This window comes from Rhamphochromis longiceps, linkage group LG3, assembly GCF_057381845.1.
Source record: "Rhamphochromis longiceps isolate RC_006_pf linkage group LG3, R_longiceps_female_GT1.1, whole genome shotgun sequence".
In the NCBI taxonomy this organism is placed as follows: domain Eukaryota; kingdom Metazoa; phylum Chordata; class Actinopteri; order Cichliformes; family Cichlidae; genus Rhamphochromis; species Rhamphochromis longiceps.
The window spans coordinates 46,081,376-46,222,317 of NC_140559.1; the positions used below are offsets into that span (position 1 = coordinate 46,081,376).

The 140,942-nt window shown below is 44.1% G+C and overlaps 7 protein-coding genes across 18 annotated transcripts in view; 4 read left to right on the top strand and 3 right to left on the bottom strand.

Moving 5' to 3' along the window:
• Positions 1-8,195: 8,195 nt before the first annotated feature.
• LOC146675016 (transmembrane protein 272-like) lies at positions 8,196-16,217 on the bottom strand. Of its 4 annotated transcripts, none has more exons than XM_085399802.1 (8): positions 16,136-16,217; positions 14,590-14,665; positions 14,459-14,509; positions 14,210-14,374; positions 9,986-13,696; positions 9,841-9,891; positions 9,545-9,703; positions 8,196-8,720 (listed from the first exon to the last, which is right to left on the bottom strand). In XM_085399802.1, exons 2-5 carry the CDS (start codon positions 14,648-14,650, stop codon positions 13,506-13,508), a joined length of 468 nt encoding a protein of 155 aa, XP_085255928.1. In that variant the 5' UTR covers positions 14,651-14,665; positions 16,136-16,217; the 3' UTR covers positions 8,196-8,720; positions 9,545-9,703; positions 9,841-9,891; positions 9,986-13,505. The 4 variants fall into 4 exon arrangements, with proteins under 4 accessions (XP_085255928.1, XP_085255929.1, XP_085255927.1 ...); XM_085399803.1 differs by having other exon boundaries at positions 14,210-14,346; positions 16,136-16,198; XM_085399801.1 differs by lacking the exons at positions 14,210-14,374; positions 14,459-14,509; positions 14,590-14,665; positions 16,136-16,217 and having other exon boundaries at positions 9,986-13,021; positions 13,116-13,509.
• A 2,835-nt stretch (positions 16,218-19,052) lies between these two features.
• Positions 19,053-31,694, bottom strand: polr2a (RNA polymerase II subunit A). Its single transcript, XM_085399763.1, has 29 exons — positions 31,346-31,694; positions 30,469-30,601; positions 30,242-30,378; positions 29,953-30,126; positions 29,580-29,861; positions 29,328-29,489; positions 29,015-29,235; positions 28,786-28,918; positions 28,572-28,696; positions 28,194-28,404; positions 27,885-28,094; positions 27,630-27,798; positions 27,432-27,526; positions 27,099-27,302; positions 26,787-27,009; positions 26,512-26,695; positions 26,209-26,380; positions 25,662-25,767; positions 25,175-25,380; positions 24,817-25,080; positions 24,489-24,696; positions 24,302-24,402; positions 24,099-24,203; positions 23,811-23,993; positions 23,488-23,691; positions 23,216-23,402; positions 22,977-23,090; positions 22,716-22,865; positions 19,053-22,542 (listed from the first exon to the last, which is right to left on the bottom strand). Exons 1-29 carry the CDS (start codon positions 31,430-31,432, stop codon positions 21,392-21,394), a joined length of 5,901 nt encoding a protein of 1,966 aa, XP_085255889.1. The 5' UTR covers positions 31,433-31,694; the 3' UTR covers positions 19,053-21,391.
• A 2,414-nt stretch (positions 31,695-34,108) lies between these two features.
• zbtb4 (zinc finger and BTB domain containing 4) lies at positions 34,109-58,649 on the top strand. 6 transcript variants are annotated; one of them, XM_085399765.1, is made up of 3 exons: positions 34,109-34,225; positions 34,355-34,456; positions 51,402-58,649. In XM_085399765.1, the coding sequence occupies exon 3, from the start codon at positions 51,418-51,420 to the stop codon at positions 56,908-56,910; it is 5,493 nt and encodes a 1,830-aa protein (XP_085255891.1). In that variant the 5' UTR covers positions 34,109-34,225; positions 34,355-34,456; positions 51,402-51,417; the 3' UTR covers positions 56,911-58,649. The 6 variants fall into 6 exon arrangements, with proteins under 6 accessions (XP_085255891.1, XP_085255896.1, XP_085255893.1 ...); XM_085399770.1 differs by lacking the exon at positions 34,355-34,456; XM_085399767.1 differs by lacking the exon at positions 34,109-34,225 and having other exon boundaries at positions 34,350-34,456.
• Positions 58,650-70,500: 11,851 nt separating this feature from the next.
• On the top strand, positions 70,501-74,388 carry shbg (sex hormone-binding globulin). The gene is made up of 8 exons (XM_085399791.1): positions 70,501-70,905; positions 71,665-71,762; positions 72,008-72,194; positions 72,681-72,842; positions 72,983-73,139; positions 73,387-73,523; positions 73,651-73,852; positions 73,977-74,388. Exons 1-8 carry the CDS (start codon positions 70,798-70,800, stop codon positions 74,111-74,113), a joined length of 1,188 nt encoding a protein of 395 aa, XP_085255917.1. The 5' UTR covers positions 70,501-70,797; the 3' UTR covers positions 74,114-74,388.
• A 1,532-nt stretch (positions 74,389-75,920) lies between these two features.
• neurl4 (neuralized E3 ubiquitin protein ligase 4) lies at positions 75,921-95,231 on the top strand. 2 transcript variants are annotated; one of them, XM_085399771.1, is made up of 29 exons: positions 75,921-76,126; positions 81,187-81,694; positions 81,782-81,847; positions 81,932-82,398; positions 83,464-83,575; positions 83,656-83,744; positions 83,831-83,903; positions 84,332-84,605; positions 86,247-86,428; positions 86,510-86,595; positions 86,680-86,842; positions 86,933-87,143; positions 87,703-87,779; positions 87,873-87,951; positions 88,216-88,385; positions 88,582-88,710; positions 88,872-89,017; positions 89,151-89,369; positions 90,141-90,239; positions 90,319-90,471; positions 90,551-90,718; positions 90,815-90,973; positions 91,122-91,301; positions 91,953-92,046; positions 92,143-92,250; positions 92,326-92,470; positions 92,604-92,716; positions 92,836-92,995; positions 93,079-95,231. In XM_085399771.1, the coding sequence occupies exons 1-29, from the start codon at positions 75,962-75,964 to the stop codon at positions 93,281-93,283; spliced, it is 4,800 nt and encodes a 1,599-aa protein (XP_085255897.1). In that variant the 5' UTR covers positions 75,921-75,961; the 3' UTR covers positions 93,284-95,231. The 2 variants fall into 2 exon arrangements, with proteins under 2 accessions (XP_085255897.1, XP_085255898.1); XM_085399772.1 differs by having other exon boundaries at positions 86,936-87,143.
• Positions 95,232-97,762: 2,531 nt separating this feature from the next.
• On the bottom strand, positions 97,763-119,004 carry hdlbpb (high density lipoprotein binding protein b). 3 transcript variants are annotated; one of them, XM_085399776.1, is made up of 28 exons: positions 118,871-119,004; positions 117,349-117,428; positions 115,481-115,582; positions 115,083-115,234; positions 114,683-114,898; positions 112,957-113,163; positions 112,509-112,724; positions 108,541-108,747; positions 107,699-107,806; positions 107,277-107,381; positions 106,968-107,046; positions 104,717-104,856; positions 104,523-104,627; positions 104,297-104,410; positions 104,138-104,224; positions 103,898-104,029; positions 102,930-103,148; positions 102,624-102,845; positions 102,313-102,531; positions 101,929-102,070; positions 101,300-101,427; positions 101,107-101,211; positions 100,876-101,010; positions 100,421-100,564; positions 100,157-100,336; positions 99,959-100,075; positions 99,061-99,219; positions 97,763-98,971 (listed from the first exon to the last, which is right to left on the bottom strand). In XM_085399776.1, exons 3-28 carry the CDS (start codon positions 115,554-115,556, stop codon positions 98,879-98,881), a joined length of 3,807 nt encoding a protein of 1,268 aa, XP_085255902.1. In that variant the 5' UTR covers positions 115,557-115,582; positions 117,349-117,428; positions 118,871-119,004; the 3' UTR covers positions 97,763-98,878. The 3 variants fall into 3 exon arrangements, with proteins under 3 accessions (XP_085255902.1, XP_085255904.1, XP_085255903.1); XM_085399778.1 differs by lacking the exon at positions 118,871-119,004 and adding an exon at positions 118,741-118,762; XM_085399777.1 differs by lacking the exon at positions 118,871-119,004 and adding an exon at positions 118,485-118,685.
• A 7,296-nt stretch (positions 119,005-126,300) lies between these two features.
• Positions 126,301-140,942, top strand: part of arhgef15b (Rho guanine nucleotide exchange factor 15b) — a 20,256-nt gene continuing 5,614 nt past the window's right edge. The window contains exons 1-9 of the mRNA XM_085399779.1: positions 126,301-126,648; positions 132,574-133,088; positions 135,205-136,167; positions 136,264-136,315; positions 136,687-136,742; positions 138,192-138,442; positions 139,741-139,901; positions 140,093-140,245; positions 140,406-140,535. Coding sequence (XP_085255905.1) covers positions 132,677-133,088; positions 135,205-136,167; positions 136,264-136,315; positions 136,687-136,742; positions 138,192-138,442; positions 139,741-139,901; positions 140,093-140,245; positions 140,406-140,535 — 2,178 coding nt within the window. The 5' untranslated portion in view covers positions 126,301-126,648; positions 132,574-132,676. The remainder of the gene's footprint in view (positions 126,649-132,573; positions 133,089-135,204; positions 136,168-136,263; positions 136,316-136,686; positions 136,743-138,191; positions 138,443-139,740; positions 139,902-140,092; positions 140,246-140,405; positions 140,536-140,942) is intronic.

Below are 140,942 nucleotides of genomic sequence, written 5' to 3' on the forward strand. Positions count from 1 at the left end.
AACGAGGATGACCCAGATCGGCGCACAGAATTTGCAGAATGGGCACCACCACATTATGGGTGCCAGGTCCGAGCATTCCTAGATGAACAGTTTCCTGGAAAGTGGATTGGTCGTCGTGGGCCAGTTGAATGGCCCCCAAGGTCTCCCGATCGGACCCCCTTAGACTTTTATCTTTGGGGTCATCTGAAGGCAATTGTCTATGGTGTGAAGATACGAGATGTGCAGCACCTGAAACTACGGATACTGGATGCCTGTGCTGGCATTTCTCCTGCGGTGTTGCTATCAGTGTGTGAAGAGTGGGAGAAGAGGGTTGCATTGACAATCCAACACAATGGGCAGCACATTGAACACATTTTATAAGTGGTCAGAAACTTGTAAATAACTCATGAAAGAATAAAGTTATGTTGAAACCAAGCACACCATTGTTTTTCTTGTGACATTACCAATAAGTTTGATGTGTCACATGGCCCTCTTCCTATTGGAAAAACAAAAGTTGTATCCAAGATGGCCGACTTCTAAATGGCCACCATGGTCACCACCCATCTTGAGGAGTTTGCCCCCTCACATATACTAATGTGCCACAAACAGGACTTTAATATCACCAACCATTCCCATGTTATTATGGTGTATCCATATAAATGGCCCACCCTGTACAATTGAAAAAAAAAATGCATTAGAATCTGTAGTTTATGTTGTTTATGTTTTCTCTAAACTCATGGGGGAAATCAATAAAACATGTTAAATTTGGGGGGTTTTGGAGTAAGAAACCATCTTGTTCTCACTCCAGCCAAGACTGTGAGCTAATAATTTGCAAAAATTGACACTTTTTTTTTTAAAGCTTACCAGCAATTAACCAGCAACAGAAGAAGATGGTGGTTACAGACCAACAGACACTGTTGCACCAGTTACACCATAAGCTCAGTGCCAAGAAGACCGGTATGATCCCATACAGGGACATGTAGAGGGAGATAAAAGGCTGTCTGGGACATTGAAACACACCTGAACCTGTGGGGTGCAAAGATAAAGATTTGATTTTTTTCAAACATTGTCTGGCTCATAAAAATAAATTCACATAAATTCAATCTCCGAATGGGAATATGAGCATCTCTTGCTTACCAATCGCCCCTTGGCCAATGAATATTAAGTAAAAAAGAAACAAAATAAGCCCTGAAGGAGGCAAATACAGCATGTTTTCAGTCCCAAATCAGTATCCACCAACTTTAAATGTCTGCAAAAACTTAACACATCACTCTCTCACCTATTGTTATGCATCTCAGTCCACAGATGAATTGTGGTCTCTGACTCCCCTGCATTGTAACTAGTTTTGAATCTAACCTATAAAGACACAAAGTGAGCCACAAGATAGCCTCCTAATGTTTCCATTCCTGTTATTCTGATTAGGTTATAAATGAAAATGATTTACAAAGAAAAATAAGAAAATGTAAAGGTAGAAAGTTATTTACTTTTTACTTACTCTTTAGAGTGCAAGGCTATCAGAAAATTTTTTAATCATAGATATTAGTTTGTAAAAGAGAAATTATGAATGCTTTCTTACCGGATAACAAAAGCAGCTCAACAAACAGATGTTTCTACAAGAAATTAGCATGTTAAAAAACAACTTCATGTGTATTTCAAAATAGTTACAAATTAAAATCCATTATGTGAAAGCATTAAGCAGATAGTTGCAGACCTACCTGTTTGTGTGTCTGTCTGGACTGCTTTAAAGATAGAGAACATGGCCACATGTAACATGGGCATGTGAGCACGTTTCAACTTCCTTTTACAGCGTCTTTCACTAGTGCTTGCTCTCAATCTTCCCTTTCCACTAATGTTATTTGGGTGAGGAGTACAGTGATTCACTGGGATAATTATATTTTTACTCATGTGTATGTCAGCAACATTACATAAAAACTAAAAGGTTAAATTAATAACAAGAAGGGAAAAAAAACATTGTTTTATTGTTCATTTGTTTGTCTTTTTGTGTCAGAAATATGAAGCGTACAGCGTTTTCAGACTATATATCTGAATTTTCTTGTAGTATTACTTGAGGAATTCAGGTTTTGGACTTCAAACAGCTCTTTGTATGGTTCATATTGAGCTACCAGTGTTAAGTAGCTCAATTCGTATGGTCCCTGAATCGCCTCTGTTACTTAAATGATCAGATTAGTAGCCAAGAAGTTTAACTGACTTGATGCTATGCTCTTCCTTTATTTTTTATCAGTATACTTTGATTAAGAAAGTTTAATTTGAAGATGATGAGTTGAATCAGTGCTCAGTGTTAGATACCAAATATGTAGAGGACATCTAAACTGCCATAGAGGGTTTTTTTTCTCGTCCAGCTTGGCTTCCTTTTTAAGAAGCCAGTGGTTTGAGGATGAGGATCCTTCCCCAACACTACGTCTCATCCTCCTCTGCTGGTCCCCAGTTCCTCTGTCTCAGCCACTGGCCTCCCAGCGGGCCTCCAGATTTCCTCCATCTGCGTTGCTAAGGCCCCGGCAAGCTTACTTCACCACCAGACCTGCACACTCAGTTCAGTCTTGCCCCATAGACAGACAAACTCTTGGTATCAACTCTGAATCAGTATAGATACTTTGCAAACAGGCTGTGTGGGTTTTCATCCCAGATCATGGTCTGAGAAGCTTGGACAGAAAGTTTAAGTTTCACAAAAAGAAGTCCAGTCACTTTCTTTCAAAGCTCCCTATACATTTCAAGCAGACCAAACTTCTAGGATAAAATTACTTTGAGAAGTGAATTTACGAGCACTTCCCCTTATTTGGTCTAAACCACTGAGTCTTCCCTGTCTGAGGTTTTTTTCACTGGTTTTGAGGCAGCACGAGATTTGTCTGCTTTTCCAAAATACTTTCCCTGTTTTCAGTTTCCATATTGACACATTTTTTGGTTCAGTTAAAAAAATATTATGCCAATTAATTAAATTGACAAAGAATAAAGAAGCTACAGCACTGTACTAAACTATGAAATAAAAAATAGGACGATTACATGAATTTTTGTTTTTTATTTAATTTATTTTTTCAGATAAACAAAAAGTTAATAGCTGGGATATTCCCAAATTAAGAAGCTCACATATGGATTTCATTAAGCTATGATTTATATCACACAACATTTTTGTTTACATTCAGAAAACTTTAAACGAAAGGAGGGAAAGTTCCGATTATTTATTCTCAACAACAAAATGCCGGCACTGTATTCGCAATAATCCTCTGAAATCACTGAGAACATGGTCAAAGAAGTCAAACATAAAAAGTAGTTTCCTCTTAATGTAACATAACCGTTTAATGAACATTTTGACTGAAGACTTCTTGCTTTGTCTGCATGACTTCATCAAATTAATATTCTCTATATGTTGTTTTCTAGTTTCTGACAGTTCAGCCTGACATACTCATACTTTTGGGAAACTCCAGGAGCTCTAAGTTTGTAACAACTTAAACAATAATGGAAAAACACAGCAACCACCAAGCCTGACAAACAATAAAAATAATATTTATAATACCCGATGATGTTTGAGAATCATTTGAGGAGATTAAATGTAAAAACATTAATTGCTAAACCTCACTGTGATATTTCTCTAAAAGATCAACAGATCAAACGCATGTTCCTGTAATATGTTTGCTAAAAGTACATAAGACACAAATCCATTGAACTTGAGTGGAACAACAGAATTCATTGTTTTGAATGGGTGAGTGAACACTTTTGACAATATACCGTACATGGAACACGCATGGAAAAACACTCACTACAGTTTTTCTCCATCACTTCGGCACAAAGGAAAGTCATTCTCAGCACTCTTTATGCACTTCTGAGTTTCATAACACAGAGTCACTAAAACAAATAAAACCTTTTTCAAATATGTCAAAACATGAAGAGTCAGTGAATCACTTCAACTCTGTGATGAATGAATAAAAACTTTTTACTATTTCTGTACTTGTAAGTGTGTGTAGAAACAATCAGATTAGGCATTAAGCTATCATGTGTGGGGGAAATGTATTACAAATTTGAGAAGTGCATTAAGAGTAGTGAAAATAACATTTCTGGTTTGATTTTGCACCAAAGTGATCAGTAAAAATCATAATACCACCAAACATGCTGATTGTGATCCGCTGTGTGTGCCTATGTTTTCATGTCAGCTATCTTTATTCTTTTCTTTTTATCTCCGCAGCAGAGCCTCATTATCATCAGCCGGTTTTTCCTTACAGCAGCAACAAATGTAAACGAGTGCAGCAAACAGCACGTAGGTCAGGATGGTGCTCCAAAATGCAAACAGGTAGAGCGATTTGTTGCAGTACGAATCAGTTTTTGTTGTGTTCTTGTTGTAGTTTGGTTCATAAATGGAGAAGATCGCGATCACATTACCTGTAGAAATAAAGTAAAAAAGATCTCAGATAGTAATGTTTGGTTAGGCTAAAAAATAGTGAAATGAAGCTGAAAAAGTTGTATTGTCATAACTTAACAAAAATCATTTCATTCAGTAAATCAGAACATAAACTAATTTCCAAATGAGATGTTTTAGCTCAGGACCAAGTCTTTATAGATTATGTATCTATTTAAAGCTGCATAAAAAATTACAGCTTTAAACAGATACATAATCTTTAAACAGATACCAAGGACAAAGTATCACCAGAACTGACTACACTGCCTGATACACTCATTATTTGTTACATTGCTCTGTTTTTTCTCAATAACTGTATTTCTGATCTACTTAGTTTTACATTTATGCTGTAATGGATAAAGACGAGTTCCCCAACATCATCACTAAGTAAACACAATAAGAATGCATTTTGTTTGATAAAGTGTATTAATTATTTCTTTGGCTTTTTTTAATGAATGCTGAGGAAAATAACACACCATGAAAAGCATAACATGTGTCACGGTTTTTCTTGATTGTCTTATTGCAATTCTCAAAGGAGAAAGGTCATGATAAGCACTCTTAATGGTGTTCTTAAATCAGTATTGCATTTCCACACCTACATGAGCCTTTCGCATTGTTTTTATACACACTTTTACTGTAATTATGGATGATTTGCTACTAAAGATATTTATTACTGTGTTGATGCACTTCTTACTCGTTGTCAAAAACTGACTCAAGTGCAGATTCGGAGTAAAGGGCAAAGGTTTCTTTACAAACAAAAAACACCACAAGCGAGAGACAAGGAAAAAACAATAACTAATACATGTAGCCTCACTGAGCCAGCCGGGTAGACACAGGGACCATGACACTTGTATGTGATGACTCATCAAAACAGTTTGTGTTGGATGTTTGCCCAGCTTGTTGGCATCTTGCACCTTGGATTATCTCTGGACAGCCTGCACCTGGGGTTCTGGATTGTGTGTTTCTTTTGGGGGTTTTTTTTATATCAGTCACTCCTTCTATCTGTTGCTTGTATGGTTGTAGGTGGCTGCCTCTCCATGATGGTTCTTCTCCTTGCTTTTCTTCTTTCTGCTGTATGAGGTGTTCACTAAATGTGCACGGTCAGGAGCTTCCTTTTTCTGCTGGGCCTGCCGGCCTCTGTCTCTTCCTATAGCCCACTTATTATCCCAGCAGGGTACCTGATCACTGGGGTATGTGTCGATTGCCCGGATCTTGTTCTTCCGGTTCAGCTGACTCCTCAGGGCTTGCCTGACCCTCTGCAGGTGGTTGTAGTTTTCCTAGCGGCCTCTTCATGGTTCATGGTTCTTCATGGTTTTTATGATGAAGTCTTTCACATTCTCATTGTTTCTCCACATACTTCACTACTATTTGGTTACTATGTTAACGCACTTCTCAGTTTAAGATGCTGCGGAAAGCTGATTGGTTTATTTGGATTACTGTAATGAGCAGTAGAGCAGGTGTACCTAATAAAGTTGGTTGGCGCTGTGTTCTCAGATTGTTTATTTTTCCTTTGTTTTTTTTATGCAAATAGTTTAATTTGACTCTATTTTGCTTTTCTTCATTTTATTTATTTAGTAAAAAATTTTTTTTTTTTTTTTAAATCCTTCACATTTAATTTTTGTTTCTGAAAATTATTTATTCTGCATTAGCTATATTCATGTTTTGACAAATGTGAAAAAGGTTTTGATTGTTTTAGTATATTATATACAGGTGAGTCTGTCTAATGAAAAATGCCTTTTAGAGAACTGCTTTGAGAGTGAAGAGAACGACTTCCCCTGTAAGAAAAACTGACCAAACCAAAGAGCAAACCATCAAACAGTGTCATCTGCTTTCAGTTTCACGAGTCAGTTCTTATTTCCCTGCTAATGTTTCCAGACTGATAGTAAAAAGATGAAGTGTGCTGGTGTGAAAAGCTGGCACAGCATGTTACATGCCACAACAGATAGTTTCCATAAGCTCCCATCAAATTATATACAGAAACATTATTTTACACACATTTACACCATCTGAGATAGTTATTCTTTAAACTTTTGTGGTGTTTCATCTCTGAACAAACGGGTACATTTCAAACAGGCCAAACTTTAACTTTCTCCCTCATTTTCTCTGTTTTCAGTTCCACTGTCTTTTTAAATTGTTTAAAAATGTATTGAGCAATTTCCTTTGGTTTTTCAGGGGGAAAAATCACACTAATGAGTGTATGATTAGGGGTGGGTTTTGATAATCGATTTATCCATTAACCAGCCCATGGTGTTTAATATTAGCTTCTGTAAATTGCAGAATAAGAACATGAGTGTGCATCATAAACTGCCAGCGCAGACAGAAGGTCATCAGAAAATAACTTGTTCCCTTTTGCGTCTTTTCTACAATCCATTGAAGTTAATGATTTGATCTACATTTGCTAACATATAATACCAAGAATAATTTTTAAATAATAGAATTAATTAAATCTTGAAAATCATTTTTTAAACCCTGGCTTTTCATTCGAGTTCCGCTTAAGTACCATCAGATTTTTTTATGTTGTTTATGTTGTCACAATATAATATATTTGCGTCTAGGGGTGGGTTTTTATAATCGATTTATCAATTAAAATCTATTCTGGCATGGATAACGTGGAATCGATTTTTTTGATTTTAATTTATTTTGCCCAAAACGCCAGAATCTCAGGTTAAACCTCACAAAATTTCGACAACCACCAAACATTTAAAACAGTAAATGAGAGCAGCTTCTGCACAAAGACGTAAACACAAAGCGCAGATCAGAATCAGTGAGATGTCGCCTTTCTCACCCGACCGCCTGGACACGGTCGGGGCTGAAAGCCGATAGCTCGCAGATTCTGATGTTTCAGCGGGTCCGCGCTTTGTGTTTACGCCCTTTTTGCGCTGATTCTAAAGCTGTTAGTTTGATCTCTCTCCAAACATTATTGACCGAACCAGCAGCAAAAGAAGATCCAAACTAAGCTTCACATAAACATCGTCATGAATTCCCTCTGACTTTTGCTGTTTTGTTTCCACCACGATAAAATCACACTTCATGCACAGCTCTCTCTTTCTCAGTATACTTCAAGAACAGTTTCCAGTCTAAAAATCTGTTTTCTGCATTATTCGCTTGCTTGTTACCACATGTCTACCATTGTTTACAGCGCTGTCGGCCGATGTTTTTTTTTTCCTTTTACTTACTTCCGAAAATAAAGCCTCATTTCTGCTGGTCAATAGGCTTCTAAACAAATGTAAACTTTTTAAAATTATGCAAAATGCAAAACGCTTAGCTGTGTCTGTAATAAAACCGCTGTAACGTCAGAGGTAATGTTCATATGTTGATTAATGGTTTTCTTTTGTTTTTGATGTACTGCAGAATATTTTTGTAAAATCCCAGGCCAGGAAAATCACCTTCATGTTTTTCTGTGTTTTATCTTCAGCTACTTTGACACAAAGGCACCTGCTGTGATGCTCACACCTTTGATAAAGTCTCGAAAGTGTCAGCTTCCTTTTTATAGATACAAAAATATGTAAATGTACTGATCTGAATTATAATATTTCTGACTGTCTGAGGCAAAATTTCCCAGATTCTAATTGAATCGAATCGAATCGATTCGGGACCTTGTGAATCGGAATTTAATCGATTCTAGAAATCAGTGACGATACCCAGCCCTATGTATGATCTGTATGCATAAAATATGAAATATGAAAACTGAAGAAGATACAATAAGGCTAATAAAACAACGTTATGTTATTCTTATTTTCTTTTATTTACAAGTAAATAAAACATAACTCACACATGGATATCATTAACATACATAAAAATTACAGCATATATACTTTTCAAAGGAAAGAGGGCTAGATAAATTGGGGGTGGGGGGGGGGTGACTAGACATAAATCATTAGTTGGTAATTACATGGTAATTGCAAACGTTTCAGGTTTCAAGTTTTAGTATTGTGAGGTCTTTATGATACAGAGCACTTTAGCTGTTTTTACTATTGTTGTGAATTGGCTGTATATAAGTTAAAGTAAGTGAATTATGATTTCGATTCAGTCATGTTTAGGTTGCTCTTGAAAATAGAGACCTCATGTCTCAATGAGATTTACCTCTGAAAAAAATTAACTATAAACATTGCATTATTTTGGTTATCCCCAAGCAGCGTTTGAGCCTCACTGTCATCACTTTCTATCAGAAAATAAACAGCTAAAGAATATGAGAAAAAAAGAACAGCTAAGAGGACAAAGGCCAGGTTGGTGGTCCAAAATGCAAACAGGTAGAGAGTCTTGTCGCAGTAATGATCGGGGTCTTTAGTGTTCTTGTTGTAGTCAGGTTGATAAACGGAGTAGATGCGAATGGTACCTGGGGAAATATAAAGGAATCAGTTAAGAAAGCTTGATCATGATTGGCTACCGTCATGGTCTTTGTGCAGGAGGCAGGAAAAGAAGACACAAATGCGCGCACACAGGGTACGACAAGACGATGAGCAGGGAAAGACGCAGACACTAAATACAAGTGGTGAACAAGAGGAAACAGCTGGGAGACACGGCTGACATGTCTTTTTTGAGGTGGGCAAAACAGGACATTACGCACCCCGACGGGAGACTGTCAAAATAAAACAGGAAGCAGAAAAGCAGATTTGACACAGCGACGTGGACACGACAGGTTTAGGGAGGCACAAAAACAGACCATGGAGCACAGAGACAAGAGTGACAAGGAAGAAACGGAACAGAGGGAGCATGGAATCAATTATTCAATTATTTATTTCTATTTAGTTTCAAAGCTCTTCTTCTTAAAAGCTGCACCAGTGAATTTCAGCCACTTGAAAGCAGCAGAAAACAACACATCACAGTTTGTGAATTGTGACTCTTCTTTTGTATTAGCATTCATTACAGCCTGAAGCCTGACCTTCAGTCATATTAATCTCATGAAGATTATTTGCATCTACAATAACTTTATTATTTAAAACTGTGATCATGTAAAAGGAAATAAGAGTGATGGGAACTTCTTACACTTCAAGCAAGCACAAAGCAGCAATAGGGATATTTCACCAATAATCACCAATAATTTTACTCTTGTGAAAAATCTCTGGGTTTTCGTGTTGCTATTTTTTTATGCTATGCAGACTATGTGTAATATTTCTCAGTACTGCACTGTTAAGAAACTGTATAATTTATAACGCTTACCCATGATGAACCACATAAAGACAATGGCGATGGATGCAGACCAAAGGATGATACCACACCACCTCTTAGACCACAACCAGAACACGGCTATGAATCCATAACCAGACAGATAGACGGGGATGAAGGGGTCGATTCGACAATCATCAATGTGCACCAATCCTGCAAACCACAAGTATGAAAATAAAGACGGTCAAATGGTTATTACATCATTTTGGTTATTTCATTTTTTTAAACATTGTTTTCATAAAATACATTTAAAAGGAATGCAATCTGAATATGGAGCGTCTGTCACTTACCAGTGATCGCCTGAAGAAAAAACATGATGTGGTAAACCAGCAAGGTGCAAGCTGAAGGAAGGCAGACACAAAGTGATTTCAGTCACAAATGACTCCAAGCTGCAGCCGCAGACGTGTGCAAAAACATTTTAAATCATTCTCTCACCTATTGTTTGACGTATCCAGGTGAAATAAGGTCTTTCACTCTCTGGCATTATGACTAATTATAAATGGACCTACAAAGACACAAACAAGGCTGTGAGATATGCTCAAGCTGTCTATATGTCCGGTAAAAGAAACGATAAGTCTAGAATAAGTATGGCAAATTACAAACAGTTATTCGTTAGTCTGTGAAAATGAAATGATAGTGAACATACAGCATGTCGAAAATCTGACTAGAATAACAAATGGATATAAATGTATATCAAATAGTTATCAAATAAACCTTAAATGTATTAAGTGATTGGATTAAGGCCTACCTGTTTGCACGGCTGACAGGTCTTTGCCTTTGAAGAGAACGGTTTCACGAGAAGTTGGCAATATATAGTGCAGTCAGATTGAAAGTGTTGCTGTCTACACTTCCTTTTACAGTGACTTTCACTTTAATACTTGTTCTTCAGCCATATTCCTTAAAGAACAACACCCCAAACTGTTTTTGGTATTGTTGGTTCTGTGCAGCAAATGTCAAACAGTTCAAAATTCCAGGATAATTCCTCCTACTTTAGGTACATTTTCATTTTATCGTGAGTATGAATGAAAACTGCACGAAATCAGTCTTTTTTTTCTGAATTACAGTTACTGTTTTTGAAACAGTAAAGATACACAGATACCATGACAGAGACTAAGGCAAAGTTTTGAGTCATTGTGATAGTGTGCGTCAGCATCCGCATCACTGGGAACACAAGACTGAAACCAGTGGCAATCGCTACAACGCTCGCCCTGACAGAGGTGGAGTTTGGATGGTAATACCTGCCTGCAGTCCTGACCTCAAACTTACTGAACACTTGGATCAGCTTTGGTGTGCTGTTTGTGCCAGAGCGACTAACACAACCACACTGGCCGACTTACAAAGAAGGAGACGCAACAGTAGAAACAATAGGTTTGTATACCAAACTCTACTTTTTAGGATACCAACCGTCTGTACTAATAAATCAGCTGGTGTCAAACTTTGGTACCAGAACACGTCTGGATTAGAGGAAGAACAAGAGTTTCAGAGGAGTGAGCAGCGATCTTCGGATGTGTTGAAGACCAACAAACAAAGATGGCAAGACAACGGTGGTGAGCTGCAAGTTGTCTCATGCGTGTTTAAACTTTTCATAACTTGACAAAGCTCTCAGAAATAACCATGGCAACACATAAAACCTGATAAAGCACCCGGTCAATCAGAAAATATATCTAAAACCTGAAGAGTGTACAGTAGTTGAGCCTGAAATCCAAATTCACTGACAGAGCTGCAGCTAGCATCAGCAATGGAGGATGATGATGAAAAGCAAGACATCCACATCTTCTTCAGGTCATCAGGCACTAACTGAGCATTTTTACACTGGGTACACTCAGATTTCTTATTGGCATGTTACAGTAAATAAACCTTATGTGACATGGCCCATCTGTTGAGAAGTTTTTATTCATTTTGCCAAACAAAATTTGAAATTTTTGACACAAGTTTGAAGTTATTATTCAAAATTGCTGTGAAGGAATTTATTATTCCTTCGCAGCAACATCTTTCATTGGCAGATGTGATATTTCCCACAGGTGAGCTCTTTGAGAGATCACGCAAAGTTTTTTTTAATGTATTAAACTAAAGAAATTAAGCCAACTTTTTGACTTTCAAATATTGGGATCTGCTACCCAAAGAAGTAAGCACCATCAGAGCTTAACGGCTATTAACCAGCTACCCTCACATCACATCTGGTGAAGGTGCTGGAGTGGCTAAACCACCCAAGACTCCAGGTAAAAACATCTCTGATGCTCTGCAGGACAAATCTGTCAGTGGATGATGCAATCATCTGCTTGTTACTAGAGTTATTGATCACCTTTGATTCCTCAAATACGTTTAACTAGATTCAGATGCTGCTACTGAGAGGAGGACAACAGGAAGTGTCAGTAAACACGTGCACCATCTCATGGATTACTGACTATCTGACAAACTGGACACAGTGTGTGAGGCTGGGCAGAGCACTCGCTGATTTGGTGATGTGCAGTAAGAGCCGTGATCCTTAAACATGTGCAGCAAAGTGATGTTGATTTTCCATCAGTCAGCTGTGGTGAGCACAGCGTACTTTACTGTGGTCTGCTGGGGGATCAGCACTGGAGCTGGATAAACTGATCAGGAAGGAGTAATAATGTTTAATTTTATTCTTATCAGTAGTAGTAGTAATGCTATCATCCTTTCAAGTACAGTAACAACAGCCACGATGAAGGCTGGTGTGATAAATAAAACAAAACAAAATAAATTAAAATAAAATAAAATAAATGCTTAATATCAAAAATGAAGCATTAAGGGCTGTGTGATTTGAGGCATTAGGGGGACATCTAGTGGTCTTTGCATGTTATTGCAGTCAGTTCTTTGCTGGACTTGGAAGAAGTGGCGCAAATGACTTGAAGAAAAATGTGCTGTCTAGAAGTCAGATTTGAGTTCTTTTTGTTCTGCACATTTATTTATTTATTTGTTTATTTTTATTTCTTTTTATTGTAGGTGTTGCTATGATCGCACGTAAATATACCCCAAAAACTGGTGGATAGAGTCCTATATGTGACATCGCTGTAACCAGTGTTTCTAAGAGGAATCTGCAATCAGCCACTCCTTTAGCTAAATCCTAACTTTGTCATCGAGAGGATTATTTTCTATTTCTCAGTTACTTGTTCATTTAGTCTGTTCATTTAGCAACAGAAAATATTGCACCAGTTCTTCAAACAGCTCAGTACAGAGAAGACGATTATGAGACCACAGAGGAACATATAGATGGGGATGAATGGCGCCTCGGACAGTTATTAATGTGCACAAATCCTACAAACACGAAAATGAGGAGTGTCAAGTTGCTGTTCCACAGTTCATTATTTCATTATGTTATTTCAATTTTCAAGTTTTATTTCCAACACATTAAATGAATGTAGATAAATTCATTCTGATTATAGTGCCTCTCTCACTTACCAACTATCCCCTGAACAACAAACATGATGAAGAATACCATGGAGATCAAATCTGACGGACAGCAGACACGATATGGTTTCATTCACAAATGACACCATGCAGCAGCAGCAGATGTGTGCAAAACTGTTCAAAATCACTTTCTTACTTATTGGTTGAGGTATGCAAGTGTGTTGAGGTCTATCACTCTCTGGCATCATGACGAGCTAGTAATGAAGCCTACAGAGACACAAAGGAAGCCGTGAGACGAGCTCAGGCTGTCTGTATATGTCAGGTAAATCAAAGATAAGAGCGTCAGAAGGATGACAAATCAGAAAATGCGAAGTGTGTGAAAGTATTACTTAACATACAAATCAAGCTTAAAATAATACAACAGCATACAAGGACATAAATGTCTTTACTTTCATATTCTCACATGAAAGGAACCTGTTAACACATCAGCCAATGATGAACGTGTCATATTACGACATGACGTAAGATAACTTTTTAAATCGTTATTCAATATAAACCACCATCCACAGTATTCATTGCTTTTTGTTTATTCACCATAGGGTAAAGGCAAAACAAAAAAGCACGAGCAACAGGGACAGAAGAGCGAGAAGCCTAAAAGGATGTAGTTCAGGTTCATGGTCCAGAAGGCAAACAGGTAGAGTGTTTTGTCGCAGTACATATGCGGGCTCGCTGTCTTATTGTAGTTGGGCTCATAGACGGAGTAGATCCACACGTTTCCTGAAAGACAGAGCAAAAATAAAATGTTTAATATAGAAGTGAAGAGTTTCATGACTATTATTTATTTTCTTTCTCCAGTGCACTTGTGTGATTCATTAACATAACGCTGATGAATGTTTGTTATTATGGTACACCTACCATATCTGTTTCTCTCACATGCTTTATTGGTTTTTTGGTGCTGCCCATACCAAGAACTTTCATACATGAAATCAATGGGTTCCACATTATTTTATTTACCTCTGTTCACCAGCAGAGTGAATTTAAAATCAAACAATCAAGATTTGACTGAAGTGCAGACAGTGTTAGTTTATTTAACAATGCAGCAACACACATAAATAGTGTGGTCTGGAGGAGGTAACCAAGGCAACCAGTGGAAGTAACATATGAGCAGTAAGATCAGGAAGTAATTGGGTGCGAATGTCTGAAGGTTTTACCTACATGCTGAGTCTTACATTTGCTTTCTGGGAAGCAAACAAACAAAACAAAACTGCTTTCTTCCATTTTTCAGCTTACCAGCAATGAACCAGCAGAAGACGAAGAGTGAAACGAGGCAGCTCCAGGCGCTCCTGCAGTTGCGGAGACACTGAAGGATGGAGAACAGCAAGGTCACCACTCCAACCACCAGCAGGTAGATGGGAATAAAGGGCTCCCTGGGACAGTCATGGAGGTTCAATGCTCCTTTTAGGACACAGAAAAATACCTAACTGTATACATTTATGAAAATGTCTACATCTGTCTAACAGTGAGTGCACCTGTGCTTACCCATGATGAGCTGAGCAATGTGCATGACAAACAAAATCACCTGGAAACATCCTGAGACAAAAACAGAACACATATTAAAGTCATCTGTCTGATGATGGTCCTGCTGAGGTCAGCGTGGCACCAGTTCTTACCTACGACCACAAATGGAGGTCTACGTCTGTAGACGTATGTCAGTGTGTACGTGTCAAGCATCGTCTCCAATGAAAACTTCAAAAGATAAAGACACAGAAGTTCAGCTTTGTTCACGACTATCACAAGACTCAAGTGACTCAAGAATCACAGAAGCAGTAAATCTAACCAGGTGACCAAGCAAACTTTAAACAAAACCTTCCCCAAAGGGAAGTGGGTTTACACCTTGTAAATGCTGCACAAAACAAAGGCTAGGTGCACCCAAATTTTTCAACCGCATTGCTTAATCAAGTTCACTTTTTTTTTTAAGTTGCTGTCCATACAGACATTATTGATTTGTAAATGATTAACTAACAAAGTTCTTTATTTGGAGCACAGTTCTATAGGAAGGATAAGTTACTTAAAAAGTGCTTGTGCTTAAAGTGCTTTGGCACTTTGGCACTCTTTGGCAATATTGTAGACAATGTTAAACTTAATCACATCGGCCTCCTCTGACGACCTGTTTGCTGCTGACTGCTTAAAGGCAGTGGGGAGAGGGGAAACTTGGGCAGTGCATTTAGCGCAGCATATAATGAGCTTTCTGGATACACTGTGCTTTTTCAGCGTTGATGGCTCTGTGTCAGAGCACTGGCTATGAATTTCACACAGATCAGGCCTTAACGAAAAAGTTATCAATCCTTCTTTTCATCTTTTCTCATTACCCACAGCTACATCCACTTCTGTCGGGCCTAGGCTACTCACTAGGGCTGGGTATCATCACTGATTTCTATAATCCATTTGATTCTGATTCACGAAGTCCCGATTCGATTTGATTCAATTTTGCCTCAGACACTCAGAAATATTATAATTATGATCATTTAGCAGTAATTTGGCATAATTTAGAAAAAATTTAATTTTAATGTAAATATTTAAAAAGTTGAAATTTCTTCGCTATTAAACAGCAGACATTACGCTTTCTTGTGGAGGTCATTTTTGAAAAACAAAAACAAAAACAGTAGCCGACAGCACTGTACATAACTTGTGCGTAATAAGCCAACGAATAATGCAGAAAACAGATTTGAGACAGAAAACTGTTCTTGAAGTATACTGAGAAAGAGAGCAGCTGTGCCAGATGTGCTTTTGGTGGAAGCAAAACAGCAAAAGTAAGAGGGAATTCGTGACGATGTTTATCAAATGTGAAGCATAGTTTGGATCTTTTTTTGCTGCTGGTTCAGTCAGTTTTGGTTGGAGATCGAAAAAAAAAACCTGCAGCATCAGAATCTAGCGCAAAAAAAGTGACGTAAACACAAAGACCGGATCTGTGCTTTCGACTTTCAGCGTGTCCGTGTACGTGCCGTTAGGTCAGAAAACCGACATCTCGCTGATTCTGACGTTTTTATGTCGAATCCGTTAACCTGCTCTCATTTACCGTTTTAGCTGTTTGGTGGTTGTTGAAATAGTTTTGTGAGCTTTAACCTGAGATTCTGGCGTTTCTGTCAAAAATACGTTTATACTTAAAAGTCGATTCAGGATTTAATGAATCGATATTGCGTTAATCACGCTACTCACCTCCCTCTATCCGCCGCACTTTCAAATGTAGACAAGAAGAGCTACAGAAATATCTGGACCACGGCCAATCAGAGAAGTCCCGCCCCTGACTATCTCTGATTGGTTTAGACCATGATATGGGCATAATGTGTGTTTGTTGTTGTATGATTACATGGAGACTATCAGAGTGCGGAGACTTTTGTTTTTTTGTTTTTGCCGAATGGGGCCATTCGATTTTTGATTTTTTGATTTTATTTTATTTTTTATTTTATTTTTTGCACTGTTGAGAAATTGGTCGAACTCTAGAGCCCCGCCTTTTCACTCAAATGATGCTGCTGCTCAACCCATTTGTTGGTTGGGCAGCAGAGTTGAGTGCGATGTTTGTGCCCATGAAAAACTTACCAAATCTTCTCTGCCAATGCCGAACAGTTTCTTTTGCTCCTGTTTTGCAATTCTGATTGGCTACCTGTTTTGTGCCATGTTTGACTGATCTGAAGAGGGCCTATGGCACAGTTTGGAGCAAGCCCTTGTACCATCTCCATATTAAAGGCCAAGCCCCATGGGCTACAACCACACTGAAAAAAGGCCGAACTGGAAGACCAACACAGAGGCTGGATGATAAGAGGCATTAGGGGGACATCTAGTGGCGTTTGAATATTATTGCAGTCAGCCAAGTGTGTTTTCTCTCAGGCACAGTGTGTAAATGTTATAAATCTAAAAAGAAAAGGCTCAGCCAGATGAAAGCTACAGTATGTTTCAGTACTTGAGCTGTTGCACTAAATAAGAAAAAACAGTCAGTTTTACTTCTCTCAGTTAGTTTGAGGACTTTAATTTGTTTACTCATGCCAGGATTAGTGACCTCCAATTAGTGCAGGTGATGACATAATTTACAGTCTCACTAATTCTAAAAGTCCAGTAAATAACCCTCTGCAGTTTGATCTTTTTGACTCCGAAAGTCAAAGCAGTGCCTGCACACATACCTGAAAGTAAGAAGGTAGTCCTCCCACCTAAAGAACTGCAGACCACATCTGCAGAATCCCATAATTTCAAACAGTACAGACTCACGGTGATTAAGAAATATCAACAGCAACATTAAAACATTCAAAGTTTACCATGTTCCTACTTTTTGCAGCTCAACATCTTGAGGTTAATGTGAAGTCTAACAGGGCAGAGGTAAGACTTGTTGGCGACAGCTACATCTGCCTATAGCTCAGAGGACTCACACTCGAGCGGAGAACTCAGCGGAGGAACTCGGTGAAGAAGAGAGAAGGTTAGTTTATATTTCCTGGTAATGATTTGCAAACTTGGTGGATAAAGGAAAGAGCAATCATGCTTGTAGAGTGGGGTTCATGTAGCACGTCTGCTTCAGGTTAGGCAATCTCAAACACGAGTACAAAGAGGAGGAAGTCAGAAGATTTTCTCCTCCTTGTACATGTTTCTGTTGCTCTTCAAGTCACTGACTTTAGCTGAATACTGGCTGCATACTGAACATATGTTCACGACTCTTACCCAAGGCACTCCAGCTCCCACTGGGAGAGGAGGTTTTTGCAGGGGGGCAAAGACTTTGAGATCCACTCAGCCTCCTGCTGGACACAGTCTTCCTCGACTTCAAGCTAGTCAGTGCTGACGTGTCTGTGATAGAAAGTCAAAAACAGTGCAGCCACAGACATGAAACCACAGATGTACAGGAGGTGAACACAAACATCAACATGATGTTTGAAATCAGCTCAAAGCAGGAGCAAACACTGAAAGGATCTCACAGTGACGAATACACAGGAGAATAAGCACAAAGCAATCAATGAGCTTCAAACAGGAACACATTAAAAGGACCTCATACCTGAGCTCTGTATTCATTTGTCACGGCTTCATTTTTAAGATGAGCTTTTGACCGTTTTGGTTACAAATAATGGTTTGTTCAGAGCTGCTTCTCTGCAGTGTCACCTTACAAAAAGCCCATCCAGTGAACTGATGGGAGTTTACACCTCTGACAGCATCAGCCTCTCTAATTTATAGATCCATAAGAGATAAATTTACTGAATTTTCCAGAGGAACCCACCCGAGGGATTTATAGTTCTATCTAAATAAGTTGATGAAGAAAATGTCCCAACATGATGATGTAAATCAAACATGCTTTCAGAGTGAGTCTCCAACACGTGAGGAAAACAGGAATCAAGTGAAAATCTGGACTTTCCTAATGAAAGTTTGTCAAACACGATTCCAAATCACTGACTTCCTTTTAAAGTCTCCACAAATAAGTCACTGCCGTCTTGCGGCCACAAGATGGCAGTGACGTAAAGGTTGGCTGCAAAGAGGGAGACAGAAGCTGTTTAATATGAAAGCAGAGAGAGCTTTACTTGTTAATTCATGTGTAACTTAAAACTAAGTCATCCTGGACAAAACTGCCTTTTTTCCAGGCCTCTGAGACTGAGTGGCTCCAGTCTGCTCATTCGATCAGTTTTGATTGGTGGAATCCTGCAGAAATGATCGTCCTCCTGGAAGGCTCTCCTCTCTCCACAGAGCAACGTCGGAGCTCTGTTACAGTGACCATCAGGTTCTTGGTCACCTCCCTGACTGGTCAGGCAGAGAGCTCTAGGAAGAGTCCTGCTGGTTTACAAACTTCTTCCCTTTAGAGATGAAGCTGCTGAGTTCACTGGGACCTCCACGCCTTGATACAATCCTGTCACAGAGATCAGCAGACAATTCACTGGACTTATTGTGTGCAGAATTTTGAGATGAAAAGTGAATTTAATCCATTTTGGAGTAAGACTGAAATGACAAAATATGACACAATGGCTGAGAATACTTTCCAGATGCATTCCAAGTTTCTCCATTCAATTTACATTTTATTAGCAGGAAAACTGAATGCTGCTATCAGATTTATAAGTGCCTGAAATAATAATTACTAAACGTAGATGCTGATTTAAAAAAGACAAAACAATTTTATAGTAAAACTTTTATTCGGTTTTTTCAAGTCAAAAACAAAGAACAGATACAGAATGAGATCATGACTTGATTTCTATACAGTGGCAACTTTAATTTAAACCTTCCTTTGCCCACACATGTAAAGTCATTCCTCAGCTTTACACTCTGCATCACCCTTCATTCACTCACGCACACACTCCCATTCATTCATTCGCACTGGGAGTCCCGATGACCTGCATTGAGAGAACAGCACATATTTAAGACTACAGGATTGGATGCAGACATAGCGTCCACCGAGATATTTACTGAGTGCAGTCACCAAACCTGGGTTCTGTCAAAGGCCAGAGGGATGCAGTCCTTTAAATTCAACACCCATTGGGGAAGCAGTGTTTTACAAAAGTAGACATTTGAAGATTTTCAGAACAAAACCCAACCGATGCCTCGGGACTCCCAATCACATCCAACACCTGCTCTCCTCCCTATGATTCCCCTCGTCACAGGTACACTTGTAGAAAGAAAAAAAACAAACACTGATTTTCAGAAATGAGGATCACTCATGGATGAAGAGGGAAAAGGGAAGGGGATCCAGCAAGTCCAAAATATTCAGATGAGTTTTTCCATCAGGGTACAGACTGTTCCCTGACATCATCAAAGCACGAGAGAAAGCACCCGCACTGAAAAGAAAGCTCACACTAATGTAGTGGGTAACAGTGTTTTAAAGAGAGGCCAAAGGCGCCGTTTCTCTGGACGATCTCCGCTTTCAAAGAAAAAACAAAATCGTTACTCTTACCGAGGACAAAATAAAAATAAGTTCAACCTTTCCTCTTTCACAACCTGGTGACATCGGTCAAAATGCGATACAGCTGAGAGTGAACAGAAAAGTAAGTCGTGAGTGGGAGAAAAATGTAAAAATAAAGCACTCCTCCTTCACCCCCTGCCCTCTTCATCCACAGTGTGTGAACATGAGCCTCCTGGAAACAGGTTTATAAAAATCACCAAAAGCAAACAAGTGAAAAGCCAAAAAGAAGTCTTACTTTGTCTCTATTCACACAGAATAGTAGTTAACTTTCTTTCTTAAATAGTCCAAATAAACCTGTGTACAAATCAACTATCAGAGATGGGACAATGATTAGTGAAAAGCCAGATGGATGTGGGAAAAAAATGCTCAAACTAAAGCTTGATCAAAATGTATCAACATGTGTTACTCATGCAAACAGTGACAGAAGCAGCAATGCCAAACTAGTATCCCTCATCCACGGCTGCCCCATTTCCTCCTGAACTCAAAAGTAAAGACAATCCTTCTATTTTATTTAATAGAAATCTTTAAATTCTCCCGCATCAGGGGAAGATCATTTGGAAAAGTTTTCTTCTTTTTCTTGCTTTTGATGCACAAGTCTCCAAAATAGCAGAGGACAATAGGATGCTGGCGGGTGTTTATGACATCATTCAGCGCTCTGGGGTGTGAAGGAGGAAGAGTGCGAGGCCGATGGGTACATACGCTTATGCAGTCGAAGATGCTCTGAATGAGAAGCGTCTTTTTTTGTATAAACTGCATGCCAGTTTCTCTCTCCTGTAATGGATGCGTTAATGGAGACGACATGTTTTAATGTAATTGCACTCGAGCCCCCAAAACAACTGGCAGCAAGTGTTCTTCTACAAAAGCAGGAGGAAAAAAAAAAAAAATTGGGCAGGGGGTCTCACAAGACACACCTCGGTGAAATGTGCAGTAAACAAAAAGGCGCAGGCTAACCCTCCTCGATTTTCCTTCCAGCTTATGCTTTTGGTGATGAATACAATCTGCTTAGCTTTTCGGAAAAGGCTTTTGGCAATATGTACGCGTTCCAGGAACCAAAAAAAAAAAAACAAAAAACAACCATTTAATTAATAAGAGCAAGAGAGAGAGACTGGATGCAGGACACTATAAAGTTAAAAAGAGACTCATTTCCCCCTCCACAGTTTAAATATTCACCACATCTTCCTCTCCTTTTCATCCTCTTGAGGGATTCTCAGTTTTGCTTCAACACCCCAAGTGAAAATTAAAAAACTATTTCAAAAAGGCAGCCTTTTTTCCTTCAGGCAAAGCAGTTCAAGTCTTTCACATAATAGTTTTGAACTTTTTTTTTTGGGGGGGGGGGGGGGGTTAAAGATGAGGGGGTGGCAGCTCCTTCGGATGGTCCCAGGCTTGAGTTTTCCTCACAGGAAATGATCACAGCTGGGACCCTCCAGTGGCTAAAAGCTCCGTCACCTCCAGCTGTTTAAAGATGCTGTCCGTTTAGTTGTCTCCCACGAGGCGATGGAGCTTCGTCCCCGTTCTGTTATTTCTTTTAGCCGCCTCCCCTTCTCCTGCGCAGCTCATCAGTTGTTCTCCTCGTCGCTGTCGTCAGGGCTGATGGCCGGGCTGTAGGTGGGGGAGGTGGGGCTGTATCCAGGGGAGGTGGGGCTGTATGTCGAGCCTTTGGGACTAGTCGGCGAGTACGTGGGAGATGTGGGTGAGTATTTGGGTGAAGTTGGGGAGTAAGTGGGGGATGTAGGAGAGTATTTGGGGCTGGTGGGGGTATAGGTGGGGGAGGTGGGGGAGTAGGTGGGAGAGGTGGGGCTGTATTTTGGAGTCGTCGGAGAGTAAGTAGGAGAAGTGGGAGAGTACTTCGGCGATGTTGGGGAGTACTTGGGTGACGTGGGAGAATATTTGGGGGAGGTGGGAGTGTACTCTGGGGAGCTGGGGCTGTATGAAGGCGAGGTCGGAGTATATTTGGGTGAGGTGGGGGAGTAAGAGGGCGAGCTGGGGCTGTATGATGGTGAGCTGGGCGTATAAGTGGGCGACTGCGGGGTGTAGCGTGGACTGGAAGGCGAGTATGACGGAGAGGTGGGTGAGTACGAGGGAGAAGTGGGTGAGTAGTTGGGGCTGGTCGGGGTGTAGTTGGGAGAAGTCGGGGAGTAAGATGGCGATGTCGGGGAGTAAGATGGGGAGGTAGGGGAGTAACTGGGTGAGGTGGGGGTGTAGTTTGGTGATGTGGGGCTGTAGCTCGGGCTGGTCGGCGAGTAGGAAGGAGACGTGGGGGAGTACGAAGGCGAGGTGGGCGAATAGGATGGAGAGGTGGGGGAGTAAGAAGGCGAGGTGGGAGAGTAAGACGGTGAGGTGGGTGAATAGCTGGGCGACGTCGGGCTGTAGCTCGGCGACGTCGGACTATAGCTGGGCGAAGTGGGAGAGTAGGAGGGGGAGGTGGGAGAGTAGGAGGGAGAGGTGGGGGAGTAGGAGGGAGACGTCGGAGAGTAGGAAGGAGACGTGGGCGAATAGGAAGGAGAAGTTGGGGAGTAACTGGGCGAGGTGGGCGAGTAGGAAGGAGATGTCGGGCTGTAGTTGGGGCTGGTGGGAGAGTAAGAGGGAGAGGTGGGGGAGTAGGACGGAGAGGTAGGGGAGTAGCCCGGGCTCTGTGGGGTGTAGCCACCTGGGGAACGAGGCTCGTAGGCGGGGGAAGTGGGGGAGTAGTTTGGTGACATGGCTCCACCTAAAGAAGAAGAGACATTTTAGAGATGAGTAAGAAACCATCCAGGATGAGTCTTTGACTTTAATGCATGCAGATTTAACACAACACAACAAATGGATCTAAAGACATTATGAAGCGTGTATCCAAGGTAACTGCCCAAACAAGAGATCAAATGTGCCCAGTCAGTATCTAACCTGGAGATGGGATGTATGGGCTGGCAGGTCCCGGAGATCCTGGAGAGCCAGGAGTGGGAGACCAAGCAGGGGAGTAACCAGGAGAAAAGCCACTTGCGTCTGATGCTGCACTGGGGGAGAACCCTGCTCCTCCAGGGGTCATGCCGCTGCCTGGAGGGTAAATTAAAAATCAAACATCAGTAAATGAAGAACAAAATTAAAAAACAAACAAGAAAAAAAAAACCCGCCCACAAAGCAATGTAGGCGCTCACACACACTTACCAACACTGGGAGACCAAGCGCCATAGGCTGGGGTAGCTCCGGTGTTCCATGGGGTCATAGCAGGGGACATGCCGCTCATGGGACTGGGCACAGTGCCGAAGAACATTCCCGTGGCTGCAAATCGGATGGAGACGGAACATAAATATCGTATAAAGAAAAAAGAAAAAGTAAAAAATAAATAAATAAATCTGCAATACAAACGATCCCTGGTTCTATCCAACAGACTTTCCCCCACTTACGTCCAGCCACGCTGATGCCGGGTATGTTTGTGGGAATCTCCATGCCGTATTTGCACTTCTCAGCGTCCAGCAGTAGGTCGAAGCAGCCCGTCCCCGCTGGTGCTAGCTGGCCAAGCATGATATTCTCTGACACACCCTTCATGGGATCGCACTCTCCATGGGATGACGCCTCCATCAACACATCCACCTAAACAGAAAATAAAAGAACATAACTATGAGGACAAAATCTTCATGATTCAGATTAAAAATAATTCAGTAGTTAGTTCTCATACCGTCTCCTCGAAGGAACACTTCATGAGCGGTCCCGTGTCTTGGCGGTTGATGCCGTGACGGGTGATGGCCATCAGGTGACCTCGGCAGGTCATGGTGTCACAGAGCAGAGCCAAGTGGCGGTAGTTGACGTAGGAACCGTCGAAGGAGATGACGTGGTACAACTCCCTCTCCAGAGCCTTTCGCACAGCCTCAATTCCCAAGACCTAACAGAGAGAAAAAGCAGGAGAGGAGAGGGGAAAGTAAATAACAAGGACAACAAAAACAAACAAAAAACAACAGTATTTTGCTCCACTGAGATAAAACCATTTTTATGCTTTTGTACCGTGAATATCTCCACAATGTCGTTGGAGGTGGTCCTGACGGGGTCGACGTCTTTCTCGCTGAGCACTCTCATGAGACTCACTCCGTCCGTCTCAAGGATCCACTCCTGCAGGGCTTTGAACTCACCGTCCTCTGTGATGATGATCTTCTTCTTGTTGTCAGTCTGGGGCAAGTGCATGTACACCTGAAGGAGAGGAGGTGCGCCTTTAACTTATAATCAGGCTTTAGGGAGGAGTTTGAGAACATTAACTTTCCTGCAGCAATCATTAAAATGTGCGTTATCCATTACCTTGCTGATCTGCTCGATGCCCTGCAGAGTCATGTCTGTCAGCATGTTGGACTCGATGCACCTCAGGAAGACGTCGTCATCCATCTTGTCCACCACCTCCTCGTCCTAGGCAGGAAACAAAAAATTAAAAATAAAGAAAATGAATAAATATAAAATCTGACTAGAGTGAATTTACTGTTATTAAAATCATCACTGCTGCTCACCTCCTGGAACTTGTTTTCATCACTGTTCATGATTCTGATTCGCAGCACCAGCTTCTCAGCGTTGTCGTCGTTGAAGATGCAGTTGAGGTCTTCTCCAAAACCTGACAGAGACGCCACAGTTACATTATGGTAAATTCATTCCGAAAAGGGAAAAAGAAAGAAAAGAAAATTTGCGTCCACACCCCACCTGCATTGATCTTCTCTGCAATCTGCTCCATAGTCAGTTTGCGATCTGTCATGTGCTTCCGGTCGAGCTCGATGCGCAGGAGCCACGGCGAAATTCGTGTCACATCGAAGTCGGGCATCTCGTAGTAGACGTTCACCCACTCCTGGTCCTCGGCCACCACCGTGTTCTGTGGGTTGGGATCGTAGTAGATGGCGGTGTTGGCCGTCACCTGAGAGAAAAGGAATCCAGCTTGTACATTAGGACCGAACAATTTTCTGAAAAATGACACTTCCTGTGGCTTCCTCTAGATCCCATCAAAATAAAGGTACATACAATGACTTCCTCTTACTTTTCTCAGTGTTGTGTGCTCCAGCCGACAGAGGATATCTTTGGCCCTCTCTGCGTCACGTGCCGCCTGACCCAGAAGGAAAACAGTCAGTGAAGGCGTCTTTGGCCTCTTCGAAATGTTGATCAACTCCTTCAGACGGGGCACACCGAGTGTTACGTTCTTGGCCGACACGCCGGCGTAGTGGAAAGTGTTCAGGGTCATCTGAGTGGCTGGCTCTCCCAGAGACTGAGCAGCCAGAGCACCCACCATCTCACCGGGGTGAGCCTGGAAAAGGAGGTGCAGGAAAACAAAATGTGATGTTCAGCTGTTCAGAAGCCTAAAAACGCTTAAACCCCTCGCGTCAATGTGCTAAACTCACAATAGACTGGTTGAACTTGGTCTCAATCTCTCCCAGCAGCCAATCGAAAGCCTCGGTGGACAGCCGGAACTCCTCGGTCATGCGCTTGGAGCACAGTGTGGAGCGCAGGTGGATGTTAAAGAGCAAGGTGGCGTTCTGCTGGGCCTGTCTACTCAGAGGATCGTCGCCATTCACAATCACCAGCTTCTTACTCAGGTCGTGAACACCTGAGGATGCAAATGCACAAAGACTGAAATTTTGTCTACAGTGGTGTACGCTACAGAAAAAATAAACACCTTTCCTCCCTGTCAGAACACTGGAGCTATGTTGATCTAATCATTCCGCTTGTTATATAACCGGCAGGAATTCACCAAGTGGCTTTACAAAGCTTTAAGAAGCACCTGAGGCCAGGTCATGATCTCTCAGCTCCAACAGCCTCCACACGCACAATTCATCCTTGAACATAAAGAGCTGCAGCTTCAGTGAGATTTCTTATTTTTCAGCTTACCCTCGACCACTCTGAGAGGATGGAGGTCTGTCGGAGTTCGAGGGTTGATTCGGAAGATCTTCTGAGCGTTCCAGATCATTCTGGCCAGGTTGCACGGCAGCACCACCTGCAGGTGAAGCAGCATAGCAGAATGAGTATTTCTGCATTCTCAGTAGTCAAGCTGACCAGTTGTCCCACTTTATGTGGGACAATTCAGTCAGCGTCCCACATTTTGACTGGCTCCGGTTATAAAAGTGAAGACATCTCTCAGAGGAAATCTGTGGCCCATTAAAAAGAAATATGCTGATCTATGTATTTATTCTCACGAATGATTAGCAGACAGAAACATGGCCGAAAGAAAAGTGGGTGCACAAAGGTCCACAGACACTCCAGCTTTATTAATTAGTTTAATAAAAATGTGTGAATCATCTGTGCAACATGAGATTTATACCAGACGTCTAACGTCCATAGTTTTGTTTTTAGATGCATTCATGTTTACTACCTTTAGGGTTTTTGGGGGGCAGTGGAGTTAGAGAGCAGACACATCTATTACTGTGATCTCACACACCTTACTGTCACCAGTAGGGAAAATTGCTCGCAGGATCTCCCTGTCCTCCTTCATCTTATCAAACTCCCTTTCCAAGGTGCCCTGGACATGAGCATTGGTCATCACGTCTTTCACCACGTCTTCTTGCAGCGTTCGCCTCAGTGCTCGCTCATTTGTGCAATCAAACTTGAACCTGGAAATACCAGATGAGGCATGTTAACCACTTCAAAAAAAATGAATAAAATGCTCAGCACAGATCTTAAAATCATTTTAAAACACCACTTCTGTGATTGAACACATGCAGGTGTCAGGTGCGTGACTCACTTCTTTTCGAAGGCTTTGTGCGAGGGTTTCACTGTTGCCAGATTTTGGAACTCTACATTCTCTCCTGCCAGGCCGTCCTCACCGTATCGCAGCTGCACCACCTGATTGATGGAGTTCCGCACTGTGCCATCATACTTCACCATCACAGACTCCATAGACTTGATCAGACGACGCTGGATGTAACCTATAAATGGGGCAATTTTTTTTTCCCTTAAACATCTTGTCCTGCGTTTAAATTTTATTCTCCATTTTTTGGTCAGACTGCACAGACTTACCAGTCTCAGCTGTCTTGACAGCTGTATCAATCAGACCCTCTCTGCCTCCCATGGCGTGGAAGAAGAATTCTGTTGGTGTCAGGCCGGCCAGGTAGGAGTTCTCCACAAAACCTCTGCTCTCAGGACCGTAGTCATCCTTGATGAAGTGAGGCAATGTGCGATGTTTGAAGCCAAACGGGATTCTCTTACCCTCCACGTTCTGCTGCCCCACCACAGCAATAACCTGAATAAGGAGGAAAGACAAGTCGAGTGTCTCGAACTCCAATCAAATCCAATTACTCTAATGCAAGGTGGTAAGGAGGACTCCTTTACCTGTGAGATGTTAATCTTTGAGCCCTTAGATCCAGCCACCACCATGGACTTGAAGTTGTTGTACTCGGACAAAGACTTCTGGGCAGAGGATCCCGTTTTGTCTCGAGCATCGTTAAGGATGCGATTCACCTGGTTCTCAAAGGTCTGCCTCAGTGTGTTACCAGGGGTCGGCTCCAGCTCGTTGTTATGAGCTTTCTCAATGACCTGGCAGACAGAGAGTCAAAGAAATTATTTTCCTGTATAAAATTTCACTCTATTATCTGCAAAAACTGGTGAACCAGCTGAATAAGAATCAGCCTCGAGTTTGAGACGTTTATGAAACATTGTTCTTACTTCTATCACATCCTGTTTGGCTTTCTTGATCGTATTCTGGATGTCAAGGTACGTCTTGGCATCAGCAATGGAGTCACCAATACCAATGGAATGACCTGTTAAAATAGAAGGGCTTATTATGAAAACAATCAATTTGGGAATATTTATTTAATGTCTATTCAGAAATATAGCGATAAAGCTCCACTTCTGATTTCGTACCCTCGATGAGCAGCCAGTTGTTGACCACAGTCTGAATGTTGGAGTAGAAGAGTCGGGTGATATCATGGCCCATTTCCAGGTAGGAGATGTGGACGAGGGAGCCAGCTGATGTTCCCAGGGACTTCTTACACAGGATGCCCATGATCAGCTCACCATTCTCCACTATAACCTGATGAAAGAGATCATAAATAGTTTACTTATAGTGTAATAAGTTTCCAGTCTGTAACTGATACATAGACGGTCTGGCCTTTGTACCTTAGTGTCGCCGGGTGATATGTGCTTATAAGGACCGCTGTCCTCGTCGTCAGGGTGGGTGCTGTGTGTGCGGATCACATTAATGTGTCCTGGAATGATAAGACTGAAGATCTGCTTGCCAGTCCACAGAGGACGAGGTTTGAGAATGGCCGGCTGAGGCATTTTCCCATCCCAGGTGGAGAGGAACATGAGGAGATTCATCACTTCACCCTGTAACGGGGATAAAAGAATTAAATGAGTGCAAAAGGCACTGTGCATTTAGGATCCTTTAAGAGAAAGAACTGCTGGTGATGAAACGAATCTCCTTACCCTCTCCAAGAAGACGTCCCTTTTGGTGAATTTGCGAACAGCAGTCAGAGTGTCCTGCACGATACCCATGACGGGCCTGTTGGACTGCGGTGTGACGATCATACGAGGCACCATGGCCAACTCTTGAATCTCTGCCCTCGTCTCCAGCGACTGTGGCAGGTGGAGGTTCATTTCATCGCCGTCAAAGTCAGCATTGTAGGGCGTGGTGACACTGGATGGAGACGAAATGTTAGAAACGCTAAAACACTTGTATTACAGCTATTTGCAACTGACAGCGTTAGGAACTGCTAATAACAAATATAGTAAAAGATTTACTAAACATAACGAATTCAAGATACTCAGATTACTTTCAAGACAAGAAGATGAGTCATTGAGTACCTGAGGTTGAGTCGAAATGTGGACCACGGCAGAATCCGCACCCTGTGCCCCATCATAGACATTTTATGTAGTGTAGGTTGTCGGTTGAAAATGACAATGTCCCCGTCACACATGTGTCTCTCCACCTACACAGAAAATAGTGCTTTTTAGTCTGAACACATACACAGGATTGCAAATCAAGTCAGGCTTTAATTATGTATTTTTTCCTTCTTACCTTGTAGCCAATTTGCAGATGAAGATCACTTGGTTTTGGGTGAAATCGCAGGTCAATTCTGTCTCCACTGTCGCGGATGATGTATTTGGCTCCGGGATACTGGCTGTTTCCTCGTCGTACCAGTTCTTGCAATCTGATAGACATAATCCGAACGAATTAGCTGACACAAGTTCACTTCAAATTAAAAAATTCTTGAAGGCACAAATCATTACGTTAAATGAAAATGTACCTGTCTATATTGAAAGGTGTGACAATTTCTGGGAAGGTCATGTTGGCAGCAATGGATCGTGGTACGCCCACTTGGTCAATTTGCAGGTTGGGATCTGGGGTGATGACGGTTCGAGCTGAGAAGTCCACACGCTTCCCCATCAGGTTACCTCGCACTCTCCCCTCCTTCCCCTTTAGACGCTGTTTTATGGACTTGAGAGGGCGGCCAGACTTTTGCATCGCCTGATGTAGAAAAACATTGGTTATAGCAGATGATAATGAGCTCACGTGAATGTTTATCTGTTTCGTTATGGTGCCAGAAAGTACACACATACTCTTGGCAAGCCTGGCAATTCATTGTCCACCATAGTGGCAACATGAAACTGAAGCAGCTTCACATCTTCAGCTATGACGTGAGCAGCCGCACCACTCTGCTCGTTTCTTTTAAGCTGGTTGTTGATTTTGACGATGTCGGCCAGTTTGTGGGTCAAGTCATCCTTTAAAACAGAAGTTAAGTAAGTCATGATGATTTAGGATGCTCTCACATATATGGGAGGGGGGAAAAAAAAGTCTCGGTTGTCCTTTACCTGGTTGCGAGCTGAGCCCTGCATCACTACAGCAGGCCTTACAGACAGTGGAGGCACAGGCAGCACAGTTACAATCATCCACTCTGGTCGGGCGAACTTGGGGTCCATGCCCAAGATGATGTCTTCTTCATCCGCGATGCGCTTGAAGATCTCATGCACACGCTCAGGACTCAGCAAGATTTTCTTCTCCTGCGAGTCCTCATTAACGTGTTTCCACTCAGCATACAACTCCAAGCCGGAGCGTTTAATGCGTGGTTGATAGCGTCCACAGCCCCCGTGACCCTATGTAAACCATAAGGGAAGGATGAGGTTAAATAGCTGAGCCATTCCACGAATGTTTGTACACGGTGACTAAAAGGCCCCACCCAAATACCTTCTCCTTGGTGAGATCCTCCTCCGTCTCCTGCTGCTCCATTCCAAATTTGTTGTCCATCTCCTCTCCGCCTTCACAGATGTTTTTTCCTTTGCACAACTCGTAGACGTGGGTCAAACGCTTCCTGGGTTGTCCTTTGGATTTTGCGAGGATGTCTTTGATCTTGGGATTGTTCTATAGGTTAACAGTAATGGATTAAGGTGTTTTAAGAATCCAAACTTGAAACATCAGGACAGAAATAAGATTTTTTTTTCTAGTGAAACGTCAGTACTGTATTATTACTACTTACTGAATCCACTAGCAGCTTGGAGCAAAAGAAGCAGACACACCGAAGAACCTTCATAATCTTTGATATGAAGCCAACGTGGAAAACTGGTTTTGCTAGTTCTATGTGGCCAAAGTGACCTGGACATTCAGTCATGTTGCCTGAAGAAAGAGAAGCAATGTAAACAATATGACATCATGGCCCACCTTTAAAAGAGTATATAGGGACAATAAATGCTAAATTGACAATACCTGCACATGTCTGACATCTCCCAGTTCGCTCTATGACCCCTTGTCTCGGATCCATAAGGCCACTAAGTTTCGGACGTCCTCCTTCTGTTGTTTCGGGGTACTTGATTCCCCATTCTGTGACGGACATCCGTCTCTGGGGAGAAAACAAAGCAAAGTAAATTACTTTCTTCACATTACTGATCATGTCTCAAAAATCGATACATATTCATTTTGTAAGTTCTTTCAATAATGTAATAACGTAAAATATAATAAAGTAAAAAGTAACACGTGTACACACCACGTAACACGTGTTGTTTCGCTAACAACTGTGCGTGAAAAACATGAATCTCTGCCCACGATAACTTCATATTGAAATTTTAGCTATATGAAAAAAAAAAAAAAAAAATCACCAAAAATGCAAACCAAGAAACTGATCAAATATCAGTCATGTCACGCTTAAAAAACAACCTTCAGGTTTAAAAATGCTCTGAATTTATTGAAGTAACGATGCCTTTATTGTGCATACAGTGTTAAAATTCAAACACGCAATGAACACATCAAAGAGCTTCACAGACACCAAAATACCATCTCCACACTGGGCCCAGTTATCAATACGCCTTAATAAAATGGGGTTTCATTCATGTGATAGCATAGATTTATTTAAATAATGATGTTCTTTAAGTTCACAAACTTCCTGCAACATGCTAGTTAGCTCAAGCTACTTACTTACTGTTAGCTAGCTAGGCTACGCTAACAATAGGATTTCCCCATTGTAAACGGAACCATGTCGTTGCCCCATATTTTAAATTACACTATAACTGAAGACACTAATGTAACGTATGTGATATGTAATATAATTTAAAATACGAAAATCCCACCCTCCATAAATAAAACCTACAAGTTCATCTGGGCTGATGATGCCGAATTGAACTCTCTTGATCGTGCGCAATGGGCATGCGCTGTCGCCGGAGGGCGGTCCGTGCATCCTGTCTATTCAAAGAGACGCGTCCTTCCTCGGCACGCCGCTTTGTGAGCAGGAACAGCCTTTAAATTGTCACCACGACTCTGGTCAGGCCGCCAACGGTGACCGGAAAGTCTCCGAAGGCGATAGTCCAGGGACCTCTGCTGTCGGTTGCCTTTAAAGCCGAGTTAATTTTGTTTAATCATATATAAGCTGACTACCAACTGTTCCCCTCCCTTTTTTTGATCCACACTCTGGAGCGCTCTAAGCGCTACTGAATGTTGAGAGGTCCAACGCTTGCTTATATAGATTGAGTCTTACTACGGGTTGGCCCACTCACAAAGACAGGGGCTGACTCTTCGGAAGGTGGGACGTGGATACCCGTAGTAAAACGCTCATTGGCCATTCAAGCCAGTTAAATGAATAATCTATTTTATTGCACGTAAAACCAATTGGAGGGCACGCTTGTTTTTGTCAGCGAATGAAAGCTAAAGGCGGGCGTTGATTTAATCCAAGCTAATTCCTATTGGCTACATCAAGCAAGAATAGGCGGTGTTGAGCATATTTTACATCCAAAATGTGAATATTCAATTTAAAGCCTTCGGATTCGTTCTTTTTCTCGTTAATATTTAGTAGCTGAAAAGAGTTGACCAATGACTGCGAAGATATGAAGCTTCTTATAATAATTTCACCAAAACCCGCCTCGTTTCCGATGTTTGCCGAATGTTGCCGATGTGAATTTCTTCCCTCTGAGCAAAAATAAAAAAAATCTCTCTTCCCTCGTTCGTCTCGCTGTGGATCAGCCTGGGCTCTAAGAAAAGAGGCTCAGAGCTGAGGCCTGTAAATGTCTGTAGTGAAACAGGGAAAATAGTCGACAAATATTACATTTTCACTTCAGAAACATTGTTTATTGGATTATATTTCGATCTCTTTTAAGAAATGCGTCGACGTTTTGGCTTTTTGACTTGTGCATTTTTGGATCTCTGGGACTTTGAATGCAAGCCTCAGACTCGACTGCGAGGGATGGCTGCATATTGAACTGGATTTTCCCGCACGCCCTTTAGGAAAGTCTCGGGGAAGCCTCAACTGCTTATTTAACACCTGCTTCTCACCGGATTTTGACTATTTTCACTTATATCTGTAATATGCTCGCTTTGTATTGAATCATAATGTTAAATTGTTGATTCGCTTTAAAATATTTTTGTTAAAACGAGAAACCCTACAAAGGCCACGTTTCGAAAGCAGGCTGAAATGGCGGTTAAGTTGCATTATTTGGCCACTAATTTTACCGACGAACGGCGAGTGTTATTTAAAGTGTAATGGTTGCAACTCGTTTACAAGCCCGCTGATTCCATTTTTAAATTTCTAGAGTTATTATTTGGCTTTCTTGGGTAAAGCAGTCGATTGGTTAGCTTAACGTCGGACTATTTACCAGCAATGACGGTATGTTCCCTGATGTTTTTTGCCCTGCTATTTCACGTACCATCAACAGTTTATTATATTTATCCCATAATGGTATTATTATATCGTAGTGTTAAAAAGTGCCGTTAACGTGAGGCTCCCTGTGTTTTAGCCTTCTTCGGTTTAGCCCTGTATTTGCCATAATGGCACAAAACGATGTTTACCGGTTAATTACTGGCTAATGGTACCATGCTTGTTTACATGCTGAGGTTGTTGAAAACGCGTTGATTTACTATACCACCTTTATTTTTGCTTTTCAAACGCTACCGTGAGGAATATAATTAAGGCTATCACAGTTAGCGCTCAACATGGCGGTTGTATGCTTCTTGTTGTGAACGAGAAAAGATGGAGGTCTGGAATATTCTTGTTGGCTAACTTGACCAGTCAAATACCCACGTATTTGTTTTTATATTAAACCGCCGAACACAGTATTAAAATGAGCCCTGTGAATATTTTAGCTTTACTTTTAAATCGTTAGGTTATTTCAGAGGTAGAAAGTGCTCGTTTACGTTTGCCAGTGACGATTTGAACACTGTCGACTCTTCGTCGGTGGAGAAAGTTGAAGCCATTTTGCTAACAACGTGCATATTAGTCTGTTATAGAAGAGGAAATCTCTCTGTTTAGTCTGTATGCGGATGTATAACCCTGAATTTACTGTAATTAGAACAATGGGGTCTTAACCAGCATGTATTAGAGTCAAACTGAGGTAAGCGTGTTAGAGCTAAAATATTATAAGTGTCTTCAGTAGCTAAGAATTGTCTTCAGCATAAACAATAGATTATGCTCAAAGGAATCGACCGAAGTGACCAGTGTTTCCTGAGCAAAATGATACAATGTCTTAAATGTAAGCTCTTTGACAGCCACCAATCCCATTTGTCCCATAAAAGCAACAGAGGGTTGTTTGGCAGTAGGTGCTCAGTATTCGGTATAGACCCTTTTACACATTTTGTCTTCGTTTTGTCAAAAGAAGGTGGGAGTAAACGCCACAAGCAGTGTTTAAATCCTTGTGTGGTTGCATAATCTAAATCTGGTGTAGTGTTTTTACTGCATGTAATGCTGTTGAAGCATTGTATCAGGTTCTCCTGCCCATTTTCCTTTTTTTCTAAATAAAGAAACATTTTTGAAACAACAGTATGGACTGTTAAGTTTTATTTTTACATCCCACATTTTCTTGTTAAAAAAAAATACCACATGCATGTTGCTGAATGGGACCAAATACCAGCACTGTGAACATGCCTGTTTGCCATCATCTGTTCTGTTTTTTGGCAGATCCATCAGAGGAGAGCATCACTGAAGCTCAGAAGCAAGGTCAGATCTGCTGTATCCACATGGAGTCAAAACATGCTCCGAGTGATGGTGATGACACGTTTTGAAATGTACATAGGAATGTGACAGTAGATCACTTTGTTCACCATGTGCCATGCTATACCATGACTATACAAAGGATTCATTGTTGACCAGTTGGCTCCCTCCTCTGGCTTGTAGTGAGAATGATCAGCTTTGCAAAGGCATTGCACAACCACATTTTCAATGCGGAACCGGCTCCCAGAAGACTGTCAAAAGTGCTCCCTCTGCTGTTCCGAGGAGGTTAGTGCATATAGCCCCATAGTGTCAGCATAGTATCAAAAGCAGTCACCTCTGCTTTCCTAAGCATGAAAGAATCAAATGTGTATAGATCAGACTGGTTCAGGAGTAGGAACGTCCTGTAGGCCTGGTGTGTACGGCCCTTGACTGGATTATTTAAAGAAGATTTCAATGTAAAAACACACTAAAGTTGTGCAATTACTGTAACTTTATGTATATGATTCACTTTCTTTGCTGTTATTGAGTACTTTTTAGTTTTACATACACCTTGTAAATGTAATAGGTAATATCAAATTTCTAAATGGGTAATTACAGCTATGAGATTATGCTGACAAGCAGTTGTAAGTATATATAGAAATATACACTATAATACTTTAAAAGAAGGACAGAGACTATGAATGAAAATTTGAATGCATACGTTTACTAGTAATGCATTTTAAATGTTAATAATAGTACCTTTACTCTAATGAGGCATGTGATTGCATATAATGTGAACTTCTTTCAAACTGAAGTTGGAAAATATTTATATTTAATGATAATGATTAATCATTACATGTAGTGAATTCAGCTTTAGAAGTCTGACAGACTGCGGTACTGTCCGCTGCTCAATGTGGCTTAGCTTCTCATACTTTTAAGGTTGCTTCAGTTTATGTTTCTCAGTCATGTTTGCCGCGCAGTTTCACTTTAGAAAATAGATTGGAAGAAAATCCGGACTCTGTGAATGCTGGTGGTTTTGGCAGCTGGATGTTTCCTTCAGTAGCCATGGTTGACTTAAGTTTGATGTTTTAGAGAAGGCCAGTTGGTGACGGTGGCCTGGTTGTTGATGTGTCTGTTAAAACCAGGAGCAAAGTCTCGCTTCGGTTAGAGGGGAATGGTTGTTTGATTTGGCTGCTGTCGGTATAGGAGAGCGTCTGTTTGTTCCTGTAAGGACTGAAGATTGGTGTATCCAGGGGGAGCTCTTGTCTGTCGAGAGCGCATGTGTGTTGTTAGGGGTCAGTGAGTTTGTGGTGGGGTTATAGCACAGTATAGCAAAAAAACAAAGCAGAGACTTAATTTTTTCAGTCAGATTTACAGTGAGCTTAAACTATAACGTTCGCCTCCATCCCTGTAGAAAAATTGTATTGTTATTGAATGACATCAGCCAGTGAGTCACTGCACAGCACAAGATCACTGTTTCTTGACAAAGTGAAAGGCAGCATGTCCTGGAGGCTGTGTTGCTGCTCTCTGGATAAAACTGCTGAACATGAAATGGAGAATTTGTGTGCCTCAGTAAAGTTTGAGAAAATGGGCGGTTGTTGGAAAAACTACAAATCCCAGTGTGCAGGGGTCATCACGCTGAGCACCAGGATCAAACAGGCAAGACTCAGTATTTAATGTCAGGTTCGTGCGATTATTGGAACAAAGAAAAAGAAAACCTTTCGTTCTCTTACATTAGGGACCAGGATGTTAATAAAAAATGGTTGACGCACGTTCAGAGGCGTGCTCCGAGAGCCCATCTGAACAGGCCAGCCCATTTCTGCCCGCTACAGAATGTCCTGTTCTTTGACTGTTTGTTTTGGCTGATGTCAGCCTCTGCCAAGCGTCTTCATCTTTTCTTTCATCCTTCCTTTTATCATCCAAACACTCTTTCAAGCCTTCCAGGTCCCTCATCTGCCGTCTTTTTTACCCAGGATTCCTTTCAGGCAGCTCATTTGCAGACACAAGCAGGAATGTTAAGTCAGCTAGTATTTGACTCGGAGGAGTTTTTGCGGGAGATCTGTGTTTTGTTAAGGCTCTTTCAGCCTTTTCCTGGAATGATCTGGGTGCTAAATTAATTGCTCCTGATCCCACCTCGCGTTGCAATCAGCTTAGCGCTAATCTCGGGTTCTCAGAGCAGCCAAGTCTCGTCTGGGCGACGCTGCTGCAACGAGCTGTCCATTGCTCGCTTCTTCCAGGGTTTTGACCCCTGGCACTGTCCTTTTCACTCATTGTTAAGCTTTTGGGGGGCTTCTTTTTGTACGCCTTTCATTCTCAATCAGCTTGGCCTATTTACCTTTTCATACGGTCGCATGATTGCTTTCGGTCCCCCTCAAAGAGCTGTCTGCCAACTAACTGAACAACTTGAACATATTTCTCTATGTCTTAAGTTTTCATCTTCGCTTTCTTGCGTCATTGGCTTCGTCTGCCTCGCTCATAGTCTCAGAGATGGCCACATGTTGTCTGCGGTGTCCCTTCTTATCCATTTTTTTGTGTTAAGTTTCTCTCCTGTGCTGCTGTTGTGTTTCCCCTGGCTGAATGCCACTGACCAGACCATCTGCCTCATTTTCTTTTTTTTTCCCTTTCTTTCCCTCTTTCCCTTTAATTCTTAATGTCAGCTCAACAGTTGGGTTTCTTTTTTCCACCCTTTCTACATTTTATTTTTGATTACAGGATACGTTTACCTCATATTTTCCTAACTCAAAAAAAAAAAGAAATCCCTGTATCTATCTCTTTTGTCTTTCCAAGACGGCTTCCCGTCTTTCCGGGAGGCTCTGATTGAAGTGCCTGCGTGCTATTTAAAGAGGCGTGGATGAAAGCGGGGTTGTTTACAGTGCCCTCAAAATACAGCCTGTCTAGAAACAGGAAGTACCATCGCCATGAAGCGCAGCAGCACACGGCGTCAGCCAACATGCAGCTACTTCCTCCTCCTCCTCCTCCTCCTCCTCACGGCTGAGCAGCAGCTCCAGCAAAACAACCCTCCTGCTTATCAGAGAATTATGCACCCCTCCCCTCTCCTGCTCCTCCTGAATGGCGCACATACACAGCAGGCTTTTCACCCCCTCCACCATGTCCTATCTCGCTTTCTCCCGTTTTCTTCTGCCTAATGCCCCCCACCCCTTCCAACTGCCTCTCTTTGCCAGTACAGCATGCCTGAGTAGCTGCCTGGAGATGAAGGAGCTAATTAATTTGATTTAGCCGTCCCCTCTCTCTCCCTCTCTCTTTCTGGCAGTGGAAAAACCAGCCATCCACCTCCCTCCCTCTCTCTTCCACACCATATCAAGCACCCCTCCCAGATGATTTTCCAACTATCCTTTCTAGTCTCCTTTAGCAACATCCTTGCTTCCTCTCCTCCTCTTCTTTTTCTGCTCTTTTCCCCCGTGTTACACAACCATATTTTGCCAGCGGTTTATTGCATATCAAATTGTAAATTAGATGCCAGCCTTAACTCTCTTGCGCGGCCTGCGCCCATGTAATTCCAGTTTTCGACATTTTATCTCCCGTGTGCCCGGGGAGAGTTTGTGTGACTCAGCAGTCTCGCTGCTGAGTCACACAAACATGCTCGTTATAGCTCGGTGTGCCTGCTTCAGGGACCTAGAACAGGCCTGTTAGACTTTGGGTGGATAAAGGCTCGTTTCTGTCATTTGATACTCCGATGGATCCGCCTATTGAGTTATATCAGGCAAGTCCAGCAATGCACTATAACTGTCGAACATAACTTGTCAGCGTAGCTCGATGAAACCTTTCCTGTGCTTTCATCGTGCCTGTGGGACATCCTCTGAGCTTAGCAGCGTGCAGGTTGTGGACATCTGCTGAGGACAGGCTCTTTGTCGTGTGTGTGTGTGTGTGTGTATTTCTGGCTGTGAGCATGGTGTAGAGTTGAACCTGCTAACTCCTCTGCCGAGACTTCAGAAGTTTTAAGCATTCTCAGCTCAAGAAAAAAGGGGGAATATGTCTTCCATCTTCCATTTTTAATCCGATTACATGAAAATTATTTCATGATCATTGTTGTTGTGTTAGCAACTAAAATATTTCCGCTGTTTTGTGCCTACCTGCAGTTGGTTTAATAGGTCTGACAGCTGTGAGAAGTTCAAGTAAAAGTGTGAAATTACCCAATAATTCTTGAAGAAACAAAACGAAGACAGGAGTTTGAAAACAATACTTTCAGATTTCGATCCTAGTCTGTCATAGCTCGACCTTTGTGATGATACAAAAGCAGTTTCACCTTTATGCTATGCACGGTTCTGTGGTTGTACCCTTTTAACCTTGAAGCATCCAGTCGTAGCCTCTGTATAGACGTAGAATAAATGTTGTGTTGTGGCACTTCTGACCTGATTATTCAAAGTTTCTTCTGTCTTCCAACCTTGTGGTTTTACGAGTTTTCGAGAGGCTGCTGGCACAGTTATGTTTACATTCTTACAGGTTGGTTGAAAAATGTGTAACTCATACAGCATTTCATTAGATGCCTTTTTTCCCTACTCAGTGACACGTCAGGGGAATATTTTAAGATAAAGCAGGAAAAAATAGGTTTGTCTAATTATAGCTGTAGAATTACAGTCATGTGAAAAAGCTTTCCCAGTGCAATAGCCTGTTAAAGCCAACATTAGCTAAACTGATTCACGCTGGTCTTGTCTGTCCAAAGGACATTGTTACAAAAGGTTTGTTTAAATCAGTGGTTCCTAAAGTGGGGGCGCGCCCCTTAGGGGGGCACAGAGCCATTGCAGGGGGGGCGCAGTATGAATAAAAAAACGAATGCTTGGACACTGATAGCATAATGGACAGGTTTTTGGCAGGGCTCCCACACAAATACAAAGCAGAAGATGAAGTATCGCCACATATGCTTCCAAACCAAAGACTAGAAAAAATGATGAAGCATATTTTGCCTTTGGCTTTACCTGCACAACGGTGGCGCCAAGGTAGGTATCCCGATCAGAATTTGTTTCCCCTGCATCGGGAGCACCCGCTGGGCTGTCCAAATCCCGGACAAACAGTATCCCACAGTTGTTTATGTTTGCACAGAGAGGCATTTTGTGAAAAATGTATTGATAGCAATATTGAGTATTCTTACACAGTAACAAAAAACTACACGTATAATAATTACACCATAAAGATGGTTTGTTTTTCTGTTATTTAAAAGTGTTGGTAGTTTATTTTATTGTAACCTCTAATTTATTGCAGTTTACTTTCATTTTTTTTAATGTTTACTAAAGGTTTGAGGTGTGAAATAAACTGCAATGGAGTTTATATGCAAAATATGGGCGTGTGTGGTTGGAGGATGCGTTTGTGCCAGGGGGGCACAAAGATTTTCTTGTAAAACAAAGGGGGGCCCAGCAAAGAAAGTTTGGGAACCACTGGTTTAAATGCAGTTCTGCAAACGTAAGCTTTTTTTGGTAGCGTCTCTGAGCTTTGCACAGTCTGACCTTGGGGTGAATTTGCTGGGATGTCGACTCCTGGGAAGATTGGCAGACGTCTTCAGTATCTTTCACTTGTGAATAATCTTTCTTACCGGAGAGTGATGGACTTCAGATTGTTCTGAAATGGCCTTATAACCCTTCCCATATTAATGGACAACAGCAATTGCTTCTCTAAGATTTTTCCTCATTTCCTCATTGGTATTGTATTACCACCACACTGTAAAAACTTCTGCTTGTAAAAAGGTGCTCATATTTGTTGACGATTGGTTAATCAAGTGTAGTAGATCAGCAGCTCCTGGCGGTTACTTTCCCTTTTATTTCCTGTGGAAGCAGCAAAGGTGTACTTAGTTATTCACCTATTGCACTTTTGCTTTTGTTAAGAAATTAATGACATGATATATAATCTTTTTCTAGTTTTAAGACTAATAGGGAGCAAGTGAATTTTATTATGTCCTAATATATAAAACCTTAGACTTTAAAGAGGGTGTACTTTCTTTTTGACTGTGTGTTGTAAACTGGGCTTTATGATGGTGTTTATCTGTAGGTCTGAGTAGTCTGTGGAAGAGCTGTTAAACCAGTTAAATGGTGGTTTCTGCTGTTAACTTCATCATGTGGGAGCCGTTTGTTGCGTGGATTTTCTGTTCCATATTACCGGCTTCCTGCACTGATTTTGTTTTTTTGTAAACAGCAGAGACGTGTTTGCAGAGGACAGGCTGCAGCACGCTCATCTCTCTCCCTACGTCTACCGAGGTTTCATCAAATTACTCACAGCACCGCCCCTCTCTCTGTGAGATAAAACTGAAGGATTAAACACCCAATCGTGTACAGATGTAAACACATGTAAAGCTCATTATTAGCCCGCACGCTTGCAGAAAATGTATATGCTGCGCTTTCACTGCTTTCCTGAGAAACGCAGAAACTTGCTGCGTCGTCCTCTTAAAGCTGCTGCTTCCTCTTTAAGAAGGCACTGACATTTGAACTCCTGTAACGTTGTTTGACTTCCCACTTTGATCAGAGTCCAAGTCAGCTGGAGAGCAGGTTAGTCATCCCTTCTCTGAGATCACTGAGGATGTTTTCTAACCCATGAACGGGCCTCGGGTTATATGCACACCAGTGTCCGGGTTAGCAGAAACACAAAGTGAATGTTAAGAGGAAACAAGCAAAGAGAGTGACTGATTCCTATCTCATAACTCTTTTTTTTTTTTTTTATTCAACTACAAACAACTGACCGAATAAACACCAAGAACTAAGGATCTGATGCTTGACAAGTCTGGTAAGCAGTAAGCAAGCACGTTTAGAGTTCAGGTGCACTAAAACTCAAACTGACTGCAGGTGTGACTCTGCATATCGTGGATCTGACAGAGATGACGACCTTTCCCTTTCTTCTCAGATACAAGATCCTAGGCTCACTCAAGTGTTTATACTGGAACAACAAGCCTCGTTCAGCATGTCTTTAAGAGATAGACTCGAGCTCTCAGTTGTCTTCATTTAAAGAAAAAAGTCAGACTTCTGGATAAAACGCACTGTGTGTTTCCTTAAAGCGGGTATGAACAGCATGTTTTGTTTTTAATTTTAAGAATAGCATGGGGGGTTTATAATCACAAACTACATTGTTGAGGCTACACTGAGCCTTACTGCTTGGATGATGCCATTTCTGGTGCCTCAGTCAGCAGTTAGTGACTAGCTGATGAACATAATGTAGCATTTAAAGATTAAAGACTCATATTTCCCCCAGGAGTTAGCTAAGACTAAAAAAAGAAAAAAAATGAGCGCAAACTTGAGACAATGGATCAAAACATGTTTCAGATGAGTGCTTAATGTGATTAAGATGGCTTAATTTGATAACTATTTGCTAAATTTAAGCTAGTGAAAGTTTAAGACAGCATGTCGAGGTATTTTTACTACTTCACAAACTACTTGCATTTTGAGTACATAGTTTATATCAGCTTCATATCATGGTTAGAACAGTGTTGCTACACAGTGTTAAGATTTATGCTTTATTTTAGCATGTGCATCCGTGTCCTCATGCACAAGCTGACAGACCCTGAAAAACAAACAAGGACGCACCTACCAAAGGTTTCCTCCATAATTCAGCCAGACTGCGTAGGGTCCTTTTGATTGCACAGCTGGTATAGTGCTGAGTGAAAACAACAAAAACATTTTAGTTCAGTCCGACCGTACATGTAGAATTAATTCCTTTTAATTTTCTAAAGAAATCTATTTGAGCTTCAACATCCCGTGTGCGCCCGAGACGAAATCCAAGACTGACGCCGCGACTCAGATAAACACTTTTTTGTTTTCTTCTTCCTTTGGTTAAATATTGAAAGACTTGGTGAGTTAATGGTTTAAATTTTCCACCGACATGGCTTTCTAAGTTTCTCTATCTCTGTGTATTCAGATGTGCGTGTCGCTTGGTAGCACAGCATGAAAAGATATGATCACGTCTGGCCTAACAGCCATGAATAGGGATTGACGGACAACGGGGTGCCTCTGAATGTAGAGTTGGTGGCCGGCTGCAGCCACGGGACAATGCAGGTGCACATGCGTGGACCGAGTGGCTGCACTCCTGTAACACACACTCACTCTCACACACATTGTCTCCGCATCACGCATGCATGAGCTCATTTTCATGACAGACATAATTTTTCACTTTCCAGTTCTCTCTCACATACACACACTTTGCTTTAAAAACGTGCACGAGTGAGGATGGAGGGTGCAGGGAAAAAAAAAAAGTTCACTCAACTCCAAGAGCTCGAGAGGTCACAGGAACAACACCCAATCCCAGAGCGGTTCCCATGGAGACAAGTGTGGCAGCGTACAATGAGGGTGAGAGAGACTGATGAAAGAGGGAAAGGGCAGGGGAAGAGTAGGAGGAGGAGGGTGGGTTGTTGGCGTCAAGGTTCAGTTGGTGGGTACCGGAGGGGGGTGGGCGGGGGGTCTCTCCACTCAAAAGGACAGTGGGAAGTATGATGGTGCTGTAGCATAACAGTACCAGAACATTCTTCCACCCCAGCTCGCATTTTTCTTCCTTCTTGTTCCAGCTGAGAGAATACCTCCTGATCTGAGGCCGCAGAGTGGCTCATGGCTGTCGGAGGAATTTCTACCGACCGCGACACGCAAGGCCGAGAGCAGGGAGGGCGAAGGCAGTTTCTGTTGTGAGGCATTTTGCATGGCTATGCACGAATCAGTGCTCAGATGCAGCTGCAGACCTTGATTAAAGTTGTGCTGCCAAACAAAACTGAGAGTTGTGCCCAGTAGATTTCAGAGTATCCCCCAGATACCCCAGCTGACCTAAAAGCCCTTAATTGACAGGAGCAGCGCCATCGACGGTAGCACTTGAACCGTTTTAGCTGAGGGCACGGACAATGGAATGGTGTCCCTGCCCCGGGGTTTGTGGCGCTCTCTCAGCCTTTGGCCACGTTCTCATTTAAAGACGAGTCTGAAAAATTTCGTGCACTGGCCGCTACTCTGGGACAGCACTCTGGTTTTATACCAGAAAAGATTTGATCCAGTTTCATAAAATGTGAAGTTTCCTTGTCCCTCAAATCTTAAAATATAAACTAGACCAATACATTAGCCTATGATGGAAAAGAAGTATTTAGGCATAGTGAGCGACAACGGCACACAAATAGCCCTAAAGGGAGCTCTGCACGAGTCCCCAAACAGCAAAGATGGAAGATGTCTTTGTCGTTGCAGGGTTGCACGTGGACAGTAGAGGTTCGCAACAGTTTTGTTGCTACTCAGTGTGACAGAAAACGGTGTTGGCAGTGCAGTGGTTAGCACTGTTGCCTCACAGTAGAAGGTCCTGGGTTCAACTCCACCATCTGGCCGGGCCTTTTTTGTGTGGAGTTTGTTCTCTCCAGACACTCTGGCTTCCTCCCAGTCCAAAGACACGCAGTTAGTGGGTTTAGGTTAATTGGTGGATTTAAAATTGAGAATGGTTGGCCCTACAGCAGACTGGGAACTTGTCCTAGGTGTACCCTGTCTCTTGTCCTATGACCACTGGGATAAGCTCCAGCTCCCCTCATGTTGGTTCTCTGGACTGTGCCGTTAATGAGATGTAGTCAAAAATCTGAGTTCTGTTTCTACACATCTGTTGAAATTAAAGTTAGACTGGAGCTTCAAATAACTGCCCAAGTAGGTCCTCAGTTGGGGCTCCAAAGATGTACGCAGAGCACCAAGACTTGCTGCTAGAAAGACTTTGTTTGGTTGATCGGCCTTTCCTCCCACCTTATCCCTGTCACTGAGCTTTGCATCCATCCATGCAGCTCTCCATACTCTCACCGATGAATGGTGGTGCCATCACTTCCTTCCAGCAACAGCTGTTTACTTTGCAAACGTCAGGACGCAGGACTGAATTATTGTGGCTGTGCCGTCTTTCCAAAGTTGTAAAATTCTTTATGACACCACTGTAAAGCGCGCTTGGCCCTTGCACTCGTCGGTCTGACCGACCTTCCTGGTTGGCGGTGAATTGTTTTGGTACTTGGAGGAACACGCCTCCACCTACGCAGCCTGTTGCATTGTTTTCACACATGCTATTTTAAATCTGAACACCCTTCATGGTTAGCAAGTGAGGTCACGAAGCATGAAAGACATGGGCATCTGCCAGGCAGGGAGAGCATGAGTTTAAGTTGCATCATGGGAAATGTAGGGTTTGGCATTTTTGTTTCTGGGGGGTTGTTTTGAGCTTTGCTTAAAGTTGGGGACGTTCCGGCACCTGCTGAATCAATTTTAGCTGTTCTTTTTTCAAAGTGTCTCTTCCGAATCCCAAAACTTCATCGAAGTGGCGTGCTGAATGGTCGGAGTACCCCCCCCCCCCCCCCCCCCCCCCCACACACACACACACACACACACACACCACCCTTTATAATGTCTGAGTTTTCCCCCACTGAACTTCACTTGTTTCACAGAGTGCTCCCATCCGCCATTTGACTACCACCAGCCTTGTGCTCTCTCTGTCTCTCTCTCTCTCCCCGTCGGTCTCACTTTCTCGCTGTCTCTCTCCCTCGTTCTCCTCTCACTGTCCCTCCGTCTGTCTGTCCTGGTGCCCAGGTTTTTTGAGTTGGCGTGGTTCCTGTTTGTTTTCAGCCATTTTGGGGACTTGCAGTGCTCGTAACAAACTGCTTAAATGGCGTCCTCTTGCTTGCTTGCTCTCCCACTCTGTCTCCCTCTGCCTCTCTCCCTCCCTCTCCCTATCACTGGGCTTTGTGTATATAAAGTAGCGTGTGTGTGTGTGTGTATGCGTGTGTGTCTGTGCATGTGTGTTAGAGAGGGAAAGGGGGGGGGGGGAGGACAACACTTCCAAATAAAAGGAAGATTGGATTCAGTGAGGTTGGGGTGGAAGTGGTGGTGGGTCAGTTGAGGGGGTGCAGAGGGATTCACTTGCCGGAGAAGAAGAAGAAAAGAGCAAAAACACTAAGAATCGTGTGTCAGAGGCAAAAAAAACTGGAGTGAGACAGGAGAGAGAGCAAGAAAAGGGGGGAGTGAGCGAGTGAGAGCAAGCAAGTTCGAGTGTGAGAATCGCTCCTGCCCTCTGTCTTCACACACTGCTGCCTGTATGTGTGTGCATGCGTGTGTGCGCCGCCTCTCCCTCCGCTCACTCTCTCTCTCTCTCTCTCCCTCTCTCGCACACACTCCGACGTGCGCATACACAGACCAAAGGGGGAGAGAGAGAGAGAGAGAGAGGGAGTGTGAGGGGAAAGAACACATCGCAGCAGAGATGCAGCAGGAGGTTTTCCGAGGTACGTTCTCTTGTATGCTTGCCTTGCTGAGAGACAGACAGAGAGAATAAGAGGAAGAGAGGCTGAAATCTGTTGTTTTCCTGCTTGTTTTTCCGCTTCACTCTGCTGCTGCGGCGGTGATTGCTCCGCGCGTGAAGAAGGAGGAAAAGGTTTTTATTTTACTGTGCGCGTGCTGGGGCGTGAGTCCTGTGGTGGGTGTGTGCGCTTATGCAGTGTGTGTTTATGGTAGGGTATTTATATGTGTGTGTGTGTGTGTGTGTGCGCGCTGGATCTGTGCGTGTGCGTGTGCCAGTAACAGGCCTCGTCCCTCGTCTCCCTCATCCTCTGTCGCTGGCGCACCACGCAGTTCTTTTTCAAGAGCGATGACTCGTTCTGAGATTGTGATGAAACTTTTAATTTATCTCGCGTCTCGGCGAGTCACTGCAGGTCAGGGACTCGAGGGGAGAGGGAGCGAGCGGTGGCGGTCAAACACGCGATGCAAGGTTTGTTTTGAGGGGGTCTCTTAAACATGGTGGGCCGGTCCCCCACCTCCTGCATGTGAACTCTCCAACAACATTAGAGGAAGTGTTCTGGTGAGTTTAAATGTCGGATGTAGGCGATGGTAAACATCTCCGGTCCCATCAACAGGTTCTGTCTCTTATTTCGTTTTTTTGGGCCGCCCAGTTTGTCCTCCATTTTACCAGCCTGGTGTTGTGCTGGAGGTTGCCTCACATAGAGCGGTAGAGGGCATGTTGATGTCCCCAGCCCAGCATAAGCCTTACTTTTTTCTTTTTTTTTTTTTCCAAAACAACAGAGCATCTGCTGCCAGCTACTCCCAACATTCCTCGTTCCCCTCCTGGATGCCGAGACAGGTCCCCGAGCTCGGCATGTGGAAAATATGACCCATACTGCCACGGGGTGAGAGGTCATAGGTCAGACAATAGGAAGTTTAGTTCCTCTGCAGCTCTGTTGTGTTGAAAAAAAAAAGAAATAAAAGAAGATGATGATGTTGATAGCGGCGGTTTGCTATTTTAAATGTGGCTGAGTCACACATTAGATGAATTAAGTGCCTTTGAGGCGTTTTTCTGCGCTGGACATTAAAGTGCTGAGATGAAAAGCGTTACCGTCTTTGACTTGGTTAGCTGTGTTTACATAAATGTTTTTGTTTTTTTTTCTCACATGCTGCAAACTTAAAAGGATGTGGACAAGCTCAGGAAGCTGGTGCAGCGCTTTGCTGCTCACCCTGCCATGGGTGTACTTGCTGTTCATGGTGACAAACCGCTTTGCTAATACTCGCATGTTAAGAACTTAAATGAGGTTTTCACGCCTTCAGCAGGGACTGCGCATGAAATTGAAAATGATTTGGGGGTGGGGGGAATTACCTCAACAAAGGTCACCGATGCATTGCCGCCGCTCTCCAGAGCTGGGGTTTTTTTTTCCCTTCTTCATGTTTTTTTGGGTCTCGCTGCTTCCTAATGCCTCCCATGATTCTGTTGCAGCAAGCAGAATTATGGGAATTACGTGCTGGGCTGGGAGCTAACAGAGCGTGGAGAGTGGTGCGTTTTAGACACGGGCAGGTTTGCCGGTGCGTGCAGTGGCATTCGAAAACACCATGATACGACAGTTTACACACAGGGTGGGGGCACGCAGTCAGTCACACTGAGGGATTGCACGAGGGGGGGATATGAAAGACGAGGAAACCGTAAAATGTGAACACGGGATGGATGTGTTTGAAGTCTCCCCTCCAGCCCCCCCACGCCCCCACTCACACCACCATAACCACTCCCCGAACCATGCCAACTTCCCCTTACCTCCTCCCTCCTGCTCTATCCCATCTGGCTGGCTCCACCACGCCCTCTTGGCCGGGGGGTTGTCGGGAGTTCAGTAGCTGTTCTTGCTAACGATGCCCCCCACCAACCCACCCACACTCACAACATTATGCACACACACAAACACTCATCTTTGCAGACCTACTGCTGCTTCGATGCCTGGGCCCCTCTGGCTGACCTTCCACAGGGGAGGGCGCCCAGCTACACCTTCGTCTTCCCACATGCTCCTCGCCGCTGGCTCGCCGGCTGGAACACACAGGCCCCCCACATTCACCCTCGCAGGCACTCCTCTTAACCTATCACACACACACAAATACACGCACGAGCACTGATACCATGATTATTTTCAGTAATAATAACATTGCAGTCAGCAGCCTAATTGCTGAGTGCAATGTTATTATCACGCCACAAATAAAGGGATATCCTGAAAAAGGATTGCAAAGAAGGAAAAACATAAGTCACACACACACACACACACAGACTTCCTGGTTCAGCTGTGACCTGTAGTTACTGTCAGGTTACTGCCGCTGGTTACAGTTTCCTATTTTATAAGAAACGCATCAAACTCATCCGCTGCATTCAGGGTCAGAATAAACTCAAACTAAACTCGGTCCGTCACGGCCTGTTTGATCGTCAAGCTGCTTCTATTTTTTTTTTCCCAGGCGTGCAAGTTATCGAAGATATCCTGTTGTTGTGTTGCAGTTGTGTAAATATGATGGCCTAAACTGTGGAAATAAAAAGAAGTTTTAATCAAGGCCTAATTTGGGAGGGTGAATGGCAAAGAGTGAATACCCAGAGGTGAAGTTAATCATTTAAGCACTATTAGTTCAAAATTTAAAGGAGCCATAGGTGCAAGTGTTAGCTGTTTGCACTATATTGATTGTGCCACATTAAGAGGCGCTAAAGCAGCATTAAATCTAATTTGCTTTAATCAGACCTTTTAATATTCAATTATAAGAAGTATTGTTGTGAAAGAGCTGTAAAGGGTTTCCTTTTTATGTCGTTTTCCCTTTGAAGATTAAAAAAAAATCTCAACACTGGTGGTTTGATTTTTGAGAGTGTTTCTGTAAGATGGTTAAAAAAAAACATGGTAACTGAATCCCACCAGTTATTTGTCTATCAGCATGAGTACCAGTTTCAGTGCGGAATAAACAGATTGCTCAACGTCTGGTTCAAGGCCTCGAGCTGGTGCACCAGCCAAACTCCTCTGCCGTCCTGCCTTCTGTTATACAAGGCCAGTTTAGCGGCGATGTTCCCGGTGACTGATTGTCCGTTGCAAATCATACAATTATAAGGGAAAAGTTAAAGTTCTCCACATTTTTCTCCTGCCAAGAGAAAAAAGACCCCAAAGTCAATAAGTCAAACTTGGAGTCCAAGCAGGTCCAAGTTATTTGTTGTGCTGGATAGCACTTTTAATTTCCTAAAGTTAAGGAGTTTAAAGGTTAATGAGAGGAGTACGGTCAGGTAGGCTTTGTTACTTACGGATCAGCGTTTCCCGTAAAACCCTCTCACCTCCATCAAGTGAATTCCTCTGTCTGAGGTTTCTCCTTGCTTTACTCACGCTGCGTGTCATGCTTCCTCTTCGCGCTACTGTGCCTCCTCCCTCTTATTTGCCAATCACAGTTTCCACTGTGGCTCTATTTCTTCCAGTGTCCCTCATTTCAGTTACCTGGGGAAAGCGACTGATAGCAGTAGTGAAAAACAAAAAACGAGCCTTAATTTTCCCTGAAGATTTCCTGCTCGGTGGCATACAGGGGTTGCGCAGTGAATGCCAGACCCGATTGGGCCCCCATCTGTATCCCCCTAATGGTGTCATGCGTTGGTCATACGTGTTGGCCATGCCGTTACAATGTGCAGTCAACGTTTAATTTGTAATTATAATCAAAACGAGGAACTTTATTGTCACTTTAAATGCACCGATCTTCAACTTTGTGCTATTTTTAAGGTTTTAAAGAATAAAATCCTCCTAATCAAAACCGCTGATGTTTACTTTCTCTTCAGATTTGTCATTTGATGTGGAAAACAAACTGAATCATGCTCAAAGTCTGCCTTTGATCCCTCTGCCTGTCAGCCCAGCGTCTCTGTCTTTACATGAAAGCCGACGCGTTTGCTATAATGCGCGTCGTGTTTACGTGAGCCCGCTCCGTAATTTGGCCCGCACCGGCTGAGCACCTGCTCTCGATGCGCGGTTTTTGTAGTGCCACGAGCATAAATAGACGAACGCTTCACAGGCCGGGCGACGTGTTTATTTGTGCAGAACATCCTGTTGCAGAGAGGTGTGGGAACAGGGTTGCTGTTTATTTTGATTTTTGCCTGGGGACTCTCATGGTCACATTTGTCTGTGCGCCGAGTGTCGAGGTGTTTGTCCACTCATCTCTGTGTGTGTGTGTGTGTGTGTGTGTGTGTGTGTGTGTGTGTGTGTGTGTGTGTGTGTGTGTGTGTGTGTGTGTGTGTGTGTGTGGAGATAAAGTTGGGACTTTTAAAAGGCAGCCTGTCACAGTCAGGCTGCGTGTTGTGCAGGCTCTGCTTGCACAGTGGCTCCGTGCGTCATAGGGAGATGAAGAGAAAGAGCGAGGGGGCGTCGTACGCATTTTCCTGTCCGCGACGCAAGAATCAGATGAGGGGATGAAATTTTTAGCCTTGGCGCTGTCTCTCAGCGCGTCCGCCCACTTGTAGCAGCCTGGCGCTTGCCATAAGGGATTTCCTGCACAACATCTATCGCTCAGCAAATGTGAGCGACAACGGAGGCCCGTTTCAGTACTGAGCACTGATTCGTGCACCCTTGCTCTGATTTAGATCTGAAAGCCGGCATGAACCGCTTTATTGTCCCTTGCATAACAAAGAGCATGTGCCGCTGCTTGCACCCAGTATGTGATTAAAAGACACTTCTGTTTTCCTTCCGTTGGCTACATGTCACTCCAGCTGCATCCTCAGTGTTAGGCCGCTGTGCACTCAGATTCACCCTTTGGTTTTGAATATCATTTACAAGCAGGCCCTTCCATGTTGAACTGCTTTGTTTATGCCGGCCTGTCTTGCCTGTGGGTGAGAGTGTATGCAGAGTGCACGTATGTGCTCTGCGTGTGTGTGGTAGCATTAGCCTGGGCTCCTGTTTATCCGACGGTGCCGTGTGTCTGACTGTTCCTATATTAACACCCCCCCCCCCCCCCCCCCCCTTTTTCACTAACCCACACACTCTTTCTGTCTCCCTTTTTTTCTGTCACCCTTTCACTCTCCCTCATCCTCACCCTCTTTTCTCCTTCTCTGTCTCTCCCTCCTCTTTCCTCTGCAATAACAGTGCTGACCTAGTTTCTGCCTGTTCAGGGCTGCCTGTGGAATTTTACAGCGGCCTGCCTTCCTGGCTGCTTTGCTGCTCGAAACGAAGGCAGAAAAGCATGACTGAGGATTTTTCTCCTCGTCACATCATTACGGCCCAATCCCGTCTCTGCCCCCCCCCCCCAAAAAATCTGCAGACCTAAACAAATGAACCCGCAATAAATAAGTGATAACAGCGAGCTGACTGCCGGTACGCGATTCTGCTGCTTTCTCATTTATGGGACATTTTTGCAGTGGCACTGCAACCGCCACCGTAGCAGGCGAATTAGGATGGAAATGAGGATAGCCTGTCGCTCATCTTCTCCGGCTTAGCCGAGATTGTACCGGATGCAGAGGGCAGAAAAACACCCCTTCTCTGTGCACATGCATGCAATCTCCCTCCCCCCCCCCCCATCCCCGCCTTCACAAATAAATGGTTAGAGTCATGCCTGGCAAATACTAGCCACTGCCAGGAATGGCTAACAAGGCTCTTGCTCACATATAAAGAGAGAGCGGGACTATTTTTATGCGTGTTGGGGCCACGAATCTAAGTCAGCAATTTATTCCGCGGGAATCTTGATAAAATCTGAACGCCTTCCAATTAGGCATAGGGAATGTTGTGTCACAGCCTAGAGAGAGAGATGGATCGCTGGAATGCGTTTCTGAAAGCTTGGCTGTGGCACGCTGAAATCTAAACCAGCACTGCCGCAGATTCATTCCTTCCCCCTCTGCCCTCTCCCTCCCTGCACTCACCATTCCTGCCTGAGCAGTCGGGAGTTCAGCATAGCTGGGCATTTAGTCTTCTCCACTGTTTGTCATGATTGCGTCTGCAAAAGTTTTGGGTGTAATGTCCATTTTCTACCTTATGTATGTTTTGTACATATACCATGGTATGCTTATAATGCTAATACCTTCTTTCTGATTTTTTTTCTTTCAGATTTCGGGGGGTGGTCATGGTGTCCGGTGAGGTGTGGGACCCCCTCCGTGTGGGCCATATTCCGTCACGTCTGAGTGAACAACGCCCGGCTTCCCTCTGCAAACCCGCACGGACTGCAGCTAAGGACCCCACCTCACACCAAAGTCAGCGACTGTCCCCTTTGTCTTCCCCGCCGCCGCTGCCAGTGGTTCGAAACACCCTTCACCCAGCTCGAGCTTCCTCCTTGCATCCGCCTGTCAGTTTGTACGGCTCAAACAAGGTCAAAGGACTACACAAACCAGTACACCGTCCTGGTGTGACTTCCCAGTCTGAAGAAGAAAAAGAAGAGGAGGGGGAGGAAGGGGAAGCTGAGCGCTTGGAGATGAAGGGTAAAAGGCTCGGAGGCCGGGGAGAGACCACAATGGAGGACAGGTTAGAGGATATGGGTGATGGACCTAAAAATGCAAAAATCACCCTAAGCTTCCCGCTCAGTGCAGCCCCCCTTCCGACCTCTCTGACATCACCAAACCACTGTCATGGCTCCTCCTCCTCATCTTCCCCTTCCCCCCACCGACGGCGACCGTCGTCCAAAAGCTCAGACAAGGGGTCGCTGTGGAAACTGGATGCCACCATGGACGTAAAGCACAGACCTTTTAAACCCCCAAGACACGACAGCTCTCCGTCCTCTTCGCCCTCCTCCTCCTCATCTCCCATGACTGTTCATGCACTCATCAGAAAGGACATCAAATCGCCACCTCCTCTAAAGTGCTCCAAGCTCAGTTCAGAGACTCAGTTTCACAGGTCGCCACCAAGATCCTCCACCGGGCCTTTTGGGGGATGTTATGCTAGAGATGGATGGGATGAAAGGCACAGGGCGGCCAACGGTACAGCCTCCCCCTCACAGACTGCTCAGATCCTCTTCAGTCTGGGCACATCAGCCTATCAGAGAGGCGGGGATGCAGAGAGACGAGAGAAAATAACAGGAAGGCCATCTGGGAAAGCTGGGAGCCCTCACGGACCAAGTCTTCACCCACCCACCCTCCATCTCCCTCCCCCTTTACCACCACCACCTCCTCCTCCCTCCGAGGGCCTCACCGCACCCCCACACTCATCCTCCTACTCCCCTACTGACAGCCTGAAGCCCGAACTGATTTGTGGCGTGTGCCATCGGCTGTTTAGCTCAGCCTCCTCCCTCACGGTCCACATGCGGCTGCATCGTGGCAGCCGCGCCCTTTGCTGCCGTTACTGTGGCAAGGTCTTTATCCACAGCAAGAGACTGCAATCCCACGAGGCCTCCTGCAGGGTGCCAGGCCTGCCCTCTAATAGCCTTCGCCCTCCTTCTCTCACTATACAGCCAAAGGAGGAGCCGCTGGAGGAGGGCGAGGTGAGAGTGGAGGGGGGAATGATTGTGGGAGAGACAGACATCAGCAAGGCACGGCCAGGGAAGAAAGCACGAAGCCTCCTGGCGCGTATCCAAGGTGATGATGCAGCAGGCACAGAGGTGCTGGCGGGTGATGAGAACCATTTTGTGAAGGTGGTAGACGGCAATGTCATCTACTTCTGCTCTGTGTGCGAGCGCTCCTACATGACCCTCTCCAGCCTGAAGCGTCACTCTAATGTGCACTCCTGGCGCCGCAAATATCCGTGCCATTTCTGCGACAAGGTCTTTGCCCTGGCCGAGTACCGCACAAAGCATGAGGTGTGGCACACAGGAGAGCGCCGCTACCAGTGCATCTTCTGCTGGGATGCCTTCGCCACGTACTACAATCTCAAAACCCATCAGAAGACCATCCATGGGATTAATCCCAGCCTCATCTCCAGTGAGAAGACAGCTAACGGGGGTTATAAGCAGAAAGCTAACGCCCTCAAACTGTACCGTCTTCTTCCCATGCGCTCCCAGAAGAGACCCTACAAGACTTACAGTGACAGTTTGCATAACGGCCTGCTCCTGCCACCAACCGAAACACCTCCCCTCTCCCTGCCAGGCCTGGGCTGTGCTCTGGGCCCCGGGGACCTGCAAAGCCTAATCAGTGGGGCCCACCCTCAGAGTCTAAAGCCTGACCCAGATGCCTTCCCTGATGGATTCCCTGATGGATTCCCTGTCTCTGTGACTGCTGAGCACAGGGACCTCTCTGCACTAACACCCCTCCCCCAGGTAGATATGTCCCAGGTTAGAAAACATGAGAGTGAAGACATTGAGTCAGAGCAGGGGAGAGGTAGTGGCAGCTTCAAAATGTCCAACAGCAGTAAAACCAAAAGTCTCAAGAGTGGTAGAGGCACAGAGACGAGCATGCCTTCTGTGATAACATATGGCCATACAAAGCCCTCCGTCATAGTTCACGGGACAGCTGTGTCATCCTCTGTCATTGTGCATAGCAATCAGGTCACGTCTGGAAGCGAGAAAAGCCCAGTGAACAGCCCATCCCCCGAAAACAGTGACAGTCAGACTGTAGTCAAGGGCCCGTCTCGGCCCATCAAAAAGCAAAGGGACAGCATAGATAATCACAGAAAGAGGTCAAGAGACAGTTCAGATACGGCAGAGGAGGGCTCGAGAGGCAGGCAGGACAGAGAGACAGGCAGATTATTTCACAAATCACGCAAGTCCCACAGCAAGAGTGATATCTCTAACTCAAAGCAGCTGTCAGCATCTGTAGGGTCACAGGTCAAAGAGGCAGGGCCACTGTGTCAGATTACTGTACGTATTGGTGAGGAGGCCATAGTGAAGCGCAGTATATCTGAGACAGACCTCAGGAGAGATAAGAGCCTTTCTCCCCCCAAAACCAAACGCAGTGAAACATCATCTGTGCGGGACGCCAAGGAACCACGCCACTCTCACTCCCACCACCACCACCACCACAGACACCGCCTCCAAAGCAGAGCCAGCATGGAAGCAGAGGGCAATAAGGAAGGTGGAGACTCTGAGGAGGAGGAGGAAGAAGAAGAAGTGGTCAGGAAAAAGAGCCCCAAATCCCCCAGTGAAGTGAGGGAGTACTACTTTCGTCAGGAGGTGCGCGAGCTCGAGAGCGACCATGACACAGAGGACAATTTATGGCGACCTTACTACTCCTATAAGCCCAAGAGAAAGGCCCAAGCACATCTACAGAGGGTAAAGAGCTGGCAGAGGAAGCTAAAGTACAAGCGCTCCATCCGGCTGAAGAGGAGGGCAGAGAGGCTTAAGAACCTTTCAAATAAAGAAACAGAGAAATCACAAGATGAAGAAGAGGATGCAACAACTGAGGAGGCTGAAAAACTGCCAAAAGCTAACAGAGACAAGGGAGAGGGGGAAAAGAAAGATAAAAATAAAGAGGCTGAAGAAGAGGTTAAGGAAACCCGCCATGAGGTTTCCACCTCTCCTGTGCACTCTCCAAAACCTCCTCAGTCTACCTCAGTGGCTCCTACAGGAATAAAAAGGCGGCCGTGGACTAACGGGAACGCAGCTGAGTGTGGTACGTGCGGCCGCTGGTTCTCGAGCCCCAGAAAACGAGACAAACATGAGCTGAGCCACCTGCTGGAGTTTGTTTGCCTTTTCTGTCGAGCCACTTTCCCCTCGAGGGATAAGCTGGAAGACCACCAGAGAGCCCAGCATCCCAAACCTACTGAAGCCCCCTGTGCACCTCTCAAAGCTGCTCACGAACAAGTAGAAGGGGTCAAACCTGTGCCAGAGATTTCAAAATATGATGAAGATAAGGGGGGACAGGGTGGCCTGGGAGGGAGTCACTCTAGTCCAACTCGTCTAAGTAGAAGGGCCTTATCACGACACACGTGCCCACAGTGTCACAAGGTGTGCAAGACATCCTCAGCTCTGAATCGACACATCCGACGCCACGAGCTCAGCAGTTCTCCAGAGAGAGAAAGAGAAGATAAAGACACAGAGCCAAAAACAGCAGAGACAGTTGCTGACATTCTTAGCAGAGAGAATGAAAAAGCAGAGCTTCCCAGTGCTCTCTCTGTTTCAGTCATCAGCTATTCGACGCCAGAGCCGCCCAGCAGTGGCGAGTGCTTGGCGTCGCAGCAGCCTGAGGAGCACCTCTGTGAGCTCACAGATCATCAGGTGTCAGAAACCAGTGACAAACCTGAACTAACAGAGCCCACACTTCCAGCTCCAGAGAGAGAGCCACCAAAAGCTGCAGACCCTCCGTTAGACGCCCCAGTAAACCTTACACCCACCAACCACAAATTAACATCTGCCACGCCCTCCACCCTCCAGACCGTGCTCGTCATGAACGGATCTGAATGTCTTGACTACCGCACTCCCAGCAAAAAGCACCTAGATAGTCAGATCCACAGAATACCCAGCCCTGTGCACGCTGTGGCATCCGCCAACACCTCCCCAAATGTGCCCATGACATCACAGACCAGAATAACCACTGCTGCTCCTCCTGTTTCCATGACAACATGTTCCAGCTCCGAGGGGGGATTCATGAAACGGGATGGGGTCATTATGGACAGAGAGAGACAGGGTGGGAGCAGTTTATTTCTACACGCCGGCTACGAGGAGCCGCCTCTGGTGCAAGATCTCAGAGTCCAGTCCCTGTCCCGCAGTCCCTCTCCCAATGAAGCACAAGACCTGACCATGTCCTCAATACTAGCTCGCGAGAGGGAGATAGAGAGGCAAAGGGAGAAAGAGAGGGAGCTGGAGAGACAGAGAGAGCGGGAGAGGGAGAAAGAAATTGTGAGGGAGAGAGAAAAAGAACTAGAGAGGGTCCACCAAGTCAGTAGAGCTGCTCACATCCCAGAGGACCAGATCACACTTTTGGTCCCCAAAGAGGAGCCCTTGAGCCCTGTCCCATCTCCCCAACATATCCCCACTCAAACCACTATGAATGGACCCTCATCACACAGGCACACTCCCAAATCCCCCTGCCGGTCACCTTCGACCATTGGACTGATAGCTCAAACCAACCACCAGGTTCACTCCAGTTCACAAGGACTTGACAGGCTTACGCTGCCCACTGGAGCAGCTGGTGCCGGCGACCGCCCCTCTGCCCACGCTCTGCTTCTCCCCCGAGCCCCACAGCCACCTGAACCGGAGCACCAGGATACCGTTTCTTCTAGAGATTCCCAGCAAGGTAACACCACCCCAGTGGGTTACCCCTCCCAGGATTATCCACTACCCCTCATTGTGCCGGACAGCTACCGCTCTGGTAAGAAGCAGGAGGAAAACCTGCTCATGTCCTCCTACCCGCCTGGAACGCTTCCCTTTGGCCCCTTGGGAAAAGTGATGGTCCCTAATGGCGGGGACCTGGCCAAGCTGCCATTCTATCCGGACCCCTACCAGCTGCTGTATGGGCCCCAGTTCCTGGCCTATCCCTACAACTTGGCAGCGCTGCCCGTGGCTCTGAATATGATGGCACCGGGGGGAGACAAAGTGGAGCCTCTGCCCTTCCTCCCTGCCATCTTCAACTACGCAGCAACTGCCGGGCCTTACATGGGGGCGGCCCCCCATCCCCTCGTGGCAAACCCAAGCCTCTACAGCGGCAGCAGCGGCAGCAGCAAAAAGCAACGGGACAACAGCAGCAGCAAACCCTAGGACAGCCACGCATTAAAAGGAATATAATTCAAAGGGGACAGCCTCATGTGTTCAGGCTGGGAGCGGGAGGAGTGCATACACTGGCACGGCACCCCTGCCTCTCTTTAATCCAGCAGAGATCAGAGTTAGGAAGCAAAAGTGTGAAGGGAGGAGAAGAAGCAAAGAAACTCTCCTGCCTTTACTCCTGCTCGCCTCTCTCCGCATCTCTCCCGCCCAGCTGTAGCGTGTTATAGATCTAGAGCTCGATTAATCTTCCTCTTTGACTCATTATATTATCTATAATATAAGAATTAAGAACTGCTAACAGGGTGTGTGTTTTGTGAAAAAAAGAAAAAAAATTAGTTCAGTCTACTTCCCTTTATAGTCACCGCATAACGAGGATAAAGGCTCTTCAGGGAAGGCTTGTGTGGGCAAGGATGAGGCAGAGGAGTCCTTATTCAACACGGCTGGAGGTGGTGAAGCATTAAACGACTCAAACCTTTTGCGTGCGTTTGTACGAGTGAGCGAGTGAGAACAGCAGGCGTGTCCCGCTGGTGTAAAAGTGTCCACGAGAGGTATATATGTGAGCTTTTACATGAACATGTACAGCAGGTAGGGATGTGTGCATGCAGGGGTTGAGCATTAACTGCATATGTGCGAAAGTGTGTGAGTTTGGGTGTGTGGGAATAAGATCATTCCGTTTGAGATGCACACAGCATTCCTACTCTAGTCGGAAAAGCTACCGTAGGTCAATGTGTAGAAGTGCATTTAGAAGCGATTCTTCATATCCAAATCATTAAGAAGTCGAAGCTGTGGCTGGACGCGAGTCTATGACAATGACAGATCAGCTGAGCTTCTGAGGTCTGTCAGCGAACCTGGCGACTCCGAGGGCCAGATGACACTGTAGGATCTGTATAGCATTCACCATAGTTTATACCTTATGTGCACAAACAAGAAAAGTAGTGGTCACTTAAAAGGGACACTTGTAGCTGCTTTGGAAATGTAGCTGGCCACTGGGTAAGAATTAAAGGCTGGTAGACCATTGCACTTCTGTTTTTTCATCTCATTTCCTTCACTTAAAAACTTAAAAAGAAAAAAAAAACTGAAAATACTACTAAAAGAAAAAAAGAAAGGTCAGCCTTCATGTTGCGTAGCTTTTTCCCCTCTTTGACTGGAAGAGGAAAAGGCTCCATTTTCTAAGCCAGGAAGAAGAGAGCAAAGAATGAGGGGGGAGAAAGAGAAATGAATTCAGGGTATTGAGTTGTTTCTGAAGAGGAAAGAGAAATATATGGGCACAAAACTGCTGGACTCTGAACAGAAGTGCTCCGTAGAAATGACGCTGCGGACGAAAAATGTTGTCCTGCTCCATAACTGTGAGGAGATTGGAAAAAGAAAAAAAAAAGTCTGAACTATTCCCTTCCTGCCTTGTGTTATTAGCGAGAGGTAGGAAAAGGCCAAAAAGCGGTGGCCGACACTCTCCAGACGCCCTCGCGGTGGGGCCTTTTTGTTAAGTGTAATGTTATCTCTCTATATGTTTGTTCCGTTGAAAAGATGTTGTTGTTTATGTTGTTTAGCCCTACCAGGTGGGGAAAGTGGCTTCGGCGGAAAAGAGGGGAGGGTAAAAACTTCAAAATATGAATGTAAATTTAGTCATGAGGTTAATGAAGTACAGCTACATTAATGGTAGAGTTGTTTTTTGTTTGGTTTTTTTTTTTTTTTTTTCCAAGTTCCTGTTTTGTTTTCTGTTTTGACACAAATAACCTGTTAAAAGAACCGTATAACGTCTGGTATGCATATATACAGTAGTCCTAGGAACATGTCAGTAAACTTTGGTTCTGTATCCACAAAGCATGAGCAACACTCGCTTCCTAACCGTTTATATCCTCGGCAAATCTGGCATTGTGCGCACAGCTTCTGTTTTGTTTCCTTTTATATATATTTTTTCTGGTCTCTAAATCATCCATATCTGTTATGTTTTTGATGTATTATTTGGAAGAATTCCACAAAAATTAGTCGCCACTTTTCTTTTTTTTTTTACTTCTCACGGTCACTTTGTAGGCGCTATTTTAATCCCGCCCCCTCCCCGCCCCTCGCCCCTCTCCCCCTCGAGCATACACTCGCTCGCTGCACCTTCTTTTGTTTTTGTTACTGGTGTTGTTGTTCTGAGTGACGACGTTTCGGTGTGTGATGGTACTCGGGCACCTTTTTGGTCCAGGTGGGAGTGTTGAAAACACTGTGTGACCGACTGCAGGGGTGCACAGGCGTCCCCCTTGGGTGTGGTTACAAGCCTTTTTATTTTTAAATGTTTTTTTTTTATTTGTTTTTTTGTATGTTTGGGGTACGTGTTGTGTACGAGAGCGAGCGGCTGCGCGACGTGAATAAGAAAACCAAAATAAATCTGCCTAAGCAGCATATCCCTTGGCAGTATATGGGCCACCTGTTTTGTTTTTCTTTTCTTTTCTGTGGGTTAGTTTCAGTGTAAAATAAAAAGCCTTTCTGTCTCCAATACACTATCTCAAGCCATTCCTGTAGACGGACATGTTTGTGTTTCGCGGGGGTGTTTTTGGACCATAGTTTCTTATGCCATAGTTTGCTCTCATGGTTATCATACAGACCAAAAGCATGCAAATCGACGTATTGTAGTGACTGGACTGGAATCTGGAGGTTTAAAAAATCAAACTAAACAAAACAACTATTTACTGTATGTTTTAGTTTCAATGAATGTGCCTCTGCTTTGATATTTAAATAATTATAGTAAGATGTGGATCTGCCAGATTTCAACTGTTAAAGGTGCCTTGTTATGGCATAAGAAATTTGAATTAGCATTTTTTTTTCCTTGAGAAATGATGATTTGGAGATAGAGTTCTTGGCTTTGTTTGCTACGAAGCTGTTCATAGATGTAGGAGTGTGGCTAAACTGTTTTGGTATCGTGTACATGTCTAGGGTAATACTGTGCCATATAGAGCCCACAGAATATGTTATTGTTATTTTTAAAAGATGTTTTAATGTTGCCTGATGACTTTGTCTTTAGATTTGATACAAAGGCTTGTAGCCACAGCTCTCCCAAAGTCTGTAGTTTCCTCTCTCCGACATTCTACTTCTCCTCCACCCCAACCCCACCCCGTTTCCGTCTCTCTTTCTTTCTCTTTGCTGCAATCAAACAAAATAAAGTATTAACCTGATGACCCAGCGAAATCAGCTCTAGCTTGGTGCTGCGTGTGTTGTTTTGTGGTTGTTCTTGTTCATGTTGATGATGTGTCCAATCTGTACAAGTTGATCAAGCGCCCTTAATACGAACCATGTGTTTAAAGTCAGCAGATGTCTGCTTTTGCATTGTTTGTGAAATGTGCGTTTAATATTTAGCAGATCGGGGGGAAAAAAGCTTTGTTTTAAAGACGCATGTCATCTCTCCCCTCCAAAAACTCAGAATGTATGGATTTTTCTTCTGGCCTGTGCTGATTTTTATCCTCCAAGATTGTTTTGGTGCGAATTGCCCAGTTTGGGAGATATCAGCTGTAAGCTGAGACGTCTGCCTTCTTCTATTCAATATAATGGAACCAGATGGCTCTCGCTTTACTGTGCTGAGAGTGCCAAAAAACAAAAAAACAAAACAAACAAAGAAAAAGATGCATCGGAAAAGCGAAGAAGGAAAAGTAGAAATTCATTCAGCTATTTCTGAGTAGGAGGAGAAATATGTGGGCACGAATCATGAAGTGAATACTCAAAAATCTTGTTATGAGCAGTTTCATCAGGAGCTTTGACTGCATGAGCCAGCTAACATGACAGCTTAGCTGATCCATTGTAATATTTGCATCCTGTCACGCTGTCACAAGCACGATCTCTGGATACGGCTGGCCGACGTGGTTCACTTGGAAAGAAAATATCTGAAACAGCTGAACAACTCGCAGCAAACCAAACTAGGTCACATGTGGATAAAATATGGCCCGAGGTCCAAAACGGGCCCGTGGATCATCTAGAGCTGGCCCCTGACGTTCTAAGAGGAACGTCAGGGGCCAGCGCACAACCATAAAAATACCAATAAAAAGCAGCACTGTGATAACAGATATTGAGGCGAAGGACTGTTATAAGTCTGCACTGCTCAATTTCAACTTAAAGCACTCCACTTTTTTGTAATGATCTATAACAGTTTTACTCTAATGGTAAATGAGGCCGTATTTATGTAGATGCAACAATTCAACAAGTTTTCCTTTGCTTAGTGTGAAAAAAACTTGACCTGCCCTCATCTAAAGGAATAAATCTTCTTATTTTGTATCCAAACATGCCATTTCTAAAAAATCTTTAATCTAGGAATTTTTGTCTTAGTTTCAGTAATCAATTGGGGAGCGTTTCTAATATGTGTCAGTTACCATTGTTTACTTGTGAATAGTGGTTTCAGAGGGTCAGAGGCAAAGATTGATTAATATGATCAACATGGGCATCTGATCAGATTTAAGAACAGACCAAGTGCTTTAAGCTTTATTTCTCACTTTATATTAAATGCATGTTTAAAAAAGACACGTGGACTGTAATGCAAGCCAAAGCAATATGAGCCTTTTGTTTTATTACACTTCTCTAAAAGGTTGGTTTCTTTTGGGGGGGGGGTACTCAGAGAGAGAAACCAGTTTATTTTCTATATTGTGATTGTTTTTAATCAGGGCTTCATATATCATCCAAGGCCTGTATAACAGAACATTCTACTGCTAAAAACACACCTGCTGACGGTGTTTTCCTCGACAAACCCCCTCTGTAGAAACGTTTGATCCTAACGTCCCGACAAAATAAAAGCAAATGCTGAAATCTGCATTTGTGGAAAAGGTGAAACAAAGAATTCATCATAAAGTAAGAATTTACCGTTCACCTGTAGCGTCTCTGCTTAATCATTCGTGTCAGCTTAGTTGGTTGCTGAGAAAGAAACCTGAGCCTGATCACAGATTACCATCACCGAATGAGCACTAGTGACACTCAGTGGATTATCCAGGAACAGCCAGTCCTAAAACGTGAGGTAACAGATGAATTGCCTTTGAACATATTAAAGGGACAGATCACTCCAACATCAAAATGACATGTTTTGACCTCTGATCCGTAGCTCCAATTATCCTTCTAGATCAGGGGTATCAAACATGCAGCCCAGGGGCCAAATCCCGGCCCGTCAAAGGATCCCCCTGCCCCACTGTGCGGCTTCAGAAGGTGGGAAATAAAAATGCTTTGAATTCATTAATAAAGTATTTCTATCTTTTAAAGTTGTTAGGATTATAAAGAATTTAAATACTCTTTGTTGTTTCACACTGAAGGTTTTGTACTTTTGTACATCAGCTGTGATCCCTAGATTTTAACACACGTGCAATGACAGTAGCTCATGACTGTTGGAAAAACAGACCTGCAGGTACGAGTCTGACTTCATTCACTCCGTTTATTTTGTAATGTTGCCTGTAGGTGATATTAACACTGAGATGCATTTAACTGTTGATTGGGACATGTGTGTTTCGTGCTGAAATAAACAGCACTTTTTCTTATCACTGTAAGAAAATCACACAGACCTGGTCCCTTTATGAACTTTGGACCTGTTTCCATCCTGACTGATACGCTCCCCAGTGTTCATAAGTTTCTCCTTTTAAATCACTTTTAAATGAAATGAGTTACTCTGAGGGTAAACACATGCTTGCACCTGTCTGAGTTGGTGCAAAATTGGACACATTTGCTTATTTTTTACAAAACAACATCAATTGATGTTGTTTTCCAGCAAGCAACTTCGATTACCTTACACTGATAAGTAAGATGTATGTAGGTATACTCTAGTTTCCCCTGAGCTGATCCGTGGTATGTCACAGAAACACACAGGTATGAGGGCAGATGGAGGGCAGTTATTTTAAATTCATCAAAAATATGTGTATGCATTTGAATCAACTGGAGATAGCAGCCTTTCCCCACTGAGGTCTTTTAATCTTGCCAAATTGTATGTTTTGCCAGCAGGCAGCGGAGACCACTCACTGAAAAGGAGGAATCTATGGATGGTAAAATGGTAAATGGCCTGTATTTGTATAGCGCTTTACTCGTCCCTAAGGACCCCAAAGCGCTTTACATATCCAGTCATCCACCCATTCACACACACATTCACACACTGGTGATGGCAGCTACATTGTAGCCACAGCCACCCTGGGGCGCACTGACAGAGGCGATGCAACTAGAGGCGGGCGGATCGATATCAGTACCAGTGCTAGTATTGGTATGGGATCAATACTAAGTTATACTCTGTTTCTACCCTCTAAATTCCGTGTGTAGTTCACTGAACATTTTACATTTTTTTGTTGTTTGTTACGGTGTTTGTTCCCAGAAATAAAAAAAAGAACTCAAACGTGCACTATGAATAATATCTTAACCTTTTTTCGTGTTGACTGTTTTATTTATAACCTATAATACATTTAAAGAACAGAAGCTGACAAAAAAAATAGTTTCAAAATACATAAAAATCTGAAAGTTGTACTTTGTTGTGTTAACTAATAATTGTGGAAAGTAAACATCACAATGGTCATTAAAATTGATGATGATTAATCTCATAATTCATGCTTTCCCCTGAATAAGCTGATTTTTATAGGTTAAAAGTATCGGTATTGGCAACACTGCTGGGGAATGCGCAAATAAATATCACCAGTTAACCTAAAACCTAGTTAAACTGGAACACCATTAACACCGGTGTGTGACGAGTATCCTCCGACCTGCACAGTTCAGGGTCTCGTTATCATGTGGAGGGCAGAGGCGAGCAGGCGAGAAAGCTGCTCGCAGACGTCCTGCTGCCTGCCTACAGCAATGACTCATTGGTCACGTGATAGTCACAGTCATGCCTTCTGATTGGTCCAGAATCTAACGCAGACGACCAATCATCCTGCGATGCGGAAATAACGTCTCCAAAACGACAACAACGTAGCGGGAAATTGAAAGGAGAAGCAGCTGGTAACAGTGCACAGTTTCTGCAACTTTAGGTTCTAAGTTAATTTACAGTTTAAAATGGTATCTTTAGAGCTTTAAGCGATGTTTCCTGGTTTTCTCTGTGGACGCGGTATGTTGCCGCTAGTTTAGTGTTTCCTCGTAAAATCTCGTAAAAGTATTGACTGCAATGAACGCTGTATTTATTTTGACATGTTGCTCAAAAAGGCTGTAAATCTGTGACTTAGCAGTTCCCTGTCCTCTCTATCAGCCATTCCAACTTCTTGTTTCGCAGGAGTCACCGATGCAAGTCATCTGCCTCCATCCTCCTCCTCTGTCATACCAACCCTCTACAGATCCACTTACACTACATCCATGAATCTCCTCTGTGGTCTTCCTCTTTTCCTCCTGCCTGGCAGCTCCATCTTCAACATCCTTTGTCCAGTATATCCACCGTCCCACCTCTGCACATGTCCAAACCATCTCAGCCTGAGCTGTCCGTCTGATGCACACATTTTCAGTCTTTCTATCAGTCCCACCATCTCCAAATTATACATCACAGCAGATCTCTCTACCATCTTGTAAACCTCCCTGTCACTCTTGTTGTTATCCTCCTGTCACAAATCACCCTGAAACTTTTCTCCACCCGCTCCGCCCTGCCTGTGCTCTCTTTCACGTGCACACTGTCTTTTGCTTTCGATGGATGATCTCAGGTATCCAGTGGAGCAGAACCACTGGATCATCATAGTGCAGGGTTTTGGGTGACAACATGTCCCTATTTATGTGGGACTGCACTTGTCCCCCTATGCCACACCTGGAGACAATAACCCACATTTTGATTGGCTCTGCAGAACATGCACTGTTCCAAAATCTGTCTTTTTTTTATAATACTCAGGAAAAGATTGTCTAATGCCATACTCATCAGGGAAAGTTACACGTCACTAAAATGTCACAAGCTAGCAGATTATGTTCAGTATGATGGAAAGAACTGCAGAAAAATGAAGCAGCAGTATGTACTGAAAAATGGAGTAATGAAATAACAGTGAAATAAAAGGAATTTATTGGAATATATAAATACTGTTGCGTGAGACCATAAGAACAAGCTTAAGCTTCCTTTTATCCTCATTGTGTTTACCTAGCAAGAGAGTTGGAAGTGTGTTAGATTTGACCTCTGTATGCTAAATAAATCTGGGAAAATGTACGTTTTAGTGTACTGTACAAACATTTCAGGCGACCTCTCAACTATGTTGACATGTCCCACTTCACCCCAGTCACACACAGCGTTTGCCCTACATTTAGTTTGTTGGGATCTGGTCAAACTTGTAGGTGGCAAAGTTACAGAAGATGCCTTTAACTATTCTCTGGTCATCATAATAAGAGGATACAGAAGGAGAGCAGAAAATAATTCATTCCTAATTTCTGTCTAGAAGCAGCACACAAAGAGGTTCCAAAGAAATCTGAGTAGTAAAATAAAAAACAGTTCTGTTAATCGGAGTGGTATTTTTCAAGATTTTTTCTTTTTTAATCAAATGGTCAAAAACAAAACGTAAAAAACATGAAGTTAACTTTTTATCACTGTAGTTTACATTCACCCGAGGGCTCACCCCGCCTCCACTTGCAGCATCATTTCAGACGTAGTGCAGAAGCTGCAGGCGCTCTCTCCTGACGCACCAAACTTTATAATGGGGGGTTTTAACCATGTCTCTCTTAAATCAACTTTGGACAATCTGTATCAATATGTATCCTGTCCTACCAGACGGGATAAAATGTTGGGCCTTTGTTACGGATCGGTGAAGAATGCTTATAAATCCCTCCCGCTTCCTCCTCTGGGATCTGCAGACCATAACTGTGCATCTTCTGCCCATCTATAAAACTGTCTTAAAACGAGAGAAGACAAAGACTAAGGATGTTGACTTATGGTCAGAAGAATCTATGCTTACCTTGCAGGAATGTTTTAAGTGTACAGATTGGGAAGTTTTTATTCAGTCTTGTGGAGATGATCTCGACGCTCTGGTGGATGTTACTAGCTCTTATGCAGTATTTTGTAAAGACATGATTATACCCCGTAAGCGCGTTAAGGTCTACGCTAACAATAAGCCATGGGTCACTAAAAGCGTCAAATCCTGTTTAAGGAAAAAGAGACAGGCCTTTAAAGAGGGGGCTGTTACTGATTTTCAGACAGCCACCAAGGAACTGAAAATCGAGATCTTGAAGGCAAAACAGAGCTACAAAAACCTTCTTGAAAGCAAATTTGCTGCAAGAAATTTTGGGTCTGCCTGGACTTGTATGAAAACCATAGCAGGGTTTCAAAACCCCCAGAGCAGCAGTCAGGTCATTTTAGATGGTTTTAATTCAGACAGAGATTTTGCAAACGCTTTAAATATGTTTTATGCTCGTTTTAGTTCTTCTGATTTTAGCGAGGATATTTTGGAACTGAAACAGAAACTGAGAGATACTCAGCACTTTATCATTGAACTCAGCGATGTTAAAAAGGCCTTTCATACAGTCAATGTGAACAAGAGCCAGGGTCCTGATAATATTAGTGGCCGCCTAATTAAATCTTGTGCTGATGAACTCAGTCCTATATTTCAGGTTATTTTTAACAAATCCTTGCAAACACAACATGTGCCCTCTCTTTGGAAAGAAGCAGTCGTGGTTCCTGTCCCTAAATCTAGTCGTCCAAAAATTCTAAATGACTTCAGGCCTGTTGCCCTCACTTCAGTTGTAATGAAAGTCTTTGAAAAAATCATCAGAAATGTGATTATGAAAGAGACTGAAGGTCAGCTGGATCCAAATCAGTTTGCCTATAGGCCCAACAGAGGAGTGGAGGACGCACTTTTGACTTTGTTAAATCTGATTCTTAAACATGTAGAGAGTAAAGGGACTTTTGCAAGACTTCTTTTCATTGATTTTTCTTCGGCTTTTAATACAATACAGCCCCATATTTTAATTAAAAGACTTTTAGAACAGTTTGAAATCAGGAAAAACCTGGTGGGCTGGATTTGAGGTTTTTTAACTAACAGGTCACAAAGAGTGAGAATAAATGGGATTCTGTCTGACCCAGTGTTCTCCTCCACAGGTTCTCCTCAAGGCTGCGTCTTATCTCCCTTATTATTCATTCTCTATACAAACATGTGTCAGAGCAGACATGAAAACAGGGCCATCATTAAATATGCAGATGACTCTGTTATTGTCAGCTTACTGAAAGAGGGTGAAACTAACCACGGTCCAGTCATTGATGACTTTGTTCAGTGGTGTGAGGAGTCTTATCTCCAGCTGAACATATCTAAAACAAAAGATATGGTGATTCCTTTTAGGAAACAACAAAATGGGCACGCAGTCACTTTAATTAAAGGTCAGAAAATAGAGCAAGTACAATCATATAAATATCTTGGGACTATAATCAATCAAAATTGCAAATCAGTTTGTAAAAAGGGTCACCAGCACCTTTATTGCCTTAGGAAACTTGCTCATTTCCACACTGACCAAAAAATGTTAACTTTGTTTTATCGTTCTTTTATTGAGTCTGTTTTATCCTTTTGTTTGGTGGCATGGTTTGGTCAGACCTCTGTCACAGAGAAAAACTCTCTAAATCAGATAGTGAGATGGTCCAGTCGTCTGATAGGTGAGCCACAGTCTTGTTTAGCCTCCCTGTACTCTAAGCAGGTAGAGGATGGCTTTATCAATCCTTAAAAATGGTTCCCATCCTCTAAGGGGTGAATTTCAGCATCTTCCCTCAGGACGGAGGTTTATAAAAATAGCTTTGTCCCCGTTGCTGTCACTGAATTAAATAAGAACTGTTTTTGATTCGAAATATTAAAATTAGTATATATGTGCCAAAGTGAGGTTTATATCTTTACTAGGTATGTGTGTTTTTAAAGGGATGCCAAATGCTGTCATTTTTTCTGTAAAGCAAATTTACCTTGCCTATGGGTATAAATAAAGTAACCTTGACCTTGACCTTGATGATGGCTCTATCACAGTGTCCCATTATGTCAGAACACAAAATGCCATAACCCTAAAAGCAGCAGCATGGACGGCAGCCATCAGTAATCCCTTCATTTAGATGAGTGCTGATACCTTCTGTGATCAGCTCGTATGTATGAGAGCGTGTGACAGGGAAGAGTTGTGGCCTGTTTGCTGTTCATCTTGCATTTCCCACCTTTCATGGCCTGATTGTGTGCAGCGGAAGAAAAGAACTGAGTTCTCTCTCCCCCTTCACTGCAACATTTTACACACACACTGAGCCATGGCTGGCAGCGGTCAATCAAGGTTCCTGTGTAATGTGTAAACACATGTGTCTGGGTTCTCTAAGGTCACTCACCTGGCCCGCAGTCGTGTCCTTACACAAATAACAACGAGTGTGGAAGATTGATGGACTGATAAAAACACACTTTTTAACTTCTAATATTGCAACAGACCCTTTAAAACCCCCCACAGTTTCTTTCTTCTGTTTGCCTGTGATAGGTTTGTAGCTTGAACCTATTCGCTGGAACGTTGAAGACAATATAATTACACAGCAAGCAAGACACGAAGTAGGCAAAGTTCTTCATGTTTCTCGTGCACGGGAGAGAACCAGACAGGCGCCGTTCCTTCGCTTGACCCCAGTTGCTCTCGTCCGCTCCCCCGTAACACTGCTCTTTTATTGAGGTTACATAAATTCATTAACATACGACGTGTACATACACACAAAGAGTACCTTGCCCGTGTGTGTGTGTGTGTGTGTGTGTGTGTGTGTGTGTGGGGGGGGGGGGTCAGAGTGTGACCCCATAAATGACTTCCCTAAACCTGCTGGTCTGGAAGTCCAACAGTTCATCTAAACAAAAGGCACTTAGCCTAAAACAGATATAGCCACGTTTATCCTACCATAAAACAATAAGACAAGGTACGACCTCTCCCATGCTCCCAGAGTGCTCTCTAATGCACACAAAGTTTGCAGACTATCAAGGATCAAACCTCTACCAATCGACAACTAATTATAAAACTCTAAGCATATATAAGTAGATATTTCTAAGCATAAATGACAATCAACAATACAAAACCTAACAGCCTGCTGTACTTCACATTCACCACCCACAGCCATCTGCATTTCTGCAAACACTGGTCTCAACCAGCGCGGCCTTCCAGCCTCAGGATCGATAGCTTGTCCAGAACATGGCATATATGCCCTCTGGATCCCAGGAATTGTGACAGCAGACGCCAGCGAACTGCAGACTTTTCCACAATCTCTCTGCTCCTCATCCTTTTTTCCTTTTTCCTCGTAAATTTGTACATTTACCATTTTTTTCTCAGAATTTTTCCCTTTTTTCTCCCAAAGTTGCAAATTCTTTGCTATTATAATTGTCAATTAAATTGATAAATTTGCATTTGTATTTTTCTCTCAGAACTTTCTTTTACATTTTTTTTCTCAGGAACTCGAACATTTCTTTCTGGTAAATTAGATAAGCTCCAGTTCTTCTAAAGATTTGTTGTTCTTGTATTGTTTTGTTGTTGTTGTTTTTTTTAGTTTCATATTTTTAATTTAAACCCATTTTTTTAAAAATGAAAAATTTCAACTTAACCTTGAAAAGTAAAGCAATGCAGCTTTGCCCTTTTTACTTTATACATTTGAGTTTTTTCTTGTAAAGTTGACCATTTTTTCACCTAAATGTCTTTTTCATGAGTTTTCCTATTTTTTTCTTCTGCGTTTGTGAATTTCTTTTCAATTTTTGTTTCTCTAAAACTTTTTTCTTGTAAATTTCCTAGTGTTTTTTCCTCACAAATTTGAGACTTTAATCTCAAATGCCACTTTGTTTTTTTCTTGGCTTTACAAATGTGTAAAGCTATCCAAGTGTTCATAAACACTTGGATTGCCTTGTAATTTTCAGTCTTTTAAACACCACAAGACGAAGGCCACTTACTTGTTTATTAAAGTGAAAGCAGACATTTCCAAAACTGGCCACTCAAATGAGAAAAATCTTGATACTTGATGGATAAACAATACTAAACCTCGGGGGAGAAATATTTCAGTGAGATTCAAACTGTCTCTTTAATCTCTTCATGAAAAGGATGAGTCAGTCATTGTCTGGGAAATGGTTGTGGTCTCCTGAAAATAGTTGTTTCGGTTAAAGCCTAACAAACTGCTGAATTTGACTAAGAACAGATCCCTTTTTTCTACAGCACATGTTGTAGCTTTTGAAAGCAGGGAGACATAGATGGTACCATAGTAATAATAATAATGGCTCTATCACAGTGTCCCATTATGTCAGAACACAAAATGCCATAACCCTAAAAGCAGCAGCATGGACGGCAGCCATCAGTAATCCCTTCATTTAGATGAGTGCTGATACCTTCTGTGATCAGCTCGTATGTATGAGAACGTGTGACAGGGAAGAGTTGTGGCCTGTTTGCTGTTCATCTTGCATTTCCCACCTTTCATGGCCTGATTGTGTGCAGCGGAAGAAAAGAACTTTGAGTTCTCTCTCCCCCTTCACTGCAACATTTTACACACACACTGAGCCATGGCTGGCAGCGGTCAATCAAGGTTCCTGTGTAATGTGTAAACACATGTGTCTGGGTTCGCTAAGGTCACTCACCTGGCCCGCAGTCGTGTCCTTACACAAATAACAACGAGTGCGGAAGATTGATGGACTGATAAAAACACACTTTTTAACTTCTAATATTGCAACAGACCCTTTAAAATCCCCCACAGTTTCTTTCTTCTGTTTGCCTGCTGTACTTCACATTCACCACCCACAGCCATCTGCATTTCTGCAAACACTGGTCTCAACCAGCGCGGCCTGCCAGCCTCAGGGATCAATAGCTTGTCCAGAACATGGCATATATGCCCTCTGGATCCCAGGAATTGTGACAGCAGACACCAGCGAACTGCAGACTTTTCCACAATCTCTCTGCTCCTCATCCTAACTCGACCTCCATCTGCACCGCAGTGTAGCTGGACCAACCGTGGGCTGTGGGGACTGAACGCGGCGAGGCCTGGGTCAGTGAATGTGCTGCAGGATGACTTGGAAAGCAATGGCAGGTGCACTACTGCTCACTCTGAGCCTTATTTTGCTGGGGTGGGGAGCTGAGGGCCAGGAAAACGGAGGTGATAAGGTATGTTAGTGCAACGCACAATGCCTAGAATTAAAATGTGCACTCGGTGTGTGTGCGTAGGAAGTATCATCTATATGCACCTTTTCAGCCTTTAATGAAGTCCCTGATTCTCTGCAGAAGCATGGATGACTGTAGTGACATATATTGTTTCTGCACAATTACATGCTACAGCTCCTGATGATTGGAAATATCTGCCTGTATCATTTAGATACATCTTTTTCTTCTAGAAAAATCTACTTTGTTGGCTCATAGGTTATGTTTTAAAGAATAAAAGTCTAAGGGGGAGGGGGGATCCCAACATTTGCTTAGACTTTGCTCAATTTGCTCAGTTTGTGGACGCATCAGCATAATTAAGATAAGAGAAGAAATACTTTACTTTTGTCCCAGTTTTGGGAAATTACTAACACAAAAAGAAAAGCAAGACTTGTTTTTCCTCTTAAATGTTGTACATACACATGGTTCATCTCCACAAGTGAGTGTTGTGTGGTTGCTCTTGTCAATGAAATGCAGTGATGTGGCACTTCATCACCATTTAATAATTTCTGCACACTGCTCTGTTCAGCTTTTTTTTAAAAGTCGAATCAATAACTGAATAAATTTAATCTCTCGGTTTAATGTGGTTTTAACGAGCAGCCAATGAAGATCTCTGAGTGTAAAATACTGAGGCTGAGTTCAATAAATTAGAGCTGCGTGTAATAAAAAGCTGTGAGTAACGACCTAAGTGTCAGTTCAGTGCAAGATGAAGCTTGTGTCTTCCAGAAAAAGGTGCCGGGCAGTTCTACCGTCAATCTGGGCCAGAACACCCACGACTGGAGGCCGCTGATCCACACAACGGTCAACCTTAGTGAGATCCGCAGGTACGTGTGCGATGGGGCAAATCAGTGCACCGTCAAGCCTGCACAGCAGCTCATCTGTGGGCAAGAAGGTGCACATGATTCTTCTGGGATTTCAAATTAAAACGTGACATTGAAGTTCAGTTTTTACTGAACAGGCGTACATGAGCTCTCTAAGATCATTCAAAGATAAATAAGCAGGTTGTCTTATTAATGCACCAATGAGCAGCCGTCACTCCAATTTACTGTATCTTTATTCTGCCACGCAGCATCAAATCCTCCTTTGAGTTCCGGACATTTGACCCAGAAGGTCTGATTTTCTACGGAGACACAAAAAACGGGGATGACTGGTTTATTTTGTCGCTGAAAGACGGCGTCCCTCTGATGCAGATCAACAAAGGTGTGCTCGTCAGCGTAGCGGGCAACCCGAGGCTCAATGACGGGAAATGGCACACAGTAAGCATCCAGTGATCACTTGGAAATCAGTTTGTTGAACTCCAACTGGCTAAAGAACTGCTTTATGTTGCTTTTTAAAAACTCACCCCCTTATGCTTTTCCTTATTTTCTGTCATACATATACATATATCCTCACAGTAGTGGATGTTCATATTAAATATTGAGGTCAGTTTATATGCAAATTATTATGGTCATCGTCATATAAGGAAAACAGCTGTGAGCACACAAATTCCACCCATCTGCTCCTCGTGGTTTGTTTGCAAGAGACAGCCAATCAGAAGAAAGCTGGAGTGGCCTTGAAGGGGGAGTGGCTAAAACTGCTGGTTTGGGCCTGGAGAGAACTCAGGAGCTGCTCCAAGGCTCCGTATGAGAAATTATGAAGAGCTCCTTGAGAGCGCGAGAATGAAAACATGCTGGAAATGAGCATAACAGCTCATCTTAAAACTGGCTAACTGTACCGTTTGTTGTTCTCTTGATGCCACCAAGATGGAAATGAGCAACCAGGGCAAATTTGTAAACCTGGAGGTGGATGGCACTGGCGGGCTGGTGGTGGGCATACATTCCAAGCAGATGGAGGAAGTCATTTACGGTAAACTTCGACTGGCCCTTGGCGGGATTCTGATCAGCAAAGAAAAGATGATTGTTCAGGTACTGTGTGTATTTTGCACCATTTGTTTTAAACTGCACTTCAGCTGCAAATAGACCAGATGCTGTTTTCCTTTCCTTGCACAAGACCTCTGGAAAATAGCTTCTTGAACATGTTTGAACCGTCCCTCCTCTTCCTTTAGTTCAATCCCAAAATGGATGGCTGTGTGCGGAAAGGCAACTGGCTGAACCTCACCTCCCCATGGGTGGCAGAGGCAGACGAGCTACAGCCTTGCTATGAAAACATCCAACCTGGCAGCTACTTCCCTGGCACAGGATTTGCCATTTTCAACACCTCAGGTGGGAACACTCTGCTAAATTATCCCAGATACGAGCAAGTGTTTACACTCCTTTATTCAATAACAAGCTTTCCAGCTGGCCCGGATATTGCATTTATGCATGATATGGCATCTCGGGTAGCAATATTTCTCCTACTTCTAAGTAGGTATTCCTGATCAGATTCAGCACGTTAATTTGTATTTATCAGAAGTGGTTTTAACTGCCTCAACACATCAGCAAATGTACTTTTTTCTTCTTTTTTCCCCAGATTTCCAGATCGATGGAGATCACGAGGTCCATATTGAGCTGTGGGGGGATTTCAGCCAGATGGACGGGACCCTTTTGAGCATCAAAGCTGATGGGGAGGAGCTCATGTTCTCTGTGGTAGCTGATAATAACACTAAGGTATCCACATAAGTCAGATGTATTTGCCCTCAAAGCGGGATTATTAACTTAGCAATGATGTTTGTTTCATGCAAATAACACACACAGATCAGTGTATGTCACAGTTCTGTTTCCATTTGGCATTCAGAACTTCACATTTACCTCTAGAGAAGAGGTGTTCACCATGAAAAACACTTTCAAGAGGCTCCAAATTAAGTTTCTGAAGGATTCGCTGAGGGTGGTTAAACATGAGGAAGAATCATCGGCTGATTTTTCAGTCAGTGCAGGGAGCAACACCGGTTATTTATCAGCTTGGAGAGATGGTCATCTTGCCATCGGAGGCCTTTTGGGTGAGACTGCAGCTTTAAAGTATTTCAGTCGAATCCTGTATTACTGTGCAGCAACACAAAAAAAGGATCTGCTCTGTGTAACTCGTGAAGACGATTGTTTTCTTCATCTATTTTGTCTTTTCAGGTGAGAATGACGACGATGTCGGCTCTCAGTTCTTGACAGGCTGTCTGGAGAAGATCCAGGTCCAAGGGAAGGATTTGGATCTGGATTTGGCACGCGTGAAACACGTGTCCGTTTCCTCTCACAGCTGCCCCGCTTAAACCACAAAAGCATGCTTACACTTTAGGGTATGCTGAGTAGACATGGTGTTTGCAGTGATGAGCACTAAAGTGTTTTAAGTCAGAATTTTATACTTGTACCAGTGAATCTCTAAAGTCTAAATAATTTAGTGCTAAATATTAATATTTTACGAGATGTCTCTTCCACTTTCCCACTTTTAACACAACATACAGATAAATCTGATAAATGTGAGCAGTTTTGTGACCCTGGTACATGCAACAGCAAGTTTTTGAATAAAATATGACTTTCCCTAAAATGGTTTCTGATACATATTCATTTTTCTGGTATATTTTAAGGCACAATAGAGGAGTAAGATGTGTAACAAATAAAACTGTTATGTTATTTTGTTATGAACACCTTTATTCTTCAGCAGAGTCGGAACTCTCTTAGGCAGTTTTTTTTTTTTTTTTGGTAATTTCTTTAAGGGGGCGATCGTGGCTCAAGGGAGTTCGCCTTGTAATCGGAAGGTTGCCGGGTCGAGCCCCAGCTCCAACAGTCTCGGTCGTTGTGTCCTTGGGCAAGACACTTCACCCGTTGCCTACCGGTGGTGGTCAGAGGGCCCGGTGGCGCCAGTGTCCGGCAGCCTCGCCTCTGTCAGTGCGCCCCAGGGTGGCTGTGGCTACAATGTAGCTTGCCATCACCAGTGTGTGAATGTGTGTGTGAATGGGTGGATGACTAAATGTGTAAAGCGCTTTGGGGTCCTTAGGGACTAGTAAAGCACTATACAAATACAGGCCATTTACCATTTAAGAAGTCTCCAGGAATAGTTGCCCAGGCTTCCTGAAGGACATTTAAGGCTGCCTTTTGTCCTGTTCTATGTTAACATGATGGTCACCCACATTGATCATTTATCCAATCCTCTACTCTCGGCTGATTATCTATCAGCTCAAATACAGTCATTTATAACCCGGTTAGACCTCTTAGATCTTTTGCCACGAGGCTACCATCACTGAGTGTAGTCGATTTCCTTTAAAGCCAAATTTGAATTCTAATTTTCTTCAACTTACGTTCAGCCAGTCTTTTCACGCATGCCTCACAAGAACCCACTCGCTCTCGCCGAGTGACTGATCTTAGACATGAAAATTGCTCCCTCTAGTGGTTAATTAAACATAATGTAAAATTCATCAGAGACTTGTGTATGACGTCATCTATCCCATAAAATTAGATACACGGAAAAAGTCCAAATATTACTTATCAACTTTAAATTATGAAAGCAGAAAAGAAGAAAGATTAGAGCAAATATGAATGAAACGCTCAAGATCAGTTTCAGATAAAATGATGTCTGCTCGCTCGTTTCTGTATTCACTTATCGCTGCAAGAAGTCATCAAAATGTTATGTGCAGCTTTGAAATGAACTGGAAGATGTGAGAGGTCGGAGAACACAGACAGATAAATAGATTTATTTTCATTCAGAACATTATATACATTTGTTTCCCAAGACAGCATTAAAGTAGCAATAAATAGAATAAAAATATAATAACACCTATTAATATTTACCTAGAAAATCATATAATAATAAAAAAAACATACATAAAGCGATAAAATGCGAACTGATAACGAACGTGACTCTAACTGTAGATAAAGTAGAAAGTTTTTAGCCCTCGAGCCAATAAAGGAGAAATAATCAAAAACAAGTGTACGACGAGGCTACGTTGAATGTAAAAACGTTAGCTTCTGAACCAAAGCGTTTATATAGACTTTAAAATGACGCCACGCTTTCAGTCATTAAAGCCTGAGGTGCGGTTGCTAAGGATTCCACACATCTGCCGGCTGCCATAATGTTACTGTCGCAAAGCCTCGCTGTCGTGAATACTGGCCGCCCACTGAAGATGGCGGCGGAGCTGCATCCGCGGAGCGGAAAGCTGATCGGCCTGTCCAACTCGAACCGAACCGCCCGTCGCAACCAGCCAGTCCAGGAGTTCAATCACGGCCTGGTGCTTAGCAAGGAGCCGCTGAGGGACCGGGATGTCTTCACCGTCCGCATTGACAAGAAGGTAAACAAACTGCAGGCCCGCTGCTGGCTCCTCTGAGCGTGTGTGAGGGCAGCGGGACGGGAGTGGAGCTGGAGGGACGAGCCGGGGGTCTGTGGCTGTCCACGGTCTAAAGCTATTGCTGCTGCTAAGGCGGCACACACAGGGCTTGACAGTAGCCGCAGTGTTTACCGCTCCTCAGGCTTTAATTAGATACACCTACAGAGACTGGGGAGGACCGCAGGAAGCTGATAAACAGCCCGCTGTGGGCTGGATGTGATAAACGAGTCTCTTAGCTAACGATAGCCCGCCCGTGTTGCCTTGGTGCCGTCAGATAGCCGTGCTAATGAGCCGCTAGCAGGCTGGCCGGGGCTAGCCTTTCTGGAAGGTGCTACGAGGGCTTTGTCTGGCGCTGACAGGGACCCGATATCGTTTTATCGCGTGAAAGGATCCCACCTAAGCCGGTAAGTGCGGTTCTTTTAGGGCTTGTTTTGAAGGATCGGTCGCCTGTCAGGCTGTCTGTCCGATGGCTAATAACACTGCAGTGTTCATATCGTAGTGACTCAGAGGCCATGTGTGAACAGTACACAGTGACTACACCGAGGCTGTTACCACTGTCATTAATATTAACCAGAGCCTGTGTGCTGAAAGCCTCAGCTCTGCAGCCTCCGCTCACCTCTGTGCGTATGCAAAGCGTCTGCAGACCGCTAGAACTGCTGCTCCAAAAGTGGCTGACTACTTCATGCTGTTACTCATTAATTACATGCACTCTTTCGGCTGACTTCACAACCATTTAAACACAAAATCACGGATATCACGTGTCTAACTTTACTAGACCTGCTGCTGTTAACTGTTTGCATCATCAAGTTAAGTACAGGTGATCTTTTTCCTTTCTTTTTCCTTCATTTCCAGTCAAAGTCCTGCCTCTCCTCAATCACAAGTACAAAGACAGCTTACAGCTACAGTTCGCATCCACTGATGAAGCTTAAACCAGTTTTTAATTGTGACTTTTTGCAGGTAGAGGTGGCCCAATGTTCTCTTTCCTTGAATTAGCATTTGAATTGCATTAAGAGTGCCTGTGCACAGTGTTTACATTTCAGTTGTGGAAAACCTTCTCCGTTGTAATGGCTTCTGTCTCTGCAGTTGGCCTCCCAGCGACGCTTGCCAACAACATGGCAGCATTGGAGTCAGTGCCAAAGCCAACTGCCCCCCCACACACACGAAATGACAGTGTGTCCAGCCGTCTAAAAGCATAGCGTGTGTGCACGTAAAGCATCTGGTTTAATAGCACCTGCTGCATGCTAGATAATTATGCATCCCTGGTGGAGCTCTCAGCCTGATAAAGGCTCTCATAAAAAGGCTCACGCCCTGTCTTTGCATGCATTGCCAGTCTGAAAATCAATAGTTTGACATCACGGAGCACCCGCTGGTATGACTCTTGAGTGCTGACGTCCAGGGTGGGGGGACGTAAACACATGAGGGGGAATGAAGTGATTTATTGGAACAGGACTCGGCAGGTGTTTTAGCATTTAAGGAACTGATATGATAGGATTCAGTGGAAGATTCAACTTGTGATATGGAATACTATGTCATGCATTTTGTATACTGGGAGTTACTTAAAGCTAAAATGATTAGCTGTGTTTTGTCTCGTGTGACAATATCAAGTTTTGAATTGTGCTTAATGGGATGAGTAGATCAATATAATTGGCACATTGATACTAATATCTACTTTGAAATGCCACTTTTCGTTTCTTGCTGTTACTGTTTAATTACGAGCTAAAGCTAAAGTCATAGGTTTTCAAGTCTAACGTGTTTTAAAAGCACACAAATTCAGTAAATTGTGCCACTTTGTGTTCCTCAGTCATGCCGATCTGGCTGGAAAAATTTTATTTGCTCCCAAATAGGAGTTTGTTGTTGTGAGAATTCGCGCCGCAAAAGCTGAGCAGCTGCGTTTCCTCTCTCTAGCGGTGCTCCTCATAGGTGGTGCTTTTGAAATTGACAGGCTATGAACTTCTCTGTTTCCCTATAAAAGATGCTCTGTTGTCCCGCTTAGTGTGTATATTTGTAGCCTAGAATTATTAGTCTTTTTGAGTCGAGTCGAGTGAATGACCGGGAGGCAGACGCCCACAGGCTGCTGTTACGTAAGCGAGAGCGCGAGGGAAGGAGATGTCTGTCTCCTCCACACACACAGACCCGGTCAGCCTGAGCTACTCCCAGATTTGTTAACCCAGATACCCTGGCTGCAGTAGCACACTGCCTTAGATAGCACCTGCCACGGAGCTGAGGAAGAAGTGGGCAGGAGGAGGCTTACTGTAGTGTAAAAAGGACAAAAAAAAAAAAAGGTATTGATCCCGGGGAAAGTGTCTTTGGCACAGAAGTCAGCTGCAGAAAAACATCCCAGGAGCTGGAAGGGTTTCAGTGATATGGTCACGGTTATCTCTTACACTGGAGTCCTAATGGGGGTGGGGGTGGGTTATGACTGAGCATAAAACTGAGGCTTTTATCCACCGCTGAGGTTTTTGTCAGATACCTTTCTCCTTGAGCAGCAGGTGGAGTGCAGCCAGCCAGGAGTCGACTCCTCTTCAAGACGACGGGGGTTCGCATCTCCTGCGCTCAAGTGTTTTTAATCAAGACTTAAACATCAACGCCAGCTGCTGTTTACATTTTCCTTTTTCTGCTGCAGTCTCTCGTCCACGTTGTGGAGGTTAAACAAAAACGAACAATAGAATTCATCTCGGCAGATCAATAAAGTATCTCGTTGTCGTCAGCTTATGGTGAGCTTCGTGTTACCGAAGATGCCTCGGGCTGCCTGTTAGGCGATATGAGGCCAATGTCGTGCAAAGGCACGAGGAATTTTTGCTGTGAAACGGGGACCAACTGCGCCATGAGTTTAGGGGATGGTGAGATCGCTGAGCTGAAGCTCAGGTGTTTGTTTTCTTCGAACGGGTTTAATCATTACACCTGGACCACAGAGCCGTCTGTGCTCTCTGCGGCTCCACTTCTTTTTATTATTTCAGTCATAAAATGGAGGAAAGCATTAGCTATGACCTCATAGTGAGAAGATCCTGAGCTTGTACCTGATTCAACTCTGTTCCTTTACTTGTGGAGTTTGCATAATCTGCCTTCAAAAGCTTGTAAAAAAAATTTCCTGCCCCTGTGCCATATTTATATTATAAATCCCAAAAAACTGCCAGCAAGTTGGTGTACAAGTATACACTTAATGGGTAATAAAAAGACAAAAACATATAAACAAAACCCCTCACCCGTAACACAGCAGATAGTTGCCCCTCCCCGATCCAGAGGTTTCTTCTTGTCAAAAGGGAATTTTTCCTTCCTACAGTCGCCAAGTGTCTGATCATACGGGGTCATCTGATTGTTGACATTTCTCTAGATTATTGTAGGTAGGGCTGTGTGATATGACCAAAATCTCATATAACATGAGATATAAGAATTCTATCGTCCGATAACGATATAAATCACACAAATGTAACATTTTCTGTAAATTCTGTGAATCTCCGGCAGCTCGACTTGCGAGAAGTGTTTCCAGCTGCTCATGTAGCTGGAGTCGAGTGTTTTAACTGATGCATGAAACGATAGATTTTTAGACATAAGTTGTAACGGCGACGTTTTCTTTGTGAGTATTTATTACACAGCGTGCTGCGGGGAAAAGCCTGTTCTAACGTTTGAGTCTAAGGCTTATTTTTTAGCACCTGGCGGCTCTTTTTTACTTCTCATCCGTAAATAATCTGCTCTTTCACGTGATTACGTTTATTTTGAAAAGTCTCAACAGGATCTTGAGCTTTATTGTGAAAGGTTTATGTGGAACATAAACAAGCAGACACGCGATGGTTTTAGCGTAGTTGTTGCTAACCACAACGGATAAAAACAGGCGCTTGTCCGTCCATAGTGTGGTTATATTAAATATAAGAGAAAGAGAGAACTTTAAGAAATTAATATAGCCGCTACAGTGACCATCAAAACGATGAAAAAATATTTCCGTAAACAGTTTATTTTGCGACACCACGGAACAAACGATAGCGTAAAATGAAACATAGACGTTTTTATATCGTCATCCGATATATATCGTTATATCGAACAGCCCTAATTGTAGGGTCCATAAAGCACCTTGGGGCGACTGCTGTTGTTATTGAATATAGAATTGAATTGAATTATTTACATACTAGCAATATTTCGTTACCTAAATAATCTTCCGATTGCTGTCAGTGCCGCTGTATCATAGCAGCCCTAATCTGCACACACACTGCAACATGTATCATTTCAACTGTGCTTTTTGTCATCAAGCTAATGGGACATCAGACAGATGACAAATTGGACAATATGTAGGGACAAAGCTGATTACGTCCTTCTGATGTCGTGGTCAGTTGCAAGTTGTTATTTAATTTTTTTCCCTCTTCTGTTTGATCTAAATATAGAGCAGGATGTGTGAAACTCACCCTTCAGTATCAAAATGTATTTAACTCCCATCTTGGCAGTAAGACACCGGTATCATAACAGTGATCTAATGCAGCACTGGTGGTTCAGTGAGTTTTCTTCCAAGTTCATGTTCGTGCTGTTAAACATGACAGTGCAGCGACAGAGTTACTGTCAACTAATCTCTGACAAATTTTCATATTCTTCTACGCTCGCACTGTCCCGCTTTATTCTCAAAGGAGCGCTGCCTGAGCTGTGCTCGTCACCGGCAGATCGACTAAAAATAACAGCGGCGGATCATACACGACACGCCCTTTGTTTTCCATAGATATCTACTTGCAGTTTTTAGCACAGAGCTTCACTTTTTTAAGAGTAACTCCCACGGCACAACACAGCTCCACTCGGAGTCAGAGAAAAAATAATAATAATACATTTTTACTACTTCTGTGCTTTTTCTCAATATTTGCTGTCGACTTCACAAAGCTACATGGCTCTGACGTTATTTTTGAGCGTTTTTAAATGTTTTGCTAAATGTGGGACAAAGACTCGGTCTATGGTAAGGTGTAAAATCCATACTTTGTTGTCTTTTGCTTTTTTAAAAATGGATCTTTAATTAGGAGAAAGGTTAAAGGTCACACTGTGTCTCCTTTCAGGTGAACTCGTGGAGCGGTTCCATCGAAATCGGCGTGACGGCCCTGGACCCCGCCGCTCTGGACTTCCCCAGCAGCGCCACGGGCCTTAAGGGCGGCTCCTGGATCGTGTCGGGCTGCTCGGTGCTACGCGACGGCCGCTCCGTCCTGGAGGAGTATGGCCGCGACCTGGACCAGCTAGCTGAGGGCGACCGCGTGGGCATTCAGCGCAGCTCCCGCGGAGAGCTCCACCTCTGGGTTAACGGGCAGGACTGCGGCGCGGCCGCAAGCGGCCTGCCACCCAAGCTGTGGGCGGTGGTGGACCTGTACGGGAAGTGCACGCAAGTGACAGTTGTGAGTTGCGAGCCGCCACCGCCCTCTGCGGAAAGAGAGAGCGAGACATTAGAGCGGGAGGAGGAGGAGGAGGATGAGGAGGAGGAAGAGGTGCTAGTGTGTGGGGGTCGGGAGGACGCGGGGATCGCGGCACTGATGAATGTGACAGCAATGAATGGAATGATGAATGGAGATGAAGGTAAGAAGCCTTTGCTCTTTATCGCCACGGTTCTTTTTCCTTCTGTCTGTTGGACTGTGCTGATCTGCTGTCTCCTATCTCTGCCAGTGCCTGAGCTTAGATGCAGTCACAATAGACCAGACAAGTTCCTCAACAACCTGGAGCCCGATGCTGGTAAGAACATGCCCCCCAGAACCATCAGCGGACACTTTCCAGCTGGACTGGCGCTCACAGCTATTCTCTTCACGTGTCTTTCAGTTCTGACGGAGCACCAGCTCTTTGACGTGTTCAACAACGCAATAGTGTCCTTTTACCGCTCCGAAGATGAGGGCGGAGGGGAGGATGGCGGAGGCGGCGGTGGTGGAGGGGGAGGAGCAGCAGGAGGAGGAAATACAGGAAGCGACTCCTCTTCCAGAAATGACAGAGGGAGCAGCAGCGGAGGAATGAACAGCAACAGCGGGACGGGGACGACAGGAGGAGGAGCGGGAAGTGCCGGGGACAGTGGAAATTCTAACAGCAGCCCTGCTGGTAATGGAGGCGTGGGGCCGGGAGCGCTGACAGGCGCGATGACCACCAACGACGCGCTGCTGTTCCACGAGAAGTGCGGCACGCTGATCAAACTGAGCAACAACAACAAGACGGCGGAGCGGAGGAGACCGCTGGACGAGTTCAACAACGGCGTGGTGATGACCAACCGGCCGCTCCGACACAATGAGATGTTTGAGGTGCGTGCATGTGTTCAGGCCAACTGTTTAAATGAATGTTGACCTGTACATGAAAAGTTATTGCAGTATGTTATATGGTCGTTTTAGACCGAGCCAGAGCCTCACATGTGCCTTGCAAGAGGCCAGGCTTACTGGGATCTGTTTGAGGAAGCCAGCCGAGGGGCAGGCAATCAAAATAAAGGTTCGGCCTTAAGTGAGAGGAGGCTTTCAGTCTTTCCCCCATAAAGAAAACATTTAATGATCTCTGCTGTGCCCTTAATGATGATGATTGTGACAGTTCAGTATATCAATAACAACTTTGGCTTTGGCAACCGTTAGAATCGTTTTTGGGCTTTTCTAAGGGTAGCTGCAGAGCCAGAGGCCACCCTCATGTTTTCCTGTACGCAAAACATCTCAGTGAAAAAACATGGAGGTCGCACAGCTGTCGAGTAGTTTGCTTTGAGTTTTATTGACGCAGAAAGAGTGACGGGACTGGAAGACGTGATATTTTGCTTGTAGGACATGCACTTCATGCACGCCTCATGGTCTGCAAAGGTGGTCAAACCAACAGGAATGCAGCACAGTGTAAATGTGAAAGCAGCGCAGGGTTGTTGTAATTTTGTGTTAAGCTTTGGTGCAATTCTTGTTTCCTTTTCTTTAAGAGCTGCACTGAGTTCAGACGAATCATTTGATACAAAGATTTGCACATTAACCGGAAGTAGCACAAGGACGTGACAGCAGCATTAAGGGTTTATGAAAGTGCAATAAAATCTTTGTTTGACATTAAAATCAATGAATAATTGTGACAGATAATCATAATACTCTTAAAGGCTCAGTTCTAGTTCCTATAATATTAGAGAGGAGGAAGAGTTTTCTTTTAGGTGAGGGGAAGGAGAAGTAAGAAAGGGGGGGCATAATTCTTGTCTCTGCTATAATCTGTAATTGCAGGAGAAAGAAAGACAGCTGGAAATGGGCAGAATACGTGCTCTTTATAGCTGCACGGAGACCAGTTAAACTAGAATTAGCGCTGAGACAAATACTTGTGAATACCAGCATTGATCTTTTATGTTTCTTCTCTGCTATCAGATCCGTATCGATAAGCTGGTGGACAAGTGGTCAGGCTCAATAGAGATAGGTGTAACCACACACAACCCCAACAACCTGGACTATCCTGCAACTATGACCAATCTGCGCTCAGGTAAGGCACGAGTAATGACACGGGGAAGTCTGTTTGTCTGCGGCAAATTACAAGGTGCTGATTGTTTCTGCTTCTTTAAGGTACAATCATGATGAGCGGCTGTGGGATATTAACCAACGGAAAAGGAACCCGCAGGGAATACTGTGAATTCAGCCTCGATGAACTTCAGGTGAAGCACGTGAACACACGCGTAAACATCTCATTTAGTCTTTTTCTGGTAAATCTGACTTTACTTTCTCCGTTATCGACTTTTAGGAGGGAGATCACATAGGGTTGATGCGCAAAGCCAGTGGAGCGCTTCATTTTTACATCAATGGCATCGATCAAGGTGAGACGGATCACAGCCTTTGATGAGGAGACAGAAGTCCGGTCCAGGACTTTGAAGCTGCAGGCGCAATATGGTGGTTATGAATGAGTGAGAGATGTAGCCAGTAACCACAAAGCAGTTCATCTGGTGCTGGAGATTTCTTTTAGTTATTTACACCGATCAAGGATAACATTTTGACCACCTGCCTCGTATTGTGTTAGCCCGTGCCACGATGAAGAGATAATCAGTGTTATTTACTTCACCTGTCAGTAGCCATAATGTTATGCCTGATCGATGTAAATATGTTTTAGCTCCTGTGTTATTCTCGGCTGTTCATCTCTGTATCTGCACATGTATTAAGATGTGTCTGAAGATGTAATCGTAGAATCCACACTTGGATGAAGTATTGAGTGTAAAGAATTTTACTGTTCTTGCTTTGTTTCTCCCAGGCGTCGCAGCAGCTCAGACCCCCAACGTGGTTTACGGCGTGGTCGACCTCTACGGCATGGCTGTCAAAGTCACGATAGTCCACAACCACAATCACAGCGACCGCCTCAGACGCAACAACGCCATCATGAGAGCGCTGTCCCCCGACGTGGGCCGACCCCGGACAACTCTCTCCGTCACCCCGGACGCAGAGCTGCCCGACCGTCTGCTCTTTCACCCCAACTGTGGTCAGAAGGCCGCCATCATCAGCGATGGCAGGACGGCGCTGCGACCTCAGTGAGTTGTCCTTTCTGCTACTTCATGTTAACCTCGTGATCTGAAAATACTTGTTACGGGTAATGCACACAACTACACCGCGTTCCAAATTATTATGCAAATGATACGTTTCTCTGATTTTCCTACATAGTTGATTCAAATGACAGCATCATTTTCAAGTCATCAAGCATTAGAGTACAATTCAAATGTCTTAACAGGTCAAGTTACATATTAACATGGGACCCCTTATTTGATAGCAGTTCACAGTTCTTGCACTCATGGAACTTGTGAGTTTTTGGAGAGTTTCTGCTTGAATGTCTTTGCAGGATGTCAGCCTCCCAGAGCTGCTGTTTGGATGTGAACTGCCTCCCACCCTCATAGTTTTTGCTTGAGGATGCTCCAAAGGTTCTCAATAGGATTGAGGTTAGGGGAGGATGGGGGCCACACCATGAGTTCCTCTCCTTTTATGCCGATAGCAGCCAATGATGCAGAGGTATTCCTTGCAGCATGAGATGGTGCATTGTCTTACATGAAGATGATTTTGTTGCGGAAAGCACGGTTCTTCTTTTTCTACCGTGGAAGAAAGTGGTCAGTCAGAAAAGCCACATCCTTTGCAGAGGCCATTTCCACACCTTCAGGGACCCTAAAGCGCCGACCAGCTCTCTCCCCGTGATTCCGGCTCAAAACTTGACTCCACCACCTCCTTGCTGATGTCACAGCCTTGTTGGGACATGTTGGCTGTCCATCAACTGTCCACCAACCGTCCACCGCTGCATCCATCTGGACCATCCAGGGTTGAATGGCACTCATCTGTGAACAAGACTGTTTGAAAACTAGTCTTCATGTAGTTCTGGGCCCACTGCAGCCGTTTCTGCTGTGAGCATTGGTTAGGGGTGGCCGAATAGAAGGTTTATGCACAACAGCAAGTCTCTGGAGGGTCCTACACCTTGATGTTCGCAGGGCTCCAGAGGAACCAGCAGCTTCAAATATCTGTTTGCTGCTTTGTAATGGCCTTTTAGCAGCTGCCCCCCTAGTCTGATGTATTTGTCTGGCAGAAACCTTCCACATTGTCCCTTTATCCACACCAACCCATGTGTGCTCTGACTTAGGCACAAATCTCCTAACATTATGCTGATCACGCTTAAGTTTTGGTGAAATATCTAAAGTTTTCATTACGTGTCCGAGTCATTCAACTATTTCACGCTTTTCAGCAGCAGAGAGATCCTTTTCTTTCCCATATTGCTTGAAAATGCTGGTCTGCTTAATAATGTGGAACATCCTTCTTTAGTGGTTTTTCCTTTAATTGTTCTCAAACCAATGTGTCCGAGATTGATTTCAGTGATCCAAAGAGCCCTGAGACACAATTCCATACATGAGTTTAATTGACAAACAACTTATTTAATCTTTATGCCACTTAAACACAATTTGCATAATAATTTGGAACGTGGTGTAAATATGTTCTTGCGGCTCAATATTTTTAGTGTTTACTCATCTTCACACTAATCTTTGCTGCAAAAGCTCCTAAAACCTCTGAACAACACGCAGATTACCTGCTTGTCCTCTGCTGTATTTTTCATAAGTACTTGTGAAGAAAGTTGATATAGTACTGCAGTATTTCAATCACAGAACAGTGATGGAGTGTAAACAGTGCCGCTTTTACAGCGCCACTGACGACTTCAATCACGGCGTGGTCCTGAGCAGCCGGCCGCTGCGCTCCAATGAGGTGTTCCAGGTTCGCATAGACAAAATGGTGGACAAGTGGGCGGGTTCCATTGAAATAGGCGTCACAACGCACAACCCCGCCTACCTGCAGCTGCCCTCCACCATGACAAACCTGCGCTCAGGTGAGATGAGATGGAGCAGCTTTTGTAGTTTGGATAACTTGCTGCGCCGGGGTTACTGATCCCACTGGGGATGTTTTCCAGGGACGTGGATGATGACGGGGAACGGTGTTATGCACAACGGAACGACTATACTGGATGAGTATGGACACAACCTGGACCGACTCAAGGTTAGTGGTAATAATGGTTTTTTTTTTATTACTATTTTAAACATGACTGTTTGTTTTGTTTTTAATGCATTGTTCTCGTTCCAGGCCGGTGACACAGTCGGTGTGGTGCGTAAAGAAGATGGCAGCCTTCATTTCTTTGTGAACGGCGTGGCTCAGGGCCCGGCAGCTTGGAATGTCCCCCCCAGCGTCTATGCCGTGGTGGATCTCTACGGCCAGGCTGCACAGGCCACCATCATGGACGACATGGGTAAGACAGGAGAGCACGAGAACTAAGAAATGTCTTTAAAAAGAAAATATTATCATCAGAGTTATTTTTCTCTGCTTCTTTCTCTTTCAGTAGACCTCCCTCCTCTTCCAGAGGACAGCTCCGAGGGACCCACAGCCATGTCCCCTGGGAGTCCTTGCTCAGTAGGCGGAGCCACCACAACCACTGACTTGCGTTTCCACCACCTACATGGCACCAATGCTGTCATCACCAACGGGGGGCGCACCGCCCTGCGTCAGAACTGCCGCAGCGAGTTCAACGATGCTATTGTCATCTCCAACAGGTGAAACACGTGACGTCAAAGTGACCTGTAGTGACTCTTAATCCATCCATGGAAGATTGTGCTTTATATAAAAAAATAAATCTTAATCCTGCAATCTTCCTAACAGCCAGCAGGGGGCAGCACCCGTTTGATTATATAGAAGTTTATAAGGAAATCGCTTTGCTCCTCTCTTGATCTTTGACCTCATAACAAAACATTTCTCACTCTCAATCACTAGTTTTCTGTTTTGTTCAACAAAACGTGCACATTTTGTAAATTATCAACCCAGCAAGAGTTAAAAAGACAGTAGAGCCATGTTGGTTTAGTGTGGGGCTCCTGTATGAGTGTGCGGCGTCTCTAGGTTTGTCCACCACTTGTCACATCTGGTTTCAAAACACCAAGATGAAACCAGTGATGGCGCTGTCCATCTTCTTATACAGTCTATGCTTAAAGACTATCCACCTCTTATTCACAGGAGATGGGCGGTGTCACCATGTTTGATTTGCTCATTAGGTGAAGGTGTAAAGCGTTTCTCTGTGGAGCCGCTAACATTCCTCTGTCATGTCTTAAACTGCTGCAGGTGCCTTCGGGACGGAGAGCTGTTTGAAATCGTGATCCAGAAGATGGTGGACCGCTGGTCGGGTTCGATAGAAGCCGGTGAGATGTTTGCCATGTGTCCAGCAGCAGGTCACTTCACACTAGAGCAGCAAAAAAACAAAAGTGTTCCTCTCCTCGTCTTCCCGTGTTTAGGAGTGACAGCCATCAGACCAGAGGAGCTGGAGTTTCCAAACACCATGACAGACATCGACTATGACACGTGGATGCTCAGGTACTGATGCTGTATGCCAATGTGATGTCATCTTGAAACTAATGTCTGTGCTTTATTAAGAAGGACTCAGTGTATGTGTGCTCAGCATGACCAATGCAGATGTGCACGTTCCCAGTTGTCTCTTTTTAACCTATTAAAACTGGTGTACAGAGAAGATAATTGTTGGAAAGTCAAAATATTTTTCCAGAACTTTTTTTGTGGAAAAATGTAAAATTTTGGTTTCAACTGAGAACATTTTTTTTTCCCTTTCTGCTTTCCTCGCAGTGGGACGGCCATCATGCAGGATGGCAACACAATGCGCAACAACTACGGCTGCGATCTGGACTCCCTGACGACGGGCTCGCGGATCGGGATGATGCGCTCAGCCAGCGGAGACCTCCACTATTATATCAACGGTGTCAACCAAGGTGTCGCCTGCTCTGGCCTCCCATCAGGTAGGAAATTGTACGAGTTGGAGGACTTGACTGAAGCAACACATACCACTACTACTTCCTCTAAATCAGCCACGCTTTCCCTCTGCACATCCAAACCATACATACTTGCTTCTGCTGCCTTTCATTCTGCCACAGGGTTGAGATGGATTATGGTAAAGGAGTCAGATTAACAGATGTGTGTGTCTGACTCTTTCAGAGGTGTATGCTGTGATCGATCTGTACGGTCAGTGCGTTCAGGTGTCCATCACCAGCTCATCGGGCCCGCTGGACAACAGCCTCTGTACCAGCAACGTCACAGAGAAGAGCTTCCCCATCCACTCACCAGGTAAATGTCAGGATCCTTACTTAGTACCAAAAGCAAAATGAGTAGAAATGACGGGTGGTTCAAGAGTTTTGCACAGCACTGCATATTTCAAAATGGAAGAAAAAGACGAAACTATGTTCTCAGAGTCTGATGTGTTTGTTCTTCATTCCGTGTGATTGCAGTGGCAGGTGTTGCCCACCGGCTCCACAGCAAACACGGTAAGAACGTGGTGCTGCTCGGCGAGGGCTGCCAGGCCGTCCGAGTCGGAGGTTACGCTCACGGCATCGCGTTCAGCGCAAAGGAGCTCAAAACGGATGAGCTGTTTGAGGTGAGGAAGAGGTCACGGTGACCAGATATTTCAGAGATGGCGGGCCTGATTTGCAACATTTGAAATGCTTAAAAGTAGAAAGGAAAGGTTTGAGTTCTGCATTTAATCCTCTCCTGCTCCTCTCTCCCTGCAGGTGAGGATAGATGAGGTGGATGAGCAGTGGTGCGGCTCGCTGCATATCGGCCTGACCACGCTGGCTCCTCTGGAGCTGCCATCCTGCCCGCTGTCAGGTCTCTCCCCCTCCCTCCCGCAGCTCCGCACCAAGGTCACCTGGCTGCTCTGCGGCTCCGAGGTCCGTCGCAACGGCGTGCTGCAGCGGCAGAACTACGGCTGCTCACTGGACCGGCTGATGGTAAGCCACGCACACACCCCCTCCTCCCCCGCCGGCTCTCTGAGCTGTGCACCGAAGCTCTTCACAGATACCTGTAAGCGGCGCTTCAAGTAACTCATTAAATTTTAAGGATTTAGTTGAAGATCAAATTAAAGACCCTTAAACCTGTTGACTTAAGAGATTCTCACAGCCTTTCAGAGAAGCTTAGAAGAATCTGCTTCTTTGTCTCCTGCACGCTCACATTTTTGTCTTTTTTATTTTGTGTTTTGTTTTTTTTAAAATTGGAGAACCACTTTTTAAAAATACAAATTTTAAAGGCACCGTCTAAATAGCTGGATCGAGGGCTTCTCACTGTTCACTGATGATTAATATTTAACATTATCTGTCCATCATTTGAAGTTGACCCCAGGGTATAAAAACCTGCAGACTTAAACACGAGCACCCACGCTCTTAATCTTCAAGTTAAAATGCAAATCCTGAATAGTTTGGAGCTGAATACTAATCGGCTTACTCCATCAGTCTTCGGGCTTTTTGATTTAAATATTGATTCATTTTCTTAATGCAGAGAAATGCTGTGATTCCTTTGTGTTGTTTATCTGCTGTGGCTGAATAAAGCTTTAAAACAGAGCGGAAACTAATGTTTTGAGACTTTTTCTAAATGTCTCTTATCTTTGAAAAGCATTGAAGCTAAAAACCAGACGAACAGCAGCAGTGTGTCATCGCCGCACGTCACTCGGAGGTGTTAATTGTGTCGTGACACAGGCGGCGTTAAACCCGGATTTGTGTTTTCAGGTTGGGAACCGCGTCGGAGTGAAGAGGTGCAACGACGACACCATGCACATCTTCATCGACGGAGAAGACATGGGGCCCGCCGCGACAGCCGTAGCTAAGGTAACCACCGCTCACTCTGACTCTCATCAGTGATGTCGGTCTGCGATGCCACTCAGCGCCTCTTTCTTGCTCCTTGCAGAACGTTTATGGAGTTTTGGACCTGTACGGGCGGATAACGGCGGCGTCCATCGTCAGCTCCTCGCTAACGGAGGACGCGGAGAGCGTTAAGGCGCCCTCGCTCTCCTCAGACAGCTGCAGCGAGGGCGAGGAGGACAGCACTCCCGTCAGAGAGGTATGAAGGATATTTAAGAGGTACCCTCCGCCTGTTCGATTTTTAGAGAGAAAGTCTGACTCTCTGTTGCCATCTTCAGGCCGAGAGCGAACCGTGCGTGCTGGTGCCCACTGTCATGGCATTCCTGGAGAATCACGGCAAAAACATCCAGCTGTCCAATCAGAACCTGACAGCAGCCAGAGTGTCGAGCTACAACCAGGGCCTGCTGGTCACCGCCCAGCCGCTGGCTCGTCAGCAGCTGTTCCAGGTAAGAGTAAGGCTTAACGTAATCATTCGGATCCTCCGAGCGCTCGCTTCGATTTCGGGGGTACCGTCTTAAACCATCGCTGTTTTTGCCCACCAGTTTCACATCGACCGTCTGAACCCGTCATGGACGTCGTCGCTGTCTTTAGGGGTGATTGGTCACTCCCCCGACCGGCTCAACTTCCCCTCCACGGCGTGCTGTCTGAAGCGCTCAGCCTGGCTCCTGCAGCGAGACTCTGTCTTCCACAACTCCCTGAAGGTGTGCACTGAGATCACACAGATCTGTCATCGGGGAGGATATTGATTTATTTTTTTCTGTCTTACATGAGAGAGTCTGTTCGCACTGACCCTCAAATTTGACTTCCTTCACTTTCACTGCTTCACTTGTCTCCCCCTCTTTTTTCCAGATATGTGAGAACTACGGTCCTAACCTGGATACGTGTCCAGAGGGGACGGCGTTGGGTCTGCTGGTGGACGCCAACAGTTGTCTCCACCTTTATGTCAACGGCATGGACCAGGGCGTGGCGGCCCAGGACATCCCTTCTCCCTGTTACCCCTTCATAGACCTCTACGGCCAGTGTGAACAGGTTTGCGCACACATTAGTGCATGTTTTGCATAAAAATCCAGAAATGATTTGTAGAAGAAAACAAAGAGCCGACTAACATTAAAAAGAACATGAAAGTGTAAGCTGAGAGTGGATTTGTTTTATCGTGTTTAATGAACTTTAAGTCCAAAAACAGACCAGAGACTTCATTTCTGTCACATTTGAAGATTGCCAAAGTTTAGGGGTACGGAAAGCCAAAAGGGTCATAGCAAACCATCAGGTGGCAGCACAGTTAGCAGTGTCACCTTTCTGTGTGGAGTTTGCATGTTCCCCCCACAGCCTAAAGACATGCAGTGAGGTTAATTAGTGATTCTAAATTGGCTGTAGGTGTGAATGTGAGTGGGACTGGTTGTTGCTGTGTACCTGTCTTAATAGATTTCCATCAGGTGTTACATGTGCTACCTCGTCACAGCACAGTGTTGACCTCACTACAGAACCAGAGCATCTACAAGCTTTTATTAGATACCCACATGTGATGAGCGATGGCACTGAAACAGACCCTGTGCGTCTTTTAGGTTTGTGCAGCTCTTCCAGCTGCTACCTTTAGACCTTCGTGTAGCTGAAAGCTGTGAATACAGTTAGTGTGTGGACTGTGAGGCAGCATGTTTATCATATGTCATGTGCTGACGGCAGGTTACAATAGTCACCAACAACGTGCCAGCTGTGGGTGGAGAAAGTGGTGAGACCCGCTGTCAGGGCGACATGGAGAAGGCAGACATGGTTGATGGTACGAAGCTGACTTTTTTCCTTTCTTTTTTTTTAAATATTCAAAGTGCTGAGGCCGTCAGATTGATCAGTTTTGCCTCCTTTCCTTTCACAACAGGAATCAAAGAGAGTGTGTGCTGGACGCCGCCTCCAGAGGTCAACCCCAATAAGACCTGCGAGTACCAGGCGCTGTGCTCGCGCTTTAAGGACATGCTCACGTTACCAGGTGGGTGCTTCATCTTTCAGCTTTTCTTCCCGAGACTTCATCTGGATCTAAAACGCAGCGTCTCTGTTTATTAAGATGGATACTTCAGTGAAGATGCAAAGTACAACCTGTGCTACTGTGAGTCCTGCCACAAACTCCGGGGGGACGAGGCGTATTACAAGAGAGGAGAGCCGCCCCGGGACTACGCCCTGCCCTTTGGGTGGTGCCGCTTTGGCCTCAGGTAAGAAGACGGCCTCAAGCTGAGCAGCGATGACATCACTATCCGTTTGACCTGAAACTAGCGAGGGAGTCCACGTTAATCCGTTCAGCTTGCTTTGTGTTTGCGTCAGTAACACACTGTCACATCTGTACAGGATGAAGTCCCACTGTGAGGTTTCCAATGCACTGAAGAAGTGGCACATCGCGTACCACGGCACCAGCGTGGGAGCTCTGCGACACACGCTGGACCACAGCCAGCTGTTGCCGGGTAGAGAAATCACCGGCACGCCTTTTCTGTATTCACACGACGACTCCAGACACACGCGAGTTGTTTAAGGAAACACCTTAAAGCAGCTAAAACAACATTTTGACGCTTTGTCTCCACAGGGATGTCGTCCATCTTCTCAGTGTCTCCAGCGAAGGTGGAAGGGCCGAACGGCTACAGCGAGCCGGAGGAGAACAGCGCCCCCGGCAGGGAGGTGCCCAGGGTGCGACTCTCCCCCACCATGCGCTACTCTGGCTTGGAGATCTTTGCTCCCAAAGTGCAGTAAGTCACATCTGCCTGTTTTATGAGTGCTAACAGGAAGTGAGGTGGCTTTTTGTACTAACAACGCACTTCTCCTCACGCAGATTTCGGGACCCCCGTTCTCACCGCTGCCACCAGGCTCAGGTGGGATTCCAGGTGTGCGTGCGCCCGGGCTCCTACAAGGTGGGACCCCCGACGCTCGGCCACAGCGAGCCCCTGGACCCTCGCTTCAGCAACTCCGAGATCGAGTGGATCACCAAGGAGCAGGGCGGCACGCTCCTCTACGGACTGCTCGTTCGGATCGAGTGAACGGAGCAATGAAGGAAGAATTTGGGTGGAGGCGGGGTAGCTCCACACGGCACTCCTAGTACTTTTCGAACAGAAGAAAAACTTGACAACCAAATCCAGCCCTGCCTTGAGCGAGAGACTCCTCTGGAATCCAGCTGTTCCTGCTGTGGAGTGTTGACACTTCAGCATCTTTGATTTAGTTTCGTTCCTTTCGCTCTCGGACTCTTTTAGCGGCGCCGCGGCGGTTTCAAAGGACAGACACTGCCTGCACTTTATGTTTCAGACACTCGTGGGCGATTTTTAAACTTCTCATCCACACAAAGCATTCGTTCATCCGCTGTAGGGGTTTTTTTTAATCATTTTTATTACACTTTTCTTTTTCTTCTTTCTTTCCCGGAGCCTCACAAACGGCTTCTCTTTTTGGCACTTACTTTTAACACTGTGCTGGTCAGTGTTTTACTTTGGGAGGAGCTGCACTCCTGCCAGTCTGCACGTTAACAAACTGTCACCTAAAAACACAAATGTGGGTAAAAAAGAAGAAAAACAAAACGAGGAGAGTGAGGATGTTTTCACACACAGACAAAAAAGAAGACACACTTGGATCTGGAGGGATTTTAAAACTGGAGTGGGTGGGTTGGGGGGGCTTGTTTACACATGTACCACTGTATGTTGCTGTCCTCTTCATGTCTCCACATTAGCAGTTTGGCTTTTTTGTTTGTTTTTAAATCAGCCCCGTTTGCAGTCTTGTCCAGCATCACTTCTTTATCGAATGGGAAAACAAGTTAGGACCTGGGACCTGCCCCCGCTGCACGTTTGGGATTGTCAAAGTGCAGGTGATGAATGATAACTAACGCTCCAGCCTTACAAGTTAAGGAGATATGAAATATTTTAAGATACTGTAGAATTAAACACAAGTTTATAGTACACTGTTTAATTTAAAGAAATTACAAGCTTATTAGCATCTTTTTTTTGCTTAGATTTTACCTTTCACACCTGTATAATGATTATGAAGCTACAGCGAGCCCCTTTTAAACCTCTCCCACATGGTTCCCTGTGATACCTCACCTCATTTTAAAGGTTTTCAGACAGTATTTTTTGAGTTTAAGGTTTACAAGAGAAAGGGATGAAAATGTGGATGAAGTCGTAGGTTTAACAGCACCCGTAGCACACAGATGCTCTCCAGGTTCCTCTGGAAATGTATCTCTCACTGTTGCTGTTGTTGTCAGCGATGGCCTGAGAGAAAACGGTAACTTCAGGATGCTTCCTCTAGAGAAGCATCCTGAATCAGTGCCACTGCTCTCTATTCTTTAGTGCTTGTGCGGTTTAAACAGACCAGCGTGAGAGGACGTTAATTACCAAGCTTCAGAGGACGCGGTAGCTTTGGAGAGTCCTACAGGCTGACTGTATCTTCATGTGAAAACGCACATTTCCCCAGATGTTTAGCTTCTTCTTCTAAAGGTCAGCGAAATGGACTCACACCAAAAAAGGTATGACCACCCTTTCATCCTTTCAGTTTACACTCGATCCACCCCCGGGAGCAGAGTCCGTGTCCCCGCGACCTACGTCCAGGTGTTTACACGTGAATGTTTCTTCATGATTTACACTCTGTGTCAAACGTTTATGCTCAACATCCACCTTGACTGCATGTCAGCTTCCCACTCTTCAGTTCAGTTTCCAACATTTCTTTCATTTAAAGAGCCAAACTCACTTCACGATCGAAGCTCGCTCACCTTCTATAAAAGCAGCTGTGACGGGGAATCTTAAGAGGAAAAGAAAAACACTTCCAATCAAAAATGTGAAAACAATAAAGTTATTAAGTGGGTTTATTTATGGCCCAGTGCTGCTTTGTACAATTTAATTTGTATTTTTTGGGGGGTTATTTCTGTTTTCTGTATGTCGCGTTGTACAGGCTGTTACATAACAGATCATATCTTCCTGATTTATAAAAAATAAAACTGACAGACAGTATGCACACATGGATGGGTAAAGTCTGTTTTTTCCCCTTTGAGCTGGAAAAACAAACAGATGCTGAAAAGAAAAGACCAAACCAGCTGGTGCTTTTTGCTTCCTTTTTTTTTCACATTTTATTTCCAGTAGGAAAAAAGAAAAGTCTGGTCACTGACACGTTATTGCAGTGTTGCACACTTAATCACACCACCTCCAAAATCCTGGTGACTTGTAACTCTTTAAGGCCGATAGTGGGATTTTTCATAGCTTTTTTGTTTTCTGTACAGAAACAGCGGCTGCTTCGCGAGAAGCTCCATCCTGCTATTTAACAACAAGCACACACAATGTGATTAAAAATAAAAAAATAAAAAATGCAGACCCAGCAAAGTGGCAGCTGAAAGTCAGAGTGAGGGAGTTTGCTGCTCCACGAACAAAAGATCTGACCGTAGTACTGACGGGGCCTGATCTACTCTGTGGTCCTGCTGGGTTGCATAGTCGGCGTCTTTTGCAAATCCATCCTCAGCGGTTAAGTTGTTTCTGCACCAGCTTCACTTTTAAGTTGGACCCTGAGATTTATTTATTTTTTATTCATTTATTAATTTTTTATCGTCTGCTAACAGAGCTGTTCACTCTGCCTCTTTAGCTTCATTTACAGGGAATAGTTGCATGAGAACATCTTTCCTTTGAGTGAATTAAAGTGACACAGGTGAGCTAATCTCTGAGGACACTGACTGACAGAGAGCACATGGACGACCAGAGGGTCACTTTTCCAACCAGAGCCTGCAATATCCACCAGCAGCTGAACTTCAACGAGCGAGCGAGACTTAAAGTGGACTTTATTCAGCTTGTTTCCACCTGCATCATTTGTTTGCGCCACTTAGAAATAATCCTCATTTCTGGCATCCTGGACCCTGCTAGAGTCTTTCAGTTCATCCTTTCTCTGAAATCACAAAGTTTAAAAGATGGATGTAGCTCCTACAACTTCACCCACTCATTTCTGCTGCTGCCGTCCTTTTTCCCATGTGACGAGGAGGACGTCTGACTGAAACCACATGCTCACTGGCTAAAGTCGTTAGCTAATGAGTGTTTATGACAGGGACGCTACATGCATGCTTTATACTGGTCTAAACAAGCTTTTTTTCGCTTATTCTTCTTTTCTTCCTCTGATTGGTTGTCATAAGGAGCAAGTGGGTGGGGCTTTGCGCTCACTGACGTCCTACAGGTCCAATAATAGAAAAAAAAAGACACCGCTTAGAAGAGTGAAGTGTGAGCTTTTAGCTCATATGGATTATTTCTAGACTGTAATCTCATAACTTTAAATTAGGGCTGTCAATAGTAATGCAGAATTAATCTGTCGTCACGATTAACGCAATTAAAAATTTTAACCCATCTGGAATGGAGAATGACTCAAAATCCCGGAAATGTCTGTCAACGCATTTCAAAAGTTCTGCACTCCAAATGGGTTAAATATGTTACAATTTTTATTTTATTTTTTAAATTTGAATCATGATGACGTGTTAAGGCGTGAACCTTGACAGCCCTAATTTAAACTCTTGCCATATAAATACAATCATACGTCACTGTAACAGTCTACAGTGTGTAGCAAATTAGACCACTTGTCTTAAAAACTAGAAAACATGTTAGAAATCCATCATAAGCTCTTTAAAACTAAATATAATAACAACTGATATTATTTATTATGCAAATACAACAATAACTCACAATTTTGAGGGGTTACTCTCAACTTCTCTAAGAACTCAGGAAATAATCCACCACCCAAATAAATTTTCTGTTCAGGATTTCATGTAAATAACTGTAATTTAGCATGCCGACTTAAATAATAAGTCATAATTTAATGTTAATAAACATTAAAGTCAATGGATGAAACATGTTTTTAATTATAGAAACATAATTATTTTGGCATTTACCAACACTGATGATTTAGGTAAGCTGTAGTATAAACGTTACACTGCGTGGTGGTCTAATAAATGAGCACTGTATAAATGTATACGACAGAAAATAAGGCATAGGTCCACTTTAAGTCACTGATGCCGCGAAATGATGGCAGTGCCGCTCACGGCAGAGTCATCTTTAACTGAAGTTCAGCTGCAGTTCCTCCTGCTTTAATGGACAATCGCCTGCTCTGATTTTCTCAGCTAATTCTTAGCATATTTTCCAACATGATCAAGTATTCCTTTAAACCTCCAGGCACAAGCACGGTTTAGCTAAACTGCTTGAAGTCTGGGTCGGTTGTATAATTTAGCAACGAGCTCACATTTTAAGTCTCAGAACCAAAAAAAGGGCATCTTTTTTTTTTTTGCTACGAAATATCCGTAAAATGAAGCACCTGAAGGAGAGGAAACCAAAGTGCGGCTGTTTATGGTTGAGTTTTTTCTTTTTTTATCCTGGAACAGAGATGTCACTTTAAGCAGCACGTCTGAATTAAAGATGAGTTCAGAAGGTAAATAAAAAAGCAAACAAACAAACAAACAAAAAGAAACAAGAAAAACTCTCCAGGATGAGCTCCGAGCAGACAAACGGACAAAGACCAAGTAAAAGTTTGGTTCAGCTTCTTTCAAATATACATCTTAACTTGCACGCGCGCACACGCATACAGAGTCTTTCAAATATACCAGAAACCAACAAGAAGGACAACGACAACAACAAAAAGAATAAGAATCCCACACAGATTTAAAAAAATAGCGAAAAGTTCTTTGTACACTTCGAACAACTAGTAACATGTTCTCACCCCTGACGTACAGCATTCACTCCCAGACGCAAGGTTGCAAGCTACAGCGAGTGCTTTATAAAAACGCATGGTCACAGTAGTTCAAATGAAATGGCTCCTTTTGTTTTTTTCTGAATAAATAAAACAGTTGTGAGAAAACAAAAAAAAACAAAAAAACAACCTTCATTACAAAACAACCAGTGCAGGACTTCCACGTCTTCTTACTTATTATTTAAAAAGAACTACAGCAGCTGTTTGTTTTTTTTGCTCCCAGTTTGGAAATAATTTTTTTTTTTTTTTTTAAAGAGACTCATGGGTGGAAAAACCTTTCCTGAGCCCATCAACGCACGGATACAGCCCACTGCACCACATTAGCGAACTGGAAATGAGAAAGCTCTTCGTAAAAACCAGAGGAAATCTTTAAAAGTCGTCGGTGCTTACAAACTCTTCTCGCTCTAAAAAACAAAACCACACTCTCCTCTCTTTAGGTTTGCGTCAGGTACGTGAGGATGCCTCCTCGCTGCCCTCTGACAAAGTCAAACTTCTCTTATGTACCGCGCTGACGTGATGTCGAGGGGTGGGGGCGGAGTCTGGAAGCAGGAGGAGTAAAAAACAAACAAACAAAAGTGGTTGAACCGAGAGGAAGAGCAGGACAGCAAAACTATGGACAAAGGACTCAATGTTTTTTTTCTCTCGGGGGAAGGAAGAGGAGGAGGAGGTACTCAGGGAGACAGGAGGAAGAAAGAAGGAATAGTTCTCCCAGAATTCATTGTGGCTGGTTGTTAGGAGAACAGTGAGGAGGGGTGGTTCAGAGAAAGAGAGACAAAAGGAAGGTCACTAAAGAGGAGGGGAAGGCGAGCAGCAATTAGATTTGAGATTTGTTCTGTCTCTCATCGTCTACTTTACAGAAGTTTTGTTGGTTTTTCTCCAGATGAACAGCTTCAGAACTTCTTGGGGCCCCAGGCCGATGCCTGCTTTGGGGCTACGCCTGTCCCGAACGTGGGGAAATCCTCGGCGCTGCTCATGTCGGGAGCCTGGAAGGAAAACACACGGTCTGATGGGCCCTTACTGCACAGACATCCCTCCAACAACAGGATCATGTCATTAAACTAAGACATCCCACCTTGTTCCCAGCCGCGTTCCAGGGAGCGTCCCGCACCACAAAGCCCTTAGCCGGACCCCCGCTGCTGTCGTCCCCTCCACCTGCTCCGCCTCCCCCTCCGTAGCGAGATGGAGGCTTCATGTAAGCTGCCAAAGTCTCTGTCTCCGTCACGCTGAGCAGCTGAGAGAGATGAACAGAAGGAAAACTGCTCCTGAAAACAGCCTTTGTTGATGAGTCAGAATGATTTTCATTTCCTGGCCGGGATCCTGTGGATCTACTTGTTACCCCGAAGGCATGTAAAGCAATATATTAAATTTAAAACATAGTTACAAAATAACAGAAACGTGATTGCAAATATACCACAAATCTCTTTATCTGGTACAATAACTCGCGAACCGCAACAGATAAAGTGTTTTTTGGGGGGATTTCTGTCACAATTTATTGGAAAAACACATTTTCATCGGTGGGTTTTAATTATGATTATTATACCTCAGAGTTCATTAATATCATGAATATTTCCTCAAATCCAACAAAAACAGATTTAAAAATACAGAAATGTAAAACAAGCAAAACAACCAGATTTAAATTTGGCTGATCTCCCCTTCAAAGTCGTCTCCTCTTGTACCTCTGTGCTGCTTTGAACCTTGCTGCTGTTCTTAGATCGCGTCCTGTTTCTGACTGCTAGCGCTTGACTGAGAAGCATGCTCGGTATGTTTAACCCTAGAACCGCCAAAGAGGTCATTTTGACCTCCTGTGATTTTAAAAATCATGCAACGCCGTTAAAGTAAAACCCAATCATCTCATATTTCATGACCTTTCCTAAAATGCGTTTGTTCATCACTGCTGAGGATGGAATTTTAGCCGCATGTGCAGGACGTGTGCTGTAACTGCATCTCTGTCTTATATTCAGTGAACTCACATATTCCTCCTCCAAGTTGAGCAGGTGATCGATGGCGTTATCAACCGTCTCAGGAAGGCCCGTCACCGTCACTTTGTCGGGCTCGTCCGACCCGGGCTGAGGGAACCGGATATCCACCTGAGAAACCAGAGGAGTGAAGATCAAACATTTCCTCGTTTAACTTCAAAACGAGCGATCTATGAATCGATCCAAACCAACCTTGAACTCCTCCATCAGCTTGCGGATGGCTTTGCCGCGGGCCCCGATAATGCGGGCGTGGGTCCTCGGGTCCAGGTGAACGTCTTGGCTCACCATCTCCTGCAGCTCAGCGACAAGCTGCTGGATGGCCTGGCGCGCCTCCTCAACGTTACGCTCGTACCCCGAGATTACGATCAGATCCTGGGAGGAAAAGGAAAGGATTTGAAGTGATCAATGGGAACGGTTCGGCACAGAGCCAGGAAAAGACAAAAAAGGGAAACGGACCTGCTGCTCGTCTCCTTTGTCGGGGAACTGGATGCTCACGTCGTGGTCTTTTCTGATCTGAGAGATGACGGCTCCTTTGCGGCCGATAATCTTGGGATGAAACTTTGGATCCACAGACATGGTGACCTTGAAACTACGCAGGGCCTGAGAGGAGACAGAGCCACTGTTTTCTTTCTTTTTTAAATACATGTTAAAGAATAAGAGATACTACACACGCTACACATTCACTGCTATCAGGAAATCATGACCCCTGAGGTAATCTCCTAACTTTAAGAATTAAACTTGTGCTTCCATTTTTTCCCCCTTTCAAAGTTTTTTAAAGAGGTTTGTCTAATCTGGATGGATGACGTAATGATTGTGGATGATGAATAATCTGAAAATCTGTCGCTACGATCACGAGAAGCAAATGAAAAACTGAACTGTGATGATAAACATGACACAGTGTGTGCTTGTACCCTGTCCTCCTGCTCGGCCTGCAGTTCTTTCACCCTCTCCAGCAGCCCCTGTTTGGCTCGCTCCACGTTGGCTGCCAGGCCCGTCACCTTGATCACATCCAGCTGCTTCTCAGGCTGCGGCACCCAGATGTTCACCTACGTGCACAAAACCCCAAAGTTCACACGTTTGGAAAGCACGGGTATAGAAAGTCCCAGTAGATGGCACCAGAGAGCAGCAGCGTGTCGCCTTACCTCGTAGTCTTCCATCATCTTCCTGATTCCAATGCCCTTCTGGCCAATGATGTAGCGATGCAACTCATAAGACACCTCCACATCCTCTGTTATGGGCACCAACGCCTGAAGGAGGAGTCACAGAGCGTGTGCTCAGAGATATTAATGAACATTAAACAGCGTCACATCTCAGCTTAATGAAGATAGCGCCTACCAGCAGGGCTGCTTTAGCCAGCTCACATTTCTCTGCCCGCCCAGAGATTGTGATGATGTCACACTTGCGGGGCACAAACTCCGCCTCTGGACTGACCTCACCGTTCTCCTGTGGCGAAACCTCCTGAGCTGCAAGTTTACAATGAGAAAAACAGGGATTAAAAGTTTATATTTTGATATACAACTCTTAAACACTGATTTTTTTTTATACATGTAAAAGAATACGAAATACTACACATGCTACAGACTCACTGCCATCAATAGATTGTGATCTGGTGGAACTTGAAGGATTGAAGAATTACACTCTACCCGACTCTGCTAGGAACAGCTAATTTTGTTTGTGTTGCCATCAGGGAAAGTGCACAGTGCTGTGCGACTATGCAGCGTCAACAATCATAACACTGACTGACCGTTATTTCTCCCGTCTCTTCTTTGACATTTTAATTTCCCTTTATCAGCTGTTCTAAATGTTGATGCGGACAGATGAGCAGGTAGGGAGGAAACTTGAGAAAGGCCTGCTCATTTCTAACCTAGTGTGCTAAACTGCAACATAAACCCCTCTGCAGCGGCAACATCTTCACAGCAGCAGCAGGACGTAGCTGCGGGTGCACGTCGTGGGTCGTTTCTAACCTGCAGCGCTGTCGTCTCTCTCGGGGAACTTGATTTGCACCTCGTGCTCTCTGGTGATGTGCTGGATGCGGCAGCCTTTGGGGCCCATGACGGCGCGATGGTAGCGCTGAGGGATTGCCACCTCCACGGTCACCTGGGACTCCTGCTCGAGAGAGAGGAGGAGGAAAGAAGAAAACACAAAAGGTGAGCAGGTTCGATTCCAATTATAAATAATGAGCTTATTGAAGCGTCCTTGAAATAACATCCATGTCTGTCCAAAGTAGAAAACTTGCAGCTACTTTTGACAGCATTTCTGTGACTTTCACACAGTCAGATTCTTATAAATCAGCTTTGACCTGAGTGCAGATAGCGACCGTTTGTCTCTACGTGATTTCCGTCTCTCACCAGATCCTCGATGATCTCCTGGATGCGTTTCTTTGCGGCCTCCACGCAGTCCTTCGCTCCCTTCAGCGTGACCCGCTGGCTGTTCGCTCCAGTGCGAGGGAAGCTCACAGCCACGCCGCCGTACTCCTCAGCCAGCTCCCGCAGCACCTGTCCTCTCCGACACACGAAGTGGCGGTGATGGCGAACGTCCACCACCATCCTGTCCTCCACCACGTCGTCCTGCAAAGGGAGACGGCGAGATTGTTGATTTGAAAAATCAAGAATCAAGACATGAATTAAATGGTGATGTTTTGTAGGACAAAGGTCGTCACCAGATTTTTGACCAGACTTTCCAGCTCCTTCTGGGCCTGACGTACGGCTTCTTCTTTCCCTACGATGGTGATCAGCTCCTGCTCTGTGTCGTCAGGCGACGGGAAGATGATCCGGGCGCCCGTCCGGTCTCGGACGCGGCGAATATTGGCCCCGCCCCGTCCGATTAAGAACTTGTGGTACTCTGGTTTGGCCTGCAGCTCAGCGGTGAAGTTGTTTACTTGCTGCGAAAGGCAGAGGATGGGAGGAGGATGTAAGTATTTAAACTTTTAGTCACCTCTTCTATTTATTCGCTCTTTCCTGCTCACCTTCTCTTCCGCCAGCTGCAGCAGCTGCTTCTTGGCTTTCTCCACCTCACCGACGGGCCCTCTGATCGTGACCTTGTCGGAGCCGGAGCCCTCAGAGGGGAAGTGGATGTGGACGCCGCCGCAGTCTTCCATGATGGAGCGCACGAGGCAGCCCTTTGAGCCAATCAGAGAGTTGTGCAGCTTGGCTGGGATGGTGACCTCTGCCTCTTTAATGTTGGCCTGGAGGGACGGAGAGGGACAGGCTGAGATTTTCATGCAGTTTAAAAACTGACGACAAAGACGAACATTTTAGAAGACGTAATTAATTCCCAACAGAGGAAACCAATAAATATTCAGTCCATCCACCTTCTGCTGCTCATCCAGGCTGGGGTTGCAGAGGGCAGGTCTGAGCAGGGAACCTCAGCCACCTCCTACAGCTCATCTGGGGCGATACGGTGGTGTTCCCAGGCCAGCCAAGAGATATAATATCTCCAGCTTCTTTTAACAAAGAAATCTTAACCCACTGTCATTTTTTCCTCTTTTTAATATTACTTTGGAGAATTTTGTACCCTTCTGTGGGATTGGAGAGATGATAAAAAAACAAGAGAAACCGGATTTTGGCTCAGAACCATATCTAATAGTTCATCTCTGCATATGTGGTTTCAAAAAGTCGAGCGGTGTAGGGAGAATTAAATTCTGCTTTTTAAGTCTAGAACTGCCATAATGGCAAAGATGCCGTTTATTTAAGAAGTTTATATCGACTCTTTAAAATATAAAATAAGATTAAAGCCAGCAAGCAACCCGCTGATTTTCCTAATGCAAGTTAGGAGTGTTTTTTCAGGTTAACAACTCCACTGATCGTCTATGGATATGACTCTAATCGAAAGATTTAATAAATTATTCATCCAAGAAACAAAAAGAAAGTAGATTTTAAAAATCTATTTTCTTCAAAACTCTTCAAGCATCAACCAAAAGCAACCATGTCTCACCAGCTCTCTCTGGATGGCGAGGATTCGGTCTCTGGCCGCCTCGCAGTTGTTCTTCTTGCCCGTGATGACGATCATCTCCGAGTTACTGTTCTCCGTTGGCAGGTCGATCTTGGTGTTGGTCTCTTCGCGGATCTGGCAGTGCGAGCGTCTGCCGTTAGTTTTTGTCTTAAACGCTACATTCTGATCTAATAATTTTAGGAGTCAGATTTGGACAGAACCTGTAAAAAAAATAAATCTCACCTTCTTAATGTTGGCGCCCCCTTTGCCAATTATGTTCTTGTGAAACTGCTTGAAGATGGGAACGGAGAGCGAGAAGCTATTTTCAATCTGCGAGAGAAAGAAACCTGTGTAAGGGCTGAGGACAGGGAGAGGCAAGACGACAAAAACAGAGGGTCGTACCAGGTCAGCGATGATTTTCTGGAGAAACTTGGCGCATTTCTCCACCTCATTTTTTGGACCTCTCAGCTGGACGATGTCGCTCTTTTGCGACGGGTCGGGGAAATTGATAATGACCTAGAAGGCAGCGAGATGATAATCACCAAATTACATTACAGCTGAGTCAAAACAAATCATTGAACGGTGATGACAAGGCCAGACAAACTCTCGGGTCACAGAGGACGTTCACCTCGGGAAACTTATCTCGAACTTCTTTGATTTTTTCTCCTTTCTGTCCGATGATTGTCCGGTGAAACTTCTGCTCCACGATCAGATCTTTGGTGCGCTCGTTTTCCTTGAAATGACAAAAACGTAAGAAATAAAGCTCTTTATGCCATCTGGCTCTATCAAACCAATGAACCTATGCTTTGAGTCCATTCTCACCATCCTCTGAACCATCTCCATGAGCTCTCTGCGTGCCAGCTGTACTCCTTTAGGATCTCCCTCGATCCGCACCAGGCCACTTCGCTCAGAATCCTGCGCGATTCGAACCGACACCTTGTACTGCTCCTTGATACGATTTACTGTAGTGATACAGGGAAAACAGCAGAAATGAAATAAGAGTGAAAACCTGACATCACCCACTCTCACACCGGCACACTCACACTGAAACACAACCTGAAGAATGTCCTGCTTCACTGCCCCTAATACTCTAAAGGAGACCATGATTTAAAAAACAAACATCAGGACAAGTATCCATCGGAGTATGAATGTGTGTCAGTGTTAGCTGGTAACCACTTAAAGCAGAGAAGAAAGTGCTTGTGTGAATGGGTGAATGTGGCATGTTGCATAAAGCGCTTTGAAGGATCCGGGAGAGCAAAAAGCGCTAAATAAGAATCAGTCCATAGAGAACTATTTCTCTTAAAATGTTTAGAAGAAAACGTGTCCAAAAGGTTTTGAAAGTTGGTTCTTTTTATCTACATGCAGTGTTTTGAGAGGGAGAAATGTTTCGTCATTCATCCAAGCCTGAAGTAGTAGAATAAACATAAGTTCAAGCTCCATAGAATTGTACTAACTCTGTTTTGTCTTATATAGTACATGTTTGCACGTTTTAATAAAATGCTGCAACCATTTCCTATTTATCTAACAAGATATAAAGAAATGAAGGATGGAAAAGATTTCTGCAGGACACTTTAGAAGCTAAATCCATGTTTCATAGCGTCTATCCACCTTCAGACGTTTCCAGGTCCAAACTCAAAACAACACCGTGGCATCGCTGAGAGTTAAAAAGTGTCTAAACTCTTTCATCTTTAATAAAATGATCAGTGTGGCTGCTCTACCAGGTGTAACAATTAAGTTTAACATCCACGAAAACAGGATTAATGAAGCTTAACAGAGTTAGAAGTTAGCAGGGAGTTAGCTCGCTAGCTTTCATATAAAGATGATATACCAGGTTCTGACTGAGGGATTTCTGTAAAACTAAAACGTACAGCTCTGCTATCACTTTGGACATAAATGAAGACAGAAAACTAAACAGCAGTGACTTTTGTGGGGTTACTGAAGTTGGGCTAGCTATAATGATGTGCTACGTGGTGGCTAGCTACACAGCTATGGTTAGGATAATATAAACACCTGAGCAAAGGGAAGTGGGAGGATGAACGCTAAATTTTTTTTCCTCTCAAAAAAATTAACATGAGGGTTCCTGATTGTTAGGGACAAATGCAAGGCAGGAAAAAGATGCTGAAAATTGACCAAACTTCAGAAAAACTGAGACGATCGATCATCAGCACGAGGTTGGTCATCAACATACTGCTGCGTGGTTTGGATTACTCGCTATGACAAAAATCCTGATCCTCAGCTTCATGTACTCATTCAAGTCTTCGTTAGCCTCAGAATGACTCTTTTCTAACCTGTTCAAACATCTGGTGGCAAACCATGGGCCGTAGTTACATCGCAAGGTTTTAAAAACTCAGCTTTTTCTGCTGCAGATGAATAGTGGTAATAAAAACTCAGAGAGGCCGACAGAGATCATTGACTATTTTTAGGGGCTTGTTCAGATTAAAAAGAACAAGATACAAAGCATTAAAACATGTTAAAAACACAACAGCATTAATGGACGCAGTTTGGACCTGGAAGCAGGTCTCATACGTCATCACTTAACAGCCAGATAGGATTCATGCTCAAAGATGGAGCAGTTTTAAACCTGCTGGAGAACACTGATGTGCTGTAGGTAAGAGCCTGACATCTGTTATCAAAGACTAGCTCTCATGATGAAAATCAGGTCACTAACACCCGACTCATGACTCACAATCCAGTTCCCTGCTTTACAACACAAACACTGCAGGAAGTCTGAGATCAGCGACAGCCACATGACAACTTTTCAGTTTAAAAATCACTCAAAACCCTGAATTTGATGCTTTCCATTAAATATTCTACCCCAGGCAGCATTTGAATTATCTAAACTAAAAGCAACTAGAATGACTGACAGGAAAAATCTAAATACATCGATATGTGTGGATCAAATGATCTTTACCATTATATAAAACATGAAATAAAAGCACTTTTAAAAACATATTCTTTGTTAGTTTTGCAGGTAGGGAGACAAACTAATGAGGTGCAACAAGGGCTCCACCTGGGAGTATGACAGATTTGCTACAGTTTAGTTTTCAGGTCAGGGGTAAAGCGATCGACTCACTGTTGGCTCCGTTCTTTCCGATGAGGTGTCTGTGGAAACGCTGATCTATGTTGATTTCGGTGTAGTCCATCCTCACCAGCTGGACACCGGGTAAGAAAAAGGAGATTTGGATTTATAAATGTGAACCAACACTCAACCAATCAAACGTGATTCTCTCTTATCTCTCTTCGGGTCTACCGAACCATAAGTGTGTGCGGCTCTTCCAAAGCTTTGTCCAACACAGCAATATTTCTTTCAGTGACAGAAGACAATACACGTCATGTCTACCGTAGCTTTGTTGTGTTGGTGTACGTGTGTGTCTGCACTGACCAGGTCCTTGATGATCTCTTGTATCTGGGCCTGAGCCTGCTCCACCTCCTCCGTCGGCCCTTCAAGACTGATGCGCTCCTCGCCATCGGTAAACTCTATGTGAACCTACACACACAGACAGGAATAAAGGCAAGCCAGTTAGGACGTTTCCCCTTCTGTGTTGATTCTTCCATGCTGTAATTCATCTCAGCTGACGTCAAGTTTCTAAAATCAAGTGTCCTCCGCAGTCACTTTTCTCTGTCTGTGTTTTGTCCAGCATTTTTTGCTTTACTGGTCCCATTTTGCACAACAACTGCTGCCATAACACAGCCTCCCCCCACAAAGCTTTCTGTCACGCTGCAGGAGCAGGATGTGAGACTTCTGTGTTATCTCTGGCTTTTACCTCAGATCACCCCACGCCTTCTTTGTTCTCCTTTCCTTACCCGTGGTAGCTGCTGTGTGATCCGCCCGATGTTCTGTCCTTTCTTGCCAATGATGAAGCGGTGCAGCCAGGCGGGGGCAGTCACCTCCACCACCATTACGCTCTTAGCCTGAACGGGTACAAAACATTAAAACCATGTTTGCACTGACAAATCACAGAAATAGTTTTTCTGCAATGGCTTAGTTGCAACTTAAAATAAAGGGGTTATATGGGGCTTTTCCTTCTTTCCATATTAAATATTTAAAATGAGATCAGTGTACATGCAAGTAATCCCTGTGAGCCAAAGCTCAGGCTTCAGACTACTCTACACGCTCAGTCTCCAATGCTTGTACCGAGCTGACTTCAGCTCACCACGGATTTCCTTTTATGGTCACGGAAGCTAAAGCAGCTTGTTTCAGACACAGGGTGAGGTGGAGTACGTATCCTGACCTGGTGGAGCCCAAAACCAAAGTTTAAAGGAAGACTTAAAACCAGATGTTGCTATATGACTTCTGGATTGGTCAACAAATCCATCATAAATGTTTGCCTCTAATATTGATAAACTACATATAGATTAATCATTGCCCAACTCTCCCAATTTCTTTCACTGTAAAGATGTGGATGTGATGTACTTGCTGAGGTTGTTAATCTTGCTGCTCTGAACTATTAAAAATAAATACATCTAAACATAAAGTCTCAAAAAAAAGGAAATCTAGGCCGTCTGAGTACCTCTTGGATGTACCCTGTAAATGCAACTTCAGGGACTTTTATTCCCTACATTTCTGCCATAACAAAAGCTAATTACATTAAGCAAAATGCAATCTCCATCTCTGTCCTTTAATTACAGTTTTCTCGTGTTCTCACCTTGGCGTAGACCTGTGTGAGTGCTGGTCCCAGTTTGTCAGGCTCCCCTCTGAGGATGATGGTTTCTGAGCTGGAGTCCAGAGGAGGCATCTCCACCGACACCCCCGTGGCCTCCAGGATCTCCTGCAGGGTGTTGCCCTTCGGACCTATGATGTACTTATGCTGAGACTTCTTCACCTCCACAGAGATAGTCGTGGTCTTCCGCTTCTGCGAGGAGGACATGGACAAGTGATAAGACAATCGTGGCGAGAGGATGTGGGTAAATCGAGAAGCTCGTTGAGGGATGGATGGAAACATAAGAGGAGACAGAAAGAAGAAAGAAATCAGGGAAGCAGGAAGGAGATGGGAAAAGTCAAGTAACAGAAAGACCGGACATAACCCTGGGGAAGGAGAAGGGAACAGAAGGAGGGTGACTGACAGATGAAAGTGGGAAGGCAGCAGAGAAAGTACATTTGTTTTTGCTAATCATATATATGCACTAAATGACATTAGCATTCTCATCCTGTTGTTCTCTGGGGAAATCCAATTTTCTCCCGTTATTATCTCCGGCTTGCCTATCATCGGAGCTCATCTGCTACAAACACGCAGTTCCTCTGCTTCACCCATCCATCTCACAGAGCTTCTTTAAAGTTGAGATAATGCACAAACTCTAAATAACCTCCTTAAATACAGAAACACATTAAATCAAACACCTTTGGTACAGATTAGCTTTATGGTTCATGAGATGGAGCGAACAAGTAAAACAAGACTGGTGAAACAAAATAACCACACTGAGCTGCCTGCAGTCATGCGTGTCCTTCAGTAAAACCCTAAACTAAACCGCGCGCTGCTTTCCCACAGCGAGTCGTTCGGGGTAACAGAAACACCCGAGCGTCTAAAATGTCAATGCAAATTTAGCCCGGATGAAAAAACTGGCACAAACGACTGAAAAAAGCAAATAAAAATCATGCATGAAAATAACAAACACGAGACTCCCCTTTATTAAGTATGTGATCCTATTTTTATCATTTTCTTTGTTCTTTGTTTGGATTTCTGCAAAATCTTAAAGATTTGATTATATTCTGAGGACAAATGCAGCTGGAGTCATTATTCCTGCTAAACTGCTTGCAAGTCCACTTGAAATCTAACGCACATGCATAGTTTGCATATTGTGATGTAAATTTTCTCTGGACAAGACACAAAGACGCACAGGACCAGTGTGATGACCGAACTTGCTTTACTCTGACCAAAAGGCCCCTGACATATACGGAAAGTCTTTATTTTATATTTTTGGCTTGATATTTTTGACTCTGTGTTTTTTTTAAAAACAACAACAACAACAAAACAACAACACGTCATCATGAGTACTGATGCAAATTAAGTATTTTAAGGTCAATGACACAAACAAGTGGACCACAAAAACAAAAAGAGGAAAAAGAAAGGCATTGATGGAGCAGACAGAATCGGATGATTTCCAATCAGCCACTCAGCTTCCCATATGTCCAATGAGCCAGTCATGAATTTGAAACACATGAACAGCAGCTCAGAGAAATAGTCACATGAACGCTCACAGCCACACGCTAGCATGCTGTCGGCATAGAAACGCTTCACTTTGAGCGCGTACACAAACAAAGGCATAACTGTGAAAACGTTTGTAACAGCACAACCAATGACACACTTAAACCCCCCCTCACCTAGGGCTGGGCCATATTATACCGTTCACGGTAATACCGGTATAACGTTATATCGCGATAGAATATGAGTAAAACGCGCATGCGCAGTGCCTTTGTTTTCATACGCACATGGCCGATTGTTGAGTGAAACAGATGAACCAGAATTGGTTTGTAAAAATGGTGCAACTTCAGTGATGTGGAACTGGTTTGGTGTTTATCCGTCAGATACACAACAAAGCACATTTTTTTGCAGAACATGCAAGCGGCCGTCGTTATTGTCGTATTTGTCGGACTAAGATGCTCTTAAATCTGGGAGTAATCTGGGTCCTAAACTCAGTACACTTCAGGTCAAACAAACACTGCAGCATCACTGAGAGTTAACTGTCTAAATTCTTTCATCTTTAATAAAACGATCAGCATTGCTGCTTTACCAGGTGTAACTATGAAGTTTAACTTCCAGGCATCCATGAAAACAAAATTTATTACATTTAACGGAGTTAGAAGTTAGCAGGAAGCTAGCGAAAGTTAGCTCGCTAGTTTCGCTAGTTACCTAAACATGATATAGCATGTTCTGACTGAGAGATTTCTGAAAAAATTCAAACGTACAGCTCTGCTATCACTTCCAACATAAATGAAGGCAGGAAACTAAACAGCAGTGACGTTTGTAGGGTTACTGAAGTTGGGCTAGCTGGTATATAATGATGTGCTACGTGATCGCTAGCGACACAGCTATGTTAGCATAACATAAACGGTGAAGCTGGAGGATGAACACTAAGGTTCCTCATGGTTAGAGACAAATGCAATCGCATGGCAGGATGCTGTAAACGGACCAAACGTCAGTCAGGAGAACAACTGAGATAATCCATCCACAATACAAGGCTAGTCATTAATATACTGCAACAACATGGGAATAGAGCAGCTGCCAGAGAATTCAACATCAATGAATCAATGGTACAGAAGTGGAGGAAGCAAGAAGAATGAGTTTAATAAAGTTTGATTTATCTAACTGCTTTGTTTAGCTCAATGTGCCTTATGGTCCAAAAAATACGTACTGCACACTACAGTTTAATGTTGCAAAGCACCTCTTTTTAACTTCAGTGGATATTATACATGGTTATGCTCAGGATATGTCAGCCCATTTCTACTGGAAATGCCTTTTGGTTAAACTTTCAGCAAGGAATTTGCATTTGCACTGTTACATTTTTATAAAGCTTTAATGTACATAAAAACCAGCTTCTTGTTTAAGTGAAAATAAATGGAAGGTTGTCTTTTTGCGCTAGTAATGTTGTGGAGTTGTATTTTGTCTCGCATCAATTATATCGTCAGTTATATCGTTATCGCAAATTTTCAAATGTATATCGTGATAAATATTTTTGGCCATATCGCCCTGCTCTACCCTCACCCCGCTTAACATGGATATTTTAAAGAAGCTGAATTTTTTATTTTAAAGAACCTGACATTTGTCCTTTTATATAAATCTGTTACACCTGCTTTTATTGGGTAAAGGTGGCTATACAGCAGCTCATTGCACATCTATAAAATACAGAAATAAAGAATAGATATATCAACTAATACAAACAATATTAAAAAAAGAAATGCTAAAAAGGCAGCATCATGGGTACAGAAAGGTCACAATTCTAGGGGGTACAATTTACAACCATACATGATCCCACCAAGCAGCAGACATCAGTGGAGGTCGTTTTCTGGCTCAATCGCTTCGGACAGTAATGGCCTTTAAGAAAATTTCCCTTTCTCTCTAAATTTGGTTAAAAGCAATCAGTGAAAACTGTTCAGGCCATTACAAAGATTGACTTTAATCCATCTTCAACGCTGACTTCCTTTATTCTGAACAATTTTCTATGGATCTGAGGTTTAAAGTTTGTCTAGTCAACAAATAATGCTACAAAACCTTTAAATTAGGCTTAAATTCAGCACACCCAGAGCACCTAGCTGTTATCTTTAACTCAAACACGTGTCTCTGTTTCTTCGAGTACCACATTTGACTGATGCTTTGGTAGTCAAATGTGATCAGACAGCCGCTCCACAAACACAGACTAGTATTACCAAGAAATAATACAATTGAAAAATATGAATTTAAATATGAAAATGTGTCGAGCCAACAAAGGTCTGGGTTTCGATCTGCTGATCGTCTGGGCAGTTTGAAAGGAGGAAGAGATGACCTTTGACCTTTTAACTCAATGTAAACATAACAGGGCATCTGATTTTTGGGGGATTTTTGACCTAAGAGGACTTAAAGTCGCTCATGTCCCATGTCTGCAGGATGGGGCATGAATAATCTCTGGAAAACAGTCCCACCTTGTCTTCGTAGATGGCTCGGATGCGGCTGACGGCCAGCGCGACCGCCTCCTTCTCGCCGGTGATGACGATCTCGTCCTTAGGCAGGCTGGACGGTGGGATGCTGATGCGGGCCCCTGTCTCAAGGCTCAGCTCCTGCACCAGCCTGTTGTGGGCTCCGGCGATGAAGGGGTGGAAGGCTTTCTCCAGGGACAGACGCTCCACCGCGCGCTTGTCCTGGTGAGTGGGTGAGGAAGAGCAGGAGAACGACGGCAGACAGAAGAGTCGATCAAACGTGACGTCATGGTGATGGTTCAACACGATTCAATATTGAATAGTAAGAAACAATTTAGTTCCTAATGCTACTGTTTGTGCATCTTTTCACATTGCGAGACCAATTAGTTTCAGTTGAGCAGAAATTAGTTATTAAAACAACCCCCACCCCCCTATCCACCCACCCATGTCTGACCTGCTCAGCAGAGATCAGCAGGATCTCATGGCGAGCCTTCTCAATTCCCTCCTTGGTGCCGGTGATGCGAATGTTGGCGCTGGGGTCGTCCGGGCGTGGAATAGCAATCTTGGTGGCAGTCTTCAGCTCCAGCTCCTGCAGCTTCTCACCGTTCTTCCCAATGACAAATCGATGGTGCTCCTTGGGGATGGCGACCGTTGCCGACGCCTAGAGGAGCAGGAGAAAGTTTTCAGGAGCAAGTAAGTTAGATTTGTAGTGTTTCCCAATGGAAATAAGCCTTCTTATTTATCAGGGTACAGCAACAGCCACAGAAATCCCTTTTAATTCTAATGTTGGTGGAGCTTTGTGCACATGTACAGAAAATACCTTTTTTTAATAGTCATCATCTACCAGGGAAAGTAACAGGATGACATAAAATTCCTACTATCAAAGTTTTCTTTAAACTTGGTAAAAAGCATTCGACCTTGAAAAGAGAACAGAGAGCCTCTGCACTTTTTTCAACCAGTAACTGCAGCTCAGTGCACCAACTGAAGTGGAAATCAGCATGTTTGCTGCTGAGGCACAAAGGCCACCCCTGGGAGCTGATGGTCATTTTCCGGCTCAACTTTTTGTCCTAAACTGGCCTGATAGGATTATTCGAGCCGCAGCCGGTATTTGCCCTCCGTGTGTGTCTTTGGATCACGTTTCAACATTACGCAGAGCGAAACAAAAACATTTTTTAGCCACCGGTTACACTGTTCTGATGTTTCTGTTTCACAGTGATTTTTGTTCAAAGATAGATGGCTGCGTATTCAAATTCTTTGCTGCGGGTTTAAGTTTATCTGAGTTTCAGAGGTTTCACTGTTTTTGCAAGTCACACAAGAATGAATAACAAATGTAAAGCCTGCACTGCACAAATACTGACAACAGACTGTCTTCTGATTGGTTGCCCCTCACAAACAAGAGGTTCGAACAGCAGGCAGATGGAACTCCTGTGCTCGCGGCCAACGCTGTGTACCTGAGATGACCATATTAAGGATATCCTGTCTCTTTAACTTCGTACAGAGCTGGGGTATTAAACATAAGGCCTGAAGGCCAGAATCGGCCCAGCAAAGACTTCAATCCGGCCCACTGGAAGGCTTCAGATAACAGGAGTACATCGATTTTGAACAAATGAAAAAAATTTCCCTTGCGGTATCAATAAAGTATCAAACTATTGGCTTAAGATTTGCAGATTTTCCTCCTGATAAAGTTTCCACCTGCAGCGTCATTCATTCCACACCAAAGAGTTTGGTAATAGGTGAACAATTAAATGACTGAAAAGTTCCACTTTTTCCAGCATCTACTAGAACTTTTTGTTTTTCTTGTATGTGTTATAAATACAGCACACTCTGGGCAATGAGCTAACAGAGTTTTACACATTTACAACGAGGAGGACCTCACACGTACTATTGAAATTATTCTTTTCTGTCTTTTTTCTTTAAAAAAAATTAAACGTAACCATCTCATATGTTGAGTTAAATCTCTTTATACTGACAGAAAGGGCAGTTACGCTGACCCACTATGTAAAATGACTTTAACATCCCTGTGTTAGAGCATTAATAACTTTTTGCTCACATTGATTACTTGTACACACTCTGACCAGCTTTTCAAACAGAAAGTAAAAAATTACATATATGTATATCCTCCCAATATTTTCCAAATCCAGATCACTTAATTATACTATGAGTAGTACGAGTGCATTTACCTGTGTCTGCAATCGAGCTACGATTTCTTTGCGAGCCTTCATCACGGAGTCCACTTTGCCAGTGACCATGATGGACAGGCCCTGGTCTTTGGCCAGAGACAGCTCGATGTGCGCTCCCGTTCGCTGCATGATGTCCAAGCACACTTTGGCCTCCTCGCCCTCCCCAAACTGGCTGTTGTCCTTGTAACGACGCTCCTCTAGGGGCACGTGGAACACCTGGGTACAGACGAGTTGAAAGTGTTTTTTTCTTGCTTGTTGTTCCCAGAACATGCATCTTTCATTAGACCAGCTCTACTGCAGCTAAAAGGCTTGAGGCTAAATTCAGTTACAGCCATCATCATTAAAAGAGCTGAGAAATGCATTCATTCACTTTTAACAGTCCCCACAGTGGGCTCCTCACCTGGGTGATGACAGAGGCTTTGATGGGTCTGATCTTGCTCCCCCATGCCGAAGGCGGCTCTCCAGCCTTCTCCCCTGGTGCTCCCTTCTCTGGCAGTGGAGGGAAGGCCTCCAGATAGGTAGGGATGTAGGCCTCATCCTCCGGGACGCAGCCTGGCCCGGAGAGATAAAGATAAAAATGGCAAGGAAGGAGTAAGAAAACAGTATGTGTAGGGAAGGATTGTTAACAACAAAGATACCAAACAACAATAAAAATAAGCCTGTGTCAAAAACACATAATGCACATATCAGAAAATCTAAACACATTAAACTTGGGCTAATAATTTGCTCACTAGTTTGGGCTCGTGAGGGGAAAACTCTAGCAAGAATAAAAATAAGTGGGAAGGTGCAGGTCGTTACCTGTGATCTCCTGGTCCTTGAGACCACTGCGATGCTCTGCAAAGCTTTCCGGGGTCAACACTGCCACTGAGCTCATGGTTCAAGACTTATTCCACTATTCCACTGAAACGGAAACATGGGAATATTGATTTTTTTTTTTTTAAAGAAAAACAATAAATCAGAACCTTAGAGGAGGAAACGCACTGCTGTGTTTTCATGAAATCTCAGACTGATAAAGCACTAACTACGATCAAATTGCTTTCACATTGTTTCCCTCCCTGTGCTCTCTAGGACTGCTTAGAGAAGGCCCTGAAGAACCACACTCCCTCTGTGGCTCTGCCGCGTTGCACCGATGCTGCACGCTGCACCTGAGATGCTGCACGCTGCACCTGAGATGCTCCAATTAGCACTTAACAAGCGTCAGATAAACACACAGTGCTGCGAAGCCTCGGGGACGGGGTTATCACAGGTCAAACGCTCAGAGCTGTCCAAGACAACTGCTGCGGACATTCCTCGTGATGCACTATCACAGGTCAGATCTGCTCAGCTCGCATCACAACAGTGGGTCCCATAGGATTGTGAGTCCAAAACATAACCCACAGGACCTCCAAGATCTCTGCTAACTCAAGGTTCGAGGGGTTCATGCACAACTAGACTAAAAACATCTATTTATCTAGCAGCACATAAATAAAGACGCTGTTTTGGCGGGTCTTTAAAGTCGAGCTGCAGCCTGTCCTCTGCATTTAACACACACACAGTGGACAGCAAAGAGATGGCGATGAACTTAAGTGGCATAAAAAGAGCACTTCGTTCTTGCTACAAGTATTCTAAAATGTGTAATCAAAACCTTCAAAGAAGCTGTCAAATAATACTTATTTGGCCCTTGAGTTAATCCACTACATACAAGTCATTTTAAGTCATTTTAGCTCCTCTCACTTTGAGGCCATCCTCCATTTAAGCCACGTTTCTTCTGATTGGCTGCCCTTCATAAAAAGTTTTAAGCTTTCTGAAGACTCTCTGAGCTCACAGGGATTAGCTGCACATATGCTGCGACTTTGACCATGTTTAACATCAGCATCCTCTGCTGTCACAGTATATTTACACCCACAGCAGGCTAAAGCTACACCCCGACCACATGAGAAGGTGACAGCACCCCATTTCTGCTGCGATGTCCAGAAACTCAAGGACAAGCCTTCGAATGAGTTATAGAGATAGTCATACACTTTATGCAGTTTAAAGTATAAATATTAACATATTAAAGGAATGCAGTTTGAATTAGAAAGAATGTTAAAATGTAGTGTACTTCTATTGTAATCTGAGATAAAATGTTATTGAGGAGAAACATATCATTTCATTTATTTTTGCTGCAGCCATAAAGTTCTTTATGCGAGGGGGTGAGGACGTGGGGGTGAGGGGGTGGCAGGCACTGAACTCTGTAACTGTGCATTTTGGGAACACTGATACAGTCTTGTGATTAAGGGGAATTTTTATTTTATTTATGGCAACAGAGCAGTAAAATAAAAATCAGTGAATACTACAAGCACACATTTATGAGTCCAATTAGCAGCTGAGGAAGTTAATCTTACAACTTTTGTTGAGTTGTTTTAAGACAGTTTTTGTTTTGTTTTTTATCTTTCCGATAAAAATGTAAGTGATTGGGTTTTTTTTATTGTTTTATTATCTAACATCTATGAAGCTCTCCAGTCGAGCTTTCTCTCCTTAAACGTGACTGTGTGCTCTCAGGGATGCCATATGAACCAAGCTCTTCAAGTCCACCCGCATTGCAAATGATCCAGCAGTTGTACCCTCTAAAGACAAAGCTGTGGAGGACGTGATCATTCAGAAGTAGTATTGTCTGCCAGAACTGTAGAAAGAGAGCCCAGGCTTACCTGCAAAAGGTCAATTGCCAGAGAGTCCGTCCAGTTAGCGGCTACCGTAGGCGCTTCAGTGTGAGTGTGTGTTTCAGCTCCTGGATGCACAGGAAGGAAAATAAAAAGAAAGAGTAAAAGTGAACAAAGGTAAATCAAACAGCTCTACAGCACGGAGGCTGGGTAAACACCCACACTGCACTGCACCTTATACCGTCTCGAGCTGATTCACTCTCCTCCTCAATTCCCTCCCTCTCCTCTGCTCTCTAACAATCCTCCCTCTGAGATTTCACAAATTCAACAGCTAAGGAAACCTGAGAGCAAACGCTTCCAAACACCACATGTGACAAAAAATAAATAAAAAAATAGATGTCCCACTACTTTTTTTTTTTTGCCCTGTAAGCAAAGCTGCAGTGTCTCTTGAAAGTGTGTTTAATAGCTTTAGTCCAACAGCAACCAGCTGGTCAGATACAGGAGCAGTGCCATTTTAAATGTCATATTTCAGGATCATATTTGTGCGGGATGGAACAAGCTAAAAGAGCAATTACAGCATAATACCATTTTAACACTGACGTTACTTAAGGGGAAATAAAAGGGATACTTAAGTGGCAGTGGGGTCTTAAGATACCCTCAGACTTTACACAGTGGGAGCAAACATAAAAACAATCTTTTGAAGAGCTTATAAATAATGGACGTGCAGCACTCTTACAGATAAAACTATCCGAGACACAGTAATGTAAGCAGCTGAAATTAGCTCCTCGCTAAATGCGTCTTTACACATTAATGAAGCAGCAATAATTAATGGAGTTACAATGTAATGTAACCGTCTAGGGTCATTTAACTTCAGGTACATTTTGGAGCTATTACACAAGTGTTTTTTTTACCACAGTGAACGTTTTAAAAGCGGGACTTTTGGCAGTAGATGCGCTTTCCGTTATGGTGGTGGCGATGCTTCGCAGCACGCAGAGGGTTGTGGGGGTTAAACGGGCTCCCACTGTGGGTCACCACCTGCTTCCACGATGTTAGTTTGCTAACATTAGGCGAGAAAACTAGAAACAAACGGAGGAAATAGGAGCACCGTAATAACTATCAGTTGCAGCAGCTAAATAAAAAAGGCAGCCGTACACGGTGCTAGCTAACAGCTTCGCTAAACGCACCTTTCTCCAGCCGACTGATGTATTTCTTGCTAGCTTGAGGACGCACTGCACGGCTGGTCCTAACTAACTAACATCGGTTAAAAGCAAACTAAAGGTCTCAAAATATTAGTAAGCACTTTCGCTGAGCTAACACGCATCGCTTCGCGCCGACCTCAGCCAGACATGATTAGGCGCAAGGACTTTCTGATAATCGGCTAAAAAACAAGCCAGGCGGACGGATAACCAGCTCCAGCACGCTAGCTCTCGGGACGCTAACCTTGCTATCCCCGGCTGCTTGTCGCTTGCAGGCTAACCGACTCTATCGCCACCGTAACTACACTTTAACTCCCCCAATGCATTCATATGTGCATTAAAAAGTAAAGATAAAATAAACCTAGAAATCCTACCTTTCAAAGAGAAAATCTACCAGAGGGTGTGTGTTTGACAGGTGATGGTGTAAACACAGATGTGATTGGTCTAGGAGCATTTCCTCTGCCGGCGGAGTGATACCAACCAAGCGCTGCGACTCAACGAGTATAAAGGAAATGCCGCAGTATCTTTGAGCGGCACGAGCATCCCAGTTAAATAGGTCCTCGTGAAATTAGACTCACTTAGCTCATTTGACTGTGAAATTTAACCGCATGATATTTGCATATAGTTTTCTGATTGGTTAAAAGTAATTTAAAAAAATGTTTGTATGTTATTAGCCATTGCAGCTTCTCACGTCCATCAAACTGACCGGCTCTACTTCTCATTCATAATGGCTAGCATGCTTTTCAGGAGTCAGCGCATCATACTTTTCCTGAAGTCTACAAATGTCTGACCTGGAGTGCAAAAACGATCACGTACAACTAAATACTGCTGTTTTTTTTTTTGTTTTTTGAATTTTCCAAATAAGATAAATGTCACTTTGTGTGTATGTAAATCGTGTTTAAAGGATATTAAGTTATTTGTTTGTAAGCTAACTTAACATTATGGATTTTCAATAGGTCAAACTTTAAACTAAAACAGGTTAGGTATAGTTGTGGTTGGAAATTTTCATCCATGAATGCCATGGTGATTTTTGGCTTTTTTCCAGGGTGGAACGATTGTACAGGATAAATCTTTATTGACTTTAAAAATCAAAAATTGGGTGCACAAGTTTGAATTTCTTTTAGATTTTCTCTCATCCACACAGAATCAAAACTATACATATGGGCTCAATATACATATGTCCCTACAAATATTTGGTTAAATGTCCCTTAGTAACTTGCACTTCAACAAGATGCTTTTGGTAGCCGTCAATAAGTTTCTAATATAATATAAATTAATATTTTTATTATTAATATTATCTTTTATGGTCAGGTTTTACGCATCTGTTGATTTGAGGTGAAGTAAAAAAAAAAATTGGAGGTAGTCCTTCTTCAATATTCCAGCCACTTTATCCAATGTATCAGTAGCACTGGCAGCAAAACAGCTCCAGAGAACTATTTTACCACCACCACCGTGCTCGACAGCTGCTACAGTGCTGTTGTGTTTGAATGAACATACCTCTTGTCATCGTGAACAAGTAGCTTAATCTTTTACTCACCTGACCACAAAACTTTTCACCAGAAGGCATTTGGTTGTCAGTGTGCGCAACTGTAAATCTCATTTGAGTTTAATAGTGTTGATTTTGGAGTAGGGGCTTCTTTCTTTGTTTGCCCCCTCTCAGTTCATGACGACGGAAAACTATCGATTGCAGCCAATCATGATCACTAACGAGATCAGGACTCGGCCTTGTTAAGTTAAAAGACTACGCAAGACAATTTTGAGCCTCCGTGGATTAGAGAAAAAACAAACGAAACACAAACAACAACAAATCGGACTACAAGTCAACTCCGGTGTTCCGAAAAGTATTGTAACGTTCACAAGAACCAGACGGTTGGGGTCTCAGTTTGTCCGTTTATTTGGCACATAAGCCAGCGGGTTGTTAACTCAGGGGGAAGTGCTCTCGAACTCCACCTCTCTTCCGCCTGGCACACACACAGAACAACAAGGTCCCACCCACCCCTTCCTGTACACCACAACCAAACATGAATCTTAAAGGAACAACAACAGTGTGCAGAGATCACCAACATGTCACTGTACAATAACACTTAACCATCGTTACACTGCCCCCCCAGCAATAAGTTCCTCGTCCCCGAGGGAACGACACAGTCTCTGAGGCGGGGTGGTAGCCTACGTTCCCTCCTTGACCTCCTGAGCCCCTGAGGTGGACGCGGAGCTTCGGGGCTTTGGGGTGGAGAGTCCGAGGGAGGGGAACGCAGCCCCGGTCGGGGGTCCCTCTGAGCAGGGTCACGGACGCTCTGTACACGTCCCTCTGGAAAGGAGGGGAGGGACTGCCCTCTGTAGGGGGCCATCCGGTCTCTGTGCAGCGCTACTATCCTCCCCCTAGGAGGCAACTGCACCCTGTAAACAACCTCCCCTACTCGCTCTAGGACGCTGCAAGGCCCCACCCAGCTGCTATCCAGTTTAGGACACCGTCCCTTCTTCCTCTTTGGGCTGTAGACCCACACCAGCTCCCCAGCATGGAAGTGCCTCAGCTTAGTGGTGATGTCGTAATTCCTCTTTTGGCGCAGGCCTGCCTTCGCCAGCTGCTCTCGGGCGTAGGAATGTGCAGAATCCAGCCGGTCCTGCAGCTTCCTTGCGTAGTCCCGGCCCGGTGGTGCCTCTGGCGCGTCCGGGGGCTTCCCAAAAGCCAACTCTGCAGGAGTTCTCAGCTCTCTCCCTAACATGAGCAGGGCAGGCGTACATTGGGTGGAGTCCTGTACTGCCGACCTGTAGGCCATGAGGGTAAGGGGAAGATGGTAATCCCAGTCCCGTTGGTGTTCTGAGGTAAGGATGGCTAGCTGCTGGGCCAGCGTCCTGTTAAACCTTTCCACCAGCCCATCGCTTTGGGGGTGAAGTGGGGTGGTGCGGGTTTTCTTAGTCCCAAGGCGTTCACACATGGCAGCAAATACCTTGGACTCAAAGTTACGCCCCTGGTCACTGTGGAGGGTCTCTGCTGTTCCAAAGCGGCTGAACATCCCCTCCACTAATACATCAGCGACCGTCTCAGCCTCCTGATCTGGGATGGCGTATGCTTCCGGCCACTTGGTAAAATAGTCCATGGCCACAAGAACATAGCGGTTTCCTCTGTCTGTGCGAGGAAATGGGCCCATGACGTCCACAGCTACTCGCTCCATTGGGGCTCCTGCTGGTTGCTGCTGAAGCTGAGCCCGGGACTGGTCCTGTGGCCCTTTGTGTGAGGAACATGCATCACAGCTGCGGCAAAAGTCCTCCACGTCCCTCCGCTGTTGACCCCAGTAATAGCCCTGGCGGAGGCGGCGGAGAGTCTTGGAGACCCCAAAGTGGCCGGAGCCAGTGCTCCCATGGCAGGCTTCCAGCACAGCTGACCTCAGCGACCTTGGCACCACAACCTGCCACCTCTCCTCCCCCGTGGCAGGATCCTTCCAGGCACGCTCCAACACCCCCTCCTTCAGCCTGAGAGCTGCAAACTTGGCCCATAGCCCCCTGGTACAGATGGAAAACCCAGTGACCTCATCCCAAAGGGGTTGCTCCCCCTTCTCCAGCCACTGCAGGACCGGCAGCAGGTCCGTGTCTTGTTCCTGCCGTGCCCTCCACTCCGCTGCATCCACCATCAGAAGAGCCCTGCAGGCGAGCTGTGCTGCTCCGTCTATTGTCGTGAGTTCCCGCTCTATTTCCTCTCGCTTCTCACAGTAACGGCAGCCAGCTGCAGCACATGGGCGACGAGAGAGGGCGTCTGCGTTAGAATGGTGCGTCCCTGCTCTGTGCTCCACAGTGAAATTGAAGGCTTGGAGCTCCTCCAGCCAGCGAGCCACCTGTCCCTCTGGCTCCCTGAAAGACATCAGCCACTGAAGGGCAGCATGATCAGTTCTGATAACAAATGCTGTGCCGCACAGGTAGTACTTAAAGTGTCTCACCCCCGCCACCACAGCCAACAGCTCTCGTCGTGTGACACAGTAGCGCCGCTCACTCCTGTTCAGGACCCGGCTGAAGTACGCCACCACCTTCTCCCCTTCCGGCCCAACCTGCGACAACACCGCTCCCAGCCCCACATTACTTGCGTCAGTGTCCAGGACAAAAGGCAGGGCGGGGTCAGGGGGGGCAAGGACTGGGGACTCTGTCAGCGATCTGCGGAGGGTGTCGAACGCCTGCTGACAGTCCCGGGTCCAGATGAAGTCACGGTCCTTCTGCAGCAGGTGGAAGAGTGGTGCGGCTATGGAGGAAAAGCCCTTCACAAACCTCCTGTAATAAGACGCCAGTCCTAGGAAGCTTTTGAGCTGTTTCTGGTCTGCTGGTGTGGGCCACTCGGTAATGGTGTGAATTTTTTCCTCCAACGTGCTGATGCCCTCACGACCCAGCTTGTGGCCCAGAAACTCCACCTCCCTCCTCATGAAGTGGCACTTGTCGGGGTGCAGCTTCAGGCCTGCAGCTGCCACCCTCTCCAACACTTGTCTCAGGGCATCCAGGGCAGCATCAAAGGAGCTCCCGTGCACTAGAAGATCATCCAGGTAAACCAGACACCGTTGCCGTGGCACGCCAGCCAGCACACTGTCCATAAGCCTCTCGAAGGTCGCAGGAGCATTGCAAAGACCAAAGCTCAGGACTTTGAACTGCCATAGTCCCCTGTTAGTGCAGAAGGCTGTCTTCGGTCTGGATTCCGGGGACAGTGGCACCTGCCAGTAGCCACTCCGCAGGTCCAGGGTGGAGAACCAGGAGGACCCGGCTACTAAGTCGAGAGACTCATCAATCCTGGGAAGGGGGTAAGAGTCCTTCTTCGTCACTTTGTTGAGTGGTCTGTAGTCCACACAGAAACGCATCCTAGGACTTTTTTTCTTAGGCACCATCACCACCGCGGAGGCCCACGGGCTATCAGATGGTTCTATGATGCCCGCCTTCATCATTTCACACAGCTCCCTTTCTGCAGCCTCCTGATGAGCCAGGGGCAGGCGGCGTGGGCGCACTTTAATAGGCTGGGCATCCCCGGTCTCAATGACGTGCTCTACCAAGTGTGTCAAGCCAACATCACTTTCTTTCAGGGCAAAAATGTCACTAAACTCTTTTAGTACCTGCCATAGACTCTCTTGCTGCTGTGGAGTCAGCCCCTCACAGTTCTTTGACCAGATACTCCTCACTGCTAAGAGCCTCTCCTCCTCCTCCTCCGCTCGCTGTTCTGCTGGCGGGTCTGCAGCGGTCTCTGCGGTGGAGGTGGACGCCGCGGCAGATGCTGTGCAGACCGGGGGAGGAATAAGCGGCACCTTCTTCCCATCAGGGGTTACGAGGAAGCCTTTGCCTAAGTCCAGTACACCGCCAATGGCTCGTAAAAAATCCAGCCCAAGGATGCAGGCGTCCTGCACGTCAGCCACCCAGGCAGCATAAGACACACCGAGGTCCCCCACCTTGAACTGGAACACTCCCCTCCCTCTCATTGGGGCCAGATCACCGGTCACAGTCTTAAGTTGCACATTAGTCGGTTGCACAGCAGCTCCGGTTGGGACAATATCGGGTCGGACCAGCGTTGCATTGGACCCCGTGTCCAGCAGGGCCGTACAGGACACCCCCGCGATCGTCACTGGAACATGGCAAAAGCCGCCAACCTGGGTCCAGCCCACAGCGATGGCCGCACCGGGTGGAGGTGGCGGTGGTGTGGGGATGTCGTTCTCCCAGGCCCGTGTACTCCCGCCTACACGGGCCCGTGGGCGTTTCCCTGAACCGCTGCAAGCTTGGGGCACTGCCTGATGAGGTGTCCGGGTTGTCCACATCCCCAGCAGCTCTGTGGTCGGCGGTGTGGGCCAGCCCGAGGGGAAGGCGACTGCAGCGAAGCCGCCTGCACCAAACTGCACAAGCCCGCTGGCATCTCCATCTGTTCCACAGGTGCTGACACAGCCCTCACCACGTGTGCGTCATCAGCGCCCCCAGAGGATCCTGCAAGCATCTCCCTCTCCAACGCTAGCTCCAGGGCTGCACTGAGTGTGGCTGGCCGAGCAAGCTGAGTTTGCATACGGAGCTCTTTAGGGCTCAGGGCCTGCAGGAACTGGTCCCAAGCTAACTCCGCTTGCACTGATGGTGGCATGCTGTCATACGCCCTCCGGCAAAGGCACTCGATTTCATGGGCCAAAATGCGGAGGGGCTCGCCTGGCAATCTGCGTCTGTTGTGGAACTCCGACCTCAGCAGCACTGGTTGGTTATACTGCCCGAAGCGCCTCTGAAGTGCTCCGACCAGAGCATTATAATCTCCCCTCTGCTCCTCGGTCAGCAGCAGCAGGCATGCAGCTGCATCCTCACACAGACACAAAGCCAGTTGGAGAGCTTTATGTTCCTCAGACCAGCCAGCTGCAACAGCTAACAGCTCGAACTGTGCGATAAACACTTCCCATGGCGTCTTGCCGCTGAACTTAGGCGTTTTTATATTCGCTGCAGCTTGCTGGGCGCCGCCATGTTTGTTTACATCACGTGACGGCGCGCCAAGCGAGGTCGACTCCATCCCGCCGGAATCGCGGCCGCTGTGCGAACAGTTCCCGAGCCTAGTCAAACCTGGAGAAAATCCAGCCTCGGCAGACAGCCGCAGCGCCGTTTCCCTCACTCCATGGGCGGGCGAGCGCGGACGAACCTCCCTCTCCTCCGTCTCCTTCTTAATCTTGCCCGGCAACATCCTCGTCTCGTAACGGCAAGCGTCGCCAGCAACAGGGTCTCGGGCGTTCTGGGGTTCTTTTTTCTTTCTTCACTTCTGACACCAATGTAACGTTCACAAGAACCAGACGGTTGGGGTCTCAGTTTGTCCGTTTATTTGGCACATAAGCCAGCGGGTTGTTAACTCAGGGGGAAGTGCTCTCGAACTCCACCTCTCTTCCGCCTGGCACACACACAGAACAACAAGGTCCCACCCACCCCTTCCTGTACACCACAACCAAACATGAATCTTAAAGGAACAACAACAGTGTGCAGAGATCACCAACATGTCACTGTACAATAACACTTAACCATCGTTACAGTATATTATTTGCGAAGAGACTGTCTCAAAGTGATGTCATAGGCTAATAGTTCAATAAATATTAATGGCGAATTCAAATTATTAATAAGGGACATTATGCCACCAATTATGTCCTCCACTCCCACCCCAAAACAAACCACTCACCTCACATTATCCTAACCTCAACGTGACATGTAAAGCCCACTTTACGTGTTGTGTAGTGCGGCTGGACTGATCGCTCGGACCCAATAATGGACGGTTCATTGCAGTTCACAAAACAGACACTAGGTGGGGGTAGGAGACAAAAAAAAGTTCAGGTGCACCTGCTTTCTTGACACCTGCGCTGGTTTTACACCAACACTATCACGCGCAAATAAATCAGAAGTAAAACATTTGCCTTATTTGTTTTGGAAGACCAAATATGCGCAAAGTTTCAATAAACGTCCACTAAATATTTTCACAGTAAGAGTCCGATAACAACTAATCCCAATCCAAGTCCAAACACGAAACACAGAGTTTTAGCTAAGGTTAAGGGCATGTTGTGTGATGTAGTATCCAATTATATTTTCAGTCATATTTCCATTAGTAAAGGCTAAACCGCTTCAACAGTTGTGCTGGCAATGTTACAATTTCAAACTAAAATATTTATTTTTTTGAACCAAGACTGTATATACCCAATATATACATCATATACACACTATATTAATTCGCACAGTTGCTGATTTTGTTGTCATCCTCCACCTTACGTTTTTAAGCCGTAGTTTTATTTTGAAAAACAGTACCGGAAGCTGCAGTTATCTGCTGTTAGCTTGGCAGCAATAGCTCTCGGGGGCAGCTGCACTCCTTCTTTACCTCTCATATTCTGCTGGTAACAAAGGCGAGACAACAAGAGAGGGGTGATGGGTGCTCAGGCAGCAAGCCTGTCAACAATGAACTGAACTGGTTTTGTTTTTATTGGATATTTGTTGCTAACAGCCTGTCTAACTACCGATTTATTTCTTCTCGTGCGCGAGCACAGTTTAAAGTTCATTGATGTAGGTGAGCTGTGGACAGGTTTTTAATCCCGAAGCTTTCGATTTTCTTACAAAACATAAGCAGAGTATGTTGGACTTCGAGCACTAAAGCCGAATGACTGAGGATAAACATTCAGACCCGTCTTCAACAACACTGGTGAGTTTCTGTCTGTGTAATTATATTTTATATGGAGATTTTGTCTATATTTGGCATTTTAACAGGTGCACTTTGCTGGATTCCGCGAGCACCTGTTCCTTCTGTGGAATATGTTGGGATACAGTGACAGTGTTAAACTTAACAGTGGTTATTTTAAAGACTGTATTAGCGCAGAGTTTTCTGTGGTTTTATGCTATCTTTTCAGATTATATTTCAGAGACTGTTATGGACTCATAAGTCCATTAAGTGCTCTAGTCTATAAACAGTGATTGTTTTGTATTCACTACATAAGAAGATTGTTTTTCACAGTAAAATCATGCTTCTTTGTAGGATCATCCACATCTGGCGGGTCTTAATGTGGGCATTTTTATATAGCCTATTCATAACCTCATGGTAGTATGCTCTCTCCTCATATCAACCAACTCTGTTTCTTTCGATCTCCATGAGAGCCCACCGCGCTGTTTGTGTGTGTATGTTTTCCTTTCTGGCACACCTTTTCCTGTCTCCTCTTCCTGGCCAACGTGGAGCTTCCATCCACATCACAAGTATTGATGCTGCTGAGGTAGAGAGACTCTCTTAAAGCCCCCATACCCAATTTATATACACACTCAATCCATTAGGCTTAATGGCATAATGTGGACACACACACACACACACACACACACAAAACACTGTGCTAATGGACGTCCTCTCTAAAGGCACTTAAGTATTGTTCTCAAGCTGGATTGATTTAAGGGATGACACTATATCTGATATGTATTGGATTTACAGGATAAATACACTGAGTGAAATGAATGAGTGGCCCACTGACCCAGCCTGAGCATCTGTATGGTCCAGCAGACTGGAGCATGCAGCTATTGAGCTAAACAGGTCAACAGAAATGTACACAAAAGAGATGAAATCTGTTGGCCACTGCTTGAAAGAAAGCAATGTCTGGAACGTGACCTTAAAGTGTGTTGTTTTATCTGCAAGTGCATTAGTGTTTTATTTTAACGTCTACACAAGTTCTTTGTGAGCAAACACACCCTCCTGTTAAAGGTTTATAAGTTACTCCTGTGGACGGTGATGATAACTGGAGTGAGATGTGGAAAGACCTGCTTCTACACCCACACGCACACACACACACACACACTGCTACAGCTCCTGATGGGTTAATGCTTCTAATTCTGAATTATACCTCAACATATTTCTAAGAACTGTAAAGTACTTAAAAACTCAAAAAAACAAAAAACACATAACGTGACACAGAAACATAAGACAAGGATGGGGTTAGGGGGGTGATTGTGGTGTAGCGCTGTTTGATTTACTTTGTTGAAATGTGAGACTCTTGCTTTTCTGTCTCCTTGTTTAAAGCTGTGCATCATTTACATGCCCTCCAAACCTGTCTGACTAGCTGGTGCACTCTTTCAGTAACAACTGTCTACTGGTGTTTGTGTGCGGTTGACTTTAGTCAGATTCTTAGTCAAGGAGCTATTATGGTCACAGTGACTTGTCTGTTTGCATGTGTAAGTATAATAAAGATGACAAATATCTTTAAAATGTGGTTTCCCTGAGACAGAACAGCATATGTATTTCTTACACCAAGCCTTCAATCTTTTATAAAACTGTCGTCAATAGCGGTTTTTGATCGGGGCGACATGGGCGGTTGCGTGGTGGGGGCAGTACCACAGGCATCTCCAAAAGAAGTTGCTCGTACTCGAGCTGCCCCGACATCAGCCAGCGCATTTTGGAGATGGCATAGGCACCGAGCGGTTTTCTGCTGCCCATTTGCGGGGAGGGCGCCCTCCCCAAAGTAAACTTTATTGTCATCTGCGCTACATACAGTCCAGTATATAGAGAGACGAGGCGACGAGGCTCCAGTTACAGCAGTGCAAGTTAACAAACAATAACTATAAGAAGAGTAAGAAAATAAATATACACTTTAGGCATAGGGGTAAAGGGATCAATAACAATTTAAAATGTATAATTTACAGTTTGATGATTTAAAGTCTCACACACAACCCGTCGAAAGGGGAGGGTGTGTAAGGTGTAGGTCTATTAGGTTATGTTGTGGTGATCCTCGGGTTGAGGGATGGGTGTTCATACTGGAGTATAAAATTAAAACCAATGGAAGATGGACAAGAAAAGTTCAAAGCCATCAGGTGCTCAGTTTAGAAAAAAGAGAAAAGAAGATGCAGGTAAGGAGATGTGTGATTGGATAATGGCAGGTCATCCTGAAACAATCAGAATCAGAATACTTTATTAATCCCTAAGGAAATTATCTGGGTTACAGTTCCTCCAAGAAGAAATTTTAAAAATAGTAACAGTAACAGACTAAACTCCAAACAATACATTATGTTACAGATTTTACACATTTAAGAAATAGCACTAATATATACAGATCACTCAGTTATAAATATCAAGAATTAACAGAGGTGGTTATAAATAAATATCAAGAAAATTGACATGAATATTACAGAGTGGAAAAGAGCGTGTGTAAAAAGGGTCTAACTATTGCAGTTGTTGGAGCTATTTGTTCTTTATTTTTATTATTTTGAAATTAAAGTTTGTTGTTAGTTCACTTATATTTTGGGGTTTATTTACACGTTTATTTGTAGGTTAATATTTGTTTCAATGTTTTGTTTGTTTGGTGTTTACCTTGTTAAATTAGTAAGAGCTGTAGGACCATTTTGTTTCTATAAATAAAGAGACTGGTATAGGACCAGCATGCACTGGGGTGGGCCTATGGTTTTTTACCAGAGCAGGAGAAGCAGCAGGAAGGAACAAAAAATGGATCTTGTTATTGTTTGCCAAACTGGATGAATGAACCATAAAAACGCAACCTTCAAGTTTGGACCGTGGACTTCTTTTGCCTGCATACAAAATATTATCTCAGTGCAGCTGTGGCTTGTGGACGTTTAATTGTGGGATGTTTGGTTTGTCAAACAAAGGAATTGCCACTACAGCAGTGTTCACAGTGTGTTAGATGGAGGAGTTGTACAGGGAGATGGCAACGGGCAGGAATGATTTCCTGTGTCGGTCAGTGGTGCTTTTTGGTCATCTCAGTCTCTCACCGAACGTGCTCCTGTGACTAGCCAGTACGTCATGGAGTGGGTGGGAGGTATGATCCATGATTGTCCTTATCTTGGACAACATCTACCTCTCTGACACCACCCTAACAGAGTCCAGCTCCATCCCCACAACGTTACTGGCCTTGTGGATCAGTTAATTTCGTCTGTTGGCATCTGTGACCCTCAACCTGCTGCCCCAGCATGCAACAGCATAGAGGATAGCACTGACCTCAACAGAGATACAACAAGATAACATTAATTAGTAGGGATAGTGAAAACTTCTGTGTACGTTTGCTAGCCACTTGGCTATGATAGTAAACAGTTGACACTGATGTAGTTTACTGAATCAGACTGTGTTCAGCACAATATTAATTAGTCATTGTCAATTGTTGATTTGTCCTATTCTCATTGTCCGATGAATTATAATGGCTGTTTGCAAACTATACATACTCTCTCTCTCTTTATGTTTATCTGGTTAAATTCAGTATGGTTCCAACAACAGTTTTTACAGTAAAATATGTTTTACATGTATGTACAATCCTTAATATACATATATACACATAAAATATACAAATATTTTAATGTGGGGAAACATTGCTCAGACTTTTGAGATTTCAGAGAGGCCGAGGTGTGTTATCCTGCTGGAAACAGCTATCAGCGGCACACTGTGGTTATAAAGGACATGGTCAGCAACAATCCTCAGGGAGGCTGTGGTGTTTAAACGATGTTCAGTTGGTACTAAGAGGCAAAGTGTGATAAGAAAATAGCTTCACACCATTAACCCACCAGCATCCTTAACTGTTGATGAGACAGGATGGATCCATTCTTTCGTGTAGTTTACACCAAATTCTGACTTTGAGAGCCAAATGTCAAACCAGAAATCAAGAGTCATGAGACCAGACAGCAAACTTCTAATCTTCTACTTTCCAAATTTGGTGAGCCTGTGTGAACCGTAGCCTCAGCTTTCTGTTCTTAGCTGATAGGACCCAATGTGGTTTTCTGCTGCTGCTTCAAGGTTTTATGTGTTGAGCATTCAAAGTTGCTCTTCTGCATACCTTGGTGTGTAACGAGTGCTTGTTGTTGCCTATCAGGTCGAAGCAGCCTGGGCATTCTCCTCTGACATCAATGAGACATTTTCACTCAGAGCACTGCCGCTGAATATTTTCTGTTTTTTCTGACGTTCTCTGTAAACCCTAGAGATGTCTGTGTGGAAAGAGTAGATCAGCAGTTTCTGAAATATTCAGACCAGCCAGTCTGGCACCAATAACCATGCTACATTCATAGCCACTTAGATCGCCTTTCTTCCTCATTCTGATGCTCAGTTTGGCACAGGGCTGCAGATCATCACAACAAGGAGCACTCCAATAATTAGTATAGTAATTATAGTAATTGAATCTCTTTGATAAGACCCTCACTGTGCAGTACAGTCTTCAAGCCTAAGCTGCTCCTGGAAAGCTGCTCCTCGGTAACCCCAGCTAAAGGTTGTGTCTCTTTCCACTTGTAAACTTGGTGGACTGGTGCTTTAATAATCTGCTAATGCGAAAAGTGAATCGTGATCAGCTGTGCTTAAGGTGACTTATGATCAGTTACTCTTTTGGCTTCCATAAATCTTGTTAAAACTTAACAAGTAATCCATATTTGCTCATCTATGAGTCATTTAAGAGACGCTCCTGCTTACAGCACCACATAGACATGGATTTGTCAGCATTTTAAATGCTCGAGAGATTAACCAGCTAATCAAAAGTGTAATCGCAGAGTTAAAACTGTCTAGAAAATCAGAATGCTTGCAGCTACACGCTCAATTTATTCACCAAAACGATATACAAAGCAGTGCAGAAATAACATGTTTTTCAGGATCTCTGTTCTCTTTTCTTCATGACTCAGTGCATGACTAAGCCTGCTTTGATTTGCTATTGCATCAGTTGTCGCGCACACAAACAGGCACATTAAAAAAAAAAAAAAACATATGGTGAGAGGAATATGCAGCGTGGACATTTGGTCACCCAGAATGGAAAGGGACTACCACATTGCTGTCATCACGTTTCTTTTTATAGACACTTTTTAAAAAAGCTCTGGTTTATTCGCTTCATTTGAATGACCAGAGTGCTTTGAATATGGAAACTTCCCCGAGTTCCCTCTAGATTAAAAGATTAGGTCTCTGCAGATTTACTGCAGGCGTGACGTCAGGGTGTATGTGTGAGAGACCAACGTTTTCACAACTGTAAAGTACTCCAGTTAACATCCCTAATTAACTTTTTTAAAAGTTGAGTAATACACGAGTGATGGTGATATTTGTGAAGGGAGGAAAACATAACTGTCGAGGATGTGCTCATTCTCTGAACACAGATGTGTGTGAGGCTTTTAAGCTGACATGTCAACACGGGAGACGGTCGAGTGGTTGTTGATGCATTAATATTAACTATTAATCAAACTGAACTGGTGTAACTTGATCACATGACCTTGGGGGCTCGTTACACAGATACAGCACACAAAAGAAGAAATGCTTTTTGTATTTCTGCATCTGCACTGCTCCTCTGCACAGAAGCTCTTCTATTTATAACAAAAGGCCTTGCGTAGCTGCTACTGCCATCAGGTATGCCCAGTATCCCTGTTCTGAAGCCATTAAAACAGCGAATAAACACTGTGCAGTGCAGGATGTTTCTTTAGGAGCAGCTGAAACACTCTCTACCGTCACCATACAGTTGTTGGAAACTAATGAGCTTATTACAGTGTAAAGTTCATTCTCCTCTGTGGCCTTGCAGAGGGGGGGTTTCTACATAAGAACTCAAAGTCCTACTCAGCGCTGGTATTCACATACCGAGTTACGTAACATCGATTTCCTCTCTGTAAACATTTATTTCTTTTTACTCCTCAGGAGATGATGACACGCTCACATTAACATTCACAAAAGCCTGGCCTTTGATAGGTCAGGGCAGTGAGTGAAGCACATCAGAAGAGACGACGTCCTTCCTGCCACCATGTCCGTCCAGGAACCGCCGACATCCACTTCACCCTTCAAACCCGAGGCCAAGCCAAGGCCGGAGATTCCTCCAAAACCACAATGCAGTTCCCCTACTCTTGGAGAGAGGGACAGCAATGTCAGACGCTCTGGAGGGAAGGTCAAGAGGATTGTGAACCAGTTCAGCAAGCAGGAGTCCACTGAAAGGTTGGAACCGGCCACCAATGGTACTGCAGAAGGCAAGCCAGTTAGACAGTCCAAGAGGCCTCCTACGATAAAGCCCAAACCCCGGGTGAGACTGCAGCTTCAGAAGGAGGCAGAGCAGGCAGCGCCGCCGCTCCCTAAGAAGAGGAGCCGCTTGGCGAAGAAACAGAAGGAGCTTGATGGAGGAGAGGAGGGGGACAGAAGCAGCGTGGAAGGAGGCCGATCAGGTAAAGCTTTGGGAGAAGTATATGGGAGAAATACCTCTATCTTGAGTTTAATTTATTATTTTAATTTGCGTTGATTGGAGTTAAACTGCAGGTTTTGTCACAGATATAAAGATGGTCAGAGTGAAGTAAGGTTAGTGTTTACAAAGAAGCAGAAATGCATTCTTAATGCAGTTTCACATCAAAAGCAAGTGTCACCTGATTTACTAGAAACTAAACGTGTTTAAACCTTTACCTCCAATTAAAAAAAATCTCTTGCAACAGCTGGTCAAAGATCAGATGACAGCAGTAATTGTTTTATCTTATAATTAGGCTAGTTTCACAGACTTAGTGTAGCATAAGATCACACATGAATTATTAGACATTTTGTCTGATGCAAAAATTGTGTGTGTGTGTGTGTGTGTGTGTGTGTGTGTGTGTGTGTGTGTGTGTGCGCGCGCATTTAAAGACCTTGGCATATGAGTGTTAAATGTGTAACGTCAAATGTGCAGCGTAATCAGTGAGCTCTGAGGTGTGGTTGTGTTTGAATGGTCTGTCCCATAAAAGAAGTCAGTCAGCTGATCGTGTGTGTGTGTGTGTGTGTGTGTGTGTGTGTGTGTGTGTGTGTGTGTGTGTGTGTGTGTGTGTGTGCAAAGCAAAAAGTTAGGTGTGCTGTGTTTACTTTCTGTTGGAAAAGACAGAGGGATCCTAGAGGGATCTCTTCCATCTCTATCTCTTTGTTTAAGCTGCAGCGACACTTTTCTTTGGTGTATCATGGTGAAACCCAAAGAAATTAAGTTGCATTGGTACTGATGTGAGATTTGAATTTTCCATTCCAACATACAATATCACTTCCCTTGTTTTGCTTCCTTGTTCAAACAGAAAACATTTAAACATGACCTCACTGAGTCTTTGAGTGAATATAGCTAAAGCATGCAGTCAAGTTTAAAAATAAATATTCCTGTTAGGGCAGGGGAGGGTCAGAATTTATTCCGGCACACCCCAACAACCACAAGTTTTATCTTTTATTGTCAACATTAGTAAAAACAAACAAACAAAAGAACCCCAAAACAGGGATTTCATTCATTTTAAAAGATTAAATAAAATGGATCTAAAGCGAAATGATTCTGTTGCAGCACCAGGGCAAAATCTAAAAATATCACCGTATACAATAAATAAACAACAGAGTTAAAATAGAAATGTCACAGGCACATAGTGAGGATCTTCTACTGTGAGATACTTCAACAGTAATAAAAAAAATTAAAATGAGTTTAAGTTGAAGAAGAGTAGATGTTAAAGAAATGTTTAGGGATAATAAGCTCATTTTAAATTGTTTATATATTTATTGTCTTGCTAGTGATTTGCTAGTGTAAAAATGATTTAAAAAATGGTGATTGGTGAAATTTAATATAACTTGCAACCGGTGCCTCGATTATGTGCTAGTGGCCAATAACCAGTTACAAATCAAATGTGCAGTAAGTGAATCTTTTCTTTTGTGGACGGCTGTTGTGCAGTGTTTTGAGCTGAATCAGTATCTGTGTCGGTGCATCTGATAGTTTTGGGGAGATTCCACTCGTTTAACTCTCAGGAAATAAAGGTGGTCCAACACCACCATCGCTGATGTCACCAGCATGGCAAAGTGCATCAGTGTTCTTAATGGTTTAACTGGAAAGTTACCAAAACTGTCCTTTATTTCCCAGCTTTTTTAGATGCTTACTTGCTGACCCCTTTAACCATCTTTCCAGTTCACCACTCTCTTTCCTCCACCTCCTCCATTTCCTTTTGTCGGTATTGAATTTTCCCCCATGCGATCCTCCAAATGTTTCCATGAATATTTGAAGACGCGTGCTGACTCAACGGTGCAGCATGTGCATGTGAAGCATTTATGGGAAGAGAAGATGGGGGGGAAGGGGAAGCAAAGCTCTTAATAAAAGTGTACCTTTCTGTCTGAGGACACAGAAAGTGGGCAGAAAGCAGCCATTCCCACTCATTAGCTCAGTTTTTTTGTGTGTTTTGTTTTGTTTTTTAAATTGCAAAATAAGGAAGAAACTAAATATTTGAGAAGTTCACTATCATTTTACTTTCTTCCCCTTTTGAAAACATTTCAAAACAATTCATGTGTTTCTTATGTTTTACGCAGAGCCTGATGGAAAGGAGGTTGAGGTTGAGCTTACTGGAGGAGATAAAGTGGAGGCGGAGCACAGTCATCACACGCCTGTCAGCCCGTGCTGCGCCCCGAACTGCAGCTGCATCTGCCACCTCCAGCGGCCTGGCATGAAACTAATATGGGTCCCCGTGAACGTGGAAGATGTTGGGGAGGAGGGTGGAGAGGAGGATGAGGAAGACTGGGAAGATGAGGAAGTAGAGTTTGTGGATGAAGGGGACAGTGAGGCAGAGGACACAGAGGACACTTTTGCGATTGAGGAGGATGAGGCGTTGAAAAAACAAAAAGCAAAGTTCCACGAGTCGTTGAGTGTTTTGATTGCGGACAACCAGAGGAGGCGTTCGGACCCGGGTCCTCACTTCATTCTTGCCTCGCTTGCTATCACTCGCTCCGGGTCTCCCCCCGTTCCCCCAAAACGTATGCAGTCACCGCAAATTCAGCACGGAAGCACCCAAAATGAAGAAGAGAATATTTACGAGGCCACGCTTCCATTGATTTACCCCACTCCTAAAAACAACGCAGTCGAGTGTAAGGAGCTGGATATTCCTCTAATCAAAGTGTGCAAACTAGGCCGTCGGTCCAAACTGACCAACAGTCTGTCAGATCCCACGTCCGAGTTTCAGAAAGAGGGAGAAACCATAGTGACCCCGGACGAAGTTCCGCCTGCTATCCCCCCGAGGATCCCTTTGAACCAGGACAGTCGTAGCCAAACAATACCCAGGGGCGGCATTCCTCTTCCCATGCCCACACCGGAGGAGGGTCACTTGTTGCGACCCTCCTCCCCCAGTGGCTCCGCCACCACTGGACTGAGCCCTCAGCGAGCCCACACTCCACCTCCACACATTTCCCTCCAACCTCAGAGACTCCCACCACCACCACCAAAGGCAGATCCCAGGAGGCTCAGCACTGCCTCAGCGCAGTCCCTCACACTGAAAAAAGGTCTGAACGAGGATTCTGTGTGCCTGACATGAGCTGTGAATGATGCATACAGGTAATATCTGTTTAACTAAAAGCAGCCATGTCTTCTTTTACTAGGGGAGGAGAATGGAGGGAAAGAGGAAGAGAAGGAGGACACAAGCGAAGAAAAGTGAGTCAGCATCTTTACCTTTCCATTTTAAAAGGATATGTGTGGAAATATTTTATATTTTCCTCAGATAAAATGACACAAATATATGCAGTATATTTCCAAAGATGCTCCTAAACAAAGGTGCTTTTCCCTCCTGTTTGAGTAAAACCTGCTAAAAAAAATACAGTAGGAGGGCTCAAGCTACAAATGGATAAACAGGGTAGAGCGCATTTAGAGAAGAGCTAACACAATGTCTTCATATAAGAAAAATAAAGATTTTCACCTGGATTACCCTTTAAACCAGCCTTTATATTATTGAGAGTATTGACAGATTAATAAGGGGGCATTTGTAAGTTGTTAACCCTTTTCTCCAATGTCATGTCCCCTGACAGGAGGAATTCTATCAGGAGGAAGATTGGGTTTATTTTCGACACTCGTCTGCAGGATGGTAAGGCTGACACTCAAAACAAACAAGCCACAACAAGCCCAGATCTATCAACTGTAACCCTGTTTCCAAAACAAGTCCATAAATGATTCAACTTCTAATAAACATGCCTTTACATTTACAATAATCCGCTCACAGTCCACGCGTCCTTATCGCCACAGGCTAAAGATGGAAAAATTGCCAGCATCAATAAAGGGGCAAATTTCACTTGCTGATTGGTCAGGTCACACCTACAGGCATGTGTGGCTGCGCTGAGCAGGGATTTTGCCATCATACCTGAGAGGATTGCTGGATGATGATTTGGGGCAACACTGTGCTGTTTAGTTTTACTTTTTGCATCAGAAACTGTTAAATAAACAAAAAAATTTTGGACGTAGTTTCGTAGGATATTTGCAGACAGTGAAGCTAAGATTAAAAAAAACATTGGAAATATTGGAAAGTCCAGTTGTTCTGATCGTGTCATTGCCTGGCTGTCTTTGTGTACAGTCGGAATTCACTGCCTGGGTCACATTTGTGAAGGCGCCGCTAACGCTCAACAGCACATGCAGGTTTTGGAGCAACAAACAAATGCCACCTGCATGACGTCAGATTAAGGAAACTCTTTCTTGTCACCTTGTCACATTCTCCACATACTGAAACTCCAATGCTGGTAAAACATGAGTACAGGTGCTAACAGGATGTGCCTGCAAAACCTTTCACCCACTAAAAAACAGTCCTGATGAACTGTTGAGCAGCTGAAATCCTGTTAGACATTCATTAGACATGCTTCTGTCCCTACAAAAACCAGATTTTGATATGTAGTTCCAGTTAGACAAGCGTTTGCACTGGATACAGGTTTATGTCATTACTAGTATCTTAAATAGGAAACGCATTTGGTGAATTTTACTATGAGCCATAATGTTTGTCTCCATTTAATCAGTTTCTTTGCACATTATCGTCAGTGTGATTGAATCTGATGATATTCATCTGTATTTTCATCGACTCCATTAAGATGTATTGCATGTTGTCCTAATTCCAAAGTACCTGAGACAGTAGATCATGTACTATATACAGCACTGTCTTATTTGCTCTCACTGAACAAATCACTGATTGTACAAAGTAATTTATTACTTTATTATTTGTCACTCGAATGCATTTTAATGAAAAAGATGCAGTTCTGACATTTTTTTGGCTTTACCTCGCAGCAGGAAGTGATGCTGCTGGGAAACTCTTCGCCAGAGAGCGACGGTGACCGTGTTGAAGCTAAGGCATGAAAATTGAAGAATAGCTTTAAAGTAGCAATAAAATTCAAGTTAAAAGAAAAGGAAAGCCTAAAACGTAACCAAAAAGTTAAACGAGTAGTTCTTGGTTTACTGATAACTGATTATGCAGGTCCAATGGGAAGCAGAGTGATTGATGTTTATGAATATATGTAGTAATCAGGAAAATGTTTGACTCTTTTCCCTGTTTCAGAACCTCTCTACCAGACGTACCGGGCTTCTGTCATTACAAAAGAGATCCGGCGCCAGACAGTTTGCCGTAACATCAGCAAAACTAGTGCGGACTATGCTATGGACCACCTCGGTCGTCGCCCTGGAAATGGAGGACCGAGGGGCAGCCCGGTGCCCACACCGGTTCAGAGCACTCTGTGGCAGGAACTCCCAAATGTGCGGGACAGCGGGGTGCTGGAGAATCTCAGCTCTGACCAGTGCAAGTACCAGGAGGTGAGGGAGTGGAGGAGAGGAGACGATAATGCATGGCAGAGAGGCTCCATAAAGACAAATCAATAAAGGCTGAAAGGAGAAATCTGAGATGCAGGATCAAGTTTTCCAACTAATAATATAATGCTTTTACATGAATTAGAATCCATTTAGCCACACTGTCTAACTCATTGCTATTACATCATATTGATTCACCCGGTATGACGTTCAGAAAAGCTTTTACAGTTAGTTATAAAGCTGTAGTGCCAGTAACAGAATTTGTAAAGGTAAATAACCTTTGAAGTACTGATACAGGCTTAAATACACCCCTCACTAATATTTAGTGAAATGACAAGCTGCACATTGACTCGACATTTTTGATCGCCATCATCAAGCATCTGGCATCATTCTGGCTGTATATTTGATTACTTCTCTGGGCAGAATTGCTCCATTTAAATTGCTTGCTTTGTGTCATAAATCTGTCTTTTAAGCATAGTCTACATGAGGTCGGGGCATGAAGAATGGCCATGCCAGAGGCGTAATGCTTGTTTGCTTTATCCATCCCAAAATCAGTCTGATGTGTGTTTGGGATCATCCTCTTAAAGCACCCAGCTGTGCCCAAGTTTCAAGTATCTAGCTGTTGATTTGAGGTGAAGTTGAAGAATTTGGAGGTAGCCCTTTTTCCATTATTCGAGCCACTTTATGCAATATACTGGTACCACTGGCAGCAGAGCAGCCGCAGAGCTTGATGCTACCACCACCATGCTTACCATGCTCAACAGCTGATGCAGTGTTCTCAGGTTTAAACTCCTCATCTTTGCTACTCCAAACATTCCTCTTGTCATCGTGGCCAAATAGTTCAGTCTTGGTCTCCGTGTATTATCCATGTATTTGTAAATTTCATTTTGGAGCGGAAACATATTTTTTGGTCGACACCCTCTCAGTTCATGGTGAAACTGGCTTCACTGTGGACAGGATGCTGGTGTTCAGCAGTTTCCAGTTCCTCACAGGCTTGAGCCTTGGTGGTTCCTGGGTGGTTCTTGCTTATCAGTTTCTTCTGATCTGAGGGTGACAGTTTGTGTATTCTTCCAGACGTTTGCTGACACATCCATACAATTGTTTGAAATGATGATCTTGGATTTTAGTTGTTTATAAATAGCTCCCAAGAGCCCTTCACAACCTGTGTAACTCTTCTTATTTAAAAAAAATCATATATAAATCATAAATATTTCCTCTATAAACATGAAAACTGCAGTTATCCTGCTTTTTGTGTCATCTTGGTTTCCTTTAATGTGCAGCTTTGTTCACCTTCTTCCTGACAGAGTATGTTTGAGGTCCTGACATCAGAGGCCTCTTACTTGCGATCTCTTCATGTTCTGACTGAACATTTCATGGAGAGCCGGGAGCTGGAAGAGACGATGATCATCAGAGACAGGAAGACCCTCTTCTCCAACATCCTGAGGATCCGTGAAGTCAGCGAGAGGTGAGGGAAAAAAAGGGTGAAGGGAGATAAGGAAAAAACAGAAACTCCAAAGTGATTTATGATGTGAAGTGCTGCAAGGTCACTTGTTGAAGATGAAACTGGGACAGGAATGTAAAGCTTGTTCTTTATGGTTCAACAGGCTTGTGCACAGTTTTCTGCAAGTTCTGAAAATTTGTTATCTGACTCAACAGATTCTTGAAAGACTTGGAGGACCGCATATTTCAGGACGTGGTGTTCTCTGACATTTGTGATATAATCAACTACCATGCCCAGCACAACTTCCCCGCCTACATTGACTACGTACGCAACCAGATCTACCAGGAAAAGATGTTCACTGAGCTCATGTAAGCAACCAGAGTTTCACTTGAATCAGGTTCAAACTCTCTGAGAATTTCCGTAGCAACTATGAGAAAAGATTGTAAGTAGTGCAGGCTGGCAGGGTACCAACTGTCTCAACTGGAGACAAAGTCTTACCTTATCTTTACTTTTGTGGTGTATTTACAGGAAGAGCAACCTGCAGTTCAGTGCAGTAATCACTCGTCTCCAAGAGTCGCCTCAGTGCCAGCGGCTGCCCTTCATGTCTTTCTTGCTACTGCCGTTCCAGCGAATAACACGCATCAAAATGCTCATTGAGGTGTGCAGCATCACCCAGTTTTCACTCTCTATGCCTTAGCATATGTCACTGGTCACTTTATTAGGTACACCTGTTCCACTGTTAGTTAACATAAGTTCTGTAATTGCAGCCAATCCCCAACTCTCTGTCAACAGTATTCAGGGCCATTGATCAGTGTTCATGACACATACATATTAATGATCAATTCACTTTGATGAGTGATGAAAGGTTTCTATAGGTTTCTATAGAAATGTCCACATGATCAGAATCATCTTTCTGGGCTTAACTTCAAATATCTAATCAGCCAATCACAGGGAGACAACTCGGTTCAAACAGAACACCAAAGTAGGGAAGAAAGATGATTAGAGCGACTTTGAACGTGGCATGTTTCTTGGTGCCAGACAAGCCTGGTCTGAGTATTTCAGAAA

Excerpts from the sequence above, each read along its gene's own strand:
- LOC146675016 (XM_085399801.1), bottom strand. The coding sequence starts at position 10,034 with ATGCCAGAGAGTGAAAGACCTTATTTCACCTGGATACGTCAAACAATA. Across the intron at positions 9,704-9,840 it reads TTTTCTTCAGGCGATCACTG|GATTGGTGCACATTGATGAT; the intron begins GTAAGTGACAGA and ends TGTGGTTTGCAG. Across the intron at positions 8,721-9,544 it reads CTTTATGTGGTTCATCATGG|GTACCATTCGCATCTACTCC; the intron begins GTAAGCGTTATA and ends ATATTTCCCCAG.
- polr2a (XM_085399763.1), bottom strand. The coding sequence starts at position 31,432 with ATGCACGGACCGCCCTCCGGCGACAGCGCATGCCCATTGCGCACGATC. Across the intron at positions 26,381-26,511 it reads CACAAAGCCTTCGAAAAGAA|GTTCAAGTTTGATTGCACAA; the intron begins GTGAGTCACGCA and ends TGGTATTTCCAG. Across the intron at positions 25,081-25,174 it reads CCAAGTTCAACCAGTCTATT|GCTCACCCCGGTGAGATGGT; the intron begins GTGAGTTTAGCA and ends CTCCTTTTCCAG.
- zbtb4 (XM_085399765.1), top strand. The coding sequence starts at position 51,418 with ATGGTGTCCGGTGAGGTGTGGGACCCCCTCCGTGTGGGCCATATTCCG.
- shbg (XM_085399791.1), top strand. The coding sequence starts at position 70,798 with ATGTGCTGCAGGATGACTTGGAAAGCAATGGCAGGTGCACTACTGCTC. Across the intron at positions 70,906-71,664 it reads AGGAAAACGGAGGTGATAAG|AAAAAGGTGCCGGGCAGTTC; the intron begins GTATGTTAGTGC and ends TGTGTCTTCCAG. Across the intron at positions 73,853-73,976 it reads TGCCATCGGAGGCCTTTTGG|GTGAGAATGACGACGATGTC; the intron begins GTGAGACTGCAG and ends TTGTCTTTTCAG.
- neurl4 (XM_085399771.1), top strand. The coding sequence starts at position 75,962 with ATGGCGGCGGAGCTGCATCCGCGGAGCGGAAAGCTGATCGGCCTGTCC. Across the intron at positions 86,843-86,932 it reads CACCATCATGGACGACATGG|TAGACCTCCCTCCTCTTCCA; the intron begins GTAAGACAGGAG and ends TTTCTCTTTCAG. Across the intron at positions 91,302-91,952 it reads TCTACGGCCAGTGTGAACAG|GTTACAATAGTCACCAACAA; the intron begins GTTTGCGCACAC and ends TGCTGACGGCAG.
- hdlbpb (XM_085399776.1), bottom strand. The coding sequence starts at position 115,556 with ATGAGCTCAGTGGCAGTGTTGACCCCGGAAAGCTTTGCAGAGCATCGC. Across the intron at positions 108,748-112,508 it reads GAGCCATCTACGAAGACAAG|AAGCGGAAGACCACGACTAT; the intron begins GTGGGACTGTTT and ends TCCTCCTCGCAG. Across the intron at positions 104,857-106,967 it reads CGGAAAGAACGGAGCCAACA|TAAATCGTATCAAGGAGCAG; the intron begins GTGAGTCGATCG and ends GTATCACTACAG.